Source organism: Amphiura filiformis, chromosome 2, assembly GCF_039555335.1.
Source record: "Amphiura filiformis chromosome 2, Afil_fr2py, whole genome shotgun sequence".
In the NCBI taxonomy this organism is placed as follows: Eukaryota; Metazoa; Echinodermata; class Ophiuroidea; order Amphilepidida; family Amphiuridae; genus Amphiura; species Amphiura filiformis.
Genome location: NC_092629.1, coordinates 52,521,931 through 52,626,795, shown reverse-complemented (window position 1 = coordinate 52,626,795; position 104,865 = coordinate 52,521,931). Strand labels below are relative to the sequence as shown.

Genomic DNA, 104,865 nt, shown 5'->3' with positions numbered 1-104,865 from the left:
GTTAACCAGTAGTTGGTCAATGTTTTTAACCAACCTGTGGTTATATTGTTAACCAACCCAGGTTGGTTAACAATATAACCAACTGTTGGGCTGTTCACCTGTAAATACATGGTTGGTTAAAATTTTAACCAAGTTGGTTAAAATTTTTAACCAATGTTCTGAGAGTGTACGCACACAATTGCACAAAAATAGCAATTTCTATGAAAAGCTCACTGCCATCTCTGACATTTTTGGTCTTCATCAGCTGGTCAACGATTACACACGCACGCCAGAAAATGGTCCTCCCTCGATGCTCGACCTTGTGTTCGCTTCAAGATCTGATCAAGTGTTTGATGTTCAAGTAGCTGAGAAACTTGCTACTTCGGACCATCATATGGTAACTTTTAAAATTAGAGGGAAACCACGGGGTTTACCCAACCTTCGCAGAACATTTTATCAATATGATCGCGCTGATGTAGAGCAATTAAATTATCTGGTTTCAAATACTGACTGGTACAATGTTTTCAAAGACGACTGGCCCATTGATCGGGTCTTGGACTCCTTCACAGAGACTTTTTTCTCTTATATAGATAAATGTATACCTAAGGTTACTAAAAAACGTAAATTTAAACCATGGTTTTCTCATGATCTGAAGCGTATGAGTACTAAAAAACAGAAAGCTTATCATAAAGCTAAACGTAGTGACAGACAAGCTGATTGGGAAACTTATCGTAAGTTGAATAATGAATTTACCTATGCTAAGAAACAAGCCTACAATTCTCACTGGGAAGTTAAGTTTGCCAAAATGATAACTTAAAAGTTTCTGGTCATTTGTTCGCTCTAAACGTGCTGAGCCAGATTCTTGTTCTTTTGTCATTGATGGTATTCAATCATCCAACCCGTCTGAAATTGCAAATGGTTTCAATCACTTATTTGCCAGTTATTTTACCAATTCCAGTCATGTCAGGGAGGTAACTTCTCCTGTTCTTGATGTCCCCACCATAAGTCATATTAAAATATCTGATGAAAAAAAAAAAAAAAAACTCAGGAGTCTCTCCCCTGACAAGGCAGTTGGTCCTGATGAAATCTCATGTCGTATGCTCAAATTGTGTGCAAACCTCATCTGCCCTGTTCTCACTCGCATTTTAACATATCCATTTCAACTGGTAATCTTCCTTCATGTTGGAAGACCGCTAATATTGTTCCTGTGTATAAAAAAGGTGATCGGAGTGATTTCAAAAATTATCGTCCGATTGCACTTACATCAATTATTGTCAAAATGTTGGAGAGTATTGTTTCTGACCACATCCGTAATCATCTTTTGTATAACGGTCTTCTTTACACTGACCAGCATGGATTTTCTCCTGGGAAATCGTGTACCACTGCTTTAAATGAAGCCGTTTGTGAGTGGAACAAAATTTTGGATCGTCGTACATCCCCGACACCGCGTATTGACTTAGTTTCAGTTGATTACAGTCGCGCTTTTGACTCTATTTCGCATACAGTTCTTTTGGCAAAGCTGCATCGCACTTATGGTTTTAGGGGTCCACTCCTAAGCTGGATCTCTTCCTTCATTACCAACCGCAAGCAGAGGGTTGTTTTCCGTGGTCAAATGTCCAATTTTGTTTCTGTCCTCTCAGGTGTGCCCCAAGGGTCGGTGTTGGGGCCACTGCTTTTAATATTTATGTCAATGACCTCCATCTTCACCTCTGCTCCAAGATTTTCAATACGCTGATGATACCTTTTTATTTCGCACAATTACCAATGATTCTGATATTAAAATTCTTCAGAATGATCTTACTACACTTCACTGGTGGTCAGAGAATAATGCTCTCCAACTAAATCCCCAAAAGTGTCAGGTTATGTGTATTACCCGTCGTAAAAATAAGCCTTCTCCAATTTATCTTGTGTCAAATACTAAGCTTTCTCAAGCTAACAGTCTTCGTCTTCTTGGGGTTCAGATTTCTTCTGACCTCACATGGAATGTACATGTATCTTATGTAACCAAAAGTGCAATAGATTGTTAGGTTTTCTTAGAACTGTGGTTGGAAATCAAAATCAAAATATCCTCCTTACGCTGTATCGTTCCCTTGTTTTACCTATTATTGATTTCTGTTCCCCAGTTTGGTTTGTTTATCGCAAAAATCACATTAGCACCCTGGAAACTATTCAACGTCGTGCCACCAGGTTCATATTGGGTCAACGGCGGGGGGATCAATCATATGGGGAACGTCTCAAACAACTCAACATCATGGATCTTAACAACAGAAGGAAATATTTGTCTATCTGTTTTGCCTGTACTTGTATATTAAATTGTAACGCTTTTGGTTTCGGCAATTGGTCTGTAAACACACGTCACTCAGAAAACTTAGTTTTTAATCATAATATCACACCCAAAACTGACAGTTTCAAATTTACCATTGCGGTAAATTTCCCTCGCCTGTGGGCTGGTTTGCCAAATTCTGTAAAGGATCATTTTATTTTGTACATGGGCACAAAGTCTTTTAAAAAACATTTGAAAACTTATTTAGTAAATAATAGTACTGAAGAGCAGGACTCTTAAATTTTGTTGTCTCGGTTTTCTGCTCAGTGACCTACTTTATCCATCTTCATGCACTCTAAATTTCAGGGATTTAAAGTGGATCCCAAGGGACTGTGATTGGGGACCGATCAAGTGTTGGATTTAAAATTGAATCTTTAAGATTTAAAATTAAATCTTTTGGATTTAGAATTCAAATCTATAAGATTTATTTTGGATCTAGAGTTGATTGGTCCCTAACTACGGTCTTAAGGATTTATTTTTAATCCTTGTAATTTAGAGTGTGGCCTGTGTTGGTCTGGTGGGTGGGGTGGGGTGTTGCTGGGTGGGTTGGTTGGGTTCTGGTGGCCGGGGAGGAGGGGGGGGGGGGGAAATCCATGTGTCTGATAGGTAGGGGTCACTGAGCAGATTTCCATCTTGTAATAATGTAATAATGTGTACATCCATATCGGGAGGGTGGGCTTGTCGGCTGCTGCATGTGCCTCTTTTCATTTGTTGGCCTTGGGTGGATGCCGGACTCGTCCTGGGTCCCGGTCGCTTGGGGTCGTCCCCGGGTTGCCTGGTTTGGGAATGTTTTCTGTATTCCTTCATGTAGGCAATGTGGCTTGGGGATGATCTGGAGTGGCCTCCACGTGGCATGGGTCTGGTTTTTGTTCTTGGCTGGTAGGTGGGGGGAGGCATGTGTGATGGCTGGCGGGTGCATCCTTGTGATGTGGATGTACACACAATGTGTTTAAACAGTGCAATAGTATATATTTTTTATGTAATTGCCCCCAATGGGTTGGAGGAGTCACACCTTTTGGTGACAGTGTCTTGATGCTTCTGACTCTTCCTGGCTAGCCCATTGGGTCTATTTTACTTTTGTTTCCTTTTGTATGTATTGCGTAATTTTACTTTGCTTTTTGATGTATTTTAGCCGAATTTGTAAAATAAAATAAAAAAATAAAAAAAATTAATACAAATCAGAGCTTTAGGCTTAAATGTAATAGCCAGAGTATGCAAAATGGGCAAGTGGACTACACTTACCGCAATTTCGAGGAAGGTTTAAGCAAGTTTGTGAAACTTTGAATAACTTTATGCTATTTTGACAATTTTTGACCACTTTGGGCAACTTCCCCTGTGACATGGGGCTTAGGCCCCATGTCACAGGGGAAGTTGCCCAAAGTTGTCAAAATTCTTCAAAAATCCCTGAAAATTTGCAACATTTTTTAATGTTACGTAAAGTTCCCCAAAGCTGCGTAAGGTTGTCATGACCTATTTGGATTTTGTGCTGCATTGGAAAATTTTGGACAATTTGGTGAAATCCACAACACTTTACGCAGCTTATGCGAAGCTGAAGCAATTTTGAGTAATTTTGAAAACTTTTGAGCATGCATCTTTTCAGCAACTTTAAGCAATTTTGAGAAAATGTTAAGCAAGTTTGTGAAATTTTGAATAACTTTACGCGATTTTGAGAAACTTTAAAGTAAGTTTGTGGAACTTACCGCAATTTCGAGGAAGTTTTAAGCAAGTTTGTGAAACTTTGAATAATTTTATGCTATTTTGACAATTTTTGACCACTTTGGGCATTAACTTCCCATGTGACATGGGGCCTTTTTGTGGTTACGGCAAATTTTGAACGTCTGGTGGTACATACATACATACATACATACATACATCGATTTATATTGCGCCTCTACAATTTTAGCTCTAGGCGCATTACAATAAGAGAAAACAAAGAAAGAAATAGCAATGACAAGAAATGGATCAAATTGGAAAAAGATGGGTTTTTAAAAGCTTTTTGAAGCTGGCCAGTGTTTGGGCCTCCCTGATGTTGCATGGGAGGTTGTTCCAAATTCGAGGACCAAAGGAAGTGAAGGCGTTATCACCAGCTAATTTGATTGTGGGAGGAATGGAGAGCCGTGTAGTATCCATGGAAGAGCGTAAATGACGAGATGTGGTGTAAGAATGAATTCCAGATTGAAGGTAGAGTGGAGCTATGTCATTGACACATTGATATATGATGGTGAGGATCTTGAAGTTGACACGCTCCCTGATGGGCAACCAATGTAAGTCCTTGATGTATGGGGTTATGTGGTCACGACGTTTGAGGCCGTAGATGAGACGCACCGCCCTATTTTGAATACGCTGCAAACTATGCGCATTTTATTCATCAGCAGGCTACTCTATAATTAGTATTGCTAATCAGCAGGCTACTCTATAATTAGTATTGATGAAGTATAGCTCATCTACTGCTGATGTCAGCGCAGCATTGACGAAACAACCATCTACTGCTGATATCAGTATTGATGGAGTATAGGCCTACTCCATACTGCTGACATCAGCATAGCTGTACTGCTGATATCAGTACACAGCAAAAAATAATTGCTCAAAGTTGATCAAAATCTTACTCTTTCTGATAGTAAAAAGGGGAAAGCGCCATTTTTGAGTAAATTGTACTCCATCAAGGTTGAGTAACCAATTACTCAACTTGCTGATTAGAAATTTACTCAGAATTGGGTAAGACTTTTACTCAACTTATTTTACTCAATAATTACTCTGGGAAAGCGTTTTCCCCTTTTTGACTCAACAAGAGAGTAAAACTGTACTCAACTAAGGTTGAGTAAGATTTACCACAAGTTTGAGCAATTATTTTACTCAATATTTACTCTGCATGGAGTATAATATTTTGACTCATTATGGATTGAGTAAAAGTTACTACTAAAGGTGAGTACATTTTTGCTCAAATTAGATGCAAAAATAGTGTCTTACTCAGTTTAATGAGTAGATTGAAACTGTGACATCTGTAATATCCAGAATCAATGAAGCTGTTGTCATTCCATTTTACTCTCTGTTCTAATAAAAACATGAAATTATTTACACATCACACCAATTAATCAAACAATGACTGGCAAGAAAATTATTTTTTAAACAGTATTATTCAAACTTCAAAATAAAAAAAGGTTTTACAGCAATTAACTCTATAACAGTACAATCAACAGTGTTACATCAGCAAAGCAAATGTAAAGTTGTCTTTGCTTCCTAAACCCAACAAAAATCATCCAGAACAAACCTGGTGTAAAGTAGGGCCTTTTTTAAAAGTGATAAAGCCCTATCTAATCTAACTAAAAAAACCCTCAAAATATGATAAATACAAGTTGAGTGAAGACCCATAAAGGTTTAAAAACCTCCCTAAAGGATATTATAAGAAAACTATAAAAACAGATACATAAAATTTGTTAAATGTAGCAATTTTGCACCAGGTTTGTAGTGGATGGTCAGAAATGCAGCATACCTCTCAGTTGGAGTTTTAAATTAAACTACAGATTGTATAAACCACTGCTGTTAGTTTTATGTCCATTATTTCTCAATGTTCTCCATTAATACATGTTTGTTGTCTGATGCCACAATATTCCAAAAATCAGAAGTCCTCTGACAGTCTGATGTCACTAGTGTCACAATATGGTTATTGTCAAGGGTACAAAAATAAAATTGCTCCAAAACGGTCTTACAAATGGTTACGAATTCTTCATCATGTATCAGAATTAAGGTAGGAAAGTAGTTAGCACTATTATCTGCAATATTAAGTTACCAGAATATGAAATGATAAAGATAAATTAGACATTGGCTCTCATGTGACATTTAGATCATAAAGCACACATATGAACCAGGCATCATCGATAGTTCAAAATTTTCCTTTCTTTTTCCTCTTGGGAAGAGAACGATTTGCATCATTTTCTATTCAAATTAGAGCAATTTTATTTTCTGACCTTTGTACAATTTGGTTATTTACTTTTCATTTAAATATACAATTGATAATGTTCATCATGTCCTTTACACCACAGATACCAGGTAGTTCACTTGGTTCTTTTTACCCTATGATCCCATGTAGTCCAACTTGAGTATCTCCCATCCAAGCTATAGTTGCAACTCTCTTCCTGTATCAAAAAGGATAAAACAAAAAACTCATTGTGAGAACATGGCTCTTGAGAGAAATTACTTGCCCTCCCTTTGACTGGTCAAAAATGCTTTGCCCCCATCCTTTTTGGTTTGCCAAAAAATTAAACCCCCTCCATTTCTCCGCCCAACACATGTAGGTACTACATGGGCATATTTGGCTTGCCAAAGAATCAAAGCATGGGGGGAGGGGGCAACACAGCCCCTTGCCACATGTGCATGGCCTATAGAGGGTATGCAGTATGACGTCACTCATCATAACAGAGTCATCATCATTTAAATAAAATTCTGTCCTCCATAACTTGTTGTACCAATTTGCATAATAAATAAACACAATAAAACAGGTGATATATCAGCATGATCGTATGCAGGGCAGGATACTACATTCAGAGCATAAGCATACTGGACCGAGTAAGCTTAAATTCATTTGCATTACGTTTACCAACTTCATGCCAAACATGAAATGTTTATTGCATCACACAATGACACAATTATTGCATAACCTGCGGGTCAAAATAATCAGCTCTTACCTTCAAGAATGGGGATAATTTCCACTAACCCTCAGGCAGTCGCCACGCAACACCACACATATTTTTCCAGGGGTACTTCTTCCATCTTTCGCAACACGTACACGTATAGGCTTGTAATGGCGTCGCGTCGTCGAACTCCGAACTTGTACCGACTAAACTTTACTCCAATGCAACCTAAATCGGTAGCGAACTCCGAACGTGTAGCATATATTACTACGCTGTCGAGTAAACTTAACTCGATTCAAACTTATCAGATTTTACTTTAGGGAGGAGTAATCAAATTTTCGCGGTTCGCTCTTTCTTTAGTAAATTATTACTCGTTTTTTACTCAAAATGTTTTACTCGGGAGCAAATTACTCCCATTTTTTGCTGTGTATTGATGAAGTAGATCTACTGCTGGTGTCAGTGCAGCATTGACGAAATAACCATCTACTGGTGATATTAATATTGATGGAGTAGGCCTATACAGGCCTACTCCAAACTGCTGACATCAGTGTAGCTATACTATTGATATCAATATTGATGAAGTAGATATCTATACTGCTGGTGTCAACCTTAATGAAGTAGCTATCTACTGCTGATGTCAGTATTGATGAAGTAACTATCTATCTACTGCTGATATAAGTCTTCTGCTATCAACAACGATGAATGAGCTATCTACAGCTGATATCAGCATTGATGAAGTAGGCCATAGCTATCTACTGCTGATGTATAGCTATCTACTACTGATATCAGCATTGATGAAGAAGCTATATCTACAGCTGATATCAGCATTAATGAAGTAGCTGTCTACTGCTGATAGTCAAGTCAAGTCAAGTTAAACTTTATTAATCCATTACTGGAAATTACATGCGCTATGCACATGAGATCATAAATAACCTACATTAGAGAACAAGCATAATACAAAGTATCACCTTTGTTTCTGATGGACATTTTATTGTGAAAGGACCTATATGTCATTGCACAAGCAATACAATAAAATAAATTCCACATAGCCCCCGAATGAAAAGTATTTTATTATCTTTGTAATCACTCAAAAAGCATTTTGTGTGAATTTTACATCCGAACTAAGTGCTATTCAATTTTTATGGGCCTTTTTATTTTTACATGTAAAGTCTATGGGGGTGACGATTAGAAATGGGCGGCAATATTGAATAAAATTCCCTTTAAAAGGGAAAGCCAGCCTCAATGTAGAAGAGGTCTTGTAATTAGTTTTGGTCAATGTGAAAGGCATTTTTAGGATCACGCTTACATCTACATGACACCACCAAACCATCAACAATGAGAACATGCACACTGAAACAGCAGAAAACATTAATTCCTAATCTCATGTCAACTCTTTTAATTCATTACATGTACTCCAAATTGTTCTGGTCTGTTTGTTTTGTTGTTGTTGTTGTTGTTGTTGTTGTCGTTTTTTTTTTTTGTCTTTTCAGCTTTTTACCCACGATATCTCAATTTCCAATTTTGTAATACCAGAACTTACGAACTCAATATCTTCGCTTAGGAATGTCCGATTTCACTGCTTTCGATATATACACTGCCGGTTTGAGTTAACTTACATGTACATTTTATTTTAAAATAACTTAATTCATTCGCAATGTATAGTTTAAGCCTACTATATTATAATAGATAGTGGCCAGCACATTTATAAAGGACTGGTTACTCACTACAATCTTCACTCTTAAACTGTGTTTTTCTGAATGTGCTGATCATGTTGATTGCTAGTCGGAAACTCCTGCGAAGCTATGGACATGGCATCTTACATACTCCATTCTCATAACAGTCTGCCTAGTGCCTTGTGTGTTTTCTCTTCAATCATTTTGTTGAATGTAATTTTATGAATCAAATAGTTATGTGTCATTTTATTTATAATAAAGAAGTTATTAAATTAATAAAGTAAGACAATTTATTTATCTATAAGTGCATGTCAAATGGGGTACATTGTTCAATACTATATGCATAAATTATGCCCATATTATAGCTAGGCCCTAAAACTTTATTTTGCATCGGATTTTTCCCGTTGAAAAGACAAAACTGATGTTTATGATAGCAACCATTTCATCAATAACATTTTGAGTCATTTTATCCATAAAACGACACAGGATATGATAGATAACTACTTTCACATCAATATGGTCCATATGATCACAGATTGTTGAGAATCTGTGATATGATCCGGGGATATGATGAAGATTTTGATTCTATAGATCTGTTATCAACATGATATCACGCTGTTCAGTGGTCAAGGAGTAAGGACCCCGGTCAAGGATTGACTGATATGACATCATAGGTGATGTCAGATTTTCTTCTGCTGACCATATGATGCTATATATATTAACTATTATTGTTACATTTAGGCCTTTAAACTTTTAAAGTCATAATTAATTAGTTCAAACATAACTTTGGTAATACTCACTCGTTTTCGTTCGTTGAAACGGCAAAACATACTTACTTTTCCTAACAAATCGATTTAAAATATTTAAAAAAAAATTTAACCACAAAAAGTAAAAAAAAAAATCATTCCAATACCACTAAAATATAATCTCTTGAGTAAACTGACCCCAAACCTGAAACAGGTACCAGCCCCGAATGGGCTGGCGAAAACCCTCATTTTGGGCCATTTTAGACACTAAAATGACAATAAAAAAAGAATAGCACTTAGTTTGGATGTGAAATTCACACACAATGCTGAGTGAGTACAAACATAATTAAATACATTTCATTCGGGGGCTATAGTAAAAACAAAAAATGTCCTATACCTTAATGGTTGTGGAACAAAGGTGTTGTATTATAAGCAAAATGAAATTCAAAGGCACTCCCCAGAAATGGTATGAAAACATAAATTAACGACGGTACTTGGAGTTATGATAAAAAAAACGAGGTCAATAAGTTCGTAGAACAAGGTACTTGAAAGAGTGATAGCCAAATTATTTCTATCTCACTTTTGAACATGGGCATTGCATGCCTTAATGCACCCATCTCAATTTTCCTTGAAACATTTTATGTCATCTAAATGGAAGTCTTCCGATTGCTCCATGCGCCATTCTTCAGTGATGGCTCACCAGCATTGATCACCATCAAACCCGATATTATGAAGGTAGGACTTAAAATTCTAAAATATGTTTCGTTAACTGGGGCCATGCCTAGACCACAATATGGTTGTTTTAATTATCTGACCTCTTTGTCGTGAATGGCAGCTTGACAAACTGAGAATAATGCACAGGATACAATCCGAGAACAGACGCATTCCTACCATCAACCTTCTTCACTTGATGGCTTGCCTCAATTTTGCTATCAAAATTGTATGACATGTGCCTATTATTATACTTTCATTTGGCAAATGATCTGTCATCAAGACTCTCCCTGAATCTCAGAAAGCAGCGATGAAGACCTTGACCTATGTGACCGAGTGATGCTCTTCTTAGGGGTGGGATGGGAGATCCAGGTGCTTCCACTGAATGGACTCATAATTCCAGTGATTAATGTATGTCTTATCACCTTTAGCTGAATACATATGAAACTTGTGTCGGTCCTCATTCTAGGTGTATAGCAGGTGTGGACCGATTAAGTCAACTGGCATAATTTTTTTTGCATGAAGATTCACGGACCTCCATCTAGAAGACACCCGGGAATAACCAAATGTTAATTGATTTTATTTTAAGCACTTTCATCAGAGTTGTTATACTTTGTGGCTATCTCATCTTTCTTGTTTGGTTCTTTATTTATTTCCAATGTCACTGTACCAGCTCGTATATCATTAAGGGTGACCCCAGCAAGTCTTTTGGACCTTGGAGGATCTTCAAGGACATTCATTTCATTCTTGAACTCTAAGAACCATTTCGTTGCTGTTGAATATCAAGGACTTCATTACCATTTACAGCAACTGTACATTGTTAAATTTCCTTTGAGTTTTCACTACCGTCCGGAGGAATTTCCATGATGACCCTGTATTCACTTCTGGTAGTACCTGTGAATTCATGGAGGCAAGCTTCCTCTGAAGAGTATCCTGCCCATATACAGTGATGCAAAAATCTAATATCTTTGCAGTAATGTTCTGAAGGAACAAGCTTTCAAATGCATGAGACCAAACTAAATACCGCGCGACAAAGTAGCATACGGTACCGAGTTCTATGAACTTTTTGACCGCCCCTCGTAGCTTGAGGGACAAATGAGTTCAGGTACCTGTCTGTATTTTGCACGCGGCAGTTTTTGAGTTATAAAAGATCAGTGTACATTGTCTCGAAATCCTGTCGTGTTGAGCCTATGATTCTATATACTAGCTTCTTTAATTAGGCCCTATACCCTTTCCACATTCTGCCTGTCTCCTATGGTAATATAATGTTCCCTCCCTAAAAAGTAAACAATTTCAGTTTCCTGAAACAATACATACGAGAGTTGAGTTTCTAACCATGTGATCAACATGTATATGCCAGTTCAGCTTGTCATCTATCATGATGCCAAGGTACCTCCCTTTAAGACAACGGGACCTGGAGGACGACTTTTAGAAGTTCTAAAGTCAATAACCATTTCCTTTGTTTTGGAGACATGAGCTCTATAAGTAGTTGGCATCACAGTAGTCATGGTAGTTGACAAACCGAACAAGCTGTTGTTGATAAACAGTATCATCATCATCGGCAATTAGCCCAATCATGGCACTATCGTCCGCAAATTTAATAACAGGACATGCGCGCCGGGTCATTCGATCTGAAATCGGACGTGTAAATAGTGAATAAGAATGGTGCTAAAACTGATATCAGCATTGATGAACAATGATATCAGCATTGATGAAGTAGCTATCTACTGCTGATATTGGTATTAATGAAGTAGTTATCTGATGCTGATATACATGTAAATCTACTGCTGATTATGCATTAATGAAGTATAGCTATAACTACTGTTGATATTGGTATTAGTAGCTAGCTACTGTTGATATAAGTCTACTACTGATATCAGCATTGATGAATTAGCTATATATCTACTGCTGATATGGGTATTAATATGAAGTAGCTATCTACTGTTGATATAAGTGTTGATGAAATAATCTACTCTTGACATTAGCATTGGTGAAGTAGCTATCTAAATATCTCTGCTGATATCAACATTGGTGAAGTAACTATCTACTGCTAATATCAGCATTGATGAAGTATAGCTATCTACTGCTGATGCCAGCATTGATAATGTACCTATCCACTACTGATATCAGCATGATGAAGTAGCTATCTACTGCTGATATCAGCATTGATGAAGTAGCTGTCTACTGCTGATGCCAGCATTGATGAAGTAGCTATCTACTGCTGATATCATGAAGTAGCTGTATAATGCTGATATCTGCATTGATGAAGTAGCTATCTACTGCTGATATGGATATTAATGAAGTAGCTATCTACTGCTGATATAAATCCTGATGAAGTAGCTATCTACTGCTGATATCAGTATTGATGAAGTATAGCTGTCTACTGCTGATATCAGCATTAACGAAGTAGCTGGCTAGCTACTGCTGATATGGGTATTAGTAGCTAATAGGCCTATACTGCTATCTAGATATCTACTGCTGATATCAGCATTGGTGAAGTAGCTATCTACTGCTAATATCTGCATTGATGAAGTAGAAATCTACTGCTGATATGGATATTAATGAAGTAGCTATCTGATGCTGATATAAATCTTGATGATCTACTGCTGATATCAGTATTGATGAAGTATAGTTGTCTACTGCTGATACGGGCACTGAGGAAGTAGCTGTCTACTGCTGATGCCAGTAGGCCTATTGATGAAGTAGCTACCCACTACTGAATTCAGCATTGATGAAGTAGCTATCTACTGCTGATATCAGCATTGACGAAGTAGCTATATCAGCATTGATGAAGTACTGCGGATATGGATATTGACGAAGCTATCTGATGCTGATATAAATCTTGATGAAGTAGCTATCTACTGCTGATATCAGTATTGATGAAGTATAGCTGTCTACTTCTGATATGGGCATTAACGAAGTAGCTATAGCTACTGTTGATATGGGTATTAATAGCTTGCTACTATACTGTTGATATAAGTCTACTGCTGTATTTGCACTGATACAGTAGCTATCTACGGCAGATAGCTATTTCATCGATGCTGATATAAGTAGCTATATCTACTTTGATATCAGCATTGATGAAGTATATCTATCTACTGCTGATTTGGGTATTAATATGAAGTAGCTATCTACTGTTGATATTAGCATTGATGAAGTATAGCTATCTAGATATCTACTGCTGATATCAGCATTGGTGACGTGAAGTACCGTAAACTGGGGTAACTTTGGTCACTTTTCAGAGTTTTTAAAGCACTGCTTCCAAACAAAACAAATTATATTTCCAATTATCTCTTCTTATAATGATATGACATTAGGGTTCCTTTCTACACCTTGAAGTTGAAAAAGATTTTTTAATAATTTTGTAAGGGTGCCCTAGGGGTTAAAAAATACCCCGACCAAAGTTACCCCGCGTTTGGGGCAACTTTGGTCAGAGTATTACATTCCATGAAGAAAAAAAATTAAAAATTGATCTTCGCTGTATATGGGCAAGTTGTTGTTTTTGTGACATTTGACACCTTGCAAAATTAATCAAGCACGCATCCTTGCTCACAAATATCGATTTTAATTCTTCTGAAAAAATGTAAAAAATGCTAATTTTGGTCAAAATCCAGATTTTTTCATAAATTCGAGGAAATTGGACATGAGCGACTACTATTTCTTCCAAATATATTTCTTAACAAATTGACACCAAATATGACTAAAAACAATATTGCTGTACAAAAATATGACCATTTGAAAAAATATATTTGACCGACCAAAGTTACCCCCACTGACCGAAGTTACCCCATTTTAATATCAGCATTGACATCGACATGATTGATGAAGTACGGTAGCTATTATCTAGGCCTACTGCTGATGCCACTATATGCCAGCATTGATAATGTACACATACTGATTATCAGCATTGATGAATAAACCTCATCGCATTGCTAATTTCACTTCTTCTTTTTCATTACCTACCCGTTATTTCATTAACTAACCGTTATTATTTAAACTTTGGGAAAACCTCGACCGAGGTTTTTAATACCGTAATAATTATATTGAGGAACGAGGCGAGGGTTCAGAACCAAAAAACCATTAGCTCACTCGACCGCCTTCACAAAATAAGTATCCGATAATTAAATACTATAATGTTACGGATACTCCATGGGGCTGGAAGTTTAGGTCGGAGCTTTTATTTCGCGCCGAAGTTGTCTGTTTTTGGGGGGGTTGTTGGTGGTTTTTTGTTGCCCTCATATATAAAGGCCCGGGCACATCATGAATTTTTGGTGGATACCGGTATTTTCCCCCAGAATTTTGAGGTGGTGGGTCTTTGGGAGCTGACGGCATCCGCATATCGTTAAAAGAGGGTCTTTTGGAGCTACGAACAAGTAAAAGAGGGGACTTTTGGAGCTGGGAACAGTCAAAATCAAGGGTCTGTTTTGGTTTACTGGTTGAAAATCGGTCTTTCGGAGCTTTAATTTGGTCAACTTTAGGGGGTCTTTCAGAGCTGCGAAATCCAAAAAGGGGGGTCTTTCCGGGGGAACATACTCGTATGGTCACGTGGCACCTTGCTTTGGTCTTCAAAAATCAATATTTCCTCCACAATGTCTTTGGTTTTCTATTGAATTTTGTCACGATTAATCCCTGCTGGCGATTAATGGACTGTACTATCTTCTATTAGGCATAGTGCCCTGGCGACTTTATGCTCATTTTGGAGCAGGTGAGGGTCATTCTTCGGTAAGGTGCCTTGCAGTCCCGCTACTTTCAGGAGTCATAACTAAAATACGAAACATGATTTCGAATTTAATTTTTTGCAGGTGTTTAGTATTGACGTTCCTTTTATATCTAAAAAGAAATCAAAATATTAAAAGAAGTTCTTATATTCGAGAAAATTGCTTATACAGGGTGTCACAACCCAAAAACCCATGTACCGATTGGGGTCATCACTGATGCTGATATCTTTTAGTGGATAACATAAGAATAATAAAAAGCACCGGGAATGAAAAGTTATTTATTGTATATTGTAGAAAAAGTTATCGTAACACATCTTTCATAGCAAGGAGTAAAAATAATTTCACCCTATAAGGTCTATGTCTAAAATTTCCTGTCATCTACCGTCACAAAAATTTAGAAGCGCCTGGAGAAAAAGACTAATTTTGTAAGGTCATATATTTGACCCAGAGAGCACAAGTCAATATGCAGTAAATTCATTTAGACATTTTCCCCTCATGTTGGCGCAATAAATTCATCAAAACTATAACCATTTCTTCACTCATACGTAGTCCGACGTGTAGGACCTTTTTTTCTTATTTCCCAGACAATATTCACCTCAGACTATGACCACTATCTCATATCAGCTCATATCTATGGCGCAAGAAAGACGAATCGCGAAAGTCCAGCGTGGTCACTGGACTTTCGCGGTCAATCTTTCTTGAGCAATCAGAGCCTGAGCAGTGATAGTTGGTAACTGAGAAAAAAATCAGGTCCTATTCGTCGGACTACTCATACGGGTAGGTACCTTTATTAATCATCATCTCCGAACGCTGCTGATAGGCCTACCTAAAATGTTCTCATTATTTATTTTACTTTTTTCAAAATTACAACAGTTGTAGGTTTATTTCTATTCGCCTCCTTTATTGACCATGTGTATGTTATAGTTTTACCACTAGGGTCGTAAGTTTGTTCATTTCGTAATATACCGTCATCCTAGGTGGTGAATGACGTGCATTCTCTAAATTCAGTAAATTTCCATCGTCAACCGTGTAATTGAATGGGATTATTTTGAAATTTTAAAACGCTTGAAATATCACAAACAAATAGGCCTATGTTAATAAATAATATAAATACAAGCTAAAACCGTTGGGGTTCGATAAATGAAACTAACCGAGTATATATGGAAAATGCCATACGGCCGGGCGGTTTCACAAGTTGCCGGCTCTATCATGCCACTCGCCGCCTGATCCTATCCGTCACAATTTTGTGACGGATATGACGTTCGGAGATGATTTTACTATATTTAGAGAGGGCGGCCTATTTTACTATGAGAGAATCATTTCCGTCACGTGACGGAGATGATACAGCAGAATTTCCATTCATTGACATCATCTCCGTCACACTACAGATAATGCCCTGCTTTGACCTTAAAACTGGTCAAATGGAAATGTAATGACATGTTGCATAATCTTTGTTATACTCCCTTCCTTTGTAGGTAAAAAAACAAATGTTCAATGTGTGACACATTTTTGGTATCAGTTGAACTTCGTTGCAATTGTGACGGAGATGACGACGGTGACGGAGATGACATTAGCTGCAGAAAAAAGCCAAAAAAATCATACAGTACATCAAGCTGCTAATAAAGATTTTAACAAACACTTTTTTACTACACTGGAGACATATCTATCTCTTTCTTAATCTGTAAAAAAATTAACAGAAAAATCATTTTTAAATGTCGATTTTCCAAACCTTCAAATATGCACCTTACCGAAGAATGACCCCGGGAGAATGACCCGTGAATTGTGAGCACGGTGAATCGAGGCTTCTTTCCTGGCTCTCAACCTTTGATTTATATAAATTTCTCAAAATAAAAATTGTGTGGGGTGTGTGTATATATTTTTTTTAGTGTTTGGATTTTTATTGTATATGTTATTGTTTTGTTTTTAAATAACTTATTATAAAAAAAATAGGCAGATAATAAAATACAGATCAAGAAGTTATTATTTTCAACAAATGCAGCTTTTGTATTAAAAAGTTTGTATTCATGAATATGCATCACAATCCGGGAATTTCATCAAGCATTTTTGTCATCCCATTGGATAACTTACCATTAATGAAGCGGACCTTTCGATAAGAAATAATTATTTTGATTGGCTAATTTACTGAGATATAATTTGTACAGGAATTTTACATTATTTGAGTAGAAATCTAAAGTTACAGGAATAATTTCATCTATATTTGATTAAAAAAGGTAATGATGCCAAAAGTATTAACATGTACTTATTTATACACATAAAAATTGGATTTCCTGATTTTTAAAATCTGTAATGAGCTCCACAATGAACCAATCAGTGACATTCTTTCATACAACCCTGCTTTGACAGCGAGATCGCAATTTTGCTGGCTTGCAACCGCACTTTCTATAGATTTATTGTATTGGATTTGTATAGCGGACAAAATTGACGGGGACTCACGTAAGGCCGAGTCGAGGCATTTCCACAGCCGGTAGAACTCGTCAAATTTCACCGTTCGACTTTTCGTCATATTTTACCCGAAAAATCATGTAAGTATGTGTTTTAATATCAATATCATGAATCCCTAGATACTGTAAAACCCCAGGCTACACATTTTTGGTCATTTTGGGGTCCCATTTTGGGTGATATGTGTAGAATTCGCCGACAGATACCTTGGAAAATCGTCCCAAGAATGCTTGCGTGGTTTTGTTCATTGTTCTTTTTCCGTCTTTGAGCTTGTTATTTTTTCCCGCATATTTCGCCTGAGTTTGGTAACTTTGTGTGGATTTTGCTCGCGTTTTTCATGGTTTTGACATTGTGTGGGGGTGCTGGGCACCATTGGTGATTGTTGACAATCACCACGGCACCAACAAACGCACGTGAGATGACCATTGGCAGTGCAATGCCATGGCCATGGCACATTCATCATGTTCATTGGCATTCAATGGCAATCATCCAAAAAAGATATCAAGAAATGTGCATACAGTGGAGGGCCTTTGGCATTTTGACACTTCAAATGTCTTCATTAATGTGTAGATCTAAATATTTGGTGGAAATTAAGAGTCAAAAATAGTTAATAAAATTGGAGAAAGACTAGCTCAAAAAAAGAAAATTCCACAGCAGATTTGTGACAGCACGACAGGATCAAGGGAACACATTGTCAGTGACAGTGTCAGATTGTCAATGTCATGCTTGAAAATAAATGTTACATATTCCCAATGCATGGATGGATGTGGAACTTGAGGAATGTAATTACACCGGCGTGTCCAGGATCTTTTCCTGCGGGGGGCTTAGCCCCTCTTTCAGATTTATGTGGGGGGCTTGATGGCTAAAATCGCCAAAAAACGGCTGATTTTACATGATTTTTAACAAAGTGCGGGGGGCTTCAGCACCCAAAGCTCCCCCCTGGACACGCCACTGAATTATGATGATGAAACGTTGGTTTGCTGTTTGTTGGACTTTAATTTCGATCGTATACATTTAACAGGGAAGTACGTTAAAGACGGTTAGTACGGCAGTCTCTGTCTGATTGATGCGAGCGCCCTGTTCATGAACGACATCGCACACGTGAGGCTTTGCCTTTGTATTCCCTTTACTCAGTTCAGGAGCATCGAGCTGCCGACCAACGCTAGTTCACAAGGCAAACTTAAAAACACTCTAGCCTTGTTGCCTCAGGCACACTGGCACACAAACTTGCCAACCTATATCCATCATGACCACTTGAAATAAGCTTCCAGCTTAGTCAGAAAAAATATACCATGTCCAACAAAAAATTATAACCAAAATTACAAATGAAATTTGAGTATCTTCAGTCATCGAAATTTTGCTCGTATAAAAAAAAAAAAAAGTCCATTTTCAAACGGCAATAATTTCCAAACGGAACCATTGATTTTCATTCTGTCTTCACCAGGGCCCAGCAGCCATCTTGAATAAATTACAAAATAAATGAATATATGCATATGTCTGAGCCCAGTAAGGTCTAGTTCCAGTAACTGTAACTCGTCGTACCTAGAGTTACAGTGCACTCTACTCTTGTCTTTTCCACAAATAAGAAACATCACAATATGTGGGCTCCTTTTGGGCTCTAAGGATGTACCGTAGCTGAGGAACTCTCCCAAGGACAGTTTGGGCATGCGCTGATGACTTTAATCCCATTGTACCAGGGTTTGGGCGTGCCTGGATGATTTTAATCCAACTGTACTAGTCTATACTCACAAAGTTGAGGTGATTGATCTACATTGATCTCATCTTTTGGGTGAATTAAAAATGTCCTGAGTTGGCAAAACCTGCAATCTTCATGGGAGTAATTTACTTAGTGCAAAAGTGGTCAAAATATTGCTCTGAAAAATGTCTTGATTTTCATGATTTGGATTTATCATATTGAGCAGCATTCTACTTGTGATGTTTCTACACTGTGTAGAGAGGGTCTACAGCATCTCTGAGGTAAAACTGACAAATACAAGGTATATTTCTTGATGCTTGAAGTTTGGATTTCTTAAGCGTACAGTGCATCCCTATGTACCGCTGCAAGACTTCAGGTCCGTAGATGTCATTATGTTTATGATAAAGACTGAAGTCTTGCTGGCAGGACTAAGTAAGGTCAAAATTCATTCATAAAACCATGTTGGGTCAATTGGGGATTTGTTTCAACTTACAGTATATTTTTATTGAATGATAAAATAATCGCTTCCAAGAATAAATCGCCAAACCCGCAGTCCCGCACACCATTTCGCAAGATAAAATTCCATTCGATGCAGGCTAGCACCTGTTGTGTCCAGCACAATGTACACAATATCCTCCCCAGAACGGTTAACACTGCGCAAGTCGAGATGTGAATCAGTTCATGACAAGAAGTGAAGAACAACATTTGGACGCCAAAAAAGTACAGATACATGCATTAAAATGTTTATTATACAGTACAGTAGTACTTAGTTTTTCACATATAATTTGCATTGTTCAAATAATGTATCAACTCAATGGAGAGGAAAAGATCGGACTTGCACGTGTGAAATAGGTGCAGAATTTGGCGTACTTGATTTACTTCGAAACAAATTGCGTGTGACTTCATCAATGTATACAAATAGCGGAAAAAGCAAAAAGTGGTGGGGGGCAGAAATTTTCAGTATTTCTGCCTCAGTAAAAAGCGTGGGTCAGGAATTTTCAGTATAAAGGGTGCCTCAGTAAAAAGGGTGGGGGTAAAATAAAAAGGGTGGGAGTCAAACCCCACTGCCGAGTATGCATGATCATGAATATTGCTTGCGAACATTGATATGCACAACCAAACAAAAAACAAGAGCATGAATGCATGAAACAAACTTCTATTGATTACGCTATTAAACAAATTCCTTGTCTAGGACAAATTTTTAAATCAAGTTTATGAAAGGATGAAATTAAGCAGCAGCCACAATGCTACATGTATGCTACTGTGTATACCCATGCCTACAAAAACCCTACATATGATGGAAATGCAACAAAGTCGGCAGCAATTGGAAAACGAAACATGGGATTTTCAATTCATTATATTTCTGGCACTAAAACTATTATTGAATTCCTCATCAAATTTCCTTTAAAATATTTTCACTTTTGAATAAACAGGATGACTCGGGCAAGAGATGGGCCATTTAGAAATGTCGGAGCATTACGTGCACACTTTGTACAGTAACATATAGGAAAAACGGTCTTAATTAGCATTTAATTAGGCAATTAAGGGAACAATCCAAAAGTTCGATGAAGCCCTATAAACGAAAGTCCTTTCGTTAGGGAGGGAGGGGGGTCAAAAAGTCCGATTACGTTTGTAAAGAAGTAGTTAAAACATCGGTCAAAGATGATCCTTTTTTGAGGATTTAATATATAATTGTAAAATTTTAGTATTTTCTGAAGTACGATATTGACATTTTACAGTGGTTGCTTCAAAATGATTTCAAATAAATATATAGAGTGTGGTACTCGCAACTTGCAACTTGTAAGTTCATTTTTAAAGCAGCTGTACCGCACTTTGATTCTTTTTTTTGAAAATCCAGCAAGTCCTAATTTTTTATGAAGAAAAATAGTTCAAAATAAAATAGAATTGGTCGCATGTCATAAGTTGGGTATGCAAAAAGGGTGGAGGGATTACACTTTTCTGAAAATTGTGATACAAATTTGATTGGCTTTCCGTAACCCCATATCCTACAGCAGTGGTTCATACCTCATTTTAAGCCTAATTTTATACTCTTTCAATCTACTGAAGCATATAATTATATATCATTCAGTAAAAAAATCACATCAGTTGAAATGAAAAATGCCAGGGGTGGAGGAGCAGGCGGATGTGGAGCAGGCGGATGCGGGAGTGTCCAATAGGGCCTATGTGAAAATTCACATGTCAGCATGTCAAAACTACCGGTTACTTTTTCAAATCTAGTGAGGGTATTATGTATTGACAGCTTTGAATGTTGAATTTGTACAACTAAAACAAGGTGGTACTACACCCCCTGATAAATTTTTTTACTAATTTTGCATTTTCTCAAAAAGTAAACTACATTTTGTGTACACACTGGTAACAAAAGTTATGCATATTATTGGGGTAAGGAATCCAATATACTTCACTGAAATTTCAGTGATTCAAGACAAGAGGTTCATTATATATGTTAAGAAATGAGGTACATTCTAGCGGTACCTCTTTTCTTATCATAAATAAAGTACCGCTTGTCTTGAGTCACTGAAATTCCAGTGTAGTAACTTGATTCCTTACCCCTATAATATACATTTATAACTTTTGTTGCCATTGTTATATTATTTTTGAGAAAAAATGCAAAAATAGTCACAAATTTATAAAGGGTTGTAGTACCACCTTAAAGGGTTATATGTTCCTATTTTTAAATTTTTTAATGAAATTCTAGTTGAATTTCAGTATTTTTAGCAACATGCTAATGTACATTTCTCTTCTTGATATTAATTTCCTCAATAATATAGACCTTCACAATGTAATTAACATACGTACAATTATTTCAAATAGTTAATTGGAAGCATTAATGTATTGAGAACATATCCTCCAAATCTAATGACATTCTTGCATAAAATACCAATTTTACAGTCATTTTTGTAATTGAGGTCCGATTTGAGAAAAAAGCGCATTTGAAAATTGAGATTTACATAGGCGCCTGTGTATTAATTAATTAGTAATTAAGCATTATCTCAAAAATTAAGCATGAGATAAGGTTCAAAATGGAGTTAATTATTAGAGGTTGTCAATATGTACAACATATCAAAAAATACGTTTTTTGTCATTTTTGACCATGTAATGGAAATTGTACCCAACTTCTGACATGCGACCAATTATTGTTTCTTAAACGTGATCCTAGCAATGTCGCACCCCTCCACAACCCCATCGACCATAGCGACGGCCCTGTGCCCAATGAATACGGGTTGGAATTTTCGATATTTGACACTTACGTTAGAGGGGAGGGGGGGGGTTAGCCTTCTAACGAAAGGACTTTCGTTTATAGGGCTTCATCGAACTTATGGGCTGTTCCCTAATTAGTTACAAAATGTACATCTTTTGTTACAGTTGCTCTACTATGAGGTAGATCTACAGTATCGTAAAACGTATTACCGGTACGTGATTGGCTACAATCCAGCCGCCCGCCTATGCCTGCCACTTCCACATACTTGTGCATAATACGGAAGGTCGATTTGTGCCCATAAATGTTTAGGCCTATGTTAAACTGTATGTTATACAAATTGTACAGCTATCATTTCTACCCTATGACGAACCGACATACCTGTAAATCAAATAGCCCACAAAAACTGGTCATCGCTGGTATTTTTCATGAAGAAAACGACACTTTTTACGCGGAACATGTCCAAAACACGTCAGCTGACGTACGAGCCTCCCCACGCATGTACATAAACAAGCCGTGTTCATTGTTTAATTGTCACCTGCAGCTGTTCGCAAGCAAACTTTCTGCATAAAATTACCTGGGGTCGTTATCAGGCCTGAGACACACTGGCGCTAGTTTGAGGACAGTCACTATGAGTTACTAATGTCGGCACATGCAGAAAATGCGTGATGGGTCGCCATTTTGTGACTCGTGCAAGCTAACACAAACAAATTATTGGACTTAATAATCTTTTCAAGTTTTAATAAAACGTGCATCTATCATGATAATATTACATTTTATTATTTTATTATTTGAATTACATAAGCTATGTCAATTTTGTGTCCATGTTAATTTTTATATGGATTTACCTGTGTTGATTTTAAACTGTTGTGAGCGTGGAGCTACATAAACTGGCAGGCGATTACCCACCATGCAATGCGAATACACGGAAACGATCCAGTTTAGGATGCATCGCAGTTCCTATTGTGTAAACCAGGCGTAAACCGCCCATCCAACCTGATCGTGTGCACAGGATTTGTGCTGGAGGCTAGTTAATGCGCACAACCAATGCGCAGAAGAAGACCTTGATACTAGGCGGACTTCGTTTCACAAGAATGATTGACAGCTGTGAGTAAGTGAAATTCTGTTCTGTGATTGGTACAAAAATATGGTTCTCGTATAAATGAATATATTATCCATGGCTTCAAAATTAGGAACCGTTTCTTCCACAGAGCCCTATATAGGGCTCTATGGTCTCTACTCATCATACACGACCGTAGAAGATCTGGCCAGCGACGACGCTTGCCAATCAGGCTAGCTATTTGTGCGGGCGTGGCCTCTCATCCTTTTATTATCTCTGGTCTTGTCACGCTGGTAGATTCGCCCACCTGTGACTACTGACCTGGATCTGACAGAAGATTGTGGAATTTACGATTTTCAGCAGCAGGATTTTATGAAACTGCCAATATTTGCAAGTATTCTGAAGGATCGGTAATAATTAAAATATTTTTCATGGTGTCGGTAGTGCAAGTTGAAGTTAGTGAATTTGTGGTTTTGTATGTTATGTGCAAGAGTGTTTTCAGGAAGCGTAAATAGGCAGGCCGTTATGCTAAGCTCTCCATCTTATATGCAAGTTCGGCGACGAACTGGACACATCACACGGTAGTGTGATGTGTCCAGCCTGGATATACCGCCCGCCACTCAATGATCGTGTGTAAATTCAGCATCAATAACATATATATACTTGTTTCGTGAATCGTGATGATGAACATACTCAGTGTAAAATGAGAGCGGTAATTCCCAGTAAAGTAGGAGTCTATTACATACATGTATGTAACTTGTTTGGAAAGGATTTATTTATTTTATAACAACTTTTAATAAATAATATCGGCCAAATTTTTCATGATGCTGGTGAGTAACTGAATAACTGATCGGCAGTAACTGAATAACTGATCGGCTGGCTGCATGCTGCTGCCCATGGCAATGTACGTGTTTACAAACAGGGCGCAGGGCCGTATGGAGCTTTGCGTTCATAAAAATTCCCGGCTAAAAATGAAATACTGACTCACGTGTGATGATCATGATAATACGTGTACACGTTCGTGTAAGTTAGGTTGATCATGATGCGTGTCACCGTCACGTAAGGGATAATGCACGGGATAATACAAGCCTAATTACAGTCCAGGATGACACATGTACATGTGCAATATTGTGGTCCATGCTAGTTGTACTTTTTAAGATGCAAAGGTTTGAAGTTTGCCATATTTTCACAATTTTGTGTACAAGTACATGTACAACCCTATGGGGCTCCCCCGCCCCGGCTCCCCCATTGACACATATTATAAAGTAGACCATGTGGGCAAAAACCAGGTGTTACAAATTTAGGTGGGTAATAGACACGGCTGGCTGCCTAGCCCTTCGTTGGCCCAGGGACACTCCAACCCCCACCCCCCCAAAAAAAAAACTTTAAAAAAAAATTGTTATAAAATAATGTTAATACCCCTGATTACACAAGAGGATCTGAATTTTGTTTGTTTGTGTGTTTGTTTATTACACAGGAATTACAGAATAGTGCCAATTAAGGAAGGGAGAGCTGATCAGTGATCACACTCCATCCACACCTGATCTGAGACCGTCATGGCAGAACAGGATATCTTCAGCCTTCTTGGCGAAGACGAGGGCAAGATCGCCTCAGATATGAGTGACCTTAATCCGACCCTAGGTGTGACCCCTCAGGATCTTCCTGGGACGTCCGCGACAGCAACAGCGGGTCAAGCAGAAGCGCCAAAACCACAGCAGCAGGTAAGTGCGCTTTGTTTTTACAGGTAGTATGTATGGTGCTGTTGGGAGGGAGTTAGCCAGGATATTCGGAGCAAATTTTGTTGCAATTTGGCGGTGCACCAAGAGAAAAGGAATCGGTGAAAATGGCAGCCTCCACAATTGACCATTTTGGTACCGTACTTCCTGAATGCAACAGTTTGGGGGCCTCCAAATTTGGGCCTGGCCCAGGGCCCCCAAAATGGCATATCCGGCCCTGCCTTGGAAAAAGTTTTAGATTTGGGAAACAAAGAAATACAGTACATCAAATTGAAGTGAATTTTAAGCTTGCAAATCCTGTCTGCTTGGCTGGAGGGAAGTTTTGAGTTTGTATTCCTTTGAAATTCACATTTTTTTTCTACCTCAACTCATTTTAGTGTACTGAGTGTACTGAATATGGACACCCTAAAATTCTGATTTTTATAATGTGGTGAATAGGAAGTGGACACCCTGATTTTGTAGAATAAGGTTTTCTTGACCATTTTTGACACCCTAAAGACACCCCTCTGGCTAAAGCCTTGCTGAGGTTAAAGGTCATTTGAGGTTAATTTTCAAAATACCATTTAATATTTAAAGACTCTGGTTTAGATTCTCATATGAACAGTTAAAATACTATTGCAACCAAACTGAGGTCATAGCTGCACTGTGGGAACCATCATCTGTTGGTGGTGCTCAAGGTCATACACTGAGGTCAAAGGTCAATTTGTAAAATAAAATTTGTGTAAATAACGATATATCGCGATATTAAATCCTTATCGCGATGACGATATGTAGAAAAAGTGACAGGCGATATACTTATATTGGGTCTCCCATCCAGCTTCTGTCCACAGTACAGTCGATTTAATTTTCAATACTCATGAGGGCAGCAGTCTAATTGGTCTCCCATCCGGCTTCTGTCCACAGCCGATTAACTGTTCATGCACAATATAAATGGCGGTGTTTGTGGTGAAATTTTGGAAGTACTGTAGATTGCACTTGCAAATATGGCAGGTGTACTGGTTTTAATAACATTTTGGATATAAAGAAGCTGTTTTGAACGATGGCAGTGGATTGAATAAGTATGTTTTGTACCTGTTTAATTGTACTCTTGTTCAAGTTGTTGTTTCACTTATTGCCGGGCCGTTTTGCACCCGTATAACAGTGAACTTCTGACCATGCATGTATGGATAAAAATATCGTCAGATGGCGATATCGCGATATGTTTTTGGCCGCGATATGCAATATGCAAAAGACTGACGATGCCCAAGCCTAACTGTCACCCCCTTTCCCCATGCAATGTTGAGAAATGCCAATGTCTTCAGCGGTTTTCCAATGTGTTCCAACATTGATTGATTTGATGGGGAGAGGGGAAGGGGAAATCATTGTTGTAGATGCCATGTTTGTTCCCAAGCACAATATACGTCATTCTGCACATAATTTCGACAGAGTGTGCCAAGTGTTCCAAGTACTTTTTCCAAGTAGATTGTAATTAACAGAATGTTCTTCTTGTCAAAACCAATTAATTTTACTGACCTGACAGTTTCGGCCATCTTGGTCGAAGGCCATCATCGGAGTGATGGTACTTGATCCTTCCTTCTGGTTGATTGGTCACCAACAGAGGCGCACTAGCGCCCAGAAGTGGATCGTGATATCGTGACTGAGAAAATGGGCCCCCTCATCTCTGTTCATGGTGTTTGGAGCTCTCTTTCTTATCCACATGGATTCTTTATAGAAGTCATGTATACGATCCACTTCTGGGCGCTAGTGCGCCCTCTGTTGGTGACCAATCAACCAGAAGGAAGGATCAAGTACCATCACTCCGATGATGGCCTTCACCAAGATGGCCGTCAAACTGTCAGGTCAGTAAAATTAATTGGTTTTGACAAGAAGAACATTCTGTTAATTGTATCACACAAACCTGATGAATTTCTTCAAGAAGTAGATTGTAGTCTGTAAAGCAGAAATCCTGATGTGCACTGTTTTAATTTAGTAGCAGTAAATTTATTTCAATTTATTTCTCCTATTGTACAGGTGACGATGTCACAGAACGTCCTGACCGGTAAAGACCCAATGATGTCACAAGGTATGGGTGCAGCAGTAGCCAGCCAACTGACCAGTGTACAAGTGAAACAGATGAATACCCCAACTAACCCCATGTGGGGTAGTCCCCAACAGAAACCACAGACCATCGTAGTACAACAAACTGCCGGACAGCAACCCGGCAACATGTCGCACCACGATTATGCTATATCCGGCCAGAAGCTGACTAAGGTTGGCGGTCAACAGCAACAAGTGGTGATACAGCAACCGCAGAAACCGGCAACGGTGCAATCTCAGCTTCAGTTACAGCAGCAGAAGACCATACAGCAGCAGCTACAGCTGTCGCAGCAACAGCAGGAGCAAATCAAGCAGCAGATAGCGCGTTGCAGCAGAAGCAGATACAAATTCAGCAGCAACAGCAGTTACAGCAACTCGTGCAGCAGCAGCAAAAACAGGGTGGATTTCAGCAACTGCAGGGTGGGCAGACCATCACGCTCTCAGGTCTGCAGCAGAAAGTTGTGCAGCAATCGCCGAGTAAGATCGCAACGGTTGCAGCGGCCGGAGGCTCCCCACAACAGCAAACAATCCTCCGACTCCCAGTGTCGATGACCCAAGTGCATCAGCAACAGCAGCAACAGTCTCTGCATATTACCCCATCAAGTACAGCACAGACGGTCACCATCCAACAGCCGAAGCCTGCCACAGCTACGAGTCAAGCCGCAGGTGGCAGTCCGCGATTCATCATCACGCGACAACCAACAGCGCAGCAAGGTAATCAACCGGTCGCTCTTCAACTACAGATGCAAGACGTTAACTCTTTGCAGCGTAACATCGGCAAGTTGCAGACTTTACCGGGGGGACAGGTGTTGAGGATCCAACCTCAGCAGCAAGCAGGGTTACAAACCGTCGTTCAGCCACAAATGACACTTACTAACGTCTCCCCCGCTGCGGGGACCACCACTAATGCGTCTCCAGTAAGGCAAGGAGCACCACAAGGACAACGGGTCATCACTCTGACACCGCAGCAGCTTCAACAACTTCTACAGCGTGCACAGCAGCAGCCTGGGGCAGGATCAGGCGGACTTAGGCTAGTGCAACAAAACGCTGCCACTACTCCCAGTACAGCCACGTCCAACCCTCAGGTGGTACGGACACTCGTCTTACCGCAGGCATCGACGGCGACCTCTGTAGGGCAAGTCTTGCGTACGCTAGTTGTTCCGTCAGCGGCACCTTCCACTACGGTCACCAACAGTCAAGTGGCAGGTGGCAGCGCAGGAGTGGCTACACAAAATCTTAACCTGCTTGCGTCTCAAGCAGCCAGTGCCACATCGGCGGCACAGATTCTACAACGGATTGTTGTGCCGCAGTCTGGGACCGTGTCAGCTAGCCAAGCGGGGAAACAGCTTATATTCACTACTCAAGCAGGAACAGCTAAGACGTTGGTTTTTGCTTCGCGAGCAGCGACGGCACCAACAGCAGCAAAACCCATAATGTTGACTACTCAAGCGGGGGGTAAGCCTATAGTGTTTCCCACCGCCCAAGCGGTCAATTCGGCTGGCCAGGTGGTGCGTACAGTGGTTATACCTCAAACGTCGACGCAAGCAGTTACCACTCAGTCCCCCATGAGGGCGGTTGTCTCAACGGTAACTACCACAGGCTTGACAAGAGTACCTCTAACCACAGTAGCTGCCACAGTTCCGACAGGAGTTACAAAGACAATACTATCTACTACTCAGGCCATTAGCGCAGTCACTACGGTAGCACCCAGGACTACTGCCGCAGCACAGCCGATACAAACAGTGATGTCGACTCGACCAGTATTGATGTCGTCACCAACAACGCAAGTGCAGCAGAACGGTGCAGCAGATTCTTAGCTCAAAGTCGCCATCGAAATCAGTTGCAGCAGCTCCACTTCAATTTGTCCGCACAATAGGCGCTCAACAGATTACAGCTGTGAGCTCAGCAGCAAGTACAGCAACAGCAGCAATTACAGCAACAGCCACAAGTACAGCAACACCAGCAAGTACAGCAACAGCGGCAATTACAGCAACAGCGGCAAGTACAGCCACAGCCGCAAGTGTGGCATCAGCAGCATCCACTGTGCTGAAGACCACACCAAGCACCCAAGCACCGGGTGGTAAGATTACGATATCGGCCGCCACCGCTCAAATGCTTGCTCAGAAAGGCATTGTCCTCACAAAGACGCCCCAAGGGACTTTTGTAGCCAAGATCCCACAGAGTATGCTGTTGAAAGCTGCCGCCGCTCAGGGACAACAAGGCACTGCTGGTAAGCAAGGCTTAAATGTACTGAATCTACTTGGGAAATCTCAAAGTCTTTTGCAAGGTCAGTCATCAGCAGGTGGCACAGCAACGACTACCACTGTGAAGCCTCAAGTCAAAGGGGGTAAAGCACAACCGACCATTCTGGGTAAAACGAAAAAAAGTGGTAAAAGTCCACCCGCCGTCGTCGCCGCTGCGACCGCATCCTCCTCTGCAACTATGCCCAAGTTAGTGTTCACCATGGGAGGGCAGCAAATCCAGGCTACGATTCCGGCAACGACGACCTCTGCGGATAAACCGCCAAAGATGGTGCTGTCCTTGAAGCCGGGCATGAGCGCAGCGGATGAGGTGAAGAAGATCGGCGAGGAGCTGGGGAAACTGCAAGGACAGAGTAAGACTCCGGAGAATCTTCAGAAGCTGAAGGATCTGCACGCCAAGCTGAAGCAGCTGCAGTTGACGGTACAAGCATCGGCAGTGGCTGCTAAAGCTAAGGTAAGCAAGTATTCTGGAAGAAATACAAGAACGAAAATTATTTGAAAAAGTGAGATTAAGGGTAATATTACTTGATGTTAATCTTCATTATTGATTATTAAAGAGAATGGAAACATATAATAATACAATTGATATTATTATTAACCACAATACTGAACACAGCTTTTTGCTAGATCAGAAGTTAAAGTAGAAACAAAACAGGAGAGAAGATGAACAAAGAAGTCACTTGGTAGTACGCCTGGGATTTGAACCTTAGACCCCTCGCTTGGCGTGCCAAGCACATGATCACCAATGGGTAGCTACAGGGGTTGCGCTTCCCTCAGCATTTTGGTATCGGGAGAAAGATCATAAGTTTCTCAGTATCCCAGTAAAATTAATGGCTCAATATTCAAAATTATGGTATGAACAAAAATGTGGTGAATTGTGGTAACCACACCGTAAGTGTACTAATCCTATGGGACATTGTAACACGCTTTTGCTTCTCATTTCGATGGGTAGCCACAGGGGTTATGCTGGCCGGTCAGTGATTCCCTGACCATATTGGTATCAGAAGAAAGAACATAATATTCAAAATTATGGTATGAACAAAAATGTGGTGAATTGTGGTAACCACACCGTAAGTGCACTAATCCTATGGGACATTGTAACACGTTTTTGCTTCTCATTTCAAAACCGCTGGAGTGTACAACTCAAAATTTGGAAACGTATCAATTGTTTTATTGGTAGGCCAATAAGATAAAAAACAGAACATGAAAAATCGGACCACAACTCTTAATTGAGGCGCACATCAATTACTGAATGTACGGTTGTACAGTGTATGTCAAATGTCACAACTGCTTGGGGGGGGGGCTATGATGGCAATTGTGCTCTGAATAATCAATATTGAAACTCATAAAATTTATGAAAACCAGTGAACATTAATGTGCTATTGAAGTTAATTTCCATACAGTGTTTACTCGAGAGGCCGTATGTCGCAATTTTGGCCCAGTGAAAATTAGATTTGGCGAACAAGAATAGGCAAGTGTGTAATTATAATATTGTCATCAGTGAAAATTTTGAAGAACTTCAGTGTTTCATTTGGCGCACCCAATAGAGAGAGTCAACACTGACCCTCTATGGAAGATTCCTCTATGGAAAATTCGAGTAGAATTTTCATTGTCGACAATCATCAAATCTCGAGATCCGCATTGGCAATAATTCAACAAAGCAATACATCATCAATGAAGTCCAAATATTAAGTTCAGAGACCAAGTTATGCGTTGTTTATTTACATCAAATTGTGCATTTGTATGAGCTTGGAACGGTCCATGGTTTTCCATGGATTAGCATGTGTCCCTCACGGACCAACCTGGGTAAACAAACAAACAAACAAAATATTGCCAGGTCAATTACACATCATATCAGTAACTTACCATTCAAAATGAAGTCTACATGTATTAATCCACCCTATCATTGTCATCTTGTGCTCAATTATTACTTTTTTATATACCTAAAAGTTATATGGTAAATAATTTACCTTCCTTCTTTAAATAGGTGGAATCTGGCAAAAGTTCTGATGACAGCCTGTCCCCCAGGGATGAGAAGGACAGCCTGTCTCCCAAGGATGAGAAGGAAAGGAAGAAACTAATGAAACAACGTCAGCTGCAAGACAAGGCTAATCGCATTGTGGCAGAGGCAGTAGCGAAGGCTAAGGCATCTGGACTGAAGGACATCCCAAAGGTAAAAAAAGGGTTAATCTTTCGTGTAATATTTTGTGTAAGAACGCTAATCCTGACCCTATTCCGAATCCTAACCCTAACCTGAAATTTTATGTATAATTAATTACATGAAGGAGTAACCCAAAGAAGTAACTAGTTCGTAAGTCCGCAGGACATACTGCTCCTAAAAGTAACCTGTCCTGCTTTAAAAAGCAAACTGTCCTTATTTTTTTCTAACCTTGGTTTTGATGTATGGTATCGATGTCTTAGTGTCTAATTATCAGTGGTGAACTGGGAAAAATTTCCATAGTGAGCAAAATCGTCCAGTCGACTCGCAACCAAAATGAATATATCGGGATGTATGCGTGCACGCAAAAATTTGGAATTCTAATCATGCTGAAATGAGCCAAAATACGGATAATTAAGTTGAGAATTTATTTTGGTACATTGTCCGAAAAACTTTGGGCCAAAAAAACCTGTTTTGGGGGATTTTCTTCAAAAATGAGCATTTTTGCCTAAACTTGACCTCACAGTTGAATTCATCAAGTCTTTGCCAATCTAAATATGATTGTCACCACGAATGAATGAGTTCAATTGTATTCAATGAAGGTCGTATTCATAGGTACCTATTTGGTGCTACGTACCTCATTTAATGAGATACACGTAGCACCAAATTGAAATACCTATGAATATGACCTTCATGCCCATTTTACACTGTAACTCAGAATACAATTGAGGACATTTACGGCTCATTCGTGGTGGACGGTCACATATGTATAGTTTAATATACTTTAGACCAACAATTTAACAGCTATGAGGCCCGAATGTTTCGTAATTACAGGTTTAAGTCCACCCTTATAAAATCATCATTTTTATTTCCAGATAATGATCAATGTGAGTTTACCGGAAGTTGCGGAAGAAGAAACCCACAAACCCAAGAAAGAGAAGAAGAGATCCAAACCCAGCAGACCGAAATCGTCCAAAAACAAACGTCCAAAATCACCCAAACCACCCAAACCGCCCAAAGAGAAGAGGGCGCCGCCTCCTAAAAAGAAACCAAAGTAAGTCTACCATGGGCTGCCTTTTGAGGGGAGCAAGAGCAATCACTTTCTGCTACTCTCCTTAAATCTGATATGGGTGACTGATTTTTAGCTCTCCTTAGTTGACCAGTCTCTCCTTGCATTCTATATTGTAAATAGTCTAAACAGCTCTTGAAGGCTCCAGAAGAGCTATTTAATGCTCTCCTACAAATTTCAAAAGACAGTCCTTTTGTTGATGTCCATACAACCCCTATATGGAAATAGAATATGGATTCATCTGGAAGAGCCCAAGAAGTGATATATCCAAAGGTGTGCCCCTGAATTTTTGTCCCCCATATAGCAATGTGTTGTATAGTTTTGTGTCATGTATATAGTTTTGTGTTATGTAATGGCCCACTGTTAAGGTGTAACAGTAATTCTTGGTGGAGAAAACATCAAAAGAAAATTGTTATCCGCTCTCTCCATTACTGCATTTGAATTGTGTGGGCAGCTGTAGCAGATGACAAAGACCTCGCAGCGAGTTCTGAACAGGTTACTTGTAATACCTGGCTGTGCCCGGTGTATCCCTAATACATTCAAATGTATTCCTTATACATTTATTTGGGTATATATAGCTAATACTTTGATCTGTTCTTCAGAAAACTTCCATTAGCAGCACTGAACAAGCTGAAGAAACAACGCAAGAAGATGATGATGCCCGGTGAAGAGTCAGACGACTCTGAGTACGATGAGACACCACCCCCAACTCCAGACCCGGAACTGAGTGAATTTGTCGAGGTAGGTCATGACTCATGCAGTGATTAAATTTGGGTGTTCATATCATATCATATCTCCCAAAAATTCTCATAAACTGATTTGTGCGAATCCTAGTTGTTTCTCGCAAACTTCAAACGATTCCCGCAAATTTGTTCTGCAAGAATCAAGATTGATGCTCGCACTACAAAAGCTAGCCACCCATCTGGCTGTCATTTTAGATAGGGAGTTTGCCCCTGGGACGGGCAAAATTAATGCCTTTGACAGATGCTATATTATAAATTGTATGTTTTGAGAAGATAATTGACCTTTTTAGTAGACCCAATTTGTAGAACAAGGCCATATCAGCACATATGCGAACTCTTTGAACCCCCAATGGGCTATAGATGTCTGGTAAATGTTTTAAAGGTCAAATTAGGACAGGCAATGTGTTCTTGTAGGGTACTGCAGTCGGTTACATCGGCGTAATGAGGCAACTGCAGGCCTTCATTTTTAAAAATTGCAGGAGCTTTGTTAATCACTCTCCTGAGTTTACCAAGGTGCTCATCAAGGAGCTCAATCTTTTATTATCTATATTAAAACATGGGGATTCAAGTAGTGATGAGTTCAGTAAATCATACTCATGTTGTTTAGGAGAGCTGTTGGAGCTCTGGTGCAATCGAGCTCCTTAAAAATGAAGGTCTGCAAAGTTCTGTTTTACGCATGTCTATGTTAATTTTTTGCGTTTGTTTTCACCTACAAACATGGACTTTGAGTCCACACTTGTGTTGTGAAAAAATACACATTGCGAAACCGTGGACATCCAGGGTTGTACGGCAGCGGCAGAGAGTGCTACATAGCATACCTTTGCATATGGGGTAGGGTCGTCTATCTTTGGTGTAATACCGGGTCCACGGTTAGTGGGTTAACTTTCATATTTTAACACAAGTCCATGTTTGGATGTTATCAGGGTGTGTGGGGGTGCACAGTTGTCGGTGAACAACCACACACACAATACGGGTCCACAGTTGTTGGTGAAAACCTGTAGGGGGATGTGTGTGGGTGTTCTCGCCAGCGCTGTGAAATGCATGATGATCGTATTTAACTATTAAATGCACCTTATGGTTGCTCCAATTGCATCACACAAATGTATTGGAGCACTATAGTAGGAATTCTGATTGAATGAACACAGCTTTCAACAGCTGTACTCGATCCAACTGCGTTTGTATATCGCGTAATTCAAACTACAATGGCACAATGCGAACGCACATCCTTGGATACAATGCTAACCAATCACTAGTACATTGGCATGGTTGGATTCACTTCCGCATTACTCATGCAGTCACACACGCTGGCCTACATCACGCAGTGTACTCAAAAAATTGTCACGCTATTGAAAGCTGCGTTCATTCAATTGGAATTCCCAAGTAGTATGCTAGGGCGGGCTGCCCATGTCCATGAAGAGATTGTGCAATGAAAAAATAGTAAATAATTATCAACAAAAACCCAGGGGCTCACTTTTGTTACACTATGCATGAATTTGATTTGTTCAGGTTTGACAACCCTTGATAACTCAAGCCTCTAATGAAGCATATTTCCCATTGGGGTCCATTTTGAACTCATTTAAACTTGGGTGTATTCCTAATACACTTGGGTGTATTCCTAATACACTTGGATGTATTCCTAATACATTTGATTTGGGTGTATTCCTAATACATTTAGGTGTATTCCTAGTACATTTGGGTGTATTCCTAATACACTTGGGTGTATTCCTAATACACTTGGGTGTATTCCTAATACATTTGGGTGTATTCCTAATACACTTGGGTGTATTCCTATGGGTGTTATCACCCTACTCTTTTCTAAACTGACTGTGAGATACACATGTACAGGTATGGCTCTCTGTACACAGGACTGGTGGCTTAACATCCCCTTAGCCCCTCAGAAGGACGGAGTACTTTCATGATTCATTTACCTAATTGTAATGAACCATGGGGAGATCAAAAGTCTGAATTTAATCTCTGGATGTTGCCAGTTTATTATCAATTTATTGGCAATAATCAAGTGAGAATTGTCCAATTGTGGTAACATGAGACTCTGCAAACCAAGTTGATTCTCTAATTGAAAATAAAATTTGAATTTCTGCAAACTTTGTATTCATTCCCCCTGCAGAAGCGAAGATCTTCCAGAAACACAGACAAGCGTAAGAAATACACAGAAGAGTATGATTTTAACATAACGGATGACTCGAGTAGCTCCTCCTCCGATGATGGCGACAGTAGTAAACCCAAGGTGAAGAAAGAAAAGAAGATGAAATCATCGTCGTCAGTGGAGAGGACAACCGTGATATCTAAGGAATCAGAGGATGCGGAGAATAACCTGATGATTGATGTGGAAACGGTTGAACCCATGGAGCAAGCAAAATTCTTTGTGGTAAGCAGGGCTACAATATCCACAATATCCTGGTCAGTGGTGTAGCATCACAGAGGCATGTTTCCACCACCGCAATTTATGCTTATTATTAATTGGAAATTTAGAACATCCTGTAAGAAAAATGCCAAATGGCTTGTGCCTCCCCCATCAGGCCCGGTGCCCCCCAAATCATAGTTGGTGCCCCCGTAATAGGAAGAATCATGCTACACCACTGATCCTAGTTCCCTTTAAAGGGGTATTTCGTGATCCACAACCTCATCAAAAGGTTGAGATTTTTATACCACTGGAAACATCTGATTAATATAGTTAAATTTGTATTACGTTCTGGTTAACAGTTAACGAAATTACAACACAGTGGCTTATGAAGTAGTGTAATACACAATCCTGTATAATTCGCAAAATTGGAATCAACTGAAAGTTTGGGAATGTAGCCCTTTTCGTATGTATCTACTGAAAAATGTCGTAAAAAGAATTACAAAATACTGCTTTAAACCTGTGCAGGACAATCCTGATGAATCCCAGGCCAACATCGTGGAGAAGATCTTGTCTCGTCGTACTGTGAAGAAACCGCAGCTGCCGGGAGAAGCACAAGTTGGAGAGGTTGAAGAATTTTTCGTCAAGTTTAGAAGCTAGTAAGTTCCAAGTTTTGTATGTTAGATGGTGTATTCAAGTTTGGTGCACAAATATTCATCCAGTAGTTTTGAAATTGAGTCAAATAGTGTAAGAGTCGATGAGTCAAATAGTATAAGAGTCGGTGAGTCAAATTGTGTAAGAGTCGATGAGTCAAATAGTGTAAGATTCGATGAGTCAAATTGTGTAAGAGTCGATGAGTCAAATAGTGTAAGAGTCGATGAGTTAAATAGTGTAAGAGTCGATGAGTTAAATAGTGTAAAAGTCAAGTCAAATAAAAAGTTGAGTCAAATAGTGTAAAAGTCAAGTCAAATAGTGTTAAAGTCAATGAGTCAAATAGTGTAAAAGTCAAGTCAAATTGTGTAAGAGTCAATGATTCAAATAGCGTAAGAGTTGAGTCAAATAGTGTAAGAGTCGATGAGTTGAATAGTGTAAAAGTCAAGTCAAATAAAGAGTTGATGAGTCAAATAGTGTAAAAGATGATGAGTCGAATAGTGTTTAAGTCAAGTCAAATAGACTTAGTGGATGAGTCAAAAAGTGTAAATGTTGAGTCAGTGAGTCAACGATATGATCTGAATCAGAATCATTTAAAATTATCTGCATTTGGAGATTTGTTTGAGCAGAATCAGATCTGTCCTATGATATGATCTGGAATTAGTTTTTGATATAAACCTGGGTGATTGACGGTCAAGAGTAACAGGCTATTCCAGATGAAATCCATACAGCCCCTATAGATGACACAATCTTCCACACAGGTAGGGAGTGTAAATTGCAAATTGGGTTACCTCAATGGGTGACTCCATTTGAAATCTACACCCCCTTTGTGGGAGATTAGGCCATGTCTGCCAATAGGGGGTGTGGGGATGTTATGGAATTCAACTGGAATAACACATTGTGTATTCCTGAAACATTTGGTGTATTTCTAAAACATTTGGGTGTATTCCTAATACACTTGGGTGTATTCCTAATACATTTGGGTGCATTCCTAAAACATTTGGGCATATTTCTAATAGATTTGGGTGTATTCCTACATTTGGGTGTATTCATAAAACATATGGGTGCATTTCTACAACAGTTCTTACCTACACTGTGAATGGGGTACTCAAGAGAAGTTGCTGAAAGGAGACCCAAGAATCCTACAGAAGATCCGACGATTCCGTGCCAAACAGCATACCAATATCAGCTTCCTGCAAGATGTAAGTTATCAAGTATTTTTAGATGCGAACAGCACCTCATGCATTATCCCTGTCATTCAGTTTGTTTGTTTGTTTGTTTCATACTTTCATGTGACTTGTTGCCGAGTGGCGTGGCGCATGTGCATTGTATATAAACGGATACAACGATCAAGGCTTGTTGTTGCCTGATACGCCATATCGCAGCCGGATACGCCATGTCGCATCATACCTATAGGCAATGCATTGGCTCCAGCGTGTCGGTCAGCGTACACGCTACACAACACGATGCGCTCTGTCTGTCGGGAGTCGGTATAAGGGCGCATAACACCAATAATGGTGGCTGGGCAGCGACTAGGAAAGAAGGAAAAGAGGGATGAAAAAGGGGGATTCATAAAAGATAGGCCAACATGAAAGACTTATGGTCATGCTTAAGGTACAGGATGGGATAATGTTTCAAAACTGTGGTAGTTGCTTATAAATATTGAGTCGTGTAGATGATGATCATTATGTGATGTACTTAAGGTAGTATGAACGGCTAATCAAGCTTGCAGCAAAATAGCCACAATAGCAAATTGGAATTGTGTATTAATTTAAAACTTAGAACAAATTAAAGATAAGTCTTCACTCCACCTATTTTTAGAGTTTCATAAAAAGTTTACCATTTCTTATGTATTTCTTTATTTTTTGAAAATTACCTAAATTTTACCACATTATAATTTTTTTTTTTAACATGGAGTGTGCCATGGTTTCCAAACTTTCAGGGATGGTGTATAAGCTTAATATCTAAATTCTCTCGCCAGCATTTTTGGATAAAGTGTTTAATTTTTTAGAAAATTAATTTTTAAATTTTTGATTTTAGGAAAATTTAGAAACACCTATAACTTGAAATAGAAACACTTAATTAAAAAAAGCTGGCGAGAGAATTTTCTAAATTTGATTACCTTTCATATGACACCTTGTTTGTAGATTTTGGACCTATAGTTAACTCCAAAAAAATTCTAGAATTTAGGTTAATTAGTGTTTCTAGAAAAAGTCAAGAAAATTGAAAAAAGTACTAACATTACCATTTCATATCTCCTTTGTTAAGGCCGATATCTTGGAAAAAATTGCTGTCCTTTACTAAGTAGCATTTTTGCAATAAAATAAATTAAAAAACAGATTTATACAGTGGGTATAAAGGAGAGAAAATCACATTTAAACAAATTACTTGTTTTCAAAAATGAAGCCGATTTGAAGAACTTGGCAACATGCCAAAAACATGCCATGTGTAAAGTCTATGGGGTTTTCCAATCACAAAAAATTACGTAAGTCAAAAACGCTCTTTTGGAAAAAATTAAAAATTGGCAGGTGAGTTTTTCTCACACATCTACACATTCTGTATCATTTTCAAGCAAATCTGAGCATGACACCGTAGCCGTTCATGTGATCTACAGCCTCATCCCCCCACTTTTTTCAAAAAAGTTGAGATTTTTATACCACTGGAAACCTCTGGCTACATAATGTATAAATGTACCAAAAATTTCTTGCAGATTAATTCGTTTAGCAAAAATATTGTCAGATTTGAATTTCGTTCTGGTATACCAGAATTACAACAATGACCTATGGAGTAGTGTAATACACATAACACATAATCATGCATAACTCGCAAACGCAAAATCGGAATCAACTCAAATTTTGGGAATAAGCTTTTTTCGTGGATATTTACTGAAAAATGACACAAAAAAGAGGATGCTAGGATCACAAAAAACCTCCTTTAAGACTGGATTTTAATTATCCTTATTTCTTACCAAATTTTCACATTTGTTGTGTTTTGATTCAGACTGAAGAAGAACCCTTTAATCCGGACTACATAGAAGTGGAGCGAGTCATGGACAAAGCCATCACGGAAGACCCGGACAATCCCGGACAAATGGTCACTCACTACCTCATCAAATGGTGCAGCCTTCCGTACGAAGATGCCACCTGGGAGGTACCGGAAGATGTCGACGACGAGAAGGTCAAGGTGTACGAGAAATTTTCCAAGCCGCCCCCGTGAGCGAGAGGAAGCGTGTTCCGCGAGGTCGGCCGGGATCGTGGGAGAAGATGGAGGAGAGTCATGTCTACAAGAATGATAACACGTTGAGGGAGTATCAGCTGGAAGGAGTTAACTGGCTCACATTTAGCTGGTTTAATGAGTAAGTCGGTATGGCTAAGGTCATAGAAGTATCGTGTTCCTTCCTCACTGGGAAGTTAAAGTCAGACAGGCTAAGGTCATAGAATTATCGTGTTCCTTCCTCACTGGGAAGTCAGACAGGCTAAGGTCATAGAAGTATCGTGTTCCTTCCTCACTGGGAAGTTAAAGTCAGACAGGCTGAGGTCATAGATGTATCGTGTTCCTTCCTCACTGGGAAGTTAAAGTCAGACAGGCTGAGGCCATAGAAGTATCATGTTCCTTCCTCACTGGGAAGTTCAGGTCAAACAAGCCGATGCCAATGCAGACATGCCAACTAGTACGGTTTCACCGTATTTTGTACGGTAAAACGTGAAAAATACGGTAGTACGGTCCACCCTCCAAAAAATACGGAATTCCAGAATTTTGACCAAAATAATAAAATGTGTCTTTAAAAAAACAGCTGCAAGATACCGACTGAATTACTGGTATCATTTGACCACTTTCTTGGTCTGTTAAAGTGGTTGCCTACATCGTTTTTCTCTCGACTTTCGATGATGCATGCACATTAAAAATTATTATTTAATAGGCCTACAAGATGCTTTCCAAATAATTTTCTTCTGACTTGCAGATTTTTCATGATCATTATTATTTTTTATTAACCACCTAATGCTATGTCTTCTGAAGGTATTTAGTTAACTATTTAGTATTTAGCTCTTTTGGTGCAAAAGAATAAGCATGTGACAAGAAGGTTTCCGACCTCCTTTTACTTCCGACTTTCGCACCATGCATGCACAATAAAGACATATTTAATAGGCCTACAAGATGCTTTCGGAAATAATTTTCTTCTGACTTGCAGATTTTTCATGCACATTAATATTTTTTAGTAACCACCTAATGCTATGTCTTCTGAAGGTATTTAGTTAACTATTTAGCTCTATTGGTGCAAAAGAATAAACCTATAAGAAGGTTTCCGACCTCCTTTTACTTCCCGCTTTCGATGCATGCACATTAAAGAAATATTTATAGGCCTACAAGATGGTTTCCGAAATAATTTTTTTTTCATGCACATTAATATTTTTATTAAGCATCTTCATCTAACTGCTACACATGCTATGTCTTCTGGAGGAATTTAGTTAAGGGGGTACTACACCCATTGATTTTTTTTTTCATTTTTTTGCACTTTGTGAAGAAATTACAAAAAAAATTGGACAAAGTGGTATGCAAAATGAAGGGGCAAATCTTCTCGTTTTATTGGTGGCATCGGTATCAACGTAGCTTACATGCTTTTGAAAGTAGAAGCCAAAAGGTGGTACATCACTGATGATTTAAATTCACTTCATTTTGGAAAGCTTACTATCAACGGATTTCGTTAAAATTTTGGATATGTGTTGCTAACACGTTAGGGAAATAAAGTTGATATGTAAAATGGGAATAAGTGGTTCCTGATTTCTTTTATGACTTCATGAACTTGGTGCTCCACAACTATCAAAAAAGGAACTGGTTAAAATGCTTCTATTTTCAATGTTGAGCTATATTTTGTATTTTTAACTTGCGACATTATTTCACTGAAACTTAATTAAGCCACAGGTAACAGGTTACCACAACCATACTACAGCAATGTTGAAAAATATTGTATTTCTTGTAACCTATACCACCATATTGGGTAGTTTTCCGTAAGCTTAACTTTTGTGATTTTGGTAACTATTTTATATTTATTTGTGAAATCCATCTCAACTAGGCATTCTAAATTGTACTCACCATTTACATCCCAAGGTATATTAGTATATCCACCTTGCACTTCTCGATATATATCCAGTTAAAGACAGAATATCAAAATTATTCCTCATTATGATACATTTTGTATCACAGACTCTCACATCATCACATGTGTATTCAAAATTGATGCTTAAATTTGACCTGAACCAATTGACCTATAACCTGACATACGGTGACCTAATAGCCTTTTCTTCTCCTAACAACACATTATAGTATCAAATTGACTAATGACTAGGCATCCATTGTGTAAGTGTTTATTTAATTTATTCAGTGTTATATATTTTGCAAGCACCACTAGATTTTCTATAGAGAGTATAACAAAGGATTTAATGTATTCTATTCATGTACCCTACTTGAACATGTTGAAAAGAATAAATTATGGTTTGTTATGAAACACGCATCTGAGTTACCAGGATACGGTAAACAAAAAATATTTAGGCCTAAAATGACTTACTATACAATGGTTTAAAAGCACCTTTTTTATTTTAATTTTTTTAATTTTTCAATTTCACATGATCCGTGCATATATCGCCTCGCTATAAATGAAAAAATATTTTTTTAGACCAATCAAACCAATATATGGGTGTAGTACGCCCTTAACTATTTAATTTAGGTCTGCAAACGTATAAGCCTGCAAGATGCTCTCCGACTTTGTTTTCTCAACGGTGCACGCAGTGACACATTAATATTTTTAATATTTTTCTTTAACCATGCATAGACAACTGCTATACCCAGTACAGTCTTCTAATTAACATTGGCATTAAGGGATCTAAAATGAGCGTTTATTATGCGTTTCGACAGTATTTTTGTGGGACATGAGAGCACCTCAGACCTATCGAATTGCATTCTGAATACTGAAGCATGTCTTTCTGATATCAAATAATTTTCATTTTTTGAAAATCACAATATAATACAAATTTTATGACAAATTATAAAAATTTGATATATTTCAAATTTTTGATATATAACAGTCCTCAAGTAAATTATATAAATCTAATGATATATTTTAAAGTGTATGTAGCAGGGAGGAAAAGCCGACGGTCAATTGAAAATTTTGACCTTTCATATTGAAGATATAGATTTTTTTCCCAAAAGACCTATTTTTTTTGGTGTTTTGGGAAAAAAAATCCATATCTTCAATACGAAAGGTCAAAATTTTCCAATTGATCGTCGGCATTTCATCCCACCTACATACACGTTCAGATTTCACACCACCAAATAGAATTATATCGTTGTGCGCTCTTAATTTCACTTCTTAGAAAAACCCATGTATTCTCAATTTAAGCATTAAAATGAGCAGAAATTTGCATAATTTTAGCCAAATTTGGATTGGTCATGATTAGTAATATTATTTCCTGCAAGTGTACCACAGATGGGCGAGATCAAATAACTTTTAATGATTTTAAGCAGCCTTTTCTTTACAGAAACACTGGCATGGTTTTGCCTGTAAAATAGGCAATTCCCAGACATCGTGAGACTTCGAGGGCCAGTCGTAAAAAATAATGACGGTCAACCTATATTTTTTCCCAGCCAGAGGGATCAGGCAAGGGCTGATTTCAACCATCATAGCTGTCGCTTAAAACTGAGTCGCTCCTGTGAAGAAAAAAAGACGTTTTTTTAAGGCAAATTTAGCACATATCTCTATGGGACTCTGATTTGGTGGTGTGAGATCTGAATGGAGCTGTGTGTGTGAGTCTCAACTTTTGATTGAGCAAGTAAGCCCTGTTCCAAATTTGCGTTTGCATCCACCGAAGAAGTGCATTGACTGAATTTATGTAATTAAAGGCTAAAATTGAAGAGAACTGCAACATTTGCTACAAATATACCAGTGCTAAGGTGAGTTTTGACCCGAAATGTGTGTTTGAGTGAAAGATTCCATTTCAGTAGAGTGACTTTGGCCCATGCAATGTTTACAATCATAATATTTGGTAAGCTTAAATCATCAATGGCATGTAATGACACAGTGGCAGATAGAGAAGACATCAGTATGGTGCTAGGGTACTGGTCGGAACTCATGAAATAGGCGCCTGGATCAGGTAAGCTTACGGTTTGTGTGTGTCTGTTGGGGGGGTAGGCTAAGCTTATGATTCCACTACTGGTAACCCATGTAATGTTTACAATCATGATGGTATGCAGTGACTCAGTACCAGATGGAGAAGACATCAGTATATGGTGGCACGTGGGCTAGGGCACTGATTGGAGCTCATAAAATGTGCCCATGGATCAGGTAAGCTTATGGGGGGGGGGGTAGACTTAAGATTTCACTAATAGGTCATATAATTCAACACTTATAATTCAGGCATTGTGGACATGTTCTTCTTTGTTTCTGTGTGTCTGCCTGGCTTCTTGTCCCTCTTGACTGTAAATTTCTGAAAGCCTAAGTCTTGGTGAACTTTTAACTTGGTAATCACAATGCTATCTTCAGTAGATAGCACATGTCAGAGACACAATGATTCTGCTTGAAAATTTTTTTTAACCAGCTTCTTGATCAAATTATGCTAAAAATAAGTTAATTAGATTAAAATAGTCTGAAATTAAGGACAATCAGAAACATGTTGGATCATTCAGATTTCACACCACCAAATAGAATTATATCGTTAAGTGCCTTTAATTTCACTTCTTAGAAAAACCCATGTATTCTCAATTTAAGCATTAAAATGAGCAGAAATTTGCATAATTTTAGCCAAATTTGGATTGGTCATGATTAGTAATATTATTTCCTGCAAGTGTACCACAGATGGGCGAGATCAAATAACTTTTAATGATTTTAAGCAGCCTTTTCTTTACAGAAACACTGGCATGGTTTTGCCTGTAAAATAGGCAATTCCCAGACATCGTAGACGGCGAGGGCCAGTCGTAAAAAATAATGACGGTCAACCTATATTTTTTCCCAGCCAGAGGGATCAGGCAAGGGCTGATTTCAACCATCATAGCTGTCGCTTAAAACTGAGTCGCTCCTGTGAAGAAAAAAAGACGCGTTTTTAAGGCAAATTTAGCACATATCTCTATGGGACTCTGATTTGGTGGTGTGAGATCTGAATGGAGCTGTGTGTGTGAGTCTCAACTTTTGATTGAGCAAGTAAGCCCTGTTCCAAATTTGCGTTTGCATCCACCGAAGAAGTGCATTGACTGAATTTATGTAATTAAAGGCTAAAATTGAAGAGAACTGCAACATTTGCTACAAATATACCAGTGCTAAGGTGAGTTTTGACCCGAAATGTGTGTTTGAGTGAAAGATTCCATTTCGCAGAGTGACTTTGGCCCATGCAATGTTTACAATCATAATATTTGGTAAGCTTAAATCATCAATGGCATGTAATGACACAGTGGCAGATAGAGAAGACATCAGTATGGTGCTAGGGTACTGGTCGAACTCATGAAATAGGCGCCTGGATCAGGTAAGCTTACGGTTTGTGTGTGTCTGTTGGGGGGTAGGCTAAGCTTATGATTCCACTACTGGTAACCCATGTAATGTTTACAATCATGATGGTATGCAGTGACTCAGTACCAGATGGAGAAGACATCAGTATATGGTGGCACGTGGGCTAGGGCACTGATTGGAGCTCATAAAATGTGCCCATGGATCAGGTAAGCTTATGGGGGGGTAGACTTAAGATTTCACTAATAGGTCATATAATTCAACACTTATAATTCAGGCATTGTGGACATGTTCTTCTTTGTTTCTGTGTGTCTGCCTGGCTTCTTGTCCCTCTTGACTGTAAATTTCTGAAAGCCTAAGTCTTGGTGAACTTTTAACTTGGTAATCACAATGCTATCTTCAGTAGATAGCACATGTCAGAGACACAATGATTCTGCTTGAAATTTTTTTTAACCAGCTTCTTGATCAAATTATGCTAAAAATAAGTTAATTAGATTAAAATAGTCTGAAATTAAGGACAATCAGAAACATGTTGGATCATTCAGATTTCACACCACCAAATAGAATTATATCGTTGTACGCCCTTTATTACACTTCTTAGTAAAACCCATGTATTCTCAATTTAAGCATTAAAATGAGCAGAAATTTGCATAATTTTAGCCAAATTTGGATTGGTCATGATTAGTAATATTATTTCCTGCAAGTGTACCACAGATGGGCGAGATCAAATAACTTTTAATGATTTTAAGCAGCCTTTTCTTTACAGAAACACTGGCATGGTTTTGCCTGTAAAATAGGCAATTCCCAGACATCGAGACTTCGAGGGCCAGTCGTAAAAAATAATGACGGTCAACCTATATTTTTTCCCAGCCAGAGGGATCAGGCAAGGGCTGATTTCAACCATCATAGCTGTCGCTAAAACTGAGTCGCTCCTGTGAAGAAAAAAAACGCGTTTTTTAAGGCAAATTTAGCACATATCTCTATGGGACTCTGATTTGGTGGTGTGAGATCTGAATGGAGCTGTGTGTGTGAGTCTCAACTTTTGATTGAGCAAGTAAGCCCTGTTCCAAATTTGCGTTTGCATCCACCGAAGAAGTGCATTGACTGAATTTATGTAATTAAAGGCTAAAATTGAAGAGAACTGCAACATTTGCTACAAATATACCAGTGCTAAGGTGAGTTTTGACCCGAAATGTGTGTTTGAGTGAAAGATTCCATTCCGTAGCGTTACTTTGGCCCATGCAATGTTTACAATCATAATATTTGGTAAGCTTAAATCATCAATGGCATGTAAGACTCAGTGACAGATAGAAGAGGCCATTGCAGTATGGTGCTAGGGTACTGGTCGAACTCATGAAATAGGCGCCTGGATCAGGTAAGCTTACGGTTTGTGTGTGTCTGTTGGGGGGGTAGGCTAAGCTTATGATTCCACTACTGGTAACCCATGTAATGTTTACAATCATGATGGTATGCAGTGACTCAGTACCAGATGGAGAAGACATCAGTATATGGTGGCACGTGGGCTAGGGCACTGATTGGAGCTCATAAAATGTGCCCATGGATCAGGTAAGCTTATGGGGGGGGGGGGAGACTTAAGATTTCACTAATAGGTCATATAATTCAACACTTATAATTCAGGCATTGTGGACATGTTCTTCTTTGTTTCTGTGTGTCTGCCTGGCTTCTTGTCCCTCTTGACTGTAAATTTCTGAAAGCCTAAGTCTTGGTGAACTTTTAACTTGGTAATCACAATGCTATCTTCAGTAGATAGCACATGTCAGAGACACAATGATTCTGCTTGAAATTTTTTTTTAACCAGCTTCTTGATCAAATTATGCTAAAAATAAGTTAATTAGATTAAAATAGTCTGAAATTAAGGACAATCAGAAACATGTTGGATCATTCAGATTTCACACCACCAAATAGAATTATATCGTTGTAGCGCCTTAATTTCACTTCTTAGAAAAACCCATGTATTCTCAATTTAAGCATTAAAATGAGCAGAAATTTGCATAATTTTAGCCAAATTTGGATTGGTCATGATTAGTAATATTATTTCCTGCAAGTGTACCACAGATGGGCGAGATCAAATAACTTTTAATGATTTTAAGCAGCCTTTTCTTTACAGAAACACTGGCATGGTTTTGCCTGTAAAATAGGCAATTCCCAGACATCGTACACTTCGAGGGCCAGTCGTAAAAAATAATGACGGTCAACCTATATTTTTTCCCAGCCAGAGGGATCAGGCAAGGGCTGATTTCAACCATCATAGCTGTCGCTTAAAACTGAGTCGCTCCTGTGAAGAAAAAAAGACGTTTTTTTAAGGCAAATTTAGCACATATCTCTATGGGACTCTGATTTGGTGGTGTGAGATCTTAAGTATAAATCATCAGATTTATAAAGTTTACTTTAGTACTGTTAAATATCAAAAATATCAATTTTAATGATTTGCCATAAAATGTGTATTAAATTGCGAATTTCAAAAACCAAAATTATTTGATATCAGAATGACATTCTTCGTATTCAGAATGCAATTCGATATGTCTGATGTGCTCTAATGTCCCAAAATAAATACTGTCCAAACGTTCATACCCCAGCCCTTAAACTGTTTAATTTTTTTGTGGAAAACATGAACAAACCGGATGTTAGGCCTACCGACTGATAATGATGATGATGATGATGATTGAATGATTCAGATGATGATGATCAATGATTTTCTGAACTTGAAAGTTTTAACAAAGCATGCTTCCAACAACATTAGAAGTAACAAAACCCAATATTTCCAGAAATATATCAATTTGTTTGGCCTACATACTTTATCCAATTTCGTGAGGTCAAAGGTCACATACAAGGTCAAAGGTCGACTGAGGTCACCAAATCTTTTAAAAATTAATTTTTAACTGTGCATCACTTCTCCGAAAATCAGCTTGATCAGTTGTCATGGTTGTGTAATTAAGGAAATATGACGACTTTATTTAAGATTGTCGCTTCCATGTAAAGTATAGCAAAGTAGCACTTTCAATGAGTGATAACTCGTAAAGGAAGCATCTTTCTGTATTGATTTATTACCTTGATGGAATGGTTCTTTGGTATTGCCAAATTTGATTACAAATTCGTAAGGCAGGCCCCTGGACCCCGGCCGTTGAAACGTGTTTGGTCGCACAAATTGCTCCCTCACAATTATGTGTTCTACTTTTGGGGTTTCTGGGGTTGGCAGGTATGCAAAAGGTACATATTTAAAAAAATACGGTTTTAGGGTGCAAAATACGGATTTTTGTTCTTCCGTACGGAAATCTGGATTTCAAAGTTGGCATGTCTGCCAATGAAGTATCATGTTCCTTCCTCACTGGGAAGTTCAAGTCAAACAGGCAGAAGCCATAGAAGTATCGTGTTCCTTCCTCACTGGGAGGTTCAAGTCAAACAGGCAGAAGCCATAGAAGTATCGTGTTCCTTCCTCACTGGGAAGTTCAGGTCAAACAAGCCGAGGCCAAAGAAGTATCGTATTCCTTCCTCACTGGTAAGTTCAGGTCAAACAAGCCGAGGCCAAAGAAGTATCGTGTTCCTTCCTCACTGGGAAGTTCAGGTCAAACAAGCCGAGGCCAAAGAAGTATCGTGTTCCTTCCTCACTGGGAAGTTCAGGTCAAACAAGCCGAGGCCAAAGAAGTATCGTGTTCCTTCCTCACTGGGAAGTTCAGGTCAAACAACCCGAGGCCAAAGAAGTATCGTATTCCTTCCTCACTGGGAAGTTCAGGTCAAACAAGCCAAGGCCAAAGAAGTATCGTGTTCCTTCCTCACTGGGAAGTACAGGTCAAACAAGCCGAGGCCAGAGAAGTATCGTGTTCCTTCCTCACTGGGAAGTTCAAGTCAAACAGGCAGAAGCCATAGAAGTATCGTGTTCCTTCCTCACTGGGAGGTTCAAGTCAGACAGGCTGAAGCTATAGAAGTATCGTGTTCCTTCCTCACTGGGAAGTTCAGGTCAGACAGGCTGAGGCCATAGAAGTATCGTGTTCCTTCCTCACTGGGAAGTTCAGGTCAAACAAGCCGAGGCCAAAGAAGTATCCTGTTCCTTCCTCACTGGGAAGTTCAGGTCAAACAAGCCGAGGCCAAAGAAGTATCGTGTTCCTTCCTCACTGGGAAGTTCAAGTCAAACAGGCTGAAGCTATAGAAGTATCGTGTTCCTTCCTCACTGGGAAGTTCACTGGGCATATTAGTTCAATTCCATCTAAAAACCTCACTTACTTACTTACTCTGTTGACTCTTGCTGTCAGGCAACAATGGTGGCTCGCCATAACCGCCTGTCCGGCATGCTGGTTGCAATTTCTGTTGCTGTATATCCTGTGTCTTCTTGAAGCAGGTCCACAAATGTCTTCCTGGGATGTCCTTTGGTTCTTTTTCCTTGTGTGGGTTTCCAAGTAACCAGATCAGATGTAATCCTCCCTTTGTTACACTTCACAAAAACCAGAATGATCAAATAAAATGAAAGTAGGCAATTATTATAGATTAATAAAAAAAATCTGTCAAATAAAAAGCAATTTTTTGTAACATTTAAATTGGGTAAAAATATCTTCTTACACTTTTATCTCTTACTTTTTTTCTCCTCTTTATTTTTCTCAGAGGGGTCTTTGTATGCAATTGCTAATAATGTCAATACCCATTTGTTATTATCACAGGCAAAACTGCATTCTAGCGGATGAGATGGGTCTTGGCAAGACTATCCAAGCTCTCACGTTCTTAGAAGAAGTTGTCAAACAGGGTATTAGGGGTCCGTACCTCGTCATTGCGCCATTGTCCACCATTGCTAATTGGCAGAGGGAATTTGAAGCGTGGACGGATTTTAACACTGTGGTGTATCATGGGAGCTCACAGAGCCGGCACATGATTGCAGAGTACGAGTTGTATTTTAAGGATAGTAAGGTGAGATTTTCTCTCCCGACCTTGAACCCTTGACCTTAAATGACCCTTAACACCCACTGTAGTGTATCATGGGAGCTGACAGATCCGAGAGCCGACACGATTGCCGAGTATGAGTTGTGTTCTATAAGATAATAAGGTGCGATTTGCTCACCTGACCTTAAAAAACCCTTGACCTTTCATGACCCTTAACACCCATTGTAGTGCATCATGGGAGCTCACAGAGCCGGCACATGATTGCAGAGTATGAGTTGTATTTTTAAGGACAGTAAGGTGAGATTTTCTCTCCCGACCTTTAACCCTTAACCTTTCATGACCCTTAATACCCACTGTAGTGTATCATCGGAGCTCACAGATCTGAGAGCCGACACGATTGCTGAGTATGAGTTGTGTTCTATAAGATAGTAAGGTGCGATTTGCTCACCTGACCTTTAAAACCCTTGACCTTTCATGACCCTTAACACCCATTGTAGTGCATCATGGGAGCTCACAGAGCCGGCACATGATTGCCGCGAGTACGAGTTGTATTTTTAAGGACAGTAAGGTGAGATTTTCTCTCCCGACCTTTAACCCTTAACCTTTCATGACCCTTAACACCCACTGTAGTGTATCATGGGATCTCACAGAGCAGACACATGATTGCAGAGTACGAGCTGTATTCCAAGAACGGTACTTAAGGTGACCTCTTTCCTGACCTTTAACCCTTAACCTTTCATGACCCTTAACAGTTTACCCTTGACGCATGATTGTCGAGTAAGAGTTGTATTTTTCTCTCTTACCTGATCAGGCTGTTTCATGACCCTTAACACCCAACATAGCCCAGCTGAAACCATTTTCTTGTGTCCACATTAGGCAATTCAAGTTGAAATCCATACACCCCACTGGAAGACCCAATCCTAATCTCCCACACAGGGAGTGTGAGTTTCAAATGGGGTTCCTGAATCGGTGACTCAGTTTGAAATCTACACCTCCTGTGCAGGAGATTAAGATCATGTCTTTCATAGGAGGTGTATGGATTTGAACTGAAATACCCAATTCCAGTTGCAATACTTGTCTGTCATGGGCCTCAAGGAAGAACACATGATTAATTGTGTTTTCAACTGATTGAGTGTCCCAGGTTAAAGAAGAAATAAAACAAACAAAATATGTTCCTCATTAAACTGTGTCTTCTTCTTATTTATCACAGGGTCGTATAATTCCCGACATCTACAAGTTCCAGGTCCTCATCACCACGTATGAGATAGTGCTCGCTGATTGTCAGGAACTCAGCGAGATTGAATGGCGTGTTGTGGTCATAGATGAAGCTCACAGACTCAAGAATAGAAACTGCAAACTACTGGAAGGACTCAAAATATTGGACTTGGTAAGGCATGGGTAGAGATATTACCTTTCCCAGAATCATTTGCAACATCACCCCATCATAGCAAAGACACAACAGGATCCCTTTGTTTTCATGTTGAGAATAGACTGGCTAAACATGGGACGGTAGTCATGAAATAAACATTTTGCAAGATCTTGGTGTGCTCTGCTCATTGAGGTACCTTTTGTCACTATTGACATATGTTGTACTAGATAGCAAATCAGTACAGAAAATTGAAAAAGAAGAAATGCATGGTGGCAAGTGTAAGACATGGGATAAATGCTATGTACACTGTCAACAACGACAGGCTTGTTCCGATGCACGACCTGTTAATATATCCTGTAACAAGACTGCTAATGGAGTCACGCTGGGACCAGAAGACCCTATCTGTAATAGCTGCCTGGTGTAATATTTTTAGATGTGTACAATATAGAATGCAGACATTGTCAAAATGTACATACGGCAGCTATTGCAGATAGGACCTTCCTGTCCTAAACCCTTTCTTCCTATTAATGATTATAGGAGCACAGAGTGTTGTTAACTGGCACGCCTCTACAGAACAACGTGGAGGAGTTATTCAGTCTTCTCAACTTTCTCGAACCGGGACAGTTCCGCTCTAGCTCGCTATTCATGGAGCAGTTTGGCGATCTGAAGTCGGAATCTCAAGTTGAGAAACTACAGCAGGTGAGTGCAGAGTGGGTATACTGTGCGAAATGGGGTTTTATTTTGAATAGGAAAGGCATTCACAGTGCAAGGTGCACAACATATGCTTTGTAGATAAGGTACAAATTTATAAAAATATGGTTGTGAAATACTTTTTTTTTTTTGGTCGTCTGAGTATGGAAAACTGGATTTCAAAGTTGGCATGTCTGACTGTGTGCCATCTACTAGGTTGTTTCTGATCTTCGGTATATGAGGGGGATGAAGAATATGCCCAGAAGCATGGTTTTACCATTTTTTGTTTTGTTTTCAGATCCTTAGACCAATGATGTTGAGACGTTTGAAGGAAGATGTTGAGAAGAACCTGGCTCCTAAAGAAGAGACTATCATTGAGGTAAGTTGATGCATTTGGGTGTATTCCTAATAGATTTGGGTGTATTCCTAATGGATTTTGGGTGTATTCGTAATAGATTTGAGTGTATTCTAAAAAGATTTGGGTGTATTCCTAATACATCTGAGTGTATTACGAATACATCTGGGTGTATTCCCAAAGAAGAGACTATCATTTAGGTCAGCTAATGCTTCCCCTAAAATTTTGAGTGTTGTTATAATTATGTGGGTTCAAAATTAGTAGTTACATCACGGTGATTGTCAGTGTCGGGTTATGATACATGTAATCGCCATTTCACCTGGCAGGAGTGTTTTTGAACAACGCAAAAGTGTCCTGCTACAATGAATTGAGTACAAAGTCGCAAGTTTGTAGTTTCGAGACATCCTGGCTGACTGAGTTGATGTTCTTTGTTTGGGGTGAACCCGTACAAGCCAGTTGTATGTCCTTTATGCACCTATTCACAAAGGATACAGACATACTTCTGGCTTGAACAGGTGCGTGTGAATCAAAGAACACCAAAGCAGTACCGAATGATCTTCCCCAGTCAGAGGGTGTATGTTTTTGAAATGTAATTGGTCAGATTAATCAATTTGAAATCCATACTCCCCCTGTATTATGGCTTCACCTATATCTTCCACAGCTTAAGTGAGTATTTCAAATAGAAGTTAACCAACTGTATATTCTTTAGTGAGTATTTCAAATAGAAGTTAACTGTATATTCCATTCAAAACTCATACTCCCTCTGTGGAAGACTTGAGCTAAATCTTCCACGGGGGAGTGTGGATTTTAAATGGAATAGCCCATTCGTAGGAGGGGATGTTAAGCTGTCAGTGCCCTGTACAGAAGAGCCATACTTGTACATCTGGCACATTTCTATTGGGGTCCATTAGAACACTGGTACGCATTGGGACAGTCAGGAGTTAACACCCTACTCTTCTCAAAACTGACTGAGCTGCAGTGCCCTGTACAGAAGAGCCATACTTGTACATCTGGCACATTTCTATTGGGGTCCATTAGAACACTGGTACGCATTGGGACAGTCAGGAGTTAACACCCTACTCTTCTCAAAACTGACTGAGCTGCAGTGCCCTGTACAGAAGAGCCATACTTGTACATCTGGCACATTTCTATTGGGGTCCATTAGAACACTGGTACGCATTGGGACAGTCAGGAGTTAACACCCTACTCTTCTCAAAACTGACTGAGCTGCAGTGCCCTGTACAGAAGAGCCATACTTGTACATCTGGCACATTTCTGTTGGGGTCCATTAGAACACTGAGTGCGCATTGACACAGTCAGGAGTTAACACCCTACTCTTCTCAAAACTGACTGTGAGCTGCAGTGCCCTGTACAGAAGAGCCATACTTGTACATCTGGCACATTTCTATTGGGGTCCATTAGAACACTGGTACGCATTGGGACAGTCAGGAGTTAACACCCTACTCTTCTCAAAACTGACTGTGAGCTGCAGTGCCCTGTAGAGAAGAGCCATACTTGTACATCTGGCACATTTCTGTTGGGGTCCATTAGAACACTGGTATGCATTGACACAGTCAGGAGTTAACACCCTACTCTTCTCAAAACTGACTGTGAGCTGCAGTGCCCTGTACAGAAGAGCCATACTTGTATATCTGGCACATTTCTGTTGGGGTCCATTAGAACACTGGTACACATTGGGACAGTCAGGAGTTAACACCCTACTCTTCTCAAAACTGACTGTGAGCTGCAGTGCCCTGTAGAGAAGAGCCATACTTGTACATCTGGCACATTTCTGTTGGGGTCCATTAGAACACTGGTACACATAGGGACAGTCAGGAGTTAACACCCTACTCTTCTCAAAACTGACTGTGAGCTGCAGTGCCCTGTACAGAAGAGCCATACTTGTACATCTGGCACATTTCTGTTGGGGTCCATTAGAACACTGGTACGCATTGGGACAGTCAGGAGTTAACACCCTACTCTTCTCAAAACTGACTGTGAGCTGCAGTGCCCTGTAGAGAAGAGCCATACTTGTACATCTGGCACATTTCTGTTGGGGTCCATTAGAACACTGGTACGCATTGGGACAGTCAGGGGTTAACATCCCACTCTTCTTGAAACTGACTGCGACTTTCCAGAACAAAATCAATCAAAAATTGTGTTACTTGACTCTGATTTCTGTCCATTTCAGGTTGAGTTAACTAATATCCAGAAGAAATACTACAGAGCCATTTTGGAGAGAAACTTCAACTTTCTGAACAAAGGAACGAATACTAGCGCTAATTTACCAAACTTGATGAATACGATGATGGAGCTTAGAAAATGCTGCAATCATCCATTCCTTATACAGGGTAGGTGTAGCCTTGGTTCAAGGCGTCAAACTGTTTTTCTCTCTCATTCTTTTCTTAAAATTTATTTTTAGTAACACCAATTGATCATTAATATACAGTACAATAATGCTGATTTAATGACAAAGATGGCCGACCTTGGTTTTGGTTATTATAGAGAGCAGTCCTATATTATTTTGAGCAGCGAAAACAGCCAATCAGTACAGTGAAAAAGATGTGAAACAAAGATGGCCTACCTTCATTTTGGTTATTATAGAGGGCAGTATTATTATTTTGAGCAGCGGGGGAAGATACGTAAATCAAAATCTAAAGGATTCTCTCAAAATTCTTTTGCGAGAGTTCGAATGGATTCGAGCGCTATGTCACAGATTTCTAGGCCTGTCTGGATAGCTATACTAACCTCCCTTTTCATGTACTGTCTTTTGGAATTTGCAGGAGAGCATTAAATAGCCCTTCAGGTGCCTTCAAGGAGAGCTGTTTAGAGCACTTACAATCAATAGAATGTAAGGAGAGAATGATCAACTAGGGAGGGCTAAAATCACTCTCCTATATCAGATTTAAGGAGAGCAGTATTGAGTGATTGCTCTCCTCAACCTGCATTTTGAAGTATACAAATCTTATTTTTGAAATCTCTGCATAAATTGTCCCTTCTATATCCAATACGCAGGTGCCGAAGAGCAGATCATGCTTGAATTCCAGAATTTACCTGAGGATGAGATGCCGTACCGACACATCAAGGCGCTGGTGCAGTCGGCAGGGAAGATGGTGCTGTTGGATAAGCTGTTACCTAAACTGAAGGAAGGAGGACATAAGGTTCTCATCTTCTCACAGATGATAAGATGCCTGGATATATTAGAAGACTACCTCATTACAAGACAGTAAGTGGTCATCTAACAGCATTTCTGATTGGTTGATAACTTGACAAGCTCATTTCATTTGCCAATTATGACCGGGCTTTTAAACTATTTATGGAAAAACTTGCATTTACAGATGATCTTATTAATACCCTCCTTGATTGGTTCAAAATTGGACACAATATTCATTTTGGCCAATCAGCAGGTAGTTCTCATGGGGTTAATGTTTGAGGTACTGTGGAGGGATGGATTAGTTGCTAGTTCAAATTACCGATATTGGGCTATTCCTTTTAAAATCCACACTACCCCTGTGGAAGATTTTGGAAATACCTTCCACAGCGGGAGTAGCTAATTATTTTGCAACCCATACTCCCCCTGTATAATGGCTGTACATATAGCTTCCACAACTGGAGAGAGTTTTTCATATGGAAGTTATCCAACTGTCTATTCCATTTGAAACTCATATTAGTCGTAACTTTACGAAGGGTCCCTGTAGTAAATCCCTATTACTTACGAAGGGTACAGTTCATAAGCAAGTTTAGTGAAATGGAACTTTCAATTTGTTGTAAGTTACGAACGAGTTGTAGACTTGCGAAGCTTCGTGAAGTTTAATCAATTGGGCCCCAGATCTTCAAATGGGTATATTTCAAATGGAGTCACCCATTCAGGTAACCCAATTGAAAATCATACTTCCTGTGAGTATGTGCAAGATTAATGTCATGTCTTCCATGGGGGTGAATGGATTTCAACTAAATAGCACAATAGCGATACAAGTAGAGAGAGAAAATTGGAGGGATGAGAGGCTGGCTTTAAATGGAGAGTGGGGAGGGAGAGGGAGAATCTGAAAGAGGAAAGGAGTAAGGGAGGTATCTGGAAGGAGAGCAAAATAAAAAGCTTAGAATTCTTGCAGTTACACAAGCCATCATTGAATGTTCAAATGATAAGTTCCTATCGTGTGTTGTTTTCAGGTACCCATTTGAGAGGATTGATGGCCGTGTGAGAGGCAACATGAGACAGGCTGCTATTGATAGATTCAGTAAACCAGGTCAGTGAACACATGCCAGCAGGCACAGGATATGCTAATTCAAAGGGTTTTGAAGAATGACCCTTATGGAGCAACTTCAAAATAGGCATTGCCATCCCCCATCTTCATTCTAACCCTAAATTTGTGTCAAAATCAGGCACATGACAAGCTAATTCAAATGGTTTTGAAGAATGACCCTCATGGAACAACTATAAAATAGTCATCACCATCCCCCATCTTCATAATAATCCTAAATTTGTGTCAAAATGTGACACCGGACAAGCTAATTCAAAGGGTTTTGAAGAATGCCCCTCATGGAGCAACATTAAAATAAGCATCACCATCCCCCATCTAAATACTAACCCTAAATTAGTGTCAAATCTGGCACAGGACAAGCTAATTCAAAAGGTTTTGAAGAATGCCCTCTCACAGAGTCATCTTCATACTACTAACCAGGTTAAATTTGTGTCACAAAGTCATAGATATTGGGCCAGTACATTGTGCGATGTCTTGCTTGTATTTTCTGCCAGTGATCTCATTCTACATTCTCTTGTCCTGATTATCACATAGCCTGTTCAGCGAATGAGGTACCAATATTTCATAACATGATTCAATGAGCCACTCAGCACCCGACTTCATGCTAGAATATAAACCAGAGTGCAAAAGAATACTGAAAATAGTATATAATTAATTGTAGGGTTAATATAGGAGTAGTGACCACTGTTGTAGAATTGCTCCAAATCCATATCCAACCACCATTTTTCTCATTTTTATTTTCAGATTCCGATCGCTTTGTGTTCTTACTGTGCACTCGTGCCGGAGGCTTGGGTATCAACCTGACGGCCGCCGACACCTGCGTCATCTTTGACTCGGACTGGAATCCCCAAAACGACTTGCAGGCGCAGGCTAGGTGTCACCGGATAGGACAGGTCAAAGCCGTCAAAGTCTACCGGTTGATAACAAGGAACTCATATGAGAGGGAGATGTTTGATAAAGCCAGTATGAAGCTTGGGTTGGATAAGGCGGTATTGCAGTCTATGAGATCAGGATCAGGGGATAAGGATGCAGCAAATCCATCGGTAAGTTACCAGAATTAATTTGTTAAAACAATAGCCTTAGGCGATGGAAAAAGCAGCAAGCCCGACCGGCCACGATGTTCCGTTTCAGAGATTTTTTTAAATTTGCTATTATGTATGTAAAATCAGCCGTTTGTTGGCCAAAAATGGATTGAGTTTGTCGGATATTGCTGTGTTAACGTAAAATGAGCTGTTTAGCTCTGGTATGGAAATGGTCCCATTTGTGGCAAACATTAGGATAAATAATATGGTCCCACTTCCATACTCTCTCTGAGGCATTTCCTTTTACAAACCAAACTAGAGTAACTCCTGTGAAATTAGATGGAGCATTACAACTTTTTAGGGGTGCACCATCTGATTTCCAAGGGGCATTGGAGTTTTTTGAAGAAAAAAAGTAGGCAGACTAGTGATCAAAAACATAAATAAAATTCGCCTCACTGATGAGTAAACAAAAATTCCCCCACGTAACTCTGTGTAAAGGTATATATTAAAATCGACAATGAAAAAATTAGCTGCCTAAAAATTTCAGCCTGACCCAAACTCCCATGCCTACCCAGAATCAAATGGTGCATCTCTTGGATCCCATGATAAATAACTTCCACTTATCACTATTTATTTTGTTTGCTTTGTAGATACAACCTTTATCCAAAACTGAGATTGAGGACCTTCTGAAGCGTGGCGCGTACGGCGCCATCATGGACGACGACGATGCTGCATCCAAGTTCTGTGAAGAAGACATTGACATCATCTTACAGAGGAGAACACAGATTATCACCATCGATGCCGGTGAAAAGGGGTCCACCTTTGCAAAGGTAAGGCGCCACATTGGATTGGTCCTGCTCAAGTCGGGCGGCATGATAACTTGCTAGTTCGCCTCATCGCATTGGCTGTTTTTGGCTGTTCCATATTGCGTCCTGTGACATGAACGGGGATGTTGTTGCATTCAGTGGAGGAAATCACAAAACATGGCATAAATTGAATACCTGAGTGGAAGAAGAGATATTAAGAAAAAACTTTATATTTGGAAAAGTTTTATTGACAGAACTTTTGCATCCTCACGGGATCTTTAATACATGAACATACAATAGTGTATACATTCGAAATAATATATGATGTTTCCATGGCAACGGTACAGGTCTTAATACGAGCTGGAGTTGGGCCCTTCTTCCACTAATATACTACAAGTGCCAGTTCTGTGTTATAAATAGCTAAAGAAATTAGGTAATCACCATTAATTGCACAAGTAGAACTCATGTAATATGTTACCAAGTAAATTTATTGTAATGAAAAGCAGATTTCATGGATGAACAAAATTCCTCTTTTACCCTATATTTGTGGAAGAAGGGCCCAACTCCATGGAGTTGGGCCTTTTTTCCATGAAAACCATGATTAAGTGTACGTGGAAGACCATTTAGAGAGTGGATTTTTGGCTCATCTGTCACAGAGTTTCAGAGTTGTGAAATGGGTAAGTGCACAATAGATTGAACAACACTGAGTCTATAGGACTATCTGTGTCCCCTAGGCACCAAGGTCGCTTTATTGTCTCGCCTGAATGTTCAGGGAGAGACTTAGTAATCACTATGGTGTGTGTGTGTCCGTGTGTGTGTGCGTGCGTGCGGGGGTGCGTGCGTGCGTGTGTGTGTTCGGAAAAAGCTTGTGAACGCGTTATCTTGAGAACCGTAAGTGCTATGATGATGAAACTTTATAGGGGGTAGCATGACCAGAGGGTGTCGACCTGATTAGATTTTGAGCGCAAAATATGGTAATTAAGTACCTAATTTGCATAATTTATGCGTAATAAGCAAAATACCTTGTGAACAGATTATCTGGAGATCCGTATGGGGTACAGTGACGTAACTTGGAGGGGAGGTGCGTGGCCAGATGTTCTCGACCTGATTAGATTTTCAGCGCAAAATATGCTAATGAAGTACCTAATTTGCGTATTTGATGCGTATCAAGCAAAAAAACCTTGTGAACAGCTTATCTGGAGATCCGTATGGGGTACAGTGACGTAACTTGGTGGGGAGTAGCGTGGGCAGATGTTCTCGACCTGATTAGATTTTCAGCGCAAAATATGCTAATTATGTACCTAATTTGCATAATTTATGCGTATTTGATGCGTATCAAGCAAAAACCCTTGTGAACAGCTTATCTGGAGATCCGTATGGGGTACAGTGACGTAACTTGGTGAGGAGTAAGCGGGGTCAGAGGTTCTCGACCTGATTAGATTTTGAGCGTAAAATATGGTAATTAAGTACCTAATTTGCATAATATATGCGTAATATGCAAAATACCTTGTGACCAGATTATCTGGAGATCCGTATGGGGTACAGTGACGAAGCTTGGTGGGGAGTAGCGTGGGCAGAGGTTCTCGACCTGATTAGATTTTGAGCGTAAAATATGGTAATTAAGTACCTAATTTGCATAATATATGCGTAATAAGCAAAATACCTTGTGAACAGATTATCTGGAGATCCGTGTATGGGGTACAGTGGCGTAACTTGGTGGGGAGTTGCGTGGCCAGAGGTACTCGACCTGATTAGATTTTCATGAGGTCAAAGGTCACATACAAGGTCAAAGGTCAACTGAGGTCACCAAATCTTTTAATAATTAATTTTCAACTGTGCATCACATATCCCAATAACAGCTTGATCGGTCATGTAATTAAGGAAATATGACGACTTTAAGATGGTCGCTTTCTTTGTAAAGTATAGCAAAGTAGCACTTTCAATGAGTGATAACTCGTAAAGGAAGCATCTTTCTGTTTTGATTTATTTGATGAAATAGTTCTTTGGTATTGCCAAATTTGATTTTTCAGCGCAACATACTTTTTCCAATTTCGTGAGGTCAAAGGTCACATACAAGGTCAAAGGTCAACTGAGGTCACCAAATCTTTTAATAATTAATTTTCAACTGTGCATCACATATCCCAATAACAGCTTGATCGGTCATGTAATTAAGGAAATATGACGACTTTAAGATAGTCGCTTTCCATGTAAAGTATAGCAAAGTAGCACTTTCAATGAGTGATAACTCGTAAAGGAAGCATCTTTCTGTTTTGATTTATTACTTTGATGAAATAGTTCTTTGGTTTTGCCAAATTTTTGGAAGGTCATTACAGGGTCATCCGAGGTCACTCAGGGGTCATCTGAGGTCAAGTTATTAAAACTCGTATGGACATGAAACTTGGTGGGTACAGTCAACATTTAAAGCCAAATTTTTGGAAGGTCATTTTGGGGTCACCAGGGGTCATCTGAGGTCAAATTAGTAAAACTGTCGTATGGACATGAAACTTGGTGGGTACAGTCAACATTTCAAGCCAAATTTTTGGAAGGTCATTTCAGGGTCATCTGAGGTCAAATTAGTAAAAACTGTTGGATGGACATGGAACTTGGTGGGTACAGTCAACATTTAAAGCCAAATATTTGGAAGGTAATTTCGGAGTCACCAGGGGTCATCTGAGGACAAATTAGTAAAAACTCGTATGGGCATGAAACTTGATGGGTACAGTCAACATTTAAAGCCAAATTTTTGGAAGGTCATTTCGAGGCCACCAGGGGTCATCTGAGGTCAAATTAGTAAAAACTGTCTTATGGGCATGAAACTTAGCACGAGGGGTACAGTCAACATTTAGAGCCAAAATTTTAGAAGGTCATTTCAGGGCCACCAGGGGTCATCTGAGGTCATATTAGTAAAAACTGTTGCATGGGCATGAAACTTGGTGGGTACAGTTACCATCGGCCAGATAATCGTGCCCAGCCGATAACCGCCAAATTCATTTACCTCTCTACCAACAGTTATCGCAAAAGCAGGCGGTCACAAAAGCAGGCGAGACTCGTGGTTCGAGAACCGCCTTGTGTTGTACATATATTGACGTACATTTCTATGCCTTCCTATCTTCAGTCACAATTTCTGTACTGAAGCTATGATCAAACCTAACTGACATAACCCTGCTCATCAATTGAATTGTAGGTTTGGGGATGATAAGTCTGGTTTCATCTTGAGAAGAGCACAGTTCTTGTTTCATAAGAAATAAAAGTTGACTTTGTTTCTTACCATTTCAGGCCAGCTTTAGTCTATCTGGAGATAAGCATGCCAGTGACATCAAGCTAGACGACCCTGATTTCTGGGAGAAGTGGGCAAAGAGAGCGGACCTGGATGTAGATCAATTAAAAAATAGGGTAAGCAGTGGGCTATTCTATTTAAAATCCACACTACACCTGTGGAAGATTTGGCTAAAGTCTTCCAAGGATGGAGTATGAGTTTTGAATAGAATAGACAATTGGGTAACTTCTATTTTCAATACTCACTCCATTTCTGGAAGATATAGGTAAAGCCATAATACAGGGGGAGTATGAGTTTCAAAATGATTAACCCTGACCAATTACATTTGAAAAATATACTCCCCCTATAGAACATATTTCCAAAAGCTTCCACAGGGGTAGTGTGGATTCAATTGGAATAGCCAAATGGAGTTAGATTGCTCTTTGACATTAGGGGATGGTGGTGGCCTTTCGACATATCATGACAATTTTGTCGCACAGGGATGTGAGAGTTCTGCGTTTTCGCGAATTTCCACGTTTTTAGCTTGCCTGCGTCGCGTTTTTATTTTTCCCAAACTAAAATCCGCGTTTGCTTTCCCCAATGATTTATACATTATACGTTGTCCGTCCGTCTGTCTTCCATTAATTTAATGTATGAGACTAACTTATGTTGCGTGTATTAAACCTGCATATGAGACTAATTTGCGAAAGACGACCGCATGTATAGAGATCCGTGGTAGGATGTGTAGCATTGTGTAGTATCATCTATCATATGGCAGCAGTCATCGAACGTTGCCGTTGGGATCGATGTTTTGTTTACGTACGACGCCATTGCAGAATTGTTTCATGTGGATTGTCGAATTATACCATTTTCAATCGTAACCACCCATCTAAAGTGTGACAACATGTTTACTAAAAAGCACAAGGAATTAAGAGAGGATATATCATGGCTACCAGGATTGTAATTTTGTCGTGCAATACTCACATATTTGCAATGAAATATAGCTTTTAATCTTCTAATATTTATGATGAAATACGCACAAATACGGATGGTAGTAGGTAAGCTTTCTATGTGTGCTTCGAACACACTAATGGATACTTGTTTTTTTCCGCGTTTTTTGGAAAGCTCCACTCGCACCCCTGGTCACACTTGACAGGCTTGTGTGTAACTTGCATGGTGCATGTAGTAGATCAGGTGACTCTTCATCTTGCCAACTTAGGGCCTATATCTAAACTGAGCTCAAAAAGAAACTTATAATTATTTTTAACAAGTTCATATCTTACAATCCTATCCATCAAAATGAACCAAAATTACACACAGGTTTACTTCAATACTCTACTCTAAACACATGTCAGTAACCAAGCAGTTATCCAACTGACACAACAGCAAAATGCACTGACATGGAACAGCTTCTTGGACCACATTCACAGCCCAATAATTGTCACCCAGCACAAGAAATCTGTGAGAATGACTACAAGATCCTTGTACATATGATAATTCCCAAAGAGTAAGTGGAAAAGTGTGGACCAAGACCTGTTTCTTGAAGAAAGTGTGTGAAAAGCAGAAAGCAGTACCGTTTTATCATCTGTGCAATGTTCTTGTATGCATTCTCACAGATTTGTTGTGCTGGGTGCCAAATATTGGGCTGTGCAAGTGGTCCAGGAAGCTGTTCCGTGTCAGTGCATTTTGCTGTTGTGTCAGTTGGCCAACTGCTGGGTTACTGAATGTGTTTTGAGAGTATTGTCTTGAAGTAATCCTGTGTATAATTTTGGTTCATTTTGATGCACAGGATTATGATCTTGTGATTCACAAGTTGTGAAAAAGTTTCTTTTTGAGCTCAGTTTAAATACCTGTGTGCAGCTTCATCAGCACTGGTGTTGGGTAGTACTGGATGACGTACCGCTACTCGGGACACATGACCTTTTCCCCTTCACAAGTGACACCCAAACATTGTGGAGTTGCTACTCACTGTGTTTAACCTCTTTGCGTTTTCCCCAAAACTTGATGATTCTTTGTCGTCAAATATCCACAGGAGAATCTACTGATGGACGAACCGCGAAAGAGGAAGCAAACCGCTCGTTATGGCAACATGGACATGGTCAACTTATCTGATAGTGACAGTGATGGAGATGGGCCTCCACCTGCCCAGCAGCCTCAGCAGCCTGAGAAACCATCCAAGAAGCAGCTGCAGTCTGGATGGGACGAGATTAGAATGCTTCAGAGTTGAGAAAGGACTGCTGACTTACGGGTGAGTGAACATTTCAGAATTATACATATCGTTGTTGGGCAGGAAAAACCTCCTATGTGTCATTGGCCCCTTTACATGTTGAAAGCAAAACCTCCTATGTAGCATGTTGGCAGTTTTGTTTTAAACATGTTCAGGGGCCACAAGCACATAGGAGGATTTTCCTGCTTAACGATGATACGAATCGGCATCAAAAATGCATAAAAATGAGAACAAACAAGCCTAGTATTGGCTCAGTGGTTTTTGAGATAGAACTAATTGGATAGACTCAGCATCCTGAGAAACCACCCAAGAAATAGTTGCAGTCTATATGGTCAAGATTGGAATGCTTTGAGTAGTGTAGAGAAAGGCCTGTTGACGTATGGGTGAGTCATCAATATCAAACACTGGTTAACTCTTTCCACGCGGGTATCGTCTGTCTTTAAAAGTACAGACATTTCAGAATTGTGCATTTTCATAACTATATTTGTAATCAGCGTGAAATATGCATTGAAATGAGCGCAAACAAGCCTAGTATTGGCTCAGTGGTTTTTGAGATGGCTCTTGATATGTTGAGAAAATATCTCAGACTTGAGGTTGAAGCCTATGGCTAGCACGCAGAGCATTTAAGGCTCATTCATACTTCAGACTTGAGTTTATGTTGAAGCCTATGGCTAGCACGCAGAGCATTTAAGGCTCATTCATACTTCAGACTTGAGTTTATGTTGAAGCCTATGGCTAGCACGCAGAGCATTTAAGGCTCATTCATACTTCAGACTTGAGTTTATGTTGAAGACTATGGCTAGCACGCATAGCATTTAAGGCTCATTCATACTTCAGACTTGAGTTTATGTTGAAGCCTATGGCTAGCACGCAGAGCATTTAAGGCTCATTCATACTTCAGACTTGAGTTTATGTTGAAGCCTATGGCTAGCACGCAGAGCATTTAAGGCTCATTCATACTTCAGACTTGAGTTTATGTTGAAGCCTATGGCTAGCACGCAGAGCATTTAAGGCTCATTCATACTTCATTGCGTTTCGGTGGATTCACACGACGATGCACCTCCATCAATTGCTAGGGAGAGACCAAAGTATGAGGTGCATCATGGGGAAAAAGATTTCAAATCAGGTCACCGCATGCAGTAGGTTGCGGCAACTTGTGGTGGGTTGCGGTAAAAATATATTGTAAATTTAGTAAATTTTACTCAGCGCAATTCTTTGAAATATACAGGAAGTGCCCATTTTCCATACCAAATATAATCTATTTCACGGTAGTACACTGAGTACAGATATCGAAAATACAAGTAGTTACTGTGACACCCCAAAGCCTAGCATATTGTGACTGCCAATCTTTAATGCAAAATCGTCACCCCCATGTCCCAGAGTCTTATATTGAGTTATTTTTACGCAGATGAAATAGCAAATGAGTTTTGTTTAATGGTATCTTAGAGTTGTAACTTACATGTAATGTTACAGCTACAATCATGTTCCTAATTTGTTGCTCTCCAGGTGGGGTCGATGGAATGACATCATTTCTACCACAAGATTCAAGAGGAGACTGGGAGAGAAGGACATAGAGGCTATATCAAGAACCATGGTAAGAATTGGTTATTTACGTATGCCAATGGTGAAAATAAATGTGTTACAGGCCTTGTTTTAGGCCTGTTAATTGCCAACTGTAGCCTAGGCTACTGTTTTTGTTTGGAGCTATTGCCCGTCACCATCTGAAAAAAGAGCATATAATATTTTTATCTGGCATCTCTTTAATGGTAATGAATATTGCACCGGTAACACTGTGATCGCAAGTGTTATCGGGCCCCTGATAGCATATGATGATATATTGTGTTATACATTATATTGAACAGGGGTGTCTGTCATATACAGTAAGTGCCAGGAATCAGATCAGGGGCTTTTAAGAGCATCAGATCAGGTCTTTGACTCTGGTGCAAGAGGTACCCGGTTCAATTCCCGGTGGAGACAAATATCCTAAATTTATTATCCGATTCTGATTTATGACAATCTGTGTGTTCCTTTATTTCAGTTGATATACTGTCTACTTCATTACAAGGGTGATGAGAACATTAAGAGTTTCATCTGGGATCTGGTCACACCCGCCCCAGATGGCACAGTTAAGGACTACAAGAACCACAAGGGTCTGTCCGCCCCAGTACCGAGGGGCCGCAAAGGACGCAAACCCAAGAAGGAGGAGCCTGTAGTGCCGGCGATACTGGAATATGATTTCAATAATAAGGATCAGGATCCGGAGACATTGTTAACGGACCAAGGGTATAAGAATCACTTGAAGAGACATTGTAACAAGTAAGTTTTACAGTTGGCTGTTTTCCTGAGACATTTGGGTGTATTCCTAAGACATTTGGGTGGTTTCCTGACACATTTGGGTGTTTTCCTGACACATTTTGGTGTATTCCTAATACATTTGGGTGTTTTCATGACACATTTGGGTGTTTTCCTCACAGACTAGAAAATATACAGACTATTCACCAACAGCTGTAGTTCCTGTACTTTGTATGCTGTGGATTCTCGCATATTCATGAGGGCCAATCTTACAATTGTGTGTGTTTGACAAACCACACCAGTGTTGCATGCCTTTGCGTTATGCGATAATAGGGTTTCGTGTCGTCAAATTTTAGACAAAAATGTGGTCTATAATGGTTTTCTTGACACATTTGGATGTTTTCTAACACATTTGGGTGTTTTCCTGAGACATTTAGGTGTTTTCTCTAGATATTTGGGTATTTTCCTGAGATATTTGGGTGTTTTCCTGAGATAGTTGGGTGTTTTCCTAGACATCAGGGTGTGTAATATTACTAATTTATAAGGCAAGGTTGTATTCCTTTTAGCAAGGACTAATTCACTGCCATTGTATTGTTACTTTTTCCTATCAGGGTGTTGTTAAGAGTGAGACTTCTGTACTATTTGAAGCAAGAAGTCATCGGTGATGTTGTGGAGCAAATAGAACAAGGAATGTATGCTAGGTGAGTGAGTTTATATAAATGTAAACAAGTAAAAACATGCTATGTATTTATTATCCCAAGATAGATTGTTGCATCATCTGCCAATGCATTGGTGGCATTCTGATACCAGTGTGTCATGAATGACCATGAAAACCAAACTCGCCCCCACTTAGGGGGAATTGCGTTATTGAGATGATGATAGACCGGGACTTTGAATCACTGTGAAACCAAACTCACCCCTCACCCCGAAGTTGTGTTATTGAGATGATGATAGACCGGGACATTGAATCACCGTGAAAACTAAACTCGGTGCTAACCTTCTGCTGATCAATAACACAAATATCAAACATGTGAATGTTTTCCTGAGACATTTGGGTATTTTCCTAAGACATTTGGGTGTTTTTCTGAGACATTTGGGTGTTTTCCTGAGACAATTGGGTGTTTTCCTGAGACAGAAAGTTTTGATCGCATTTTCTCCATAAAAAACAGTTGGGCATCAATAACTCAGTCGGCCTTGAAATTGCAAAAAAAATTGACTTGAGATTTGCTGTTTAAAGAAAAAAAACTCATGTTCAGTTACTTTCAGAGCACCTTCACTAAACCAGTTCTTAAGACTTATGGCGAAATTGTCCTCCAAATACCCAAAATTTAGCTTCTAAAACATTTGGGTGTTTTCCTGAGACATTGGGTGTTTTCCTGAGACATTTGGGTGTTTTCCTGAAACATTTGGGTGTATTCCTGAGACGTGGGGTGTTTTCCTGTGACATTTGGATGTATCCCTGTGACATTTGGATGTATCCCTCAGACATTTGGGTATTTTCCTGAGACATTTGGGTGTTTTCCTGAAACATTTGGGTGTATTCCTGAGACGTGGGGTGTTTTCCTGTGACATTTGGATGTATCCCTGTGACATTTGGATGTATCCCTCAGACATTTGGGTATTTTCCTGAGACATTTGGGTGTTTTCCTGAAACATTTGGGTGTATTCCTGAGACGTGGGGTGTTTTCCTGTGACATTTGGATGTATCCCTGTGACATTTGGATGTATCCCTCAGACATTTGGGTATTTTCCTGAGACATTTGGGTGTTTTCCTGAGACAAAAGTTTTGATCTCATTTTCTCCATAAAAACCATTGGGCACTAATGACTCAGTTGGCCTTGAAATGGGAAAACAATGTGACTTGAGATTTGCTGTTTGAAGAATAAAAAATGCATGTTCAGTTACTTTCAGAGCACCCGGCTAAACCAGTTACGTCAAAATTGTCCTCCAAATACCCAAAATTAAGCTTCAAACTTGAGCTCCAAGCATTATTTCCAAGAAATATTTGCAGATAAAATGAAGGCCACATGTTAGTTACCGATACTTCATTGTCATCAACGTCAAGTTGATTTGTTGTGGAATGAACTGCGGAATGATGATTTGCCATGCTAATACTGAGGGTCCACGCAGACACCATGCAGCTGCACATGCCTCTAGTGTATGTGTTTGTTTGTGCGAGTCTGTGCTGGGACTCATTGAGTTGAAATTCAGCTTCTCAGTCTGATGCACTGTCTCTGACCACTGTACAGTTGACAACATTTCACTAACTTGTGTATGTTTTGATTGCTTTTTCATAACAAGATTACCCTGGGGTATGCGCTCAAGCCAAACAAAAGTGATTATACTATAAGGGCTTGTCTTTTTTTATTATTAGAAAATCTTTGTGGAAAACCAAGTTAACCGCTCATGAATAGGGGTTAAACCTAAGTAGAAGCAAGTTTACCTCTTATGAATAGGGGTTAAACCTAAGTAGAACCAAGTTTACCTCTTATGAATAGGGGTTAAATCTAAGTAACCAAGTTAACCACTCATTAATAGGGGTTAAACCTAAGTAAAAGGTTATGGTTAACCACTTATGAATGGAGGTTATACCTAAGTAGAACCAAATTAACCACTCAGGTTAAACAGAAGTAAAACCAAGTTAACCACTCATGAATTTGCCCATTGCACGGTTCCGCCATATGCAAGGAGAGCCTGGCAATAGACATGAAACTGGAAAGGAAGAATTAATGTATCATTACATATTATATGAGCGGTACAATTCCCATTCATGTATGCTGCAAGATCCAGGCTCTCTCTGTATATTCAGAGCTGTGCAATAGGCAAATAAGGGTTAAACCTAAATCAAATTAATGAATGATTGCTGACATGAGTAAATATCAACTCAATTTGTTCAATCTTACTATTTTGATTTGCAGTGATCTACCGATTACGATCCCTGCTCCTGAGGGAGAACCACCCATCTCCTGGTGGGATGAACATGCAGACAAGTCACTTATGGTTGGGGTGTTCAAGCATGGTAAGTCTCATTGTAAAGTATAGTAGTTTTTCCTTGATGTTGCACAAGGAAAGAAAAATCTTACTCTGTGTGTATGGTCTAGTTTGTAAACACAAAACCTGATGGGACAATCATGTGATTTTGAGCGTGGTCTAGATTGTAAACACAAAACATGATTGGACAGTTGTGTGATTTTGGGCGTGGTCTAGTTTGTAAACACAAAACCTGATTGGACAGTTGTGTGATTTTGGGCGTCATCTATCAAGCTCGAGATAACCCTTCTTCTTGAATAAGTTGGTATTAACAGTCGGTATTGATAATGTGGAACATGTTTGTAGATGCATGCGTATGTAGGGAGTTGTAGGCATATGATACGCGAATGTGATTGCAATACACGCAACTGGAGATGTGAAGTTAAATTTTTAGTTAAATGAAATAGTTTATAGTTAATAAAACAATATTTAACTGACTAAGAATGAGGATAAACGATATGAATTTTTTTGATTTTACTATCCTCTACTGTATGATAGACAACATGCAGGTCCAATAGTTTGTCGTAGTCCACTTCTCAAAATATTCGGTCAGCCTATCCTCTACAATGGGAACAAGTAACTAAGAAATTTGCTATCGTGTATGAAGCAGAATAGGTGTACCATAGTACATGTGACACAGTCTGAACCAAGCGGACCAAATAAGGAGGGCATTTTGGGGAGTTACCATAAATTAGGGGTTCATTCATAGGATTGAGGGCATGATCGCTGTTTATGCCCGAGGCATGAGCCGAGGGCATAAATCATCGATCATGCCCGAAATCCTATATATGAATGAACCCCGTTCATACATACCCAACATTCTGAACATAGCAATTCAATACAAATGAAAATAATAAGGGTTTACAAGTTTAAATAACATTTCCATACCGTTTTCCTTCCAAAATTGGGAGAAATTGAGTAGGCCTATTTACAGGAAACAGCTCGGCTCATGAGGTCAACACGCTCATCTTTTGCGCTCCGCGTTAGATGAACGCGGTGACATGCGCGTGTACGCAATACTAGCAAATCGTGGATCGTGTTAATTGGGTTCCAACGCTGCGTGACGCAGCTTGTTTATGCCCTGCGTACTGGTCATAAACGGAATTTATGACCAGCAAAAAAGGGCCCAAATCCAATCAGAAACGTTGTTATATCCTGAGTATGTATGAACACTTGATAATTAGCATATGTGCTTACTATCGAGCGCTTTTGAAAACATGAATTTGTACCAAAGTCTGGCGCTTTACCAACTGAGCTAATGGGGTTGAGACACACTATGTATATCGCTGATTTGCTAAAAACCCTTAACACTTTTGTGGATAGGCCTCTTCATGTTTGCAGTTTTCAAAAACGCTTGATAGTAAGCACATATGCTAACTATCAAATTTTTACGGTATTATTTCCTGCTATCTTATTGTCTCTTAGCCTTGTAATATGATATAATACGGTTCAGGGCGTGTACAGCTTTATTTTCTAAGTAAAATACTTCTTTAGCATTTCAAGCAAGGTTGTGGCATTAAAGGAAATCTGTACCATAAACTAATCAATGGCTAATATAGTTATATACCCCTAAATTAAACATACCAGACGGTCTATATGAATTTCGGAATATTCCTAACAAAGAAAAAGCACTTTTAATCCTTCCTTTCTGCGATTCATGGAAGCTGCCATGATAGCTCCTTTCTGCCACAAGCGGTACAGTGTAACCTTTCACACAGACCCGCGGCGAGCGTGTGTTGCTATGGCATTCGCGACCCCCACAGCCATTGATTAGTTTATGGTACAGATTTCCTTTAAGAAGGTAAAACATTGCAATCTTGTTCTCATCTTGTCTTACTACAGGGTATGAGCGATATGTTGCCATGCGTAACGACCCATCGTTGTGTTTCCTGGAGCGATGCGGTCAGCCCAACCAGATAGAAATCGCCAGGGAAAACAGCGATGATTTCAACGACAGGTGTGTACAACATATGGCTATTCTAGGTGATATCCATACACCATATGGAAAACATTACCTTTATCTTCCCACACGGGTGTGTAAATTACAGATTGAATCTGGTAACCCCATTTGAAATTCACTCTGTGTGTGGAAGATTAAAGATCATTGTCTTCCATAAGGGTATCTGGATTTCAACTGGAATGCCATAGATATATAAATTTTATTTGCGAACTGCAATCATCAGTGTGTGATCATGGTATCTCAACTGCAAGATTCTGCTGAAGGCAGCTTGAATACTCCCTGAGTTTGAAGACATACCAGGTGATGCCGAGATATAACCCAGGCTTCCATAAGACAGTCTAGGTGATGCAAGACTTACACTGAGATTATCAGTGCTCTATACAGGGGCTACAGATTCTGTTGAAGGTGGCTTGAACAAGCCACACTCCTTGAGTTTGAAGACATACCAGGTGATACCTAGATATAACCCAGGCTTTCATAAGATGGTCTAGGTGATGCAAGACTTACACTGAGATTATCAGTGCTCTATACAGGGGCTACAGATTCTGTTGAAGGTGGCTTGAACAAGCCACACTCCTTGAGTTTGAAGACATACCAGGTGATGCCTAGATATAACCCAGGCTTTCATAAGATGGTCTAGGTGATGCAAGACTTACACTGAGATTATCAGTGCTATGTACAGGGGCTACAGATTCTGTTGAAGGTAGCTTGAATAAGCCACACTCCTTGAGTTTGAAGACATACCAGGTGATGCCTAGATATAACCCAGGCTTTCATAAGATGGTCTAGGTGATGCAAGACTTACACTGAGATTATCAGTGCTCTATACAGGGGCTACAGATTCTGTTGAAGGCGGTTTGAACACTCCCTGAGTTTGAAGACATACCAAGTGATACCTAGATATAACCCAGGCTTTCATAAGATGGTCTAGGTGATGCAAGACTTACACTGAGATTATCAGTGCTATGTACAGGGGCTACAGATTCTGTTGAAGGTAGCTTGAATAAGCCACACTCCTTGAGTTTGAAGACATACCAGGTGATGCCTAGATATAACCCAGGCTTTCATATGATGGTCTAGGTGATGCAAGACTTACACTGAGATTATCAGTGCTATGTACAGGGGCTACAGATTCTGTTGAAGGTAGCTTGAATAAGCCACACTCCTTGAGTTTGAAGACATACCAGGTGATGCCTAGATATAACCCAGGCTTTCATAAGATGGTCTAGGTGATGCAAGACTTACACTGAGATTATCAGTGCTCTATACAGGGGCTACAGATTCTGTTGAAGGTGGCTTGAACAAGCCACACTCCTTGAGTTTGAAGACATACCAGGTGATGCCTAGATATAACCCAGGCTTTCATAAGATGGTCTAGGTGATGCAAGACTTACACTGAGATTATCAGTGCTCTATACAGGGGCTACAGATTCTGTTGAAGGTGGCTTGAACAAGCCACACTCCTTGAGTTTGAAGACATACCAGGTGATGCCTAGATATAACCCAGGCTTTCATAAGATGGTCTAGGTGATGCAAGACTTACACTGAGATTATCAGTGCTCTATACAGGGGCTACAGATTCTGTTGAAGGTGGCTTGAACAAGCCACACTCCTTGAGTTTGAAGACATACCAGGTGATGCCTAGATATAACCCAGGCTTTCATAAGATGGTCTAGGTGATGCAAGACTTACACTGAGATTATCAGTGCTCTATACAGGGGCTACAGATTCTGTTGAAGGCGGTTTGAACACTCCCTGAGTTTGAAGACATACCAGGTGATACCTAGATATAACCCAGGCTTTCATAAGATGGTCTAGGTGATGCAAGACTTACACTGAGATTATCAGTGCTATGTCCAGGGCTACAGATTCTGTTGAAGGTAGCTTGAATAAGCCACACTCCTTGAGTTTGAAGACATACCAGGTGATGCCTAGATATAACCCAGGCTTTCATAAGATGGTCTAGGTGATGCAAGACTTACACTGAGATTATCAGTGCTATGTACAGGGGCTACAGATTCTGTTGAAGGTAGCTTGAATAAGCCACACTCCTTGAGTTTGAAGACATACCAGGTGATGCCTAGATATAACCCAGGCTTTCATAAGATGGTCTAGGTGATGCAAGACTTACACTGAGATTATCAGTGCTATGTACAGGGGCTACAGATTCTGTTGAAGGTAGCTTGAATAAGCCACACTCCTTGAGTTTGAAGACATACCAGGTGATGCCTAGATATAACCCAGGCTTTCATAAGATGGTCTAGGTGATGCAAGACTTACACTGAGATTATCAGTGCTATGTACAGGGGCTACAGATTCTGTTGAAGGCGGCTTGAACAAGCCACACTCCTTGAGTTTGAAGACATACCAGGTGATGCCTAGATATAACCCAGGCTTCCATAAGACAACCTTGGATGTTATCCCTGTATTACCTTCACACCGCAAACATGCCAACCATTCTTCGTCTCTGCAGTGCCTACTTTCTTGACATTTTCTGACAATATCAATGTAAATTCCTTGCCGGCGTGCGATCAACTTTGCATGACTAGCTGCGGTTTGCCTGTTGTCGTCAGCTTGCTATATGCATTACTGGTTCATGTTGTTTATTCACATCTGAGACCCAATATCGATAAAGTGACGTCACAGGAAAAAAGTCTATAACACACTAAACATACTTGACCTCACATGCCTTATTACACTTCATGTGTTCATAAATGAGTTGATTTGTTGTGGAATTAACTGTGGAATGATGATTTGCCATGCTAATACTGAGGGTCCACGCAGACATCATGCAGCTGCACATGCCTAGTGTATGTGTTTGGTTGTTTGAGTCTGTGCTGGGACTCATTGAGTTGAAATTCAGCTTCTCAGTCTGATGCACTGTCTCTGACCACAGTCAATATTTCTAAAACTTTGGTTTGCTTTTTTTCCTTTCTTATGACAAGATTATTATTACAAATAGCAACATTATTATGACAGGCAAGTGAAATGTCCATGGATGTTTCTGTGGATTTCCATGTTTTGAATTCTACAGCCAACACACAATGTGTGCATTGTCCGCGTTTTTAAATTCCACGTCTGTCTATCCCCATCTGGTCTTGACTGGAGCTCCCCAGTAAAAGGAATACAATCAAAATCAGTGATAATGGCCACTTTCAGGAAACGTAAACATGCTTTCGCTTACGTTGTCTTTATTGTTTGTGCGCCTTGAGTTCTTTTGAAGTTTGTGCACCTACTAAGAACCCTCTATTATGCATCGAAATGTATGCTATATACCACTGTAAAATGGTGTGATTATAATGCATTTGGACGTCAAAAGTGGTACTTTTTTTGCTGAAGTCAGGACTTCCAAATGATATTTCCACTATAATGTGGATGAAATGACAATTTTCAGACTAGTGCAATAATGGCAAGTAAGCTTACACTTGTAAGTTGTTGTAATGTTACGTAGCAATAAATCACAATTACCAGTAAGAATCTGCAATTCTATACACACTTACCAGGCTTTAAGCTATTGAATTTCCATGTTTATTTCCTGAGGCCACTCGCATGCCTGTTATGAAAACAAAATACTTGGAGCCAGTTATACTGACCATTATTAGCTTGAGATGTGTGCACGATTATTGATACGACCCACCAATTTGTCTTTTTCATTACTCTGCAGTCAGCTAGATGTGGAAGGCACAGATGGTCCGGATGGGGATATAGACAATGACTTGAGGCCATCTGGCAGCTGTGATATCAAGGATGAACTGAATGACAGTATGTCAATGGATGTCAATGATATTAAGGTAAGTTGTCTTTGTTATATCTATGCAGTGGACTAGATGTGGAAGGCACTGATGGTCCAGATGGAGATATAGACAATGACTTGAGGCCATCTGGCAGCTGTGATATCAAGGATGAACTGAATGACAGTATGTCAATGGATGTCAATGATATTAAGGTAAGTCTAAACGCTGTACTGACATCAGCTAGATTCAAGTACGCTCAGAAGGCACAGGCATGGAAGATTCCAATCTATGTGTTATTAATCTATGAATTTTTTTCCCGTAACGTCAAACTTGCCACTTTTTAAGTTACTGCATGGGTGAGATGGCTGAGCAATTAAAGGTGTTGCGCTGTCGACTGGGAGATTACGATTGGCGAGGGTTCGAGTCTTGGGCTTGCCTTAGGTGAGAATTCTCTTCCACTCCCAAAAAATGTTCCTATAAGGTCGGAAATCCTACAGTTGTGTTCAGTTACTTTACAGAATAAAATTGTAGAATTTCTTCTCACCCCCATACACTGCTTAGCACGTGCAGATAGGTAGTGTATGTGCGACGTCTCGTGGTTTGGAAGTCATGTAAAGCTGTTGGTCCTGTGTACAGTAAGAGTCAAACCCAGTGCAAGTTAAGTATCAGAGCTATTCAAAAAGAGAAGGGGGACCATTCCTGGTTCTGATATCTGCAATCAATCCTAGGTTCCAGGATCGTGCATAGGTAAATTGTGCACGTTAAACCCGTGTGGGTATACTCAATATTGAGGTATGCACATATAAAGGAAGAAGAATGGAGCAACACAAGACACACAAGTAGAAGCTTGTTGTGAGAAGCCCTTGCAAAAGGTCAATAAACAGTAACATGGTGTATAATTTTGTATATTCAATTTACTTGTTTCAGGATGAGTCTATGTCGTCATTTCCTCCATCAAGAACTGGTTCTCCAGCTCCAAATAAACCAAAGATTGACAACAACTTAATTAGTAAGTGATATATTGGGCTATTCTGGTTGAAATCCATACACCCCCTATGGAAAACATGACCTTAATCTCCCATACAGGGAGTGTAGATTTCAAATGGAGTTGCCCATTCAGGTAACCCCATTTGAAATGTATGGTCTTTTAATGTTAGGGTTTGTATGGTCTTGTAGCGTTAGGGTTAATGCTTGACATTTAAAAAAAATTCATACACTCTTAGATAGTGAGAACCAATCAGAGCAAACGTTAGTAAATTACTAGCCGTGCTCAAATATTGTATAATTGCACGGGCGTGCACTCCGCATAGTAAGCACAATACTTTTGGACGCGTCCATTTATCTTGTTGGAGGATGCATTTATATTTGCTTGCATTTTCCAACATTTTCAGTGACAGTTTTGTAACAAAAATAGCAAAAATCACGGGATTTTAGTCATGTGTGAAATAGGTTAATAAATGCGTATTACTTGTTGCTCGAGAAATTGTACAAAATAATGCACTTGTACTGAGATGTTGATGCGTCTAATGCACCCCCCCCCCCCTTCTGGGCTTGTGCATTAGACGCATCAACATCTCAGTACAAGTGCATTATTTTGTACAATTTCACTCTCAACAAGTGATACGCATTTATTAACCTATAAATAGAAGTACACACATTTCCTGTAATTTTTATTCATGGATTTAAATCTTCATGAAATTTTGCCTGGATCTTCCCTGTACAAAGTATAGGGAAATAAGAAAGAATGAACAGTTTACCAATCCAAAGTGTTACAATTAAACATGACAACAAATAAATACAAATCCCTACCGCATACAACCCAACTTGAAGAAAAAGCAAGGGAATATGCCGGCATGGGAATCGAACCCTTTGGGTTGGTAAACTGTTCATTCTTTCTTATTAAATATATTCAGTTTCCTCTTGTAGCGAGCAATCGTTCCCCATTGTGTTTATTTGTTCTTGTGCAGGATGCGTATCCCCATTACCTAATTTACTTATAGGGAAATACACATTTTCAGGAAATGTTAAAGCAGTTGCAGGAAATTTTGTCAGTGCTTGTTTTCATCCCTGTTTATTATGTTATTTACCAGTACCCTGTGAGCCAGGCAAACTACCCTTCCCACCAGCCCCAGACCTCAACACCAGACTGCGCCGTTTAGTAGCCACATGTCAACGCAACCACAAGAGACAGCAGATGAAAGTAGCAAAGAAAGAAAGGGTAAGCAGGCTTTGGATTTATATGAAATTTTATTTGTATTCCTAATACATTTGGGTGTATTTCTAATACCTTTGGGTGTATTCCTAATACATAATATGGTTGTATTCCTAATACATTTGGGTGTATTTCTAATACATTTGGGTGTATTCCTAATACATTTGGGTGTGTTCCTAATACATTTGGGTGTATTCCTAATACATTTGGGTGTATTCCTAATACATTTGTAAAGGTAAAGGAGTCAAACCTGTATTTTACAGGACAGAGTGCCCATCTCTCCTTCGTTAGTGATTAGGCCAGACTCCATCATGTGAGCGAGTCTGTTACCTTCCTAGCATTTAAGATTGCCGGTACCCTTTTATACACCTGGGTGGAATAGAGTAATCGAGATAGAGTGCCTTGCTCAAGGGCACAACATGATGTTGGCACAGGGGCTTGAACCCGCAACCTTCCAATTATGAGTCTGAGCCCATTCCGCTTGGCCACCGTGCTCCCAAAAGTTAGCCAAAAGGCTAGAACAAATATTGTACCATCCCAGAAGGATTTTCAAGACACATGTCTTTCAAAATGGCATTTCCTTTACCATTTGAACCCAAAATGGCACCATCACAGACTATCTTGGTCAAATGTTGGTAAAAGCAATACCATACTTGAAATTTCTGACCCCAGTGTGGCCAAATGCAAATAACTGACCCCACTGGCATTGACCTTTTTACTTATGGAACTCAGGAACGGTATCTTGCAGATATGTCAAATTATACTTTTTCTAAATCCTTGAGAGGAGAAGAATAACGTAATGGCGCTATGGGCTCCCTTGACATAACTGGAATTTTAGACACAAACTAAAAGTGCCCTCCCAAAAAAATCCCACCAGCAAATTAGGGCACATACCCTTAATTCTTGTTTGGATTTTTAGAGGAGGGAGCTCTCTATTTGTACATGAAATTTACCCCCAAGGCGAAGCAACCCAGGTGCACCATTAGGCGAATGTTTACGGTACTTTGGTATGATTTTTAACAAAATTTGAGAAAGTTTAAAATTTAACTCATGCCCACTACTAGATTAATGGCAAACAGCAAGATTAGGGTAGCTGAGGACCCTGGCTAACAGAAAAATATGGTGGATGAAAACCACTAAGGGGGAGCCAATTATTATTAGTTCATAAACAGGTGATCTTCTACAATGTTTTATCCACATTTTTCAAGCCACATATGAGACTTAATAAAATTGTTCATAATTTTTTTTTTTTTTAGAGGGAGCATGTCAAGAAGATCCGTTTTGAAGAACAGCTGAGACAACGTGAACTAAGAAAACTTGAGCATGCACAAAAGTAAGTGTGTTAAGTGTATGAACCTGAACTGGGGGGGGGGGAGAATGCTATTTTATCAACATTTTGTATTTGAAAGGGCTTACCTTACAGAAGATATTACCCCCTGTGATATGTTTTTACTCCTGCTAGGTGGTCAAGAAGAGAAGAAGCCGACTTCTACCGCATTCTGGCTGCTTACGGCGTGGACCTTGATCCACAGACGGGCAAGTACAACTGGACTAACTTCAAGAAGCTGGCCAAGCTGGAGAAGAAATACGACGAGAGGATGCAGGAATACTATGAACATTTCAGGGTCATGTGTCTCAAAGTGTGCAAGAAAGATGACCTTTTACCACCGGACTGGGGTAAGGCTTACTATCGTTTTCTCAGGGACCGATTTAACTTTGGCTATGGCAGAGATGCCAACACTCCCTATTTTAGAGGGAGGTTCCCTACTTTTGTAAACATTTTTGTCCAATTTGATACCCAAATTTGGCAACATCCTTATTTCTGATAAGTTATGTGCCATTGAAGTTGCATGTAATATTGAAAACCTCCCTATTTTTTGTTTGAATTCTCCCTATTTTCTGGATGTTAATGTTGGCATCTCTGCTATGGGGAGATGGAGAATTTAAAGAGGAAGCCCCGCCAGAGCAGTTCTTTTGGGGGGAACCAAACCTGCCTGGTTATCAAATCAATGACAAGGTTATCTCTGAATTTGACAGTTGCTAATTGATGCAATAACATTAAAACATCAATTAGCTGTCAAATTCAGAGATAGATTAATTTGATAACCAGGCAGGTTTGGTTCACCCCAGAAGAACTTTTTTTTACCTAGGGAAAAAAGGGGAAACATTTATGTTTTCATGTGTAAAAGGAGCATGGAATATTTTAAGATTTTAAAAATAGGGGATGAAGGAAATTCTTTTAAAAGGAAACACATGGGGGGGGGGCAAAAGTTATTTTTGGTCCGAAATGGAAGTTACCCAATTGTCTATTGTATTCAAAACCAGTACTCCCTCTGTGGAAGACGTGCTAGACTTTAGCTAAATATTCCACAGGGGTAGTGTGGATTTTCAAAGCAACAACCCAATGTGTATTCTCGTTACAGAAAGCAGGCCACCGCCTGAGTTCACCATTGAAGGGATCTCTGAGGAGAGAGCCAACAAGTGTCTACAGAGGATAGATCTCCTGCTGAAGATACGCAACGAGATCCTGACGCACCCGGACCGAGATAGACGTCTGAAGAGATGCAGGCGTAGCATGGAGCTACCGGAATGGTGGGAACCGGGGAAACATGACAGGGATCTGATCATTGGTACTGCTAGGTGAGCTGACCCCCAACAATATCATAGAGTTGTATCTTAGAGGGTGTGTAGAGCTGTGAAACACTCCATTGCATACTTACCAACTGTTCCGTTTTATCTGGGATTGTTTTATGTGTCCCAAAACACTGAAAAACAAGATTTTTTCTGTTTTTCAAAGAAAAAAATCCAACATGGTGTTACTATCAACTTGAGACGAGACAGACTTTAGTATGACTGATCACATTGGGTAAACAATGTTGTTAAGGAACACAAGAAAACTAAAATCCTAACCTCGGCAGTAATTATGTTGCCCTTTTCTCCTTCCTTCCAGATATGGCATCAACCGAACAGAATCTCAGCTATCAATGATGAATGACCCTGATCTAAGCTTCCAGGAACTGAAAGAGAGGTATCCTAAATGGCATCTACCGGCATCGGCATTCTTCCCACCTGCACCACCCAAGACAGTCAAGAAAGAGAAGACAAATAAGGACGCGTCTGCTACTAATGCTAATGGTAAGACATGACACTGACTCGTAGTAAGCCACAGCCACTGTAGCTTATTTATTAGACCTTACAGTTATCAGCCTGTCCCAGTGCTGGAAACCGTAACAAATCATTTAACCCCAGTCTTTTTTAAGACTCGAAAATGACATCTTGATTCAAAATTTAGTTTTAAAAAAATCCGAATAGAGCGTCCAAAAATCATGAAAATAATAATGACAACGCAATAACAATAACATCAACCTAGACAAGTTACCACATATTCCTGGTTGCGCATGCGGACCCCTTAGATTCTCACTGGACCCCCTGAAATTTGGGTTTTGCAGGGCTTGAAAGGGTCCGGAAAAATCAACTGGACCCTTAACATTTTTGAGGTCGCGCTACCCCTAGTCACAATAGTTATGTAACCGATCAGCATGTATTAATTGAGTTCATTGGTTGTTTCCATTTCTGCAGCAGATGAAGCAGAAGCTTCCACCAGTATGGACCCTGAGAATCCACCCGTCGAAGTGAAGAAAGAAGTGGATCCCGACACGGGAGAGGGTGCCTCCATCGGAAACGGCGATGCTCCCAATCCCGTCCAGAAATCGGACCCGGACAGAGTAGAGGAATCCCAAGGATCCTCGCAATCCTCTCTCAGTGGCATGGAAAATTCTGAAAGTTTGTCACAAGATTTGTTTAATAACAGCACAGAGATGTCGCAAGAGAATCGCATCCAAGGAGCAACGTCACAAGAGCTTGACAGTTTGCTGTCCTCCCAGGACGTGAGTCAAGCCATGGACGTATCACAAGATGTGAACGAGGACAAGAAACCAGTGATAAAATCTGAATATCTTGATGAACAAGAAAGAACTAGTGGTAATGCTGATGGTGTTGAACAAATGGAGCTTTGTAGACCACCGGGGGATGCCGGGAATGCACTGATTCCGGATGGCAGTCAGGAGACAAAGCCGGCTGTGTTTCAGCCGGAGTTTGATCCAGCGGAGTTCCTTAGATGGCCAAAGGTAGGCACCATTGTTGGGCAGGAAAAACCTTCTATGTGTTTGTGGCCCCTGAACATGTTAAAACAAAACCATCAACCAGTTACATAGGATGTTTTGCTTTAAACATGTTCAGGGCCAATACACATTGGAGGTTTTGCTGCTCATCGACGACGTCGCTTCGCTACTTGCAGTTCATGATTATGCACTATGTGCGGGGAGAGCCTCGAACTGGCAGCATACATGAAAGGAAGAATTATGTAACCTTACACAGAACGTTATGACTAGTTCAATTCCCATTCATGTATGCTGCCAGTTCGAGGCTCTCCCGCACATAGTGCATAATGGCGGAACTGCAAGTAAGCGCTAATGCACTGTAATATGAATAATATACAGGTGGGCTCCAAATGAGCTATTCCAGTTGAAATCCATACAACCCCTATGGAAGACATGGCATAAATCTTCCACATGGAGTGTGAATGGGTTACCTGAATGGGTGACTCTATTTGAAATCTACACCCCCTGTGTGGGAAATTATTAAAGTCATGTGTTTCACAGGGGGTGTATGGATTTTAACTGCAATAGCCCAATGACCCTCCCACTCATCAGAAGACTGTTCAAGGGTCCCATAAACTGTTAAGCATCATATGGGGAGGCAGCTTAGTCTGCAGGTGCAATGCTCAATGAGCCTACAAATGTTTATAACTGTCACAGCCAGGATAAGCTTCAAATTTTACTACTATTGTCTAGTTATTAGCAGGCCGGTTAAAATTAGTTCCAATTGGTGAAATGCAACTTGATGACTACAGTGTTTATTTATGTGAGGATATGTGTTCAAACCCCAGCAATTATGTTTAAATTGCTTTCTTGAAAATTCAAAAAGCTTGAGCCAGCTTGAAAAGTCGGGACAAGGAACTTCCTACTGATTGTCCAAATTGGCACAGGTTCAAAATGCAGGATAGGATGCTGCAAAATCGGAGAACTATACATTTTCTGAATAGAGGAATACATAGGATTGGTTTTTGTCTCGCCTGAACTTTGTTCAGGATGGGACTTAGTAATCACTATTTCTGTCTGTCCGTGCGTGTGTGGGGGTGGGGGTGTGGATGTATGTGTGTCCGTCCGGAGCTGTATCTGGGGAACCGTAAGACTTATGGCGGCGATACTTGGTGGGAGGAAGGGTATCCAAGTTTGCTCCGAACAGATATGTTTTCGGTGAAAAATATGCAAATTAACATAGCTAATTTGCATAATTTATCTGAAAATCAGCGCAAATTGATAGCGGAGTTTGTGGACAGACTATCTCAAGATCCGTCGGGCGATGGTAACGAAACCTGGTGGCAGCTATGATACACATCTGCTGATCACCCGATTAGTTTTTCGGCGAAAAGTGTGCGCATTTAGTTGTTAATTTGCATAATTTCTTGCATAATGATTCTACAAATATGGTTGGAAATCTGAAGAAATCCGCCTTGTGGAGCTGTATCTGGGGGATTCGTAAGATTCCTAAGCCCTATGATGATGAAACGTGGTAGGGGGGTAGTATGACCAGAGGATCTCAACCCGATTCGATTTTCAGCGCAAAATATGGTAATTAAGTACCTAATTTGCATAATTTATGCATAAAATGCAAAAACCTATTTTCTCAGAGACTAGGGTCGCACGTTCTTCAAACTTGGTGGGTGGGTGCATATTCACCCCAGACAGAACAAGTTTGTATTGGTTAGTGCGTCAAGGTCACCCAAGGTCATCCAGGGGTCATCTGAGGTCGAATGACTAAAAACTGCCGTATGGGCACGAAACTTGGTGGGTACGGTCAACATAATGTGGTAGGGGGTAGTATGACCAGAGGATGCACACTAGTACTATATTAATGAAATATTGTTTTTATATTGCGCGTTACATATATCAATTTCGGTCATGTAGGCCAAGTTATTAGGCCAAAAAAAGACTTTGAAGAATGTCTCTCATGTACAAAAGTATAGGAAACTGAACATTTCAAACCACCTTTTCAGGGTGAAGGAAGCATTTTTTCAAAAAAAATGTCTAAAACAGGTTTTATGTCAAAAATGGTCATCATACAATGTAGTCTTCATGCACACTAGTACCCCCCCCCCCCATGTGGCCCCCTCCCACACACTCGAAGTTGAGGGGGGGTCAAAAATTTAATGAAATATTGTTTTTATATTACGCATTATATATATCAATTTCAAGTTATTAGGCCAAAAAAAGACTTTGAAGAATGTCTCTCATGTACAAAAGGATAGGAAACTGAACATTTAAAACCACCTTTTTAGGGTGAAGGAAGCATTTTTTCAAAAAAATGTTTAAAACGGGTTTTTATGTCAAAAATGGTCTCTTTTGGGGTGCTACATCGAGTCAAATGTTCAGAAGATTATTTCGGGGTCATCCGAGGTCACCCAGGGTTCATCTAAGGTCAAATTACTAAAAACTGTCGTATGGGCATGAAACTTGGTGGGTACAATCAACATTTAGAGTCAAATGTTCGGAAGATTATTTCGGGGTCATCTGAGGTCACCAGGGGTCATCGAGGTCAAATTACTAAAAACTGTCGTATGGGCATGAAACTTGGTGGGTACAATCAACATTTAGAGTCAAATGTTCGGAAGATTATTTCGGGTCATCCGAGGTCACCCAGGGGTCATCTAAGGTCAAACTACTAAAAACTGTTGTATGGGCATGAATCTTGGTGGGTACAGTCAACATATAGAGTCAAATGTTCGGAAGATTATTTCGGGGTCATCCGAGGTCACCCAGGGGTCATCTGAGGTCAAATTACTAAAAACTGTCGTATGGGCATGAAACTTGGTGGGTGCAGTCAACATTTAGAGTCAAATGTTCGGAAGATTATTTCAGGGTCATCTGAGGTCACCCAGGGGTCATCTGAGGTCAAATTACTAAAAACTGTCGTATGGGCATGAAACTTGGTGGGTACAGTCAACATTTCGAGTAAAATTTTCGGAAGGTTATTTCGGGTTCATCCGAGGTCACCCAAGGGTCATCTGAGGTCAAATTACTAAAACTGTCATATGGGCATGAAACTTGGTGGGTACAGTCAACATTTAGAGTCAAAGTTTCGGAAGGTAATTTTGGGGTCATCCAAGGTCACACAGGGGTCATCTGAGGTCACATTACTAAAAACTGTCACATGGGCATGAAACTTGGTGGGTACAGTCAACATTTAGAGTCAAAGTTTCGGAAGGTAATTTAGGGGTCATCCAAGGTCACCCAGGGGTCATCTGAGGTCAAATTACTAAAAACTGTCGTATGGGCATGACACTTAGTGGTTACAGTCAACATTTCGAGTAAAATTTTCGGAAGGTTATTTCGGGTTCATCCGAGGTCACCCAAGGGTCATCTGAGGTCAAATTACTAAAAACTGTCATATGGGCATGAAACTTGGTGGGTACAGTCAACATTTAGAGTCAAAGTTTGGAAGGTAATTTTGGGGTCATCCAAGGTCACACAGGGTCATCTGAGGTCACATTACTAAAAACTGTCACATGGGCATGAAACTTGGACGGTACAGTCAACATTTAGAGTCAAAGTTTCGAAGTAATTAAGGGGTCATCCAAGGTCACCCAGGGGTCATCTGAGGTCAAATTACTAAAACTGTCGTATGGGCATGACACTTAGTGGTTACAGTCAACATTAAGAGTCAAATTTTGGAAGGGCATTTCGGGGTCACCCAGGGGTCATCTGAGGTCAAATTACTAAAAACTGTCGTATGGACATGACACTTAGTGGTCACTGTCAACATTGAGAGTCAAATTTTTGGAAGGGCATTTCCGGGTCACCCAGGGGTCATCTGAGGTCAAATTACTAAAAACTGTTGTATGGGCATGAAACTTTGTGGGTACAGTCAACATTTAGAGCCAAATTTTTGGAAGGTCATTTCATTTCATCGCAGGTCATCCATGGGTATGACAACTGGTGGTTACAGTCAACATTTAAAGTCAAATGTTTGGAAGGTCATTTCAGAGACATCTGAGGTCACCCATGGGTCATCTGTGGTCAAATTTCGGGGTACAGTCATCATTTAGAGCCAAATTTTTGGACAGTCATTGCAAGGTCATCTGAGGTCACTCAGAGGTCATCTGAAGTCAAATGAGTCAAAACTTGCAAGGGCATGAAACTTGATTGGTACAGTCAACATTTAGAGCCCAATTTTTGGAAGGTCATTTTGGGGTCAGTAGTGGTCATCTGAGGTCAAATTAGTAAAAATTGTCGGATGGGCATGAGACTTGGTGGGTACAGTCACCATCAGCCAGGTAATTGTGCCCAGCCTAGACCCACCAAAATTTAGGGATCAAAGGTCAAATTCCAATATTGGTCCAATCAAGCTCAAATTGAACAGGCAAATCGCAATGGGTTGTTGCAGGTTCATTTACTTCTACCAAAAGTAATCGTAAAAGCAGGCGATCGCGAAAGCAGGCGAGACTTGTGGTTCGAGAACCGCCTTGTTAACACAATTTGAGCAAGTTTTAAATTTGATCCTGTGTAAAGTTTGATGACTTTTTCTCGCCACAAGCTACTCCGGTTCAATTGCTATCCGGCATTTTTGTGTAGCTCATGATGTCAACTATCTGGTAGCAGTGCTGCTTTGCCCCCACCTTCCCAACTGGTACCAAACACCCCATCTGAGAGGGTCAGGCTCATACACTATGAAAGACACTTAATGAAATTACTATCAAAACTGGTTTTGATTAGTCTTGTATCTACTGCAACTCATTTCTCTCTCTTTGTCTCCCATATCAGGATCGTGTAATCGTTCACAGACTTGAACAGATTAGTCACTGTGTGTTGAAAGGGGAATGGCCGGGGAGACGGCGCCACCATCATCCAAATGATCCTAATCGTAGCCAAAGCAACAATGCCGGCGGCGCTGGGGGTGATGGCGTGGTTACACCCGCCGAACATAACTATGCCGGCGATGAGGTAAGTTTGATAATTACGCACGGACGTGAACGGCCCAGTCACCAGGGAACCATCCTGGTAATGGGGTTTAGGCCTGGGACAAATACCCGGGAACTTGGGTACCTGCCTGTCCTTAACCCCCTGGACACTACTGGTCATCTAACAGCATCTCTGATTGTTTGACAGATTGAAATGCTTATTTCAATTGCCAATCATATCTAGGATTTAAACTATTTATGGTCAAACTTTACATTTGCAGATGATCTTATTAATACCCTCCTTGATTGGTTCAAAATTAGACACAATATTCATTTTGGCCAATCGGCAGGTAGTTCTCATGGAGTTAAGGTACCTGGGTCTGAATTTTTTGTACAGGTTACTGGAAGGTCATTATTTGATGTTTTACAAGCATTGCCTCAGCTCCATGAAAAGTTCAATGGCACCAGTGAGATGGTTCCTAGCCACAAAATCCAATTATAAGAGGCCCAAATTTAAATTCCTGAACCATAATTTAAAGATCAAACCATGTTAAACAATGATGTTTACAATTCAAGCTGTTGTTTGCAATAAATATATATTTTCACTTTACATATTGCTACTCACACACATCTGTTTGGACACAATCTTCACTTTGGATGAGGTACAATTTATACAGTACGATTTATGTACTGTCTTGCATACTTTCTATGAAAGATAGTGCTAGAGATTCTGTGGTAGACTTTCATGATTGAACACTACTAATCATGACCAATTGACCATTAGCCAAAATCTTTCAAAATGTGCACAGATATGCACAGAGCTGGATAGTGTATGTGCTTTCCTTGTTATAACCTCATTGATTTCATATATTTGTTGTGATTGCAGGGAAGAGAAGACACAAAGACAATCTTGCCAAAAAAGAAGAAGAGAAGGAAAAGAGCCGAGATAGAACAAGAAAGAGGTATGCATATCTGCCCTGCCGAATCAAAACAAAGTAGAATTTTTTGCATGATTAAATTTTTCGCAATTGTGACATGATCAAGGGAATGAGTCAGATGTCGCTAATATTGTTTTTGAGATATTGGCAAAAACTGTGTTCAAATTCTTTTGTTTTATATTGTTTTCAGCCATTGATAAATTACTCATAACTCGGTAACCAGATGTCCGATTTTGATGGGGTTTGCATCAAAATATAGCATTTGTAAACTCCCAGAAAATGATGTAAAAAACTTCTAATTGAAAATTGCCGACATGTGACTCATTCCCCATGATCATGTCACAATTTTGAACGGTTTCCCTTATTTTTAAATTTGCGATTCTTAGTTTCCTTACATTGAATTCTACACAAAAAGAATACATTTGCGCGTTGTTTTTTTTGCGGTAGCATCTTCCAATTGGAACGCAAAATTCAAAAACACTCAAAATATCGTAGCTGTTCTGGCAAAACCTTAAAACTCCAATAGCTGCTTTGTGTTAAATATGTACAACAAACCTTGTTACAACTCCAATAGCTGCAAGGTGTTAAATATGTACAACACAATATATTGTGTTGTGCATATTTAACACATATCAGCTATTGGAGTTTAAGGTTTTGCCAGAACAGCAACGATATCTGCTTCCCAAATAAAATGCGGTTTGCTTTGTTACTTCCTTGAAAATCTTGCGTTTTTCTGGGCTATTCCAGTAGAAATTCATACAATCATGATCTTGATCTTCCACACAGGGAGTATGTATTTGAAATGAGGTTACCTGAATGGGTGACTCCATTTGTAATTCACACTCCCTCTGTGGGAGATTAAGGTCATGCCTTCCTTAGGGGGTGTATGGATTTCAACTGGAATAGCCCGAACCACCTGCCTTGCAAGTCGAAACAGAGTATCTATTGTCTTATTATATTTACACACAGGCCTACTGCTGTTAATAGCTTGTAGGGCAAATATCTGACATAATGGTAAATGGGTGGGGATGATTTACGCAATTGAGTCCATTGTCTTTTTCTAACATTTTGGATTCCAAGTGCATGTACAGCTCGTATCTTTACAAACTCTTTTTAATAGTTGTAAATGAAATTGGAATATCATAAACAGATTTGTTGATTATTTATGAATTTATTTGTTGAGGTTAGTGACAGATAACTTTGGCCGTCTATCACATTACGTCGGGTGCATTACATGGTGACAGAGTTACACTTTACGGTAAAATCCATATTGATGGATCACAGATAATTTTGGCAATCTATTACATATGTGAGATGTATGATTTTACTACATTTTAACTTTTTGATAATATTTTTCAAAGGTCTGCTTTTAATAGTATGTTAGTTTACTAAAGTACATAACAATCTTTTAAAAAACAGAATTTTGAAAAATATTGAGGGTGTCCTCCTCAGCAAATGTTATAATATGGCTTTAATGGCAAGTTTATAATCTATGCCCAATACAGTTCACCTACTCAACGTTTTGCCAATGTACATTTAACTTGATAAATTTGCAATCGACATCCGTCACTATGGTAAAAACACAACAGGTTTGACATCTCTCACTATGTAATACACCTGATGAATATGACTTACAGACCTTACATTGTCATATATGGGCAGTTATTGAGACTGTTTATTATGTCTTTCTTCCCTTCTTTTCACAATCGCTACCACCTCTTGCTTCACCAATATTTACTGATCTCCCTGATCAACACTCCCTATATGTCATCTCTCTTTTGTCTTTGCTCATTTTGTGCTATCAATACAAAAACTCCTTCCTCGTTCCATTCCATCCATCATTCATGTCATCTACCCCTTGTCTTTGCTTTTCTTCACCTCAACACTCTCTGCACAACCTCTCTTTCCACTTTCCATTCCATCATTCATTCATACTCCCCACTCATCAGCCGCCCAACTTGCCGTGCTACTAGGCCAAAACCCCAGCCTCGGGCTTCACCCCGTCTTCTCCTCCCTTATGACCTCGCTACCTCTAGCCGCCAATCAGGTTCCTGCCAACATGGCCACCGCCGCTCTCTCCCCACTAGATCTCTCACAAAATCCCACCACCTCCACCGCAGCCACCTCGCAGTACCACATCCAGGATGCGGAGTTCAGACCGGGTGATGCGGCCGCTATGCAGGCGGCGATGCTTGCAATGGGAGGCGTGTCCGGGATGCAGCATGTGGTTCATAAGAAGAAGAAGAAGCACAAGACGGTGAAGACGGAAGGAGCGGAGCCGGCGGATCCGGAGGCTGCCGAGAGGAGACGGAAGAGGAAATTGGTAAGAATTAAGAAATGCGATTTATAACAAGTATTGCGCATCACAAATTTGCAGAATATTTGTAGGTTTTGAGGTCACAAAATTGGGTTCATGCAAATGTGTTTTCTAAAATTGCACTGTACCGGCAAAGTAATTGCCATGCTGTTAAAAATTCTCTTTACAAAAATTCTCTTTACATGTCAACAGGTGTGAGGTCAAGGGTAATCATGGGGTCACTTGAGGCCAATTACTAATCTCTACTTGTTTCTCTCTCTCCTGAATTTGTCTGCGTAGGAACTTCTTGAGAGGAAGAAAAGACGGAAAAGGAAACAGAAGGATAAAGCCAAGGAGATGAGTGATGCCTTCAATGCCCTTAAAGACGGTAAGTATTTTTGGGGCCAATTTTAACTCTTTAAGGATACGAGACATGATTTACCGACAAGTGACTCATTTCGGAATGCGATCATGAATTTTGAAGAAAAAAAAAGTTTCCACAGGCTTCGTTGGGATTCGAACCAGCGATTCTAAACTTCCTTCGATTACGCGTCTAGCGCTTTACCACTCGCCACCGTGGCAGTTGAGCGGATGAGTGTAATGATAAAAGATAAATCTCATAATGCCATCTTTAGCCTTTTGTTTACTAAAAAAGACGCGTTTTGTAAAGATAGATTAGCCGTTTTATACATAAATAGCACGAACGTTTGGGAAAGGTTTCAAACAAATAATAAAGACACTGATGTGATGATGAAATTGCGTAAGTCGGGAGTTATCTGCGTCGCAATGTTTTGTTTTGGTTTTAGGAATTTGACCTTTAAAATTTACGACTTCATGACATTATCATTCGAAATCAACAAAAGATATTTCAACACTATATGACCTCATTCTTTCACTAGAATGTTTTGTACATGTATGTGAAATAGCTTCAACAATGGTTCGCTGCATAATGGTAAAAATAGCCTTGACCTAAAAAAGGGCGAGAGGTACCATATTTACGGATTCAGGCTAAATTTAAAATTGATATAAAACGTTTGTTTATTGATCGATTACAAAAATTAATTTTTGTCGTATAAAGAAATTGTATCTGGCGTGAATTACACTACAGTTTTTATTCCTAGGGCTCTTTGACTTCTTCAAATAATTTTTTTAATGATAGAGTGAATCCCCCGGCCCTCTATAATTACGCACAAAAGATCGACCCCCCTTAAGTGGCATTTTGTAGCAAGGTCTTAGCCAGCCATGCGTCCACCAGTCTTTGAGACGGGCTAATCTAATTTTAGACAGGTGGATTTAATGGATTTTACAGATGTGATAGCTCTAAAACAGATGATTTTCAGGTTATATGAATTTGAGACTAATTCAGAGTGACATGTAAAGGCCAAATCAGGACATGCCCGAGGGGCCGCTTGAACCTCGTTCATACATACCAGAACATTTTGTGATTCTTATTTCTTCAAAATAGTACAGCTCAACTTACCGTACTTTGCCTAACCAGACGACCATGCCAAAATTGTTACTACACCTTTACATTTCATCGAATCTCTTTTTGATGTCTGTCATTTTGAACATCACACTTGAAAGATGTATGCTATGTAGAAACTTTATTTTGCAATTTCATAATTTGCATATTATTAGCATATTTGCAAGAAAAAACATGAAAATCAATAAAGAATTTATTTGTTGAGGTTAGTGACAGATAACTTTGGCCGTCTATCACATATCGTCGGGTGCATTACATGGTGACATAGTTACACTTTACGGTAAAATCCATATTGACGGATGTTGAGATCTCAAAATAATTGCACAAGACATAGTGACGGATAATTTTGGCAATCTATTTCATATGTGAGATGTATGATTTTACTACATTTTAACTTTTTGATAATATCTTTCAAAGGTCTGCTTTTAATAGTATGTTAGTTAGCTAAAGTACATAACAATCTTTTAAAAAACAGAATTTTGAAAAATATTAAGGGGGTCCTCCTCAGCAAATGTTATAATATGGCTTTAATGGCAAGTTTATAATCTATGCCCAATACAGTTCACCTACTCAACGTTTTCCCGATGTACATTTAACTTGATAAATTTGCAATCGACATCCGTCACTATGGTAAAAACACAACAGGTTTGGCATCTGTCACTATGTAATACACCTCATGAATATGACTTGAGTTTGCAGACCTTACATTGTCATATATGGGCAGTTATTGAGACTGTTTATTATGTCTTTCTTTCCTCTTTTTCACAATCGCTACCACCTCTTGCTTGTCACATTTCTTGTCTTAATATTTTCTGATCAACACTCCCTATGGCATCAACTCTTTACTCCTTCCTCTCTGCATTCCGTCCATCATTCATATCATGTGTTCTTTGTCTTTGCTCATCATCAACACAATAACTCCTTCCTCTCTCCTCTCCATCCATCATGCATGTCATATCATGAACTCTTTTGTCTGTGCTCATTTTTCCTATCAATACAATAACTCCTTCCATTCCATCCATCATTCATGTCATCTACCTTTTGTCTTTGCTCATCTTCCCCTCTCAACACTCTCTGCACAACCTCTCTTTCCTCTTGCCATTCCATCATTCATTCATACTCCCCACTCAAAATTGTTACTACACCTTTACATTTCATCGAATCTCTTTTTGATGTCTGTCATTTTGAACATCACACTTGAAAGATGTATGCTATGTAGAAACTTTATTTTGCAATTTCATAATTTGCATATTAGCATATTTGCAAGAAAAAAACATGAAAATCAATAAATACCTATATTTTTTTCACAATTTCAATATTTTATTAGAAATTAAGCATGTAGGCCGTTTGTTATGACTTGATGAATGAAGCTGTTAAAACAGATTTTGATATTTTTCCTTTTTGCCCCAAAATGTGTAAAAATCAACATTTTTGGATGACCTATATTTTCTTTGAATATTTATCAATTTAGGTATAATACAGTGCAGAAAAAGATGTCAAAAAATCTGTTAAAACAGATTTCCAATAAATTGTTCCATTTTCCAATTTGGGTTAAATACTCAATTTTCATGCGCGGGATATTTGAAACATAAAATGAAAACATGTCCATTGCACTTTTTCCTTGAGATGTACTATAATATCAAGGTTACGGATATATTATAATCCCTTCTTATCTTCACTGATCCATCAGATACCTATTGTTATGAATGATCAATGAAAAGGTTCAGAACTGGGCTACTAATGGTCTAGTAAAGTATCTATAGTTATTTTCATGACTGTGTCAACTCAAAAATCATGCAAGGTCGAATGTAGGAAAAGTATGATCAGTTGAGCTGTAACATTATTAAAAATCATGATTTTCCTTCATTTTTCCTACCCGGCGATCGCACATCCAGGACAATCACGCGTGCCGTTACATAGCGTGTATGTATGATCATCATATAATATATTGTCTATTCTTATTGCTGTAGTCCTACTAGACACTACAAAAGCCCCTTTACCAGGGTTGTCACTACGCCGGACGGGGCCGTCCGGCACTCACAAAAATGTTGTTTATTTTTTATTTTTTACATTTCGAAGTGGATGATGATATTTCATCATAAAAAGAGCAAGAAAATTTTTATTCTAGTGGGGTGGTACCCTCAAAGCCTATTCCCCAATCCCTAGCGTTCACTAAAAAGATAGTGCGAGGCGTGAGAGCTTCGCTCGCTACGCTTCGCCTTCAATATTTTAACCAGTACTTTTTTGGTCCTGGTGACAACCCTGCCCTTTACTAATTGTCTCTGCAGTCCAAACAATAAATACCGTATTGTTTGTAATAAACGCCCCCCCTCTAATAAACGCCCCCTCCAGTTTTTCTGTGAAAAATTGACAAAACATTTCCATGACATATATCGTGTAGGTAAGCTTAAAATTTGCATCAATCATGTCAGTCACGATCGCTAAATTGAATGGACAAAACCTATTATGACTCAACTCCCATCCATTTCATTGCCTAATTATGGTAGAATTTCACTAATTCCATGCACTTCCAGGTGTAATTTTGTTGTATTTCCCACGAAAATATCATTTTCCGTGGGCGCCGCCATCATGTATAGTCGTAAATCCCTCCTTTTAATAGGAGCACCATCGGGAAATTGAACACGATTTTTAAGTTTTTCACTGACAATTCACTTCCAATAAACGCCCCCCTTTTGGAAAAATGCAACGCCCCCAGGGCATTTATTACAAACAATACGGTAAGTGCAGTTATGCATAAAACCACAAAGCTGGGCACACTTAGCAATAATTTGCTACCCTTTGTGGCCAAAGACACATCATATAAACCATTTAACAATCAGGGAGTTGCAGCTAAGAAACGCACACCCTATACGTACTACAATAAACCATCACAGCCGGATCAGTTCCTTGACTTTTTGTATGGGTAACCGAGACAATAAGCAGGTGGTCTTCGCACATGGGAATTTCAAGTCGGCTCAATTATTCCACGCTAGAGTCTAACGCCTAACACAATTTAGCTAGTTTGACTGCTTTACCACCTCCTCTGCAGTTCAAAACTGCCCCTTCTGCTGCAGTTAAGATATCCTTCTCTGGTATAGGTCTTAACTAGCTAAAAAGATTCAAGTGGCATGATTCGCAAATATACCAACTCGTATCAACAGGTTTTCAAAAGTGGGGGGTTGCATGTGTCTCGATTTCCCCCGGACTGCTCAAAAATTGGTAACCCTATGATTTTTCCCAGACTCTGCATTTCCCACATAACGACAAAAGTTGGGTTGTGTTGTGGTCCACCTTTGCGCACACTACTGCTTATAGACCTCGCATGGTTTTGTGTTATAATTAATTTGTTTGCGTGGGTTCCACCTTAATTATAAGCCGTGTAATTCTAGTTAATTAGAGTTCCAATATCTTCTCTTTTCAGATGACCATGTACCAGTGATGAATCCACGCACCGGTGAGAGATACATTGGTCCCGCCGCGCCCATGAAGAAGCAGTTAGGGGCTTGGATGAAGGAACATCCAGGATTTGAATTACTCTATCCATTCCATGCTGTAGTCAGTCCTGATGGTACATCAGTGTCTTTCCCACCATTACCTAAGGTGAGGTTTTATTTGACCTAAGGTTGGATATCAGGTAGCTATAAGTCTAGATGAAGGAACCCAGGCTTTGAATTACTCTATCCATTCCATGCTGCAGTCAGTCCTGATGGTACATCAGTGTCTTTCCCACCATTACCTAAGGTGAGGTTTTATTTGACCTAAGGTTGGATATCAGGTAGCTATAAGTCTAGATGAAGGAACCCAGGCTTTGAATTACTCTATCCATTCCATGCTGTAGTCAGTCCTGATGGTACATCAGTGTCTTTCCCTCCATTACCTAAGGTGAGGTTTTATTTGACCTAAGGTTGGATATCAGGTAGCTATAAGTCTAGATTTAGGAACACACAGGGTTTGAATTACTCTATCCATTCCATGCTGTAGTCAGTCCTGATGGTACATCAGTGTCTTTCCCTCCATTACCTAAGGTGAGGTTTTATTTGACCTAGGGTTGGATATCAGGTAGCTATAAGTCTAGATGAAGGAACACCCAGGGTTTGAATTACTCTATCCATTCCATGCTGTAGTCAGTCCTGATGGTACATCAGTGTCTTTCCCACCATTACCTAAGGTGAGGTTTTATTTGACCTAGCGTTGGATATCAGGTAGCTATAAGTCTAGATGAAGGAACACCCAGGGTTTGAATTACTCTATCCATTCCATGCTGTAGTCAGTCCTGATGGTACATCAGTGTCTTTCCCTCCATTACCTAAGGTGAGGTTTTATTTGACCTAAGGTTGGATATCAGGTAGCTATAAGTCTAGATGAAGGAACCCAGGCTTTGAATTACTCTATCCATTCCATGCTGTAGTCAGTCCTGATGGTACATCAGTGTCTTTCCCTCCATTACCTAAGGTGAGGTTTTATTTGACCTAGGGTTGGATATCAGGTAGCTATAAGTCTAGATGAAGGAACACCCAGGGTTTGAATTACTCTATCCATTCCATGCTGTACTCAGTCCTGATGGTACATCAGTGTCTTTCCCACCATTACCTAAGGTGAGGTTTTATTTGACCTAGGGTTGGATATCAGGTAGCTATAAGTCTAGATTTAGGAACACCCAGGGTTTGAATTACTCTATCCATTCCATGCTGTAGTCAGTCCTGATGGTGCATCAGTGTCTTTCCCTCCATTACCTAAGGTGAGGTTTTATTAGACCTAGGGTTGGATATCAGGTAGCTATAAGTCTAGATGAAGGAACACCCAGGCTTTGAATTACTCTATCCATTCCATGCTGTAGTCAGTCCTGATGGTACATCAGTGTCTTTCCCTCCATTACCTAAGGTGAGGTTTTATTTGACCTAGGGTTGGATATCAGGTAGCTATAAGTCTAGATGAAGGAACCCAGGCTTTGAATTACTCTATCCATTCCATGCTGTAGTCAGTTCTGATGGTACATCAGTGTCTTTCCCTCTATTACCTAAGGTGAGGTTTTATTTGACCTAGGGTTGGATATCAGGTAGCTATAAGTCTAGATTTAGGAACACCCAGGGTTTGGATTACTCTATCCATTCCATGCTGTAGTCAGTCCTGATGGTGCATCAGTGTCTTTCCCTCCATTACCTAAGGTGAGGTTTTATTTGACCTAGGGTTGGATATCAGGTAGCTATAAGTCTAGATGAAGAAACACCCAGGCTTTGAATTACTCTACCCATTCCATGCTGTAGTCAGTCCTGATGGTGCATCTGTGTCTTTCCCTCCATTACCTAAGGTGAGGTTTTATTAGACCTATCGTTGGATATCAGGTTGCATAAATTTTTTGGGGAACTTACAAGTTGTGAATCCTATATTATCAACATCAAGACTAACGGGCTTCACCCTAACTAGATGGGTGGATTAGCAAGGATTAAGGAAACACAGTAAAATAATGTCCGGTTGCCCGAAGCTTCTTTCATTTGAATCCTAAATGATCTCTTCGTTCATATGAAGCTTCGTATTTTGTTTTTACATTGAACGCGATTTCTCTTTCCTGTACAGCCTTCTCAAGATGCTTCAGATGAACCACCCAAGAAAAAGAAAAAGAAGAGCCAGCGCAACCCAGCCAAGCTTGACCCCGCCAAACTAACAGGAGAGGAACGGGTTGATGTGATTGACAGGAACACGGGCAAAAAGCTACCGTTTAAATTGAATCCGACGCTGAATAATTTGGCTGAATGGTTGGTACAGCACCCTGCGTTGGATGTTGCATCTGAGTGGGGCTCCATTGTAAAAGGGAAGGTGAGTAATATTCAGTAGACAGATGTGTAAGTGTGAAGATGGTATAATCCAGTAGCAGTCCTATGGCAGCTATAAGCTACAATCAAAGAAATTAATGGGTTTTTTTTTTGGGGTTTTTTTTATTCATTTTGCTTTTATATTAAACAGGACAAAAGACAAATAAATAAAAGATAGAAAGAATTAAAACAATACACACAACACAAATACAAAAGCATCTCTTACATTATAATATATGCACTACAGGATTCTCATGAGAGTAGCAGCGCTGCTACTCTCGAGTACCTACGTCGGCCACCAGACCCTTGTGGCCCAGCAAGCCGGCTGCAACTCGCGAATACCTCGTGGCGTAGGTACTTTGAAGGTACTCCGAGTACCGACACTGGTACTCGCCTGTCAGGTATTCCGCAGCTGAGTACCGGCGTGGGTACTCTAGCAAAAAAAAATGAGGCAAGCGGGTTGCCATTTCTTATTTGTTTCTGTTGCCATATTGTTTTATATTGATTAATATGTTCTTGATTTATGTTTCTTATTTATTCTTTGGGCATTTTTAAGCGGATAAGTTAAGTAGGCCTATTAGTAAATGAGTAAATAAATAAATAAGTAAGTAAATAACTAACTAAAGGAGTAAGTAAATAAATAAGGAAATAGGTAAACAAGTAAATAAGTTATTAAATAAATAATAATTACCCAAAGAAGTAAATAAATAAATAAATAAATAAATAAATAAATAAATAAAGAGACAGGTAAAATAACTTCTTATACAAATGAGTAAATAATTAGGTAAATACTAACTAAATAAGTAAGTAAATAAATAAGAAAATAACCAAGTAGGTCTAAATAAATAAGCAATTAAATAAATAAATAAATATCTAAATGAGTAAGTAAATAAATAAGTGGAGATAATAAATAAGTATAAAACAATTAAATAAATAAATAAAGAACTAAGTAAATTTATAAGTACATAAGAAAGTAACCAACTAAATAAATAAATAGGTAATAAATAAATCAGTAAAATAACTAAAGCGAGTAATGAGTTAATGAATAAAAAAACATATGAACATAAAATACATGATGCAATCTTTTCTAAACATTTCTGAAAAGTAATAAATTTACTAAATAATTAAATAAGATAAAAAAATACAAATGAAAACAACCAAGCTGAGCAACCATCAGCCAAGCAAACAGCTAACTAACCAACCAAGTAAACAATCAAACAAACAAAAAACCGTGTTATTTTCCTAACAGAACAAAACGGAAAACAAAAGAAAAACAACGGAATTTATAACACTGTCGCCGGCGTACGGAAAAACTGCATTGTGCAACAAGCAATATTGCATCCAGATCATAACAAATTAATAATTCCACATCAACGCGTTCGTGTGCAAGCCTTGTTGAACGCGTAGTTGAACGCGCAGTCGGCCGCGTAGTTGTACCACGGGCGCGCGTGCCATGAAGTCAATGAACTTTACGATCAAAGGACTTTAGCGACGGAGTACCTCGCGGGTGAGTACCTTCACTGCTACTTCACTGCTGGCACATGGGTACACCATGGATGCGGTTACTGTGCAGGTACTTCCGCTGAAGGGCCATCGAAGTACCCTCGACCATGGTCTGCCTATAAGTCACCTACTCGGTACATCGCAGTTGACTCTTAGGTGACGCATGGTGGAGTATCAATGTTACTTTATGTAAGTACTTTGCTACGGGGGTATCTACAGTATGGTGGCCGACGCTGGTACTTTGGTGTAGTACCAACGCCGCCACAAAGGGATTGGGTACTGGTAGTAGCAGCGGTAGTAGACGCGAAGTAACATTGCAGCAGAGGTACTCCGTCGCCAGGAATCTTGTAGTGTGACTAGTACAATACAATATTATGCATATACTTTGTTTGTCCGTGGGCACATGAGAAAGACAATAATATGTTATATTTATATATAATTACTTTGTTGTTACATTATTTTCTTACACAAAACCTTCCCATTTCATACGAAAGATATTCAATTTATTTATTCTCTGAAAACAAGCTTTTTCTTCTTCAATTTTTGTACTTAAAAAACAAACTTTAATTAAATGTTGGCACACTCGGGCATACTAAATGTAAATCGCCACCCCTCACCCCCAGTTCAATGTTGATGAAAGCACTTTTTCCATTGGGCTCTCCAGTCTCCCCAACATTGATTGAGTGGGAATGGGGGAGGGAAGGGGAAAGGAGAAGGTATGTACTTCTCATCAAACATAGTTATACTAATTTCACTAAACTATCAGAGCGGCAATGAAGAGTTCCAACATATTGTCAAGGTGTGCCAACTATTAAATTCGTTGATTGTAGATCGAGGTGTGGGTTCTTATCTTTGATAATCAGTAGTCTCTTTATATTCTAACCAAAAACATAAATTGTGTTATTGTGTGTAGGGCTACATTGGTGAAGAATTGTATGGCCGCATCAGCCACCTGTCTATGAAGGCAAAGCCCAAACCAGCGGCAGCGACGACGACATCCAGTGATGTGGGCACTGTAGGGGTGTTAGCATCGGGGTTGTCAACTAATAAACTCTCCATGCAGATAGGACAAGGTATGTCATATAACCTCTACAGACCTCACTGGTATGATCATTATGACCTTCAGTCAGTTCAAATAGCTGTTGTTATATTCATTGATTCACTAGCCTGGTCTTGTTTTGATTTTGCAGAATTTATTCAAGCATTATTTTTAGCATTTATAATCTGTCAGAGGCATTAACAGAGGTGCCAACCCTCCCTATTTTAGAGGGAGGCTCCCTATTTTTGGAAACATTTTTGCCAATTTTGACAGCGAAATTTGGCAACCTCCCTATTTCTGACAAGTTATGTGCCATTGAAGTTGCATGTAATTTTGACTTTTTTTTTTTTTGAATTCTCCCTATTTTCTGGATGTTAATGTTGGCATCTCTGCATTAATTTGGCATATCCCAGGAGCAAACTGCCCCTACATACAAAATGATGGGTGGACGAATGTCTGGCTAATTAGACACTAACACAGGTCTTGATCCCCAATGTCTTGATCATAGTCTGGCTGCTGGTGGTTTTGTGTCCATAGTTTTGTTTTTGATAGATTTTGCTTCTCGAGACCACCAATTTCAAAACTATGTTAACCGGACTTCTATCAGCATGAAGCATTTTGACATATGGAAGGTCAAAGTTCAAACTGCTTAAATGCTAAAAACAAAAGTAGTTTTGAAACTTTCAACGGAAACTAATGAAGGAAAATTTTCACTTAACCTTGCAAATATTTTCGGTAACAATCTGTTACCATCCTCAGGCTCAGGCAGTAGTGACTGGGTGATTGTCTTCTTCACACCTGGATGGTTTAGATGTTTCTAGAAGACTTTTGTAAATCTCCGGAAGGTCTCTGCTTAATTTGACTTTTTCTACTAATGCTGTTTAAAAAGTTCACCAAATTATTCCTCTTGTCATAGCGATTCAAACAAGTATACTTTTACCTATCTGTGTCATTCCCTTCTGAGTTAAAAGCAGAAAGGTTAAACCTCACCAGTTGACCAATCAAATTGTTTGTCTTCTATAAGCAATTAAAAAAAAAGAATAGTTTGACATAGTTGGGATGTTTTGTTGCCATGGTGACAAAGGTCAATGTCCATTGAACCATATAAAGAATTATTCATTTTTCTTTGACTCACTTGTACAGGTTCTCTAGGTGGACTCGGCACTCTAGGTCTCGCTAGCTTCACCAGTCCTGCCACCTCCCAGCAACTAGCGCACAATTCTGCAGTCCTGGCTGCAGCCGCACAGCAGCTCCAAACAATGCAAGCACAGGGACAAAGTAAAATTAAAACAAAAACGCCAAAAAAGAAGAAACTGAAAACTAATCATCCAGTGGTGACAAAACCAGTTCAGTTAGCCGCTGCGTCTACCCCTACCCCTACCCCGCCAGTGTCGGGCGTCCCTAGTCTAGCGGGGATATCGCCGTATCTTCTACCGACACAAGGGGGCGTGTTTTACTCTCCGTTTCTCGCCTCGCACAACGTGCAAGGGCTAATCTCGGCGACCACGACTGCTGCCCCGACCAGTACTACTAACTCATTAGATAACGATTCGCAGAGTTCGGTCGATTCCAAGTTTAATCGAACGGAGCCAGGGGACACGGATGGCGATGTGGGGATGAGCGATGGCGCTCTGGGGAATTTTACGGACGATAACGACAGCACGTTTGCGGGCGTGGATTTGGGAGATTTAGAAGGAGAATTGGACGAAAACGTGATAAATGATATTGCAATGGATGATGGAGAAGCATAGCATACCAAACAAATTGCCTAAAACATTGGGCTTTACCAGTTGAATTCCATACATCACCTATTAAAGTCACGGCCTTAATCTCCAACACAGGGCGTGTGATTTTCTATGGGAGTCACTCATTCAGGTTACCCCATTTGAAATCTACACCCCTGTGCGAATATTAAGTTTGTGTTTTCCATAGGGGTGTATGGATTTCAATTGAATAGCCCAGAATTGGCAAGAACATATTGGCGTATATAGAAATATGGCTCCCTCCATTTTTGTGTGTGGAATCTTTTTGATAAACTTCGTAATTATTATATGAAAAAAATGAATTACTATATGAATTATTTTATGAGGCAAAGTAATGCATTGCTTTCTATATCGTCAGCTCTACTGTTGGTTACAAAGCGGGTATGTATACGTGTAGTTGTTATGTGTGATTGATGGCGGGCGGATTGTAGTGGGGATATTTTTTGCAAAAGGGACAATCGGCTGTTACAGTTGAAATCTACACACCCCCTGTGGAAGACATGACGTTAATCTTCCACACAGGGAGTGTGAATTTCAAATGGGGTTACCTGAATGGGTGACTCCATTTGAAATCTGCACCCCCTGTGTGTTGAGTTCCATACATCCCCTATTAAACTAAGTCATGACCTTAATCGCCAACATAGGGCGTGTGTATTTTGGATGGAGTCACTCATTCAGGTTACCCCGTTTGAAATCTACACTCTCTGTGCGGAATAGTAAGTTTGTGTCTTCCTTAGGGGGTGTATGGATTTCAACTGGAATAGTCCAATGCATGCATTATAAAACAATTGGCCGCTGCGATGTATGGTGGACGTAAATTGTGGACAGTGTTTTGAAAACACCTGACTTTAAACGCTCTCCCCCAATACGCACACTAAAAGGCTGTCTACATAGCTGCACTGAGTGCAATTTTATTGTGTCCATGGTACCTCTAAAAAAGGTACTAAGTTATATGACCCGTACTCAAGGGACCAGGAACACAGACCTGCCAACTGTCCCTCATTTTGAGGTACTGCCCCTCATTTGGGGTTTCCCAAAGTCAAAATAAGGGACAGTCCTGTTTTCTGAAAATTTCAGTGATGGCAAATTTAAATGCAAGAACAGCAGAAAATGATGAAAATGTCACTTTAAAATTTGCTGTAGCATTCTCTTTAGTTTATTGTGATAAATCCAGACCTGCAGAACCTTCTCTGAATTCTGAAAGTATTGCACACCTCAAGTCTTTGAATTTTTCGGTATCTAGTTTGTGCACATGTACATGGTTTTGGTCTCAATGTCCCTCATTCTGACTTCGGTAGGTTGCCAGGTCTGGGAACATGATGACAATTTCCAAAATGTATGTTTTGGTATTATTATCGCCCCATAAAAATTGACTTTTGGGGGCTATTTTGAGAAAATTTCAGTCATTTAAGCATGAAAGAGAGAGCATGTTCTAATTTGGACCTTGGACATTTTAGCCTGAAAAGGAGACCTTTCTGTCAGTATTGGTGCGTCGTGACCATTTATTATTTTGAACCAGGTGAGATGTACTACGCAAGAGATGGCTAATAAGTCGTTTGTCTGATATCAGCAATGCAAACTTGAAGGACAATCAGAATTTTCTGCTTGTATATTTACAATGGAAAACTTTTTTGCATTCAAAGTTGAAACCCCTCCCCCCCAAAAAAAGAACAAAATGTTTCGTGACCACCCTTCTCTTTTAATACAGCTTAATTTGAACTGGTTCTGCATGTTGCTTTTGTGGGATCATGTCATGAATTTGGATAACAGAGCTTTTGAAAGTCTTGATGTTTTATCTGTTGGGTTATTCCAGTTGAAATCTATGCACCCTCTGTGGAAGTTTGGAAGATGTGACTTTAATAATGTTCTACACAGGGGAGGGGGTTGAATTTTATACGGGGTTACCTAAATGAGTGACTCCATTTGAAATCAACACCCCCTGTGTGGACGATTAAGGTCATGTTGTCAATTGTGGGTTTTTTGGATTTCAACTGGAATATCCCATATCAGCATACAGGGTTTTTATCAACGTTTATTGCATTTCTAATATTTATTATGAATGTAGTCTACTAAACGCAACACACAAAAGGTCCTCGCTTATGTAACCCGTCATAAATATAAACCTGCACATGTAAGAAAATAAACAGGGAGTCAATATGCCAAATAATGACGCTGGGTTTAGTCATGTTCTTTGGAAATCAGCTCGTAGACCTGTTGTGTCATATGCACTTCAAGACTTTGTGTGAAACCTCCAAAGAGAGGAAACACAAGGAGTGTCAACTCGGAATTGCACCATGCGTTAACACTATGGTAAATTGGCCGTATTGCCTTGTCACATAAGGAGATCAAAACATTTCAAAAACTAATATCAAATGACAATTTAATCTTTAAACTTGAGCATTTGCGTGCATAGTATTAGTGACCGTTATGGGTATAATACATTTCTCGCTTAAAGAGGAAGCCCGCTAGAGCAGTTCTAGGGTGAATCAAACCTGCCTGGTTATCAAATTAATCAGAGACAAGGTTATTTCTGAATTTGACAGGTGCTTACTGCTAATTCATATTTTAATGTTATTGCATCAATTAGCACCTGTCAAATTCAGAGATAATCTTGTCACTGATTAATTTGATAACCAGGCAGGTTTGGTTCACCCCAGAAGAACTGCTCTGGCAGGGCTTCCTCTTTAATACAAACAAGCGCACACTTTAAATCAAGGTTTGCTACGCATGGTGACATAATGGGGAGGCACAGTATTTTGCCGTCTATGAGCGACATGCAAACATGGCAGAGTTGGTACTCTTTGGTTCTAATCTCCTTGGAAACCTCAGGGATGTTAATACAATGTGTAAGTTAACAGGTAGTGTACTAGTGTTAGAGAAGTAGAATGGGTATTCCAGTTGAATTCCATACACCCCCTGTGGAAGACATTACCTTAATCTCCCACACGGGGTGTAGACTGCAAATGTGGTCGTCCATTCAGGTAACCGCATTTGAAATTCACACTCCCTGTGTGTGAGATTAAGATATGTCTTCCATAGGGGGCTTGGATTTCAACTGGAATAGCCTAATTAATCTCTTTAAGCCTCGATTGTAAACTATGTTGAGCCTTGTAATTCGTCGTCTACATTACATACTGTCATATCTCAAAAGGCTGCCTTTTGTGATTTTTTTTTTATGTCATCTATTTGTTGAGACACACTGTAAAATTAGCTTTATTAATTACAATCTCATGTCCATTCTTAAAAGAAAGAAGCATGCTGAGATATAAAATTATATGAAATGCAACAATGATAATATAAATCGCACAAGGCAGCCTTTTACGATACAACAGTATGTGATGCAGATGATGAATTGATGCACCCGTCCATCAGCCCTCTTAGAGCCACAACTAAAGTTGTTTTCTTTAAACTTCTGTGGTCGTGCCTGTGCGTATCGCGTACACGAGAGTAAACACAAAAGCAATAAACAATCACGCTGATTGGCTGATCAATGCACTTGACAACAAGCCGGCTGACCCATTGGTCTTCGGCGCGGCGAGGAGTAGGCGACCTTGTCACTTCTACGCGATCGCAATTCACCAGCGCGTACCCGGACCACGGAAGTTTAAAGAAAACAACTTTAGAAACGACAGATGTGGGAATGAGAGTATAAACTGACCAGTAGATACCAGATGTAGTCCTACAAATTCATGGCACATAAGATGGCCCTGGTGAAAGTTGGCCCATAATGGCAAGACTGTACAATTTTCTTTATTAGTAGGCCTACTCATATTAAGTGAGAAATTATCATACACATTATGCCATTTAGGGGTCCGTTTTAGTGTGTTACACCATTTAGGAGGTAAAAATTAATTTCCAATTATCTTAGGCCAATAAGGGGTGCAATTTGCTACCCCTAAATACTCCATTTAGGGTAGAATTTAGAGATGCTGTGACAAGCATGGGTACCACTTTAGTATATGAGTGAACCCCTCGGGATTGAACCCTGCTCTGATGAGATTGATAGCTATGCCACCAATATTTTTTTTATTTTTTTTATTTTGTTTTATATTATAAAAAATGAATGAATTTTGAAACACCATACCCCTGTGGAAGATTTAAGAAAAGGCTTCTACAGAGGGAGTATGTTTTTCAAATGGAATTGGTTAGAGAAATTTTTT

At 39.6% G+C, this 104,865-nt stretch overlaps 1 protein-coding gene and 2 non-coding genes across 3 annotated transcripts; all 3 read left to right on the top strand.

The window, feature by feature from the left end:
- The first annotated feature begins 27,470 nt into the window (after positions 1-27,470).
- On the top strand, positions 27,471-100,837 carry LOC140141354 (chromodomain-helicase-DNA-binding protein 7-like). Its single transcript, XM_072163192.1, is given in 45 exon segments — positions 27,471-28,815; positions 28,817-29,738; positions 31,272-31,457; positions 32,318-32,496; positions 33,114-33,252; positions 35,380-35,640; positions 36,142-36,272; positions 37,346-37,466; positions 39,265-39,475; positions 39,478-39,619; positions 49,423-49,666; positions 50,850-51,026; positions 51,546-51,707; positions 51,997-52,077; positions 54,245-54,404; positions 55,069-55,279; positions 56,224-56,300; positions 57,060-57,358; positions 57,988-58,167; positions 61,420-61,536; positions 63,432-63,599; positions 63,601-63,647; positions 65,133-65,220; positions 65,665-65,942; positions 66,530-66,619; positions 68,837-68,937; positions 70,791-70,905; positions 74,573-74,724; positions 74,727-74,854; positions 75,570-75,651; positions 76,733-76,860; positions 78,111-78,187; positions 78,317-78,531; positions 79,278-79,494; positions 79,805-79,989; positions 80,434-80,981; positions 85,737-85,916; positions 86,760-86,835; positions 88,761-89,134; positions 89,408-89,495; positions 94,012-94,190; positions 95,093-95,185; positions 96,165-96,404; positions 98,817-98,976; positions 100,086-100,837. Coding segments are annotated over 45 exon segments (9,861 nt in total). The 5' UTR covers positions 27,471-27,571; the 3' UTR covers positions 100,694-100,837.
- Positions 68,005-68,147, top strand: LOC140146903 (small nucleolar RNA U6-53/MBII-28). The gene has a single exon (XR_011858344.1). It is a non-coding gene; the product is annotated as a small nucleolar RNA U6-53/MBII-28 (small nucleolar RNA).
- Positions 73,649-73,789, top strand: LOC140146904 (small nucleolar RNA U6-53/MBII-28). Its single transcript, XR_011858345.1, has one exon. It is a non-coding gene; the product is annotated as a small nucleolar RNA U6-53/MBII-28 (small nucleolar RNA).
- Positions 100,838-104,865: the final 4,028 nt, after the last annotated feature.